The sequence below is a fragment of the Acanthochromis polyacanthus genome, chromosome 5 (genome assembly GCF_021347895.1).
Source record: "Acanthochromis polyacanthus isolate Apoly-LR-REF ecotype Palm Island chromosome 5, KAUST_Apoly_ChrSc, whole genome shotgun sequence".
Taxonomy (NCBI): Eukaryota; Metazoa; Chordata; class Actinopteri; family Pomacentridae; genus Acanthochromis; species Acanthochromis polyacanthus.
In genome coordinates, this window is record NC_067117.1 from 17,730,952 (window position 1) to 17,850,799 (window position 119,848).

The following is a 119,848-nucleotide window of genomic DNA, read 5'->3' on the forward strand; positions in this document are numbered from 1 at the left end:
CTGTTTTTCTGTTTTGTCTCTGGAAAAACAAACTCTTTTCCCTCCATCTATCAAATTATCTAGTCTTGAGCTGGTTTTTGTATCAGGGTTGTTATACGTGTCAGCTTAACACTGATGGCCGCACTAATATGACAGAGCTCTCTGGGTTACATCTCTCTCTGTTGCATTAAAAATCTGCAGTACAGCAGGGAAACACACACACACACACTCACTCACACACACTCGCACCACAAAGGTTGCCCACGAAAGCCAGTTTCTATCCTATCCTTCCTCTCCATCTCTCTCTCTCTTTCTTATTTCTTAAACCAGCCACCGACAGCACACAATGCAGAGGTAAAATCAAGCTTTTCCACGTCTTTCCTTGTGTGTGTGCGTGCGTGTGTGTATGTGTGTGTGTGTGTGTGTGTGTGTGTGCGCGCGTGCGATGCTTCCAGAGACAAAGACCCCCGCTGTAGGGAGTCCTGTGGGAAAGGCGTGCGGCCGGAAGATGTGAGCGCGTTGGCGAGTGATAATGTCAGCTGGAGAGATACGGCGTGTCATTTTACACAACCACACATCAAAAAAGACAGTGGGGGGAGAGAGAGAGGAGAAGACAGCATGTCATTTGTTTGCTTTGATACAAGATCGCACCGAGGGAGGGAACAGAGGGCTCGGCAAATGCATGTGTTTGTGTGTGTCTTTTTGACAGTGCGTTTGTCTGTCCAGCACGTGAGCAGATGAAGGGATAGGATTTCGGGGGATATTTCCTTAATGTCTCGCATTAAGTTACACTTAAACAGACACACATGAAGACTGGCACAGCTCTGTCATGTCTGACTCTGGAGCTCTTGAACCTGCATCATGGAGGCCCTGACACACAACACCACGCTCACAGTCACAGTTCGAGTTAATATTCTGCATTAGCTCAAGCTACCAATGATGTAATATTTCTGCTATTTATATATTGCTGCTATTTACTCAAACTAGAATAACACATTTTTAAGCGAGTGGCACAATGAGCTCAAGTTTTACTTTAAAACTGTCAGAGTAATTGTTAGGTGTAAAACCAATGAACATTTGACATTCCAAACTGCAGTCAGTAAGAAATAGTGACATGTAGGCAGTGGTTGAAGAAATAAAATACTCCACTAGCGTAGTAGATTCAAATATTTGATTGCAAGTGAAGCACAACAAAACTAAACGTACTTATAATACAGATAGCTCTGCAACACTCTAATACTGTTCATATAAGACAAATGGCCTTGTAAATGCACAGTGAGGTATTTTGATCCCTATTATAACAATTTAGTAATGTGTAAACTGCATTTTATAACGATATTTAATTGAGACAGAAGTGGTTTGAACTACTTAAACTCATACATACATATAATGAAAGTGGTAAATGTATAAAATATCATCAAATTGACATACTAGGGTAAGTTTGAATACATGTATCTACATTCACTTGAGCATCAAGTGCAATATTTGAGTAAATATTATTTTCTACTTCGTAAATTCAAAAAGAGCCAGAGTAGCTTATGTTTGCTGTCGTATATTTGACTTTGCGCTCTTCTGATGCTTCATTGATGCAAATCAGGTCAGTTTTGACTCAGACTCCTGCACCCTAACCCATACTCATCCTGGGAGTGATGGATTTACTGCATCCTGAAATGGATGGGAATGCATGCGGCTATGTGTAGTTATGTGTAAAAATATTCACATTCGTGTGGTGAACTTAAATTACTTTTCTAGCAAAACATTAAGAAAGTGTGCAGAGATACATTTTCATTGCTCTTTGATTGATCATGAGCAGGTGGTGCTCATCTCGTGGTATCTCTAATAATGTGTTTAGGAAAAGGATAAAAACTGCTGTAAATATAAATGAACACCCGTGCTTAATACTCAGAATGGTAATACAGTAAAATCGACTTTCCTCAAAAGGGTTAAACTAAGTTACAAATGAAATCCTTCTCCATCTTTGGTTCAAAAACATGAGTTATCTTTCATTTTATCTTTCATTTGTAAAGACAAATTTCCTCTTGCAAAGAACGTCAGTTTTGTTTTAATGAGAAGGATGTTTCTGCTGTTTGAAGAGCTTCCTCACCTCTTTGCAGACACCCTTAATTTGTTTTTCCTCTTCTTCGTTTAGGAGTCCTGTTAGTGTGGCCATGTACCTGCCAGATGTACACACCAGCCGGCTGGACGCTTCCTGGACTCCACTGCTGGGCCACAAGTGCTTCACAAAGGCGTCAGTCCTTGAGTCACAGAATGAGATCCTCTCTCGCTCTCTCTGGCTGTCCCTGCATATGGGAAGAAGTGTGTGAGTGTGTGTGATAAAACAGCTTGTTAACACGTACACCACTGCCTTGGCCAGGACTCCCTAATTATTCCCTTCCAACGAAAGGCCAAGACGAGGAGAGAGTAGTGATAAACACATTTTCTTAGCGTGTCTTTCCCTCTCTCTTTGCTTCAGCGTGTGCGTGTGTGTGAGCGTGTGGTTGTGTGATGCGGAGCAGCTGTGACAGTAAACATGTTTATGAGCGGCTAATAGAAAGCAGGTGGTGATTGGCTGTGATCCTCCCAGCAATCAGTGTATATTCAGAGACTTATGCAGATGCCACTGTCTGCACCAAGGCCACAGGAAGACAAACGCACTTTGTTCACAGGTACTGAGCCACAAGAGATGTGGAGACGCTTTGCATAGACACACTCTGTCATTTATTATTGTAATATTTGCAGCCCTCAGATAGCAGGGGTGCTTTTGAGCCACAGTCTGCTGTTGTCTTTGCAGAACCACAAAGCCAGCGGTGGTATGTTTGAGGGCGTGCGTGTGCATGTGCATGCTTCTGTGTGTGTGTTTATGTTTGTGTACTGGCTTCCCACTTTGTCTCTATTTGTAAACATGCACACTCATACGTGCACCAAAGTGGGTGTGTGCACATCTGAGCGTGTTTGTGACTGTTTGGATAATTTGCTCCGTGCGCAGCAATCCCAGAGAGTTTATTTGTAAATGTGTGTGTGTGTGTGTGTGTGTTTGAGGCTTCTCTCTGGGTTTGACTTTCAAGAGATTTTGTGGGAGTTGTTTGTAAACATCAACAGCAGTAAGTTTTATTTTATTGCAGCTTTATTTTACGACATTATTCCCAGATGGCTGCATTTTTTTATTTTTATTTTTTGTCTAACACACATCCTGCACTCCTTGAACTCCTTCGCCACCACCACACATGTGCTTTTGCTTTCATTAGCAAACAAACAACGCTGTCAGTGGAAGTGATTTGGTCCTGATTCAGCAGCGAAGAAGATTTTTCCACGACACACAAGACCAGGATCGCCACCTCTTTGTGTCAGCCCCCCAAATCCTGTGTTGAACGGATCAGACTGAGTTATTCAAGTTGATGGCAGGAGGGTTTTCTTCTCGTTTTTAACCAGCTCTGTGACACTGTGGGTGAGCACTCCCATATTTCTCTTTAATTAAGCCAGGGAAAACCTTGTAGTACAGCCAACCCAGCTCATGTAGCCACTTATGTTTTAATTTAATTACCTGTCCACTTTGATAATTATTCCCCCTGATTAACAGGGAGAGAAGGGTTTCTAAATGGGATGGGAGATGGGTTAGAGGGGCCAAACATCGTTTCCCTCCTTTCACCAAGAACAAGAACGAAGGTGTCGAGTTTAGATGTCCGGGTCAGGCTCCGTTTTGATCCAGTTTCATACTCGGCCTGCTTCAGTTCTGAATTGGCACAACTTTACTCAGAATGCAAAGCCCTTCTGGGTTTCCTTTACTCTGTTTAATTCTGTGGTTTTATGCAACCAAAACAGACAAACAACACAAAACAAATCATGATCCTGCAGGCAGGCGGGGGTGATTGATATCTCTAGTCCAAATGTCAGCAGTTACACAACAGCATGCACAAGAATGATTCAGTCTCTTTGCTCTCTGTTGAGCTTCTCTCTTCTTTACAGCTGTTGGATGCAAGCTGTTTGTTATTAAACCACACACATACACACACATGCACCTGCCAGGGGTTCACTTCTAAACTTTCCTTAAATAACAACGTCTGATTTTTGCAGATCCAACTTGGAAGTGCACCTTCCTAATAACAGCCACTTAGAAAAGCATCACTCATCGCCATCCAGTCGCTCACATTTAGCACTCGTCAATTCTCGGGAGATTTATTGGAGACACATGACGGAGTGTTCCCGGCAAAATTCTGTCTGGCTCAGAGGAGAGGTGAGTAAGTAAAAGAGTATATATATATATATGTATATATATATATACAGATATATATATATATATATATATATACGTGGGTATGCACAAACACACACCCAAACATCTGCACACACACAGACACACATATTTTTAGTGGTATTGATCGTGCTAATGAATGTGTTGTGATTTAGTGCAGTCGTGGCCCATTGTTGGGTGCTGCTGTGATGGACTGCCATCATTTTCCAAAGGTAAAAGCTTAGATAGAGGAAAGGCAGGAGGGCAGAATCCCATTTAATGGCCAAAGCAAAAATTATTCCAGGATCTTCCTTTGAGTTATGGCACTTTTTTTTCCCCTTTTTTCTCTCTCTTTTTTTTTTTGCAGCGACAGGTATGATGTAATTCCCAAATTTCATCAGAGACAGTAATCTCAACACTGATTATGCTGTCAATTAGTAAATGAATGTGGTGGCGAGGTGGGGGAAAAAAAGGCGGTAATAACTCTGCAAAAGGAGTTGTCAGGCTTCCAAAATACATAAAGGACACAGTGAGGTAGGCAGACAGTAAAATTTATCTAATCACAATATAACTGTCTATTTGGATGGTAAGTGTGTAACAAGAGCGAACCCACTTAAACAGATTTCACACTTAGTTTTTATTTGTGGAATACAGCATTTCGTGGGTTGGCATCAATCTTAATGGCATAAATCGATATAGGCTATCATTTAATGATTTTAAAAAATGAAGAAGTTATTATAGAATAGGGCCTCAAGATGAGAAAAGGTATTTAAGAAATTAGTGATTTATTTTGGCGTACACTTCTCTATGTATATTTTGCTTTTTCATTAGTTTGGGTAGAGTTTTTGGACATGTTTTGAGCAGATAATGCTCAATAAAATGCATAAACGTGCAAAAACAAAGCATTTCTTCGTGGACCAGTTCTGTTTGGGTGATCTTGCTTTGTTTCTGGCGGTTTTCTGCAGCTCAAACTTTTTGCAGGCTAACATCTGTTCCTCTCTGCCTCCACAATAGCACAACTCAGCCGGGATGCAAAGAGAGGTCAAAAGATCAGTGCCTTCCCTTCACTCACACACACACACACACACACACACACACACACACACACACACGCACACGCACTGGCTGTTTGCTGCTGCTGCTGTTTTATTGTGCGCCAGGGCTTTCTTCGCGTCGATAGGGGCAGCGACGGAAAAACGCGCACCTGCTTTAGAGGCATTACGGTAGCGCAGCAAACTGTCCCCCCGCAACACACACACACGCTCCACACTCGTGTACACACACACACTCACACAGTCCCAGTGATTCAACCCTGATTTCCAGCGAACGAGCGAGCAACAGACGGGATGCCAAAAAGTGAAGACCGGTGGAGAGGTTATACGCGCTGAATCCGTCTCTCGAAGAGATAAAGCGGGAGGGGGAGAAGCAGAAGCAACTAAACAGCAAAACAAAAAAAGAGAACGAGAAGCTGCGTTGTTTCTCCGCGGCAACTTGCGCACAGTGCCAGAGTTTTAGCGGCAGTATTGTTCTGACTTCACTCCAGAGGGGCCACTCCGAGGAGAGAGGACGCACACAAAAGGGAAAAGAGAAAAAGGACTAACGAGCACGCTTTGTCGTTTAAAGTAATGGTGCTGCGGTCTTAGATCCTAGATTTCTCTGTCTCTCTCTCTCCTCTCTTGTTTCTTTCAATTTTTTTTTTTTTTACTTTTTTTTTTCGTCCCGTCGGTTTGTGTCCCCCCTTTGTCGCCGTGAGAGAGAGTGGACGCGCCGGGGGTTTGAGGAGCAGAAGCGGGCTGTCCACATGGTCCAACCACTGGCGTGAAAGTTGACTTCTTCAGAAACCAAGAGAACAGGTTGATGCATTATCTACACTTTCCTTTTCACCCCTTCCTTTTTAAAACAATCTTTCTCACTCTTTCCTTCCATTGAAGCTTTCTCATACACACGTTTGGCTCTTCTTGAAGCTAAAAACTTCCAACTTCTCATCGCACACTGTTTGTGAAAGTCCACCAAGTCAGTCTTAATAACAGAATCGCCTGTTAGAGGAGGTTTGATCCAGCGGCCGTCTCGGAGTTTTTTTTTTTTTTCTTCCCACATCCACACTTCGCTCCCGTCCGTGTTTCATTCTAACTTCTGAGCTGAAACTTTTGGCACTTTTGAAAAAATCCCCTTTATAGCAGTTGTTTTTCATATTTTCTTTTTCTTCGCTGGAAAGACAATCGAAGTTTGTCTCGGTGTCCTTTTCCGCACGTGTTTCAAAAATCCAGTTTATCTACTCGTGCTTTATTTGAACGATTTCTTTGATCTCTAATAATTTATCAAAGCACATATTGGTGGCATCAGAGGGCCAGTATTTGGATAAAGTGATTTTGCCCGAACTTTTTGCTCTTGAGGCAACAAAAAGTTTTTCCTTCCCTCTCACATGTTTGGATTAACTAAAATGTCGGAATGGAGGAAAAAGTAACTTGGCTGTTAATAACTCTTTGATAATAGACACCGACATGCGTTATGTGGTGATAATTTTACGCAAACGTCTCCACGCAGAGAATGAACGCTTTGTCATCGCTTTTCTACCTGTTTAAGTCCGAGCCGCTGTCCTCCTTTCAAATGTACGTTTCTGACAATTAGACAATAAGGTTTCTTTTTTTTTTCTTTTATAAAAAGGGCGCTGGAGCTCTCACTGGAGAGAATAGAGCTCTTCTTGTCTTAAGAAGGGGGGAAAAAGCAGCTTTCTTGTTGACATGGTCAATAGGTCTGCGGACAATACTTTCTTTTCAAACCATTTTGACTTTTGAAACTGGAACCGCTTTGTGAGAGGTCTCATGCGCCTGTTGGAGTTTCAATAAATTCTGCCGGATTAAATAGATAACATTAAATTCTAGGGGAATGTTTTAAAGAGCTGCAGGGAAGTCGTTCTTGCTTTGTAAAACTTTGGTTCTAGTTTTAGCAGATTTTTTGCAGAAAGTGGATTCAAACTTTGATGCGTTTTCGTCCCTTTTTATGACGCGTAAATTAGAGTGATCAGATAAATTAAAGCACGTGTTTGGGATCAAATATATCCCCACATATTCAGAGCTGACTTATTGTAAATGTAGAAATTGAAGAGGATAAAATCTGCACCAGAACCTCTGCATGACCCATGTTTTCCCCTTCTTTTAGCAGTCATAAACCGCCTGAAAGTAGGCCTGCACCACAAAGGAAAATATAATTTTTCCGTGCAGGAAAAAAAACAACGTATTACCGAGACTTTTTTTTTTTTTTAAAAAAAGGAAAACTGAAAGTATATAGTATAAGGTTAACGGTTTAATTAAGGCTTCTTTTTTGGGATTGTATACAACACGCTGGATGAAAGTGCAACTTTTCGGGAAAAAATAAGTTTCGCCTGTTCTGTTCTTTTTTTTTTATTCTCTCCTAAATTTTAATTCCCATCATCAAACATCAGCCAACACATTCCCGCAGGTCAGATGGACTGATTGAAAGCTGCAGAGCTCCCAAAAAGAGGGAGAAATGAAATGACAATTAATTGCTGTTAGTTGTCTGTCACTGAGAGAAAAGCATACAGGCCGTGTGGGTGCACACCCTGACACGGGCATTATTGCCCCGTGATTGATGGGCGCCGGGGCATTTGGCATAATTAATTTTATTTACTGTGTCCCCTCTCTCTCTCTCTCTTTCTCTCTCTCTCTCTCTCTCTGCTGTTGTGTCTCCCCCCTCCTGTCCTCTGTGATGGCATTTCCGCGACGTGATGACACACTTTTAATTGCACTTTAATAGAAGATCCAGCGGGAATGAAAAAGCTCTTAATCACGTTTTATGACCTTGTCACAGTTGTGGTGTCAGACAGGAGAGCAGGTATTTGGTGTTGACTTGGAGGTCTTGGTGTAAAAAAAAAAAAAAAGAAAGAAAGGAAAAAAAATTAAAAAGTTTATCTCACCTACATGTGTTACACAACAAGTTGTTGCCTTCATTTAAAGAGAAGCCATACATATTAAAGTTTTTAATGCAGACTGGCCTTCACACAGTCTCATATTGCATCTATTTAAATAATCAGAATAGGAATGATTTTTAGTTGACTTGTAAATTTAAAGACAGGAGAGGCTGAATGTAATTTATATGCTCATCAGTTTACTTAACATAATTGTAAATAATGTTCAAATAATTAACACAGTTTATGCTGCCAGTAAATCTGTTTTACATAGGTAATTATTATGCTAAAAAAAGGTTCAAAATCTTTCCTTAAAATATGTCAAATCTAAACCAGCTATTTCTAAAGCTCATTTTAAAATGCTGGTTTTCACTGCTGCCTGTTTTATTTCTCTCCTCAGCAGCTGATTTGACTCAGTGTAAGAAAGATCATTTACGGTTACTATACAATTTAGTTGTTTAGAAATTTAAATTTAACATTTCCTAGCTGGTCTTTGCCTGCAAACCTCGATAAAAATCTCACAATGGAGCTCAGGTAGAACTGCGAAACACTGCTGATAAAAGGAATAAAAGTATTTTTTTATTTCTGCTTCTATTCAAACACCGCAGCATTTACCAGCAGTATAAAAATCATTAAAATCAACTGTAAAGTTATCATTTCCATGTAGTGCTTTGCTCGCTGATAGGCGATCACATCAGTGACAGGCTTTTCTTGAAAATATAATAAGAGACAATGAAACAAAAGAGTATTTGAGAGGCAGAAGTAGTTATTTGGGGGGGGGGGAGAGTGTACGTGTGCAGGAAGCCAGAGGTGTCAGAGACAGATTGACTCTCTCTGCTCTCTGTCGGCTATTGTGTGCCCCGTGTCTGTGTGTTTGCCTCAGCATTGCCACCTTTTTTCATCTGACTTGCTTCAACACTTTTCCATCTTTACTTCGCTTTTTTTTTTTTTTTTAAGCTTCTTCTCTCCTCTCAGCAGCTGTGTCTTTTCCATGTCCTGTTTTGTTTCGTTGTTTGTAAGAGTCGCTCATGTTCTGGTGATTTTTATCAGTTTCAGACTGTGCTCTCCACCAGACAATTGTTTCTGTTATGCTTACTGACACATTACTTAAATGATGATTTTCAGTCTGGTCCAGTGTGTGTGTGTGTGTGTGTGTGTGTGTGTGTCGGGGTGTGACTGCAGCCATGTATGAGACCGTCTAGAGACAGGCAATAATGGCTATGAATCTCATGCGCTTTAAAACCCCTTCAGCACGATTAAAAGCCACCAACATGATTGTGTTAGTCCATAAACTCACTCAGAGAGTCCTTACCTCCAGCATGAGCGCGCGCGGATGTATGTGTGGAAGAGTGTATATATCTGAGTGCGGGAGTGTGTGTATATGAGAGTGCTTTTTTCTCAATTCACCTGTCCTGCTTGAGTGAAAATGGACAGTATTTGAAGTTTTAAATGTCCTGTGCGTCGGTAGCATTGATGGCTTGCCTGTCCGTCTCTACATCTCTCGCTCTCTCTTCATTAAAACCCTCCTGCTATCCCAAACCCACAAGTCTGAGTGGGCTTTTGGCTCCAAAGTGATGTTGAAGAGCACCCGTATACGACACTGCTATACATGTAGGGTTTGACCCGTGATAGATACTCACAGATTTACTTGTACTGCAGCACTTAGTGCATTACCTGCTTAAAAGCTGAAATGGTTAAATTTTCAATATCCTTTAGATGGGATTTGAGAAAAGCAAAAAAAAAAAAAATTGTGCAAGCATGTGAAAGCATGTTTTCAAATGGAATTATTCTAAGTGTTGGTCCTGAAGCTGACACTATCGCAGAGCTGCACACATTTGAGCTGAACATGTGTTGGGCTTTAAATGAGGAAAATCTGCAGGACAAGAAGAGAAGAAAATCAACAGATCATGGCAGCAGTGTAATTATGTGTCAAAATTAAGCAAATTTTAATTTAGTGTATCACACATTTTTCAAGACTAGATTCGTTGCTTCTCAGTTTTTCCAGTGATGTGAAAATATAAAATGTAATCATCGAAAACCGTTACAAAAGCAGTTACCGCTTTTAAAAAATTGCTAATGAAATATAGTCGACAAATGAACGGGTTAAATGAAGGTGTTACTGTATATGGACGGCCCGCAAGTTGGGGAATGTTCTGTTTGTGTACTGAAGTGATTGACTGCACAGTGAAACTGCCGCCACATTGCTTTAGACTGAGGCCTGATTATACATGTGGTTCTAATTGAACCTGTTATTTAGGAGAAGTCGAGTGCTGAATACTTGTGTGAAAGTGTGTGTCTGTCTGTCTGCATGTGCGTATAATAAATCCGGCACATTTTTCAAAGCTGAGATGTGGTCTTGTGATGGGTCAGGACACGGTGTCGCACGATGAAGTCGCAGGACAGCAGAGGAGAAAAGCGGGAAGATGCTTTTTTTTAGGGGTCTTTTAGGAAGTTGAGCACCTGTGAGAAGGAGCAGATATTGGCTTTTGTTACCTTTTCTTTTGCCTTTTGCGGCTTTTCGAAAGAGCTGTCACTGCTTACATGATGACAGCGGCCTCAGTCTGATATTTTCCAAAAATGTACGCACTCCCCTCCCGCTCTGATTGATAAGGTAATCATTTTGTCTGACACAGTGGTTTAAGCCTGTGGTCATTAACATGTCTGCATTTTAGAGGAGACATTTCCCTAAGTTTTTCTGTTTGTCTGCGGGGTGGCCGGGATGCAGGCCGGCTTGGAGATGTTCCTCCAGCTCTGCAGAGCACCGGCCCATTAACAGCTGATGGATGTGGGAAGGAGTGACCCAACAGCTCAGAGCGGAAGAGACTGTTTCCTATGGGTGGAGGAGGAGGGGGCAGCAGGGAGAGAGATAGAAAATGTGAGTGAAAGGCAGTGCGAAGTGAGGGAAACAACAGTGTGAGGGTTAAACGCAATGGGTTATTATAGTTGAGGAAGCATTAGATCAGCCTCTCCAGAGTGCGCTTGGCACCTGAGGCCATGGCTGGAGCAGAGAGCCGGAGTTGAAGGAAAGGGCTGTGGAGTCTGGAAGACCGAGAGCAGACTGTGAAGTGAGGCACTCGCAGCTATCGAGTTTGATTTCAGAGACAGGGAGGAAGAGTCACAGAGCATCGGGAGGTCAGCGGCACAGATCAGGTGGAGCACTTGAGGTGTAAGCAGGGAAAGAAAGGGGGAAAAAAAACACCCAAGTGGTGGAGAAACTGATAGAACGCCTGTTGTGTTCGAGCGGAGCATCTTCATGAAGAAAGCTCTCATCGGTCGTTGTGTCCCCTGCTAACTCCGCATTGCTCCTGACAGCTGTATTTGTGTTATGGATTTTCCTTCACTCTATCCCGTCTCCCTTTCCTTTTCCCCTGCCTCCGTCTCTCAGTAGTCGGCTCCCCTCCTCTCCGTCGCCGCCACCCTATGACCTTTTGTAAGCACTTCATCAGAGAGCCGTTGGTGTTTTCTAAAGCACTGCGACAAAATGACAGGGCAGCCGTCAATCGAGCGGGTAACCGAGGGAGCGGAGCAGTGGAAAGTTTCACTCAGAACAACAATGTGACTAAACTTTCTGCAGCCCTGCTTTAATGTGTATTGAAAGGATGGCTGTGAAGGGTAGGTGACAGCTGTGAAGCGCGAGACTCTGAATGTTATGGATATACACACAGATATATACACACACACACACACACACACACAGGCGTTTTTGCACATTTCATAAACCATCTGACTGGAGAGAAGCATTACACAGCTCTTGAGTGCTCGTTTGTCCGTGGTGCTGTGGCGGGAAAATCTGCCGAGCGGACGAGTGAGCGCACTGATGAAATGCTGAGATTCTCAGCAGAGTGGGAGCTCGCAGGGATTCACATCAAGGTCCATAAACTCACGTGCAAATAACAACGCCACAGATTTAGATTTCTTGACTCGTCATTTTTATTTTTTAAATTCTTTTTACAATACAGATATCAGATTTTAAGGTTAATCTGATATATTTCAGCATTTCTTTTAGTTTTGATTTGCACCAGAATATTTGAATTCTCCACCCAAGATGATTAACATATGATGATAGGAAATTAGCAGTGCAGCATTTCCCTTCGTCCCTGTTCCCTGCCAGCCCGGACCGGGGAGGTAATAACCATTTAAATGCATCTCATTATGTTTTCTAATCCGTAAAGTATCAAGATGTTGGCTAACGCAGGCGAAAGTGAGGCTGGAGCGTTTGGCGTGCACTGCTCTTTTATGGTATTAGTATTTGCGGTATTAGTTCTGGGGGACATGGGATGCCTACTTAAGCTATTAGCATGTGAGGCGCCGTGGGATGATCCATCCCCTGACAGGACGAGCTGTTAACCAGTGTTAAACCAAATCACAATAGGCTGCCTGGGTTGACGGATTGACAGAGCTCCCTCTCTCCACTTGGCTGGGCCGCCCCTTCCTTCCTCCCCAACGACATAACCTCACATAAAGATTTATTCATTTTCGAAGGGGAGCCGAGCTGGGGAATTTACTTTTTTCTTTTTTCCCCAAAAACTTCTGGAAGAAACGTTCAGAGATATTCTTTTAGAGTAAATGTGATAAATATGATCTGGCCCACAGTAAAAAAGACTAGATTCTCAATGTCTCTCTTAACTTCTGACCTCATTTTCTTCCTCTTCCCTCTGCTTTGCTGTGATGGGGAAGAGACTGTGCAGGCTCTGCCCAGTGGGATCTGTGGCTTCTATAGTGAGGGGAGACAGGAGAGGAGGATAGTGATTGCTGGAGCCACTACTGGGAGATTTGCTCAGAGAGGCAAAGGATGCTGTTGTGATCTGCATGTGTGCACTCTTATTGTGTGTGTGCGCGTGTGTGTGCACATCCAACTGCAATTACCTGTCAATCACTGCATGACCCTCCAGCTTTCTCCTCCTCGAACAGAATTCCTCAAATTTTAGTTTTGTTTTTCAGTCGGCCCTTGGAGGGAAAGAAAAGCAAACAGGTTGTCGCTTTCCCAAGTTGTGTTTTTTCTTGTGTTCTTCCACACATTTCTTTGATAAGGAGGCTGTCTATCATTATTTTTAAAGGTTGTTTCATCTTTATCAGATGCTGATTTTTTTTAAAATTTTTTTTAAAGGAGGGAAAAAAAAACTTTTCCAGACAGACCGACACGGATGTGTGTTTGAGGAGCTTGTGCTGGTTCATCAGCGGCCGTTTTTCACTCTGTGGCTGCTCGCTGAGCATTGAAACACTCTTGGTGTGTATGCGCATACACATGCACGCCTGTGTGTGGTGGGCATTGTTGACCGAGAGACATCTGCCACTAGATTATTCCCAGCTGTTATCTGAATAATTGTGTAATCCCCCCCTCCCTCTCTCCCTCCCTCTTTTACTCCCTCCTTCCTCTCTTCTCCTCCTCCTCTGCTCCCTTCTTGCCCCCACATCACTTCTTCCTCAGGCTGATGAGACAGAGAGTGATGAGTCTCTTTTCTGGGTGGCTCACCAGGCTCTTTTGCAGGAGTGTTTATGATTGTGTGAGCTTGCGTACGTGTGTGTGTGTGTGTGTGTGTGTGTGTGTGTGTGTGTGTGTGTGTGTGTGTGTGTGTGTGTGTGTGTGTGTGTGTGTGTGTGTGTGTGTGTGTGTGTGCGGCCCCCGGTCACTGGTCATTGTCTGACATTTGTAGAAGGATTTGAGACCCCCCACCCCTCCTCCTCCCACACACACACACACATGCACGCTCACCTCCCTCCACCTCTCCTCACCCGCCTCCCCCCGAAGCTCTCGGGGAAATAAAAGTAGCCTAATCCTGCCAGATCAAGACTGCTGTCCACCACAGCTTTACCAGCCTGTGAATTAGAGCCAGCTCTCATGTTCCTGAGGAGAGAGAAGGCCGAGGGGTGTAGGTGGGTGTGTTTGCGTTGTGGGCCGCTGGCCTGTGAAGCAGCGTTAACTGTTTGCCGGCACAATCTCGGGCAGGGGGGGTGTTTGAGAGGCGTAGCAGAGCGGAGAGCAATGACAAACAAAACGGCGAAGAGGAGCCGGAAAGTGGAGAAAGTGGTGTTTGTTGGAAGAAAGGAGCGTAGTCTTTGATTTTAACAGTGTTTAAGTTCCTGCAGAAGCGTTTAAAGTAATTTTAAAGCTGCATATGACACCGTTCATATACTGTTATCAGATGTTTTTGCTAATTAAAGAAAAGTTTTCTAATTGTTTTTTAAAACATGTATCTCAGTTTTTTTTCAACTTCAATACATCAACTCAAGTTTTAAAATAAAAAAAGCTTTTATTTTTTTCTTTTAAAAATTAATTGAAATGAATTTTTTCTCGGATTAAAAGAGGAAAAACATCATTCAAATATGCCGCTGTCACATTCTCACTGTTCCACTATATCTACAAAGGCACAACACAATGTTTAAACACTGACAATTTTTCTCCCTCCGCAGACAGTTTTGGTTGACTTCTAATGAGACACGTGAACTAAAAAAGAATATTTAATCGAGCCATTTTATTTAGATTGCAATAAACAGTCAGCTCCTTCTGCTCAGCACTTCTGTTTTTTTAACACTCCGCTCTGAATCACACGAATGTATCGGGATAAATGTTTGTGTCACGCATGAGGCTGCACACATAGACACAGCGTTTGAGCCTGCAGTTGCCAGAGCTGCTTTCATTTCTGGTCCGTGGTTTGTCGGGAAACGTTCTTCTCGCCGTTGGAACTCCAATAGTCAATCAGTGTGAAGGGCTCAATGCTTGCTCTCTCTCTTTTCTCCTGCTTGCCTCTTATTGTGTTGCACTTTCTCTTGTCCATCTCCTTCCCCCTCCATCCAAGCTCTCCCTCTCCGATCCTCTCCTTGTCATGCCTGGTGTCTAATCATCACAGCTCTGTGTTCCCTCAGCCTCTTCATTACATCCGAGATGTCATCACAGTTTACCTCCAACATTTGCTACCTCTGCTCAGGCCTCATTTCAAAAGAAATAATTCATTCAGTATTACTGAAATGACAAGTGTGTGAGTGAGTGTCAAAATAACTCCAATGTTTTATCAAGAAAAGAAAAAACAAATTGAAAACATTATTGAAAGAGAAAAAGCGACATTTCAAAAATGTTTTTTAAAAATATATTTGTTGAAATATTTATGCTTGATTTGATGCAAGGAAACTTTTTTTTCTTTTTCTTATTCAACTGTGCTCTTACTCAAAGGATCAAAAAATACGTGAATGTGAATTATGTTATTTTATTCAGTCCGTTGTGCTTGCAGTGTTTTGTCAGCACACCTACTTGTCCCTGGACAAGTAGTAGGTGCTCCTCACGCAGCATAAACAGCTCCCTGACAAAAACTACAAAGAGAGAGAAAAAAACTACTTTGTGTTCTTTTCATTATTTCCACTACGACACTTTTTAAACAGTGAAATTACTAGAATATATTTCTTCAAAAACTCAGGGCGTTTATAACCAGCCTGGGTGGTTAGATTAGCAGATGACACAATGCCCACTTGCCCATTGAAGGTCAGTGTTACCGTATGCAACCTGTAGCCCTAATCGACAACTTCTGCTACTGCAGGTTTCCATTGTCTAAAGGTCAGTCAGGAACAGTGCATTAGCTTTGGAAAGTAGTTAGCATAAACGAGGGAGGGGACCGAGGGAGGAACGAAGGACTAAAGTACAAAAACGAGGACAGGAGGGAGGGTGAGTGGCAATGAAACCCTGGCATGCTTTGTGGTGTCAGGCAGGCGTACGGCTTCTGGGGGCTTTGTGAAAAGTTTGCCTGCGAAACTTTGCTGAAGGCTGGGTTTGGTTTGAGCAGCTCCCCCAGGGGTTTGCTCAGAGAGTGGGTGGAGGGCGAGGAGGAGGAGGAGGAGGTGGGAAGGGAAGTGAGAATGCAAAAGAAGAGGAGGAGAGGGGAGCAGAGCGCAGAGTGCAGGCATGCCATCACAGTTGTCCGTTGTTACGGGGCATTGGCCCTTTAGTCGCTGATCTAAGAAACACAACTCCTGGCTCACGCCCCCTCCTTATCCCCCCCTTTCCTCTCTGTCCTCTCCCTTCTCTTTTCTCCCCTCCTCGCCGTTCTGCCTCGCCGTCTATCTTTCCCCTTAGCTTTCGACAGATCTGCGCTGTGGTTTGAGCGCTGGTTATTAACATACAGTCTGCATTAGTGGAACGCTGGCTGGGCCTATTTGCTGGTAATGAGGATAGGGGGCCTGTGCTGTATAGTAACCTCCAGTGGCGGGGTCAAGTTCATCCTGAGGAGGTGTAATTCTCTCTCTTCTCAGCCCAAACACATGACTGCACCCTGAGGGGCGGGGGGAGGAACACACCGAGGTGGCCGTCTTCATCCCAAATTTGAATTTCTCATCCCCTTCTCTGCTCTCTCCTTCCTCTTCCCTGTCCCCTCTCTTCCCACAGGGTTAATTGAAGGGGAAATTGATAGTTCTGTGCGGTAATTGTGGCTTTGAGAATTCTCTGTCTCCCACAGAGAAAGATGAGGGCAGCTGTACCAGAGAGAGTAACGTGTTGGAAGAGAAAAAGAAAGAGGAAAAATATAGGGAGACAGGCAGAGAGAATAGGAAGCAGAGAAGCCCCCGCACCTCTGCTATGGCACCCCCCTGAGTGGGGGTTTGATTGGTTGATGAGGGATTGGGCTGATTGGCTGATTGGCTGATGAACTGAGAATTCTACGTAACTTTACTAGACAGGCTCTAATAATCATTCAATTCATTATCCAATCAGAGAGACCCTCCATACTGCTCTGTATCCTCACTGATTCTCCTTTTAATTCTCCTTTTGACCCCCCTCCCTTCTCCAATCCTCCCATACCTCCCTGAGGAGTCTGGGATGGACAGATGAGTGGAGCGCACTGTATCTGTTCGGTTCTGCTCTGCTGCTTGCTGAAGTAGAGAGAGACAAACTTATATTCCACTGATGCCAGTGCTGAATGGACTCTCTGCCTCTCTCTCTCTCTCTCTCTCTCTCTCTCTCTCTCTCCTTCAAGAGGGGCTTTTCTCTCCCAGGGGCAGAGCTTCATAATTAGTCTTCTTCCCGAAATAGAAAACTAGTTTTCTGAGGTGAAGTCAACCTCTGATGCGCAGTTTTTAAGGCTGCAAATGTGAATTGATACAAAATGAAGTGAAACATATATATATACGTATAAAATAAATAAAAATTTTCACCCCCGAGTGTTTTTACGTTTGATTTTCACAAAATTTAAAACTAACACTTTAATTTCCACCACACAGGGAGAGCATGATTAGACAGACATTTTGCTCCTGTAGTAACAGCAGGTGTTGTTTTAGCTCCTGGCTTAGTTGTTTAGTCTCAGCTCCGGCCACCCCAAGGCTGTCACCCAGGCAACGTTGTGTGCCTGTGTTGTCTTTATATTATTTAATTTTCATCATTGTGTGTGGAAATTTGTCAGCGCATTTATTTCTCTCTTTGACTTTATCTCTTCCATTGATTCAGTTTTTTTCTGCCCTGTTTTCCCACCTCTCTCTTTTTTTTTTACCCCCTTCAGCACTCATAACCTCCCACCCACTCCCCTCTGCCTCCCCCCGACACTCTCCTTTTCTCTTCCCCTCTTCCCCTCCCCTCTCCTTTCGCTTTCTCTGTCCGTTAATGAGAATGTGTTAACGAGAAAGAAAGATCTATTGGGTATAGCACAATTTATCAGAAAGGCAGAGGTTTGGAAGAAAAAAAAAAGGCGCCGGGCCCTTCAAAGAAGTCCTATTCTTGTGGTTGTGAATGTTTGATGAGACAGTGAAAAGTTCCCCCTCTAACGTCATGGTGTCTGAACAGAAGAGAACAGAACCGTTCTAATCATGCCGCACAGAAAAAATGACTTCCAACCCGATTTAATTAACTGATAAGAAACGGCTTCAAATTAATTTTTCAAGGATGTTAGATTTTGATTAAGAAACTCCTAAAAGAAATAGACGAATAATCAATTTTTTAATCAACTTACCCAAATGGTAACTGGTTAATATGATAATTCTAGCAATTAGGGCAAATATTGTCGAGCAGCAGTTTCTATGCATCCTGTTAAAGGAATTATAATATCTTTACATCTAATTATCATGGTTATTTAATTTTTTTGTACGGCTACCTCTCAATTTTGCCATTCATTTTTTCATCTGCCATTATAGGGATAATGAAATGAGAGTTGGAAAGTGTAATAAGATGAAACTTTTATAAGGGCCAACCTGAATAGGGCTTTTCATGCACCCTGATTGGATAGATATTTAGGAAAGGGAAAGAGGAGTTTTTCAGAATGACATTATTTCTGCTAGTTTTACATGCAAAGCTGAGATGGATCTTTAGATGTATGATTCTTTTATTTCGTCAGCAGATTAAAGTAGCTAATAGCTCCTGGCTTCTCAGTGTGTATCCTCTCTTATTCAGAAGCAGGTAGGCCTGGCCATGAATATGCTCACCATTTCTAATCCTCAAAGTTTGGAAATCATCTATTCAGTTCCAAAACAGTTTTATCTTTGAATGAAGGAAAGATTGGGCTTTTCACCTGCTAGTGGCTATAAAATATATATGTATCTGTGTACATATAAGTGTGTGTGTGTGTGTGTGTGTGTGTGTGAGTGTTTCACTAATTGGACAGGTATTGAAGCAGAGGTGAAGAGGGGCCAGTGTGAAGAGAGAGGGGGGGGGGCATAGAGAAAGAGCTGGCAGGGGGTCTGGGGCTTCAGGAGAGCATCAGAGAGACAGAGTTCTTTACTTCAAAGAAGGCTTACAGCCTGGACAAATGCTAACCGTGCTCACATGCCACTGCAACACACACACTCCACATTCAGTGGCTCTTTTGCCTCTCATGAGATGAATATCCATCCCCTCTCACTCACTCACTCACTCTCTGTGGCTCTCTCTCTCTCTCTCTCTCTCTCTCTCTCTCTCTCTCTCTGTCTGTCTGCTGTATCCTTTTGCCTCTTCGCATGCTGAACATCAGTGGAGTCGTGCATTCAGAGGGAAATATTGACAAAGCGTTTGGAGAGATGGAATGGTTCCTTTAATTATATGCTGCTCTTATGATGCATGGTGTTTCTGTCTGGCTTCTTACACACACACACACACACACACGCACACACGCACACACAGGCTCATGCACGCTGATCAGCTGAATAGGTATTCCTGGCACAAAACCCTGTATTGAGCGTACATATTCAATTAGCAAAACTCATTAGCAAAACTTGGCATTTGTTGTTGTTTTTTTCCCCCTCCTTGCTCAGAATTAATGGTTTTGATATGCTAATTAGCGGGTAATTTAATTTCAAAAGGCCTCAATTAACAGCAGCGTTGTGGACACGAGGAAGTTAAGCAGCATAATCTAATTTGCATTAGTAACGAGCAGGGAGTAATTAGTCTCTAATTAGCCACTTCAGACAGCACTTGTGTTTACTTTCCTAATGAAGTGGAGGGGCTTCTTTTTTATACAGGGAACTGTGCGTCTGTGTGTGTGTGTGTGTCTACATGCAAGTGTGTTTATGAGAGGGCATGTACGTGTGTGTGTTTTTTTGTGCATGACTGGTAGGCGGGGGGGTTGGCTGGCTGGCTGGCATCAAAGCCAGTGTGGCATATGGCTTACAGTTTGGCTCCAGTTCCACACATGTTCAACCCCCCCAAACACACACAAACAAACACTTCGACACACATGAACACACATGGAGGTCAGGCTTCATCTTATGGACCTGAACACACAGTAGTTTTCAATCCATTGAAACATCTCCATGAGCTCACTTACACTCGTCACGAGGGATGGATTGTTTGTGTTTGAGGGGTTTTTATCTCGATAGTGTTTCCCCTGGTGTCATTTTTTTGTGCTGCAATAACTTGCAATGTTTTCATGTTTTCTTTTTTTTTTTGGATATCCAGACACTTGCTGTAGTCTTTCCGAATTATGTTTTTTCACATTGTGAAGAGCACAAACTGTTGGGTGTGAGTGATGTTGTTACAAACCGTGGTTGCCGGCCAGTCTAATGCAGGCTTTATTTCTGGGATACGGTTGCCTATTGACAACACAGCAAAACAGAAAAGAAAGGGGGAGACAGCTGAATAGATGGATAAACAGACAGCTGCACGGCACGCCGAGTTTTATTCCCTTCGTTACTATCTTTTCAAAGATCAGGAAACATATCCTGAGCAACAATCGAGTAAATAGTGGACAAATAAAATGCATTCTCCTCTAGGATGAGCGTTCCAACAGTTTGAACTTTTCCATTCATGGCTGTGTCCAAAACAAGTTGAAAACAACAGGCTTCCTCCTGGGCTTTTTTTTTTTGGGAAGGGAGACGGGGTGGAAGGGTTTCAAGGGGAGCAGCATAGTGGGGTTTTAGGGGAGGGGGGGGCGGGACAAGCAGCTGCCCTATTAGCCCAAATCTGTTGTTCAGAGGAGGTGGGAGGAGGGTGGAGCAACACCACTGAATTTCCACAAAGGAAAGCACGCACTTTTTTTTCCCCCACTTTGTGTGCAAAGAGGGCCATGTTCTCAGATTATGCCACAAATTAGCGTACGTTTAACCCCCAATACCTCTTCAGGTGTAACTCTTGTCTTATTTTTTACCCATAATCCAGTGCATAGGACAGAGGAGACCGTGGGGACCCCATTAACTGACAGTCACTCTGATGGAAGGTGTTTTTCTAAAGACTTTCCTCCAACCATCCCTGGGAATAATAAAGAGAGGTCACAAAGCTGGGTGACTTCCTGCTGCAAAAAGCGGGGTCAGAGCCTTGGTTGGCAGAAGCAGTCAGCGCTCAGTGGACATGGCTTGGAACGCGCGCACGCACGCACGCACACACACACACACACACACACACACACAGAGTGAACGGATTGCAACCCATAGTGTAGAACTTGTGTGATTTACACGCGCCAAGAGCAGGAGCTGGAAAGAATTCAATAAATATAATGAATGAAGGCGATGCAGTGATTATGAGCCTGTTTCTAGTGCTGACCTCTACCCATACACACATACTCACAGATTTATTGGCACAAACATCCATAGATATGCACATATACACACAAACACTCACACATACGCATCCATAAATAGGCAACTGATTTACAAATGAGCTGACCTGTGTGTTGGCCTTGCTCTCAGATAGGCTCACACCCCCGCCAGGATGCATAAATCACAATGGACATGCATATGCATGAGCATCTGAGGAGGTGGGATAAGTGCGTCTGCATGTGTGTGTGTGTGTATGTGTGTGTGTGAAAACCAGCCGGCAGCAGTGCTTGTATCGATTATCGAGGCTTAGTTAGGTGCCTTTTATTCCACTGAGTTAAAGTCAAGGACCGTGGACAGGCCCCTTTCCAGTGTGTGTTGCTTTTGAATGGCAAGAAAAAAAGAAAGAAAAAAGGAGGAGAAAGAACTTAACTGTTCTTTTTTTCCTCTTTTTAGTAGCATCCAGGGATAGCACATCACATTAATGGAACAGAGATGACGTTTCACATCTCTTCTGTCTCTGGAAGAAGTGGTTTTGGTGTTGGACCTTTGCCTGATGTGTGTGTATATGATGTGAGCTGCTTTAACCTCCTCTTGTTTTATGGACTTATACATGGCTCTGGATCTCACTGCTGCTAGATTAATTTACACACCACTCACACATGCTTGCCAAATCTCCCTCTGTCTCTCTCTCTTCCTCCCTCGCTCCTTCTCTCTGAAGACAGAGCAGAAATTGCCTGGTGAGGTAAATAAATTACTTCCATCGATTGCTATAGTTGTAGAGTGACTTTATCACAGTTTGACTTGTCCAGATACAGATCAGCATGTGACAGCGTGTTTTATAATGTGCCACTGTGTCTGTGTGTATGTGTCACTTACCTCATGTGTGTGAGTGTGTGTGTGTGTTTGTTAGTGTGTGCCAGCTGCAAAAATCTGTGTAAAATCTAAATGATGGGTATCTCAGCATATTAAAAGTTACTGCTAGAGGTACTGTATTGTCCAAAAGCTGTGTCTGAGTATGTGTGCCTAATTGAAAAAGGCCACGACATGGATATTGGCAAGCAGATGAATTAGGTATTATTAGAACGGGATTTTAAAGCTCACCCTGTGGCTACATAGGTTGTTTGGCTTATTGAGTTTATCTCGGCCTTGTTATCCATCAGAATTGGTTGTTGATAGCCGATAGGAGCAGCAGATTGGTGACATCCTAATGCAGCTAAGGATGATACCCATCTCTGATAACATTTATCTAAATTCCTGTTGTGTATGTGCATTATATGCAGTGTCTCTACGCATACCTTAACCCCCATTCTCCACATTTCGCTTCCTGGAAAGAGGTTAAAAGTTCACCCAAAAGTGCAGAGGTCTCCTGTGTGTTTCTCTCTGTGCTTGTGTGTAGCAGTCTGGGACACATGCTGTTTTAATAGTCACTGTGCTGACGTTACTGCAGAGGCCAAGAAGCCACCGTTAAAAAGACAGGATTTGGAAAAAGAGCGAGAAAAGGCCTCATCTGTTTGCATTAAACAGTGGAAGAACTGACCAGTGAAGGAGCAAATGAGCGGCAGACGGCTAAAAGATATCTGCTTTTCTGGCTATGACCCTTGCCTCAGCTTTTCTTCCCTCATTCCCTTCAGCCGAGATTACTCAACAAACACCTTCTTTTATTTTATATCTCCTTCTCATCTCATATTTAACTTTGAATATTAGTATTTGCTTTTGTCGGACTGTTTTTAAAAAATAGACACAATCTAACATTAGAATAGCCCGTGTGGATGATGAGGGATTAAAACGGTGAGCTGGCAAGCTGGCAGATTTTTTCTTTTTATTTACTCTTGAGCATGATTCCTTACAGTTTATTCGGACCAGTCTGCCTGTCATCTGCACGATCAGGTTATTTTCTGAATCAGATGCTCCTGATTTGAGAATTAATTAGGCAGTGCAGTGGCGTCAGGGCTGGGATTTTGGGTTTGTTCGCTAGCTATTTTAGTAGCTAATTACTGAGGGGGAGAGTGTTAATTGGAATTCTCTTAGATAATGTGAACTCCTCTTCCCCTTTTCTCCCCCGCCTCCACTAGACTTTAATAGAAAACCACAGCGCTTAATAGACTCTCCCTCTCAGTCTCTTTGTATTTTATTTTTTATTATTTTTTTATGTTTCTGACAGGAGCACAGCTGATGTACCTGCAATATTTGTGGTCGCGCTGCCTCTGTGCATGCGTGTCGTGCACTCTGTGGTGTATGCTGTTCTCCCAAGAAGTGACATATAGAGTAGTAATCCTCTCAGACTTCAACAGGATATTGATTCCTTTTCTCTCACTGACAAGCACAGTGTTAGATTTCACATGGCACGGAATGACAGAGACACAGAGCTCAGTGTCATATCACATAGACCTGTAAGCTAAATGAGCAAAGGACAGGAGAATATATATATTTTAAAGAAAATGGGACTAGATTAAGATCATCACAAATGTGCTATCAATGTAGCCTGTCTATAAATTCATGAGAGAAAAACTGAATTTTCATAAAATCTTTTTAAAGGCTCGATTTACTTGTTTATGTAGTTTTTGCTTAACTTTTGTTGCACTGATAAAGAACAAAACCTGCATTCTGACCGATTTTTTTTCCCCATAGCCTAGGGGGTTAAAATGCAAATTCAGTGCTGCATAAGTAGGAAGATATAAACATTAAAAAAAGAGATTTTAATTTTAAAGAATGTTTGAAATGAAACAATACTTGCATTTGGATGTTGTTATAATTGGAGCGAATGGCTGACTAGATAAACAGACTTGTGCTGCTGGTGTAGGAGCACACACTTGGGGGTCTTTTCATATCTGTGTTCTGTTTAAAAATTAAACTCCAAACCAGCATTAAGCAGAGAAGGGGGGAAAAAATTAATATACAGTGAGAGGGGACTAATCAGAGATCTGTGGTTTCATTGTAATTCTTCTGTCGTGCTAAACTGTGACAAAAACATTATTTAACATCTTTACCTCCGCTTCAGCCACTCAGAAAGCCTCGGCACACACACAGAAGACCTTACAGTATTTTAATATCACTGCTTGTATATTCTAATCCTGACACCACTTGAAATATAATTCTTTCCCCTATTTTAAATCATGGATGTGAAATTGCATTAAGGCAGGAGTGTGTGGGCATAAAAGCAGGGATGTTAAATGGACATATGAATGCAGGGGTGAATCCTAACCTATTAAGTACTTTCCTTATTATTTCTGAAAGTGGAGCGTGATAATTAGTTTGGTAGAAATCCTATAGTGGGGTGGAGGTATGGGTCTCAATAGTTGAGCCAAATTAATTTCTTCTGTCACCTTGAGCATACGTTCCTCTTAATAGGTTTAATTTATTTCACGGTGATTATCTTTTTTCTTTTTTTTTAAACCACTTGACTGTGATGCGCATATTCACCACAAAATCCACTTCAACCTCCTGCACATGAATGGTATATTCATACCTAAATATGATATATCTGCACGGCATCATTACTGCCTGGCTGCTGAGTCTGTGTGATCTGAGAGATGGCACTGTGCCGTTTTCCCAGGGGTCCCTGCTGCTGCGGCCCAGTTGTCATGTGATCCATGTGTCTGGCTAAGAGCTCAGTTTTTCTCAGGAGTCACTCCAAGTCTTTTTAGTCCTAAAAGTTAACAATCATTCTTGATGTTAAATCCATCAGAAACCTCCATGTGCCACGAGGTCGCTTTAATAATCTCCCCTGTGTATGTGTGTGTGTGTATGTGTGTGTGTGTGTTGAGGTTAGGGTGGGCCATGGGAAAGTGGCATACCTGAGCGGATTAGAATGATCCCTGGGACACTTTCCGTGGGACACACTCACATACTAATTATGTGTAAATTCAAGTGAATTGCCATTTTGCAACATCTCCCACACCCCAGGCTTTTTTTTTTTATCGAAAAGAACATAAGTCACTGCAGAATGAGCGTACCTTGAGGGTATGCCTGTGCGTGTGTGTGTGTGTGTGTTTGTGTTGAGCCCCACTCCAATGTGTATGGTTGGTTTTTGATCTCCGAGATCACTCTAGTTGCCCTGTCTGGTTTCAACTTACACTGGTAAATTACACCCAATCACTGAAATTACATCCTATGGACTCCCTCTTTCTCTCTTTCTTTCTGTGTGTGTGTGTGTGTGTGTGTGTGTGTGTGTGTGTGTGTGTGTGTGTCATGATTGTTGACGTCATCTCACAGAGCTGCGCTCGATGTCAGGTCTGATTAGGCTGAATGAAGTCCAACTGTTTTTGTGTTTTCGTCATTTAGGGGAAGTAAAATGGAAATGCAGCTGTTTTCTGTGTGTGTGTGAGTGTGCGCGCGCGTGTTGGAGGAAATTGCTTTGTGGTGTGTGGCAGTGAGTGCGTAAGACTGGTTGTCAGCTGGTAAGCAGCGAAGGCACGGCGCATAGAGAAGCTGATGCACAAGTCTCAGTTTTCATTCGAGCAGCTACAGTAAGGGAGGCTTGATGGGACAAAACTCAGATGGAGGAGCTGTAGTCTGCCAATTAGTGCACCAGATGTCAGTTATTGTTGGACTAGGATTATGGCAATAACTGCAATTGGCCAACGGTTATGAGCGTGCGTGTGTGTGTGTAAGTGAACTCACTCCGCTGTGATAGATTTTAAACAATCTTCTTTTGGGACTTGCTTCTTTTTTATTACTTCTCTGGCACCTGCAGTGTTTTTCTGAATTCTGTCTCCCTTCTTTCTCTCTTTCTGTGTAGTTTTTCAGCATTTTGGAAATGTAAACACTTCTAAAATACATCCAGATGTTACCAGCTGTGCTCCGCCACCACAAACACTGGGCAGGCAGTGTGTGTGCGTGTGCGCCTCAAAGACTCCTTTCTCTACTATTCACTCTCAGACAGACAAAATGATTGCCTGATTTTGTCGTATATCTCTGCTTCTTTGTCTGCGTAGAAGCAGGTTTTCTAATATGGTGTGTGTGTGTATGTGTGCTGAATAAGACTATTGTAGCTGTTAAAAGATGCTGCGGGCTAACACCGGCTGAATTAAGGGCTCTATGAAATGCAGAAAAGTCAGAACTGATGCAGTGTGACAAAGACAGCGATTTCATAAACACGTTGACCTTATGTACATCCCATTATGTCTCTCAGTCCCTTTCTATCATGCGTTGACTCACACACACACAAACTCACATAAAGCAAGGGTAGCAGTTTTATGTAAAAGCTCCATTTAGATTTGTCATTACAGGAGATTGAACTGAGTTCAACTGCTCTATGTGGACAAAGATGAGAAGGTCTAATTGTGAAGTGAATTGTGTTAATGTTTGTTTGCCAAATGCCCTTTGCTTCATGTAGACACGTGATGACACACTCTCATAGACACACAATTACCTGTTTGCAGATTGCTAATTAGCAGATGTCCTTAACTTCCATGCTAGTGTATTATTACTGGTGTTCTCTCTTCACACATGCTCCCATACACAACAGGTGAATGTTTAAATGTCAGTCTCATGCTGTTTCACATGCTTCAGAATACTGTGTATTGCATGTGTGTGTGTCTCTGTGTGTATTTGTTTATGCGCCATGGTCATGCTGAAACCCTGCTCCTTGGGGAGTAATTACAGAAGAGCTTTCTGGCCGTTTTCTCTCATTAGTGTGAGTATGAAGAGAAATCGTAGAATCTCAGTTAGCATGACTACACACAAAACACACACACAGGTTGTGTATTAGGCACAAGTCCACACATGTGCACGGCGCTGAGGCTGATGCCATGACTTTAGTCTGGAGGTACATGGTGCGCTTCTTTGCCCACAAGTCTATTTCAGCCATCGCCTCTCTGTACACATTCACGCTGTGTGTTTGCATGTGTTTGTGTGTGTTTCTCTTATTCTGCAGCATCTGGCCTGTGTGTCGCTCTGTCCTTCAATTCAAACTGCAGGTTGTTTGTTTGGGTTTGCCCTTGCAAACACACCATTAGGCCTGCCCTCTGCACTCAGGACTATTCCTGGCTCTGGCCTTAGTTTAGCTCAGGCCTGCTGCCTGGCTCACTGGAGGTCCCTGCAGGCAAACCTCAGTCCTACCAGAATCCAGGAAGATCCGAACCACAGCGCACCGCCCAGCCACCACAGTGAAACTCTAGCCCCTTCAACCAGGCTCGCCCCACAGCAAGCCTTAAATGTCAGCTGGAGGGCTTAAACGTTTGTTTCCTGCAGCGCGTCTTCACTGCTTGATAGTCAACCCAGTCATGATGCAGCAAGTCTGTCTTTTCTGCAAACAAACAGGAATGGACAAGAACAAGATCTAGGCCCCAGTCTTTGTGACTAACACTTAGCCAATGAAAAAGGATTTAGGAATGAGAGATGAAAAGTGAAGAAAAGTAAGAGAGAGTGAGAGGCAGCAGAGGAAGAAAGAAAACAACAAAGGTGGTTAGGACAAAAGCAGTATTGTATCACTGAAATGACTTGTGAGTTGAAAGCCTTAAAAGTCCTCCCCTGAGCCAGGTCATAAAGCCCAGAGACGGGCTTGGCAAGCCAGGCTAGAGCCAGACAGGCCTGGCAGTCGAGCCCGGAGAGCTTCCAGTAACAGGAGATGTAAAAATCAATTTGCCGTGAAAAAGGTAAACAATCGGAAATGACAAATATGCAGGTTCTTTCCATCGTTCTTTTTTCATCTTATGCTATTTTCAGTGTTATTACAGAAGACAAATGCAGGAGAATGACTAGTCCGGAGTCATGTGGTGAGGGATCCCGGCAACGTTCATGGGGAGGGTGAAAGAGAGGAACATTTTTCCCCCGTTTTCACTATCTGAAGCAGTCAGTTTGACTTTGGCTGCTCGTAGCTGAAATACACAGACTCTCTATTAGCAGGGATGTTGTGAACGCACATGAGGACAAGTCAGCTGTCCTGATTAAATAGGTGGAGGTCGATGCAACCATGTGGAGGGAGAAACGATTGAGGGATTGGGAGAGGACGCAGAGCGAGAGAGGAAGGAGGGTAAATCCTTGGGGGCCTGTTTGGTAGTTAGGGGCCCTTGGGGGCCCCGACGGAGACCTCCATTAGTGGAACGATCTGAGCTTGGGGGAGCTGGTACTGTGGTGGGCCTTTGAGGCATGGGCCAGTCTGTTTAGCAGTAGTTTGTCTGCATTGCTCATAACATTGATCCGCTGTTGAGCTGCAGCCGTAGGAAAGCTCTTTGCTGTTGAATAGGCCGAGCAGCGGAGTATTGATAAGGCAGAGTGGACCAGTGGAGAGCCCTGCACCCTGTTGGTCATTTGGTTAAGACAGACAGATCTCGTTCGATACATACACCCTACGGCTGCCTTATGGCATGTTAAATCGGTCCGTGTATGTGCTTGCTTGAGTGTAGTTGCACATCTATACGTGCATGCGTGTGCAACGATTAGTGTCTTATAGAATGTAATCCTCTTTGCTTTCTCCACTTGTCTTTCTTGGATGAACAGATCTGCTGTGACTGGCTGGGAACGAAATGAAAGGGAGAAAAAGAACAAGTGAGAAAACAAACATGTTTCCCAGGCCCCAATTAGCCCACTTTTATTGCCCCTAGATATGCCCCCCTTCTTCACTCTCTGCAGTCTACTTACACAGAAACGCTTCACATCATTGAGAGTGCTTAAACATCAGCAACAAAAACTGTGGCAAGAGAACATACAGGCAGAAAAAAGGAGACAAGATGAGGGGGGAAAAATGCCACTGCTTTGCCCATCAGTGCGCTTTCTTAAATCAGAGAAAGACACATTGACAGGGATTCTGTTAAACAAGTGTATGTATGTGCTACCATCTCTTTGCGTCAGCGTGTGTCTGCACTGCAGGATATGTGTGTTTTGTGGTTGTTGTGTTTGTACAACATCAGTCGCCGAACGCTCACAAACAAAACAGTTTGAATCCTCTGTGCAGAAGCCATCAATTCTTAATGAGATAATGACATGCTAACATACTCGCAGCAGCAGCTCTGTTTACAGATGAAGACAAACCACAAACAAGACACAGACATGCCCAACCCTCTAACTTTCCTCCCTATACATTTTCTTTTCACTATTTTTTCCCTCTTCTCTGGCTCGGACTTTGTGCGTCGGCCAAAACCTTGCAAGAATAACAGGTGGGGGACATCTTGATGGTGTTTGTGTGTGCGTGTGGGTGTGCACAGTGTGTGTCAGTCTGATAGACATGCACATACGCAGTAATGAGACAGGCTCTATAACGTGGCTGCAGACCAGATTCCCTAATAAGAGAAGAATGTTGTCCATGGCATCCAGAGTTTTCCACTGGAATCACACATTCATCCAGCCTGTTTCCTGCCCCGGGGTCTTCCTCTCGGCATTAACAGATGAGGAGAGGGAACCCTCTGTCTCCCTCTTCTGCTCCCCTCTCTTCCCATTGTCCCCGTCCCCTCCCTTGCCACATCCTTTTTCTCATCCATTTCATCACTTTTCAGTTCCTCTCTGTCACTGAGGGTCAGTCAGTGTGGGCTATCGGAGCTCTGTCTTTTCTTTCTCTCTGCTGGATTGTGCTAGTCTGCTTCTGGAGTGACACAAGCACATGACTCACAAAGTGAGTCAGACCAATTCAAGCTTATTGCTGAGGAAATGGTGGTGGATTAGGAGGAAAGGTGTCTTTCTCGGACTGGTACAGGAAAACACACACACACACATAGAGGCACACACAGCTGAGTAAGAAAAAACCCCATCTGTGGTTCACTGAATCTTCAAATTAATGGAATTCTTAGTCTAGCTGTAGAGCAACTTTAAACAAACCAAGACAGAAGTTTAAAAATTCACATTCAAATACTTTAACCTTGAAATCTCCCCTTGCCAAGGCACCAGCTCCCTCTTTTTTCATCTGTTAAATGTTTGAGTGTTTGATAGTTTGAGGTCTATAGCAGAACCCGCCCGGGAATTAATGTCATTCATATGCCCTGCGGAAATTACTTTTGAAATGCATATAATCTAAAACATGCAAATGAGGCTGACTTTGTGCACCCTGTTTAATATGAATTATCATTTTGTGAATACCTATTATTACTGCGTACATTTCTCCAATTATATTGTTCTTTTTTTGTCACTTTTGCATACGGACACACATGTGCACATCAGGAACACCAGAAACGAGCGCATGCACATGCTTGGTCACATGTGTGCAGGCACACGCGCTCACACACACACACACACACACACACACACACACACGCACACACGTCGCAGAATGTCTTTGTGATGGGTGTATTTTAATGAGGAGTAATAAGGATGGTAATGACCCAGTCCACTTCTCTCTCTCTCTGTCTTTGTTACTCTCTCCCTCTGTCTCTCTGCCTCTCTTGCCCACTGCCTGCCACACAGCTGTTAGTTTACATAAAGCCAATGAGAAGAGTTCATTTCAAGCAAAAAAGAAAGGGAAAAAAACATGATATGTAGCTGCCTTTCGCAGATTCTGCACAAATTTACCACTCCAAAAGTCCTTAAACAGCAAATGAAAATAAAAAGGCAGGAAATACAAGTGTTGCTCATCCAATTTTCATTAGCCGACTGAAATATTGATGTGTTTTAAAAGTGAACAGTGCATGTTTAGTTTGTCTCTTCCTTTTCTGTTTCTGGTGAAAGAGCACTGTTATTAATGTCCTTGTCCAAGAGGCAGACATTTTTTTTGCTCTTTTCTCCTAAATTGAATTGAAGGCATCCCTTTTTCAAACGAATTACTCTATTAATTTATTTATACTGTGCCATAAATTATTCTATTAATATTAGCATGTTCCAAATTAGTATGACTTCTCTCAGTGTTCCTTCTACTTCTATTAATTAGCATGCTTGTCACTATAACAAAGATTTTTCTTTCTCTGATAAATTATAAAGGAGACATTTTTTAATACAATGAGAACTGCCTGAGAAATTATTAATATTTTAGTTGTGGCCTGTAAGACAAAAGTAAGGAGAAAAGAGCAAGAAGAACAGAAAACTAATAATAACATGGAATACATTATAGACTGTCATTGGTATGCAACAGTGTTGATTTTTATTTTGCTTTTCTGAAAGAAAAAAGAAAAAAAACAAAACAGGAATGTTCGCGTGTGTTTTCACAGCCATACTGAATGCTCAGGGATATCATCTTGTTTTAGCACTTTTGGATAGGACGTGAGTTAATTACCTCTGTAACAGCCTGGACCAAGTTCAAAAGTACTAAAATTCAATTAATTTGAGAACTGGACATGCTATCATTTTCTCTGCATGTCTCCTTTAAAGTCTGGCCTGTTTTTACTGTGGACTTATTCAATTATATTTGATTAAACTCGCTCTGATCCAATCTATTAATTAACTAGGAAATGCAAAGTGCCAGACTTGAAAGCCGATGTATAAAATTATATCATGTCCACTTTGATAATTATTTATTTATATTTCTCACGCCACTATTTTTGAAATCCATTGTAACCCTTTATTATTGGAAGTTGCTTTTGCCCATTTTCAGGTAATATTAAATCTGCTCACTTTATCTCCCTTGTAATGCAAATTTCGATCGTAAATGGAATTATGTCTCACCTAAAGGCAACTACAACACATTTACCTTTTCATAAAATACTCTTCCCCTCTCTGTTTCTTCCACACTCCAGTCTTTTCGCGCAGTAAAATATAAATTGTCCTGTGTAATTAGAATTATAAACTTCGGAATTTATTCACTGAAGGTGGAGGATATCAGCGTCATGAACGCGCCACTTTCTTGTTAGAAAGGCAGGGTTCTCTATGTATTACTTGAAGGAAATTTCGCTTTTTGACGTGCACCTGCACAGGCACGCACACACATTTGCTCTAGCAGATTTAAAAATACTCAAGAGTGAAATTGTGTTTGCGTGTGTGCATTTATGACTTCTTGCACCGAGGGTCGAACAGGTCACACTGGCCACACACTGCTCACACGTCACATCTGTTGCTCAAATACGAAAATTAAATCTCAACGTACTTAAGTCTCAGTTTACTCATCTATTTCACCATCATGCCTCATGTCCATTTCCCCACTGACACCTGTTCATCTGTATTCCTCAAAATTTCTCTTCTTCTCTTTCTCTCTCTCTCTGTGTGTCTGTCTCTCTCCCTGCCTGCCACCCTCCCACCCCCCGTCACAGTGAAGGTCATTCTAATAAAGTGCTCTCATAGGACGGAGCTGCTAATTGCTCCGCGACGCTTTAGCTGGTTTCAGATCCAAATAAAGGCACATCGCCTCTTTCAAAAGCTCCTCTCCTTCTTACCCTGCATTCCTCCACCCCCCCTTTTCACCTCTGTTCCACCATGTTAAATACAATCTGAGTAATATCCGTGTGGACTGTCATAGCCTGACCTCAGCCTCCATTACCTCTCAGGACAGAGGGGAGAGATGAAGGTGAAAGCTGGGATTTTTCACCTTCATGATCACAGGATGATTTCCAACTGGCAAACGAGAGCACGCACACGCACGCGCCTGAAGCTTTGCCTCTTTAGGAATGTACAACCCGTGATTTTAGGCCCAGATAAATGAGGTGTGCATGAGGTCCACTCCTTCTACAAATATTTGTGTGTGCGGTGTGTGTGCATTTGTGTGTGTCTTTGTGTCTACCTCCAGTATTTTGAACAGACAGCAGTCTGCAAGCTGGTAAATCACTTACTGCACTCTAAAGGAAGGGTCGAGGTGAAGGCAGGAGTGTATGTTTGCCCCGGTCATACACACATACGGAACGATCTCATCGGTGCGGAATGTGCTGTGTGTTTACCTATGGCTCCAGAACCCACCTGACCAAGGGAGGCTAATCTTTATGGGCTCTGTAAACAGGGACTTTGTCTTCAGAGAACTGCAGACGGGTGAGCAGACACCCAATTCGCACATGCATGTGCACGCCGACATACACGGCATAGATGAGATGTTTGAAGCATATATGGTAGGTCACATACTGTACAACAATGCACAGAAAAACAAAACACACTTGCACGTGCAAACACACGCTAATAATATGCTCAGTGAAACTGAACGCCATATGGCAGACAGTCCTGCAGACGTATAGAACTCCCCATGTTTACATAGCGGAGGATTTTCTTATCATCTGCACTCTGAGTCCCTCTCTTCTTCTCTCCACTCCCATGCAAAAGCACTGGCTTCTTCATTAGCCAGCTGCACAGCACACTGGAGGTCAGACTACAGGCCAGTGCTGCTAACTTCTCTCTCTGGGTTGATGATGCTCTTTGAAGCCAGCCAGCCAGCCAGTAGTAGATATTGGCCCACATCTGACTGACTGTCTGTGGGATAATGGAGTTCACCTGTTAGCACTGGAGCAGGGCCAGGGCAGCCGTAGACATCTAGCATTAGCCTCTTTGCTGTTAGCCAACCTGTTAGCCCTGGACAGCAGCCAAAGTAGCCTGGAGTGGTGCTGTTAGCTGCTATAGCTTTAGCTCAGCGTGGAAGTCTACCTGGCTGCTCTGGAGTGTAATCCTGCCGCAAATCTGACTAGCACGTAGCAACAGCCAGCTGCAGAGGAAACAACCAAACTTGGACCGGGAAATGATGGAAAAAGAATTTGTGCAGAATGTGTTTGTGTGTGTGTGCGCTTGTGTGAGAGTGTTTGCGTCTTATTTCTTCAGCTTTCCTCTGACCTCATTCTCTTTTATTGAAGTGAATACACGTCAGCTCAGAAATGCCACGCAGATATCCCTCCTATCCTTCTTTTCTTTCTCCCGTCTGTCATTCTTCTATAGGCACAACACCACAAAATATTGCTGAAGATGACTGAAAAAAATAGGAATGCAGTAGATGTTGGTCATTTATATTAATATGTGTATTTTTAAAGATTGGATAACGTAGATTTCGGTCATTTTCCATTTATTTCACACAAAAAGATCTAACATGTCAAACGTATTAATGTTAAACTAAAAAGTCTACCTAAATTTTAGCAGTTAATTTCCAAAATTATAATGTCTTGCATATTAAAAAAAAAATCAATAATCAAAAGAAAAGACAAAAAAATAGTAGTGAACTGGAATTAGTGTTGGACTGTCCCTCAAAATCCTGCAAAATTCATGAACCTTCTGACAGTAATTCAGTTTATTTATTTAGATAAGAAAAGATCTCCTCATTAGTTGAATAGTTAATTATCTGCTTGCATGGAAAGGTAAAGAAGAAAGTGCTTTAGTAGCTGAACTTCCCTGATAAAACCCCATTTTCTCCAATAGTCACTGCTGCACTATCATTACTGGAATATTATTGACAGAACACGTATTTACTTTTTACCTTTGTACACTTGACACTACAAAATACTTCACTGTCAGAATCCCTTTTTCTTTGCTCGGTGCTTCTGGTTGTGTTTCTCCGCAGCAAGAATTAATGGCGACATGAGCCCAAGATCTGGTAGTTGGGTTTGTTCTGGGGTTTGGGGTTAAATCACGTTTCCTCAGGGCTTGTGTCACAGTTTATTTATTGGAGGACTCTTTGCCAGCTTGCTGAGTGAGAGTGTAAGAATATGGGTGTGTATGTGTTTACTAAATCATGATCCGTCTTTGTACGTCAGTGTTCATGTCCCTGTCAAAGCAGAGATATATAGAAGAGCTAAGAGTCTTTGTGAAGCTTTTAAGCAACAAATCCTGAGCTGCTCCACTGACAGTAAATAGGACACTTTGTGGACACAATGACAGCAGCCACAATGATTGTTTTTACTTCGTGACTGTCAATTATAATGAAATAAAGCCCCTTTGGGTGTAACAGTTAACACAATATTGTACGATTCCACAGAGCCATTCAGTGTCAGCAGAGGCTCCTCCAAATTCTGCTTCCTGATTACAAAACAGGTTCGAGCTCCCGTTCCTCAGATATTCTGTCTCCGGAAGAGTGTTTCTCTTGCTCACAAATATTGATTGAACTATCAGAGATCATAGAAATAACCTATGTGGATTCTATTTCAGGGTGAAAACTTTAATGTTTTCCAGGGTTGAACCTGCCACTAGTTACCAGGCATAACCAGAGGGAGAAAGACAGCATGCAGAGAGCAGGAGAGATAATTCAAGAGTCAGATGAAAGTAGATAGATGATGGAGTGTAGATACTGGTACAGACATTTTTTTCCCTTTCCCCCCTCCCTCCTCCACTCACTCTCCCTCCCACCCTTATTCCCTCAGTTCTTTGCCTAATAAGCAGCGTTCCTGTGAGCTGATGCAAGGCGGAGGAAACAGAACAGGCGTTCTGGGACTGCCGGAAATATTCCCACATGAGGCATAACATGATAAAGACTTATTATCTCACTAAGCTGCTGTAAACACAGATGCACACATAAATACACGCTGTACACAATTCTCTGCCTCTCTCACACAAACACGCATACACAGAAAGACTGAGCAGAAAGCGAACCTGGTCATGGCTTTTCTGACGAGTAGTGACCAGAAGGAATCTGACAGAGCCAATCCCCCGGACAAAGCCTGAGAGTCAGCCGTGGTGAGCCAGCTCACTGGGCATTTGGCTCGGCTCGTTTGAACTCCGCACACTCAGAGCAGTGGGAAGGTACAGGGAGAGCAGAGTTCTGATTATTATTAGTGCAAAATTTTCGGGAACATCTGAACGAGCTGCGTGTTGGAACAGGACTCATCCCAACTCCTCTTCACTCATCAATCACAGCAGACACACACATAAACACATGCACCCAGCGTTTGCAGTGAGCTAATCCATTACAGTACAAAGGTAGGTGTCAGCCTCTTAGACAAACACACACACACACACACACACACACACACACACACACACACACACACACACACACACACACACACACACACACACACACACACACACACACACACACACACGTATACACCAGAGTCATCAGAAACATGTCGAGTCCTATTTCCCTTCTTCTCTTCTCCATCCCAATTAAAAGGCAAAGGAGGCCTTTTATTTCCCTCTCTTCCAAACACATTCTTTATCTCTCTGATCTGCGCTCCTCCCTCCCTCACTCGGTCCCCTCGGGGTAGTGGGAATGTCTCTCCCCACACACTCTCAGGTCAGGGGTTCAGCCGGAGAGGGTCTGAGCATGTATAGAGATTGAGGGAGCGAGAAAAAGACACACAGAAAGAGCGAGTAGCGGGTTGAGGCAGGCCTCTGCACGGGCTGCTCCTCTTCGCTGCCAGAAACACTTAAACTTAAAGCAGCATGTGTGTGCATGTGTGTGTGTGTGTGTGTGTGTGTATGTGTGTGTATCATAACCCTAATCAGAGACTTCAGGGTAGATTTATGCCCCTGCCTTTTTCCCGACCTCCATTACACCAGCTTATATACACCCATTACAGGATATGACAGAGTACACACCCTTTAGACGAGCATACCACCACACTGCCTGTGTGTGTGAAAGAGAGGGCATGCGCTCATGTCTTTACACACTCCCCACTTTCCCATTAGGTCCTTGTCCACCTGCAAGCTCTATCTCGCTGTCTGTCTTTATCTCTCTTCCCCTCATTGCTAATAAGGTCAATGAGAAAGAGTAAGAAGCAGATGGGCGTACAGTACATTACAGTATAGTGCGGGCTCGATAGCAGGCCAGTGATTCATGCTTCGTGAAATGTGTGATGATGTGAGGAGTTTCTACTGCGGCGCAAAGTCAGTGGACTGTGCAGCGAGATCTGTTGATCACTCAGCACTATGCCTTGCTTCATAATATTACCTCAGGGAGTAGTTTGACCTAGCAGGGGTCTGGACGAAGGTGGGAGGAGGGAGAAGGAAGGAGGGAGAGAGAAAGAGAGAGCGTTGAGAAGAGGAGTGAGGTTGGAGATTAAGTGACTAGCTTTAAATGTCACAATAACGCTCTATTTCTCACTCTTAACTTCACAGGCGGATGGGTGCCAGGAGGGAGACAAGGGGAGAGTCAATGGGGAGGAAAAATACTGCAGTGTGATTTGTGTTTTTTTTTTTTTTTTTTTTCAAATGGCGCTGCTCGTTAGGGAGAGGACTTGAAATCTGTCTGCAAACTCCAGGTGCATTTAAAGCACTCTCACCACACAGATGCCCACTTTCCGTCAGCATTTCTAATGTTAATCCCAGAACAGTGATAGTGAAAAGATCACAATGGCAGAAGATATAGTACCAGGTGTTTCAGCACTTTGGAAACTGTAACCAAACTACCTGCAAGACTGGACACCACTTTAGTGAGAAAATACATCTTTATGATTTGAGTGAAGTGACCTTTTAACAAACGCTCCCACCATCCCATCCCATCTACCTGCACACACACACACTAACATGCTCTGGTCCCTCTGCAAGCATCTGGCAGCATTCCATTAACAAAGCTACCAGCGATCTCTCACACCCTCACCTGCTGTCAGAGTCTCTGAGAAGAAGAAAAACCATGTGCACACACACACACACTCCGACACACGCACAGGTTCACACACTCTTGCCTCAGAGGAAAAGAAAAGTTAGATTCTCTCATGAAATGGCTTTTATTGTTTCCCAGAAGGCATGAGTTGTACGCCTCTGAAAAACACACGCACGCACACACAGTCGCACACAGACGGCAGGTAGAAATGCCTCGATGGCGTTTTGTGTACCCACTCCGGGTTGCTGAAATAAAAGCAGGAGAACTTTCCCCCTATAAAACTACGCGCTTGTGTGTGTTAATTTCTAAAACTGGATGAGGCAGAAAGACGAGATTGAGCTTGTCATTAGGAGTTCACAGCCTGCGTGCTTGTGTGAAGGTTTGTTTTGTTTTGTATTAGCCGCCTTGTGTGTGTTCTGTGCGCCGATGTGTGTGTCTCTGTGTCTCCTTGTCTCCCACGCTCGGGCTCCTAACGATGGCAAATGCGCCTGTGTGTTTGCGAGGGGTTGTTTCTCAAAAACAACAACACATCCAGGAACGGCTCGTTTTGTCGGGTTTTGTGGAAGGAACACGCTCTAATTAGAGAGGCCCTCTGAAGGTGCATCAAACAGATCTTTCTCAAAGACCAACCTGCTCCTGGCTCACACACAGCGCACACATGCCACCTCTGATTATTGGAGAAATGTGTGTGTTATTTAACTATATAGCAGAGTATTAACAGCCTTGTCAGTTTAGATTTGCTGCACATGTGATCCTAATCCATGTGAACGCTCCTAGACGCACATGTCCATGACGACAAAAAAAGTGTCTGCTTTAGGTGTTGCTTTGTAGCCTCTCGGGCATGTTTGTGTATGGGTGGTTCGTGACCAAAAGCCCTTTTCACAAAGTATACGTGCACACACACGAGTGCACGCCAACACACACTGTTCAATTCTCTATCTCTCCATTTGTTTACTTTAGTTTGCTACCTTGTTTGTTCAATCAGATGGGAACAGGCTTTTTGCTCAAACTGCCCAGGTCACTTTTGTTCAATTTGTGTTTCTGCTTCTCTCCCCCCCCGTCAGGTGCCAGTGATGATGGTGGAATCAGCTTCTGAGACCATTCGAACTACGCCGTCCAACCAGAACGGAGTCAGCAGCCTCAGCAGCCAATCAGATGGAGGGGGAGGTAGAGAGGGTGGGTCCAATGGAGACACCAACGGAGAGATCAGCCCAGTTGACTTACTGCACCTGCAACAGCAACAGGTGTGTGTATGTGTGTACATCTGTTGCACATACGGGAATGTTTTTGCACCTTATTGTGCTTCTGTGTGCATGCCATACATTCACTTGAACTTATGTTCACATATCTACCTGTGTATATATTGCCATGAGACTTGTTTTGCAACACCTCCCACTTGTGCAACTCATGATATGTACGGTACATTGTCTAGAACAGCATGTACACACCAGGCCATTACATAATGCACAGATGTGACAGCACTTAGTTGGCCAGACTCTGGTAATTGTCAGCTTTGCATGTTCAAGCAGTGAAGTGCTCTGACAGGTTGGCTCGTCAGTGCTTTAATTATCCACTGTTCATAATGTGCCAACTAATTCCACTGGGACATAGTTCACCATAATAATTCATACACGTGAGGTTCCCACTGATATATTATTACATGATCCTGGCTAACAAAAACAGGAAGAACTACCTGCCATATATAAGTGCTGCTTAGGTGAAATAAACCAGTTACACCTTCTTAAAATGACATATACACACTCTATATAGGACCTGGATACTCAACGTGTGTGTGTGTGTCACAGTTGTGGGAGTGAAATTCTGTTTTATTTTTTCACTCATCCATGAAGTGGTGTTTGTGTGTGTCTGACACGTCAGCGTGTAATGTCTGCAGTTATGCTATTTGTCTCCTGTGTGTCAGTCCCTCCCCCAGCCCTGCACACATATATATACACACACATACACACACACTGGCCACTATGTAATATGCAGTTTCCAAACTTTTCCCGGAACTTCTTGGAACAAATTGTGCATTTTATTTCTCATTCCCCCCTAAATCCATATAACTGTCCACTGATTACTCTCTGAAGGACCTTCAGTAGACACAGAGCATTTCAATTTGTTTTTTGTCCAGATGTTTCTACATTAGTCATTTGTCCATAACCGCACAAAAATGTTCACTGAGTGTTGCCATCTAATGATGGAAACTTGCTGATTCATGTTTCTCAGTCACTGATGTGGCATTTGCTGCAGCTGATGAAGTGATTAAGGAAGATAACAGACATTTACTCATTTTTTTCTTCTCGTATTCTTTTTTAAGCATGTTCAAGCATATAGGAAATATTTAGAACGCCTTCACTCTCTCTCGTTTTGTGTGTCTGCCCATCACAGAGGGTCACTGTGAGTTCTGGGCTCTCCGACACCAGCTGAGTTTCTAGCTGAGGAAACCCAGGGGGGGAAAAAAATCAGGGTTTCCTCCCTGCTGCTAAAATTATTCCCCCCTAATTATAATGATGGAGCCTTAGGTGAATGAAGAACACTTGAAGCCCTTCACTCCTGTTGCGCCCTCCCTCCTCCTTCCCCTGACTGCATCCTCACCCTGCTTCCTCAGCAACCTTCAGCCGAGAACTCACACACACACAACCATGCACAAATGCACATACTTAAACATCAAACCTGTGGCTCCTACAAAGCAGGTCTTTATTCTCTCGGACGTGTCCACGCTCTCTATGTTTTTGCACCTGTGTGTGTGTGTGTATAGGTGTGTGTGTGTGTGTGTGTGTGTGTGTGTGTGTGTGTGTGTGTGTGTGTGTGTGTGTGTGTGTGTGTGTGTGTGTGTGTGTGGACCCTGGTATTTCCTCTCTTGAGCGGGTTACCAACCACAAACATAGCTCCCTCTCTCTTTCCATCTTTTTCTCTTCCTCTCTCTCACTGTACTTTCTTTTGCCCTCTGTCTGCTGTGGACCATGAAAGACAAGCGCAACCTTTCCTCCAGATCCCGACACTCACCCCGCAAAAAATGTTACATCCACGCATCTGGCTGTAAATCCACACTAATTTTTTTCATATCAGTTCTTCATTAAGAGCTTTTTATTCAGCTTAGTTTGCACACTGAACTTTATGTGTTCTTCCTGATATTATTTCTCTTGAGTCATTTTTTGCCTAATAGTTTGTGGGTATATTACTGTAAATTTCAGTGGCTATACATGTTACACTGGTTACACTTTTTCATATTTTTACTCCTTTTGTTCAAAGTTACTGATTCATGACTTTTACTGCATGTATTTCATCTGCAAATGCACACATCTTACCGTAGATGACGCTCAGTGTGTCACTTAAAGTGTACTTATAATGGTATAATGTACTAGAATCATCTCTACCATGTCATTTCATTCCCACAAGACGCACACAAACACTTAAATGCATGCATGTCTCCCTGTCAGCCCTGCTCAGAATTACCAGCCTCATTCACCTCTGTGTTCCCCCAACTCGCTCCCCCACTGCCTGGGTAAGATCGGAGCGCTGTTATTTGGTTGCTCAGACACCACAACCTTTTTTTCTTTCTTTTCTTTCTTGCTCATTTTTTCTTCTTTTCCATCACTGTCATTAAAAAGACCAGCAACCTATCGACATTTATTTAAAATGTAAAGCCTTGAAAAGGTCATTTGTGTTAAATGCAAAGGAGTGTAGGTGTTTTTTTTTTTTTTCATTTTTATTATGTTGTGCGTTAAGTTTCATGCAGAGCAGGTTTCATGATAAAAAGAGAGCACGCAACAGCTGTTTCTTTTTTATTACAACTGCTACACTATTAACTAACAATACTTGTTTATCACACTGACTATTACTGTGGCATAAACCTTCATGTGAAATAGTCTTCTTTTCTTAGATTTCTTAACAAACTTTTTAGAAAAAAATCTGTTTTTTCTCTATGTATAGGTCTTTTATTTCATCCCTTATTCCATCACACTTCTTGCTTGTATGGTGTGGGTGCAGTAGTACTGGGTGGCCATAAAAGGCTGTATTTTTAGCCTGTGCCACCACCTGAATGTCTTGGCTATACCTCCTCCTCCTTCTCCTCCTCCTCTTGTGCCTTTCTCCTCTTTCTCCTCCATGCTTGAGTCTCTCACCTGAAGGTGTAGTGCAGACCAGTGTTTGTGCTTAAACACCATGCCAGTGCTCGGTGGAGCAGAAAAGACACACCGACACACTCGCACACACAGAACTCCTGACAGCGCGGTGTTGTCAGAACACAAAGCCGTCTTTTCCTTGGGCCCCTTGGGAACCTGAGAGAAATCACAGTCATCTTCAACCATCAAACCCCTAAACCGGCCTCTCTCTGTCTTCTGTGCCCCTCTCTCTCTCTTTCTCCATCTTTCTCTGGTTTATTTTCTGCTTCTGTGCGAAAGATAGATAGATAGATAGATAGATGGTCAGTGGCAAAATGAGGGAGATGGGACAACCAGTCGGAGGGAATGGAGGTAAAAGGACGGGCAAAGAGGGGTGGGGTAGTGGAGGAGGGCATTTGTGGGTTGGAAAGAAGAAATGGAGGGATGAGGGAGGGGTGTAATGCTGAGACGTGTCAGAAAAGGGCGCCTGGGCCTCCCTGTGGAATGTGGCCTGTCTGCCTCCCCAGAAAGAACAGAGCAGGAAAGAGGGAAGAGAGGGAAGAAAGCGAAGAGGGGGCGAAGACCAGTTTTTGCCCCATCATCGAGGGGAGAGATGAAGGGAGCGAGGGAGGGGAGGGAGAAACAATGAGCGGAGTGAGAGAGGAAGGAGAGGTGGAAAAGTGAGAGTGCAGTGTAGAGTGTGTGGCACTTTGTTGAGGTGCCGGGTGTGGACATGAAATGATGCATAGCAGAGGAGAAATGTAAGCAGGATAAATCCTAACAAACCTCAAAGTGTGTGTGTATGTGTGGCTGGGCGGAGGGTGCTCTGACGAGAACCAGGTGTCTTCAATTCTCTCCTTTTCTTAAAGTCTCTCCTCCCCCCCCCCCCCCCCCCCTTGTTTTTTCTTTTACAGATGTGAGTCCACACTATAAGCGCTGCCACTCCCCCTCTTCTCGTCTGTTCTCACCCATTTCTGTCTCCTCCTTTTTCTTCACCATCAATTAATCGCTTCTTGTGATCCAGCAGCTACAGTAGTAGTAGTAGCAGCAGCAGCAGCTGGTGATGATGGGAAGAGAAGAGAGGAAAGTAGGAGGGAGAGGGGAAAGAGAGCGAGATGGTGGCAAAAAGGTGCCGTTTCCTCTTGAGAGTGCCACTCATCGGTCGGCTAAACCAGCCAGAGAGGAGTTTTTCCCTTCCTCTTCACTGTCTTTCTCTCTCTCTCTGCCTTAACTCACTCTTACAAGCAAATAGAAAGTGAGAGGCAGACTGGGGCAGTGGTCTGCCGTCTCCAGGGGTTTAAAAGGAACATTGGTGGAGAAAAAGGCAGTATTAGAAATTGGTTTGGAGCTTCGATCCCCACTCCCATTTGTCATGTTTTATTTTTTCCTCAGTGCTTCCCTCGTTTTTTGCTCTCTCATGTGTCCACACACATACTGGCAATCTTTGTTTCTCTGCCTCACACACACACACACACACACACACACACACACACACACACACACACACACACACACACACACACACACACACACACACACACACAGAGGCAGTTACACACATGCACACAGCTCATGTGAGTTAATGAAGGGTGTAATTAAGGAGCCACAGTGATGACTGGAGATCAGGGGGAACCGATACAGATCTCAGATATACACAAACACTGATGAAAGATAGCTGTTTTGTGTGTACGCGCATGGGCGAGAGTGTGCATTCGGGTTTGATGCTGGGAGTGCTTTGCAGACAGATGTATGAGGCTGGCGTATGCGTGTGTACGTTAGCAGATGATGAAAGATGCTGGATGATTCAGATAACGTATGGCTTCCTGTTAGATTAGCTGGAGTCCGTAATTATGGCCTGTATGGATGGAGGTGGGGAGGTTTTGAGGCATAAGTGATTCTCTTGCTTTGGCTGCATGGCTTTGCTAAATTATGGGAGGTGAATGTTGGTCACTGGGACAGTTATGTCTTGTTTGACCTCCGGCTCTCCACTGAGTTCACTTTCAGGTCAGGAGTGCAGAGGAGATGGAGGTGAAGGGGTTGGCAAGAGAGGAGGAGGAGGAGGTGAAGGGAAAAGAGATTTTTTTTTTAGAGACATTTTCTTAGTTGTTACTGTGTTGGAATGCAATTAAAATGTGTTTTGTGCATCTGCGTGATAGCTTCTATCCCATGTGTGCATTTTTCTGTTTGTATGTCTTCATCCATGCGTAATCCCTGTGTGAGTGTCTGCATGTGTCCGTCCGTCCGTCGTGTGTGCCGGCCAGTAAATCAGTCCCAGGCCTCTCTCTGAGTGCTGTCACCTCCTAAAAGCTTTCCCTCGGTCTGGGACGGGCCTTCCTCTTTATGTGTGAGGTCAGTATAGTTCACAGGTCACCAGAGGTCATGCTGAGACATAGGAGGGGCAAGTAGGGTTGCCTAGCATCACAGAACACCCACTGCTGTTACCGCAGCCATACAAAGAGACCTATAGAACACCAACTTCCTCTAGGAGTCCTGAAAACACTAGCAGCTCCCTTTATCTCTCCTCTTTGACTTTTACTCCTTTTTTTCTTGCCCTGTCGATCTCTCTACATATGAATCTGTTTGTATCAATCAGTAAAGGCTTTTACGTGGTACTTCATGGTCAATTCTTAAATTAGATGCATCAAAATTGTGGGCGATTCGAGGCATTAATAGCCTTTAACGAATGCTTTTTAAAAAAAAATTGCACTTCAGACAAGTAAACAAACACACCTGCACACATAGATCACATGTGTGTCTAATGACTTTCGCATGACTCCCCCCTCCTCATATTTCTCATTCAGTGATTTTTCACACATTGAGACCTAATTCTGAGATGCTGAGATGTTGTATTTATGAGCGCCCATAAAACCTTTTTTACTACTTTTTCCAGTCAGGCCATTGAATAGTGGAGAATCCACAAAGTGAGAGTTGGAGAGCAGATTTTTGTTCTCACTGCTGATGTCCGTTCAGTTCCACTCTATGACCTCCATATGCACGTTCGTTCTCTAATAACAGAGGCACGATCAGCCATAGTTTGACACATTTCTGAAATCATAGCTGAACTATACATCATAATTTTCACTTTGACTCGACTAAAACTGTAAAATCAATTCAATAAGGTTATTTATAGTCTGAAGTACTCCACAGCAGTATGCTGCAGGACTACAAGTGTGTGGATAAAGAGTGGATGGACAGTAGACATGGTCCACCAGGCGAGATCAGCCAGCATGGACACAGTCACGGTTGGTTGAGCTAGTCAGCCAAGAGGCTCAGACAAGATACCAACAGAAGAAGACATGAAGACGTGTGTGTGTGTGTGTGTGTGTGTGTGTGTGTGTGTGTGTGTGTGTGTGTGTGTGTGTGTGTGTGTGTGTGTGTGTGTGTGTGTGTGTGTGTGTGTGTGTGTGTGTGTGTGTGTGTGTGTGTGTGTGTGTGTGTGTGTGTGTGCCGTCTCTGTTGTGGAGACTGACTTACACACACACATACCTGTGCACCTGAAGGGGTTAGGCTGGGATTGGTTGCCATGGGAGTGTTTGGAAGCACGTAGGCCCGGCTGTGCGCTCAGGTAAATAACACACACATGTACACACTCATCCATGAGCCGGGACGGACACTCCTCGTGAAGAATTCTCTGTTTTCGAAGGGTGAAAAAGTCGATTGTTGACTTTTACTCCTCAAAGGTATCACCGTGGCGACTGAGGCCTTTTTAAGAGGTCAAGGGTCACCGAGCAAAGCTGAATGACCTCATTACTATTACTGGTCAGCGACGGCAGGCTGTGACTCTTTGTGTGTGTTCACATTGGTCATAGTCCAATGCTTTCTCCATCAAATACCAGCAGCTGTAATTGGTTTTAATTGACGTGTGCTCAGATGTCCTGTTTCGGGGTTCATTAGGGACAAGATACTCATACAAGAAAGCATTAGTTTACAACCCCCCACCCATCCACACAGGTCACACAGAATCCCCCTATCCTCCGCCTGGAGTCCTCTCTACTCTGTAAGTCCTCACTCCTTCATTCCTCTGCTCCGGGCTCGCTGGACTAGATGGACACAGAGAGGGGAACAAGAGAATGTAAAGAGTAAAGACAAAATGTGCAACGCTTGCAAGGCTGCTAGGCAAGCAGTTACCCTGGAAACAGTTGAGAGCCCGGGATGCACACAATGAACATGCACATATACACACCACACACACAAAAGCTGCAGAGGCCTAAAGTGTTGCTAATTAGCTAGTCTGCGCTGGTTCTTTGTGTGAGCCATTTTAAAGGAGAGATTAGAGTCAACAGGGAGGAGGAGAGGAATGTAGCTCTTCTCTTTCTCTTGTTTGCCTTCTTCTTGAGCTCAGGAACCGTGCATGGCGGCCTTTTTTTCACCTGATAGGCAGAATGCATTTGTGGTCTTGTTAGGCGGGTTTTCCGTAACTAAAAACATAGGAAAATTAAGTACAGCAGTGAATATAGTGAAGCTTCGTTTGAACTTGAGTAAAGAAGCATTTTGAATTATGAAAACTCAAGTAAGTAGTTAAAACTTATATAAACAAGTTACAACTTCTGTATTACCAGCCAACTTTTATTTTTTTTTTAGATTCATGTATAGGAAAAAAAACTACCTACTGTACACTTAACTGACCATTTTCACCGCTTTACAAAAAATCTTCAGACAAGAAGACCTCCATTTTAATGTTTTTATCTGAATCAATTTCTGCAAGAGAAAATGAAGGTGAAAATTTCAACTAGGTGCTGGCTGAACCATACAACTATTTAGTTTGTGCAAAATGTAGTCAATGAATTTACTTTGTTTCTTTACTTTCAGATAAGTGGCTGTCAGACAACCCCTTTTAACAAATTCTTTTGTGAGAGAAAATTTCATTTATCTCAGGAAATTATCCAAATCAACAAAAATAAGACCTTGTCAAGAAAAAGAAAACAAATGGAGGGTTGTACAGGCTTTTGCATTGTTGTACATATGGCCCTGTACATCTGGATGCACTGACCTCTTAACTAAATCATATAGTCCAGCACATGCACACACACTTCCCCATTTCCCTTTTTAGAGCACACCCCACCCCTGCTTCTCATTTGGGGAAGTTAAAGATTTTGTGCTTGTTTAGAAGTTGAACTTCTTGTACAGCAGCCACCCTTTGTTGTGCCTGCCCACTTCCGGTGTTTGTGTATGTGTGTGTGTGCGGTAAGGGTGGGTGTGAGGGTGTGTCTATCTCCATCTCCAAAGCCACAACCAGGTGTAAAAACCCTCTGAACCAAAAACATGAAAGAGTTTTATTTCCATCGAAGCGGGCAGGCCGGCTAATACTTTTACAGGCCACTGACTAGGAACGTGTTTTTCTGTTTAACCAATATGCGTCTGAGTGTGTGCATTTGTCTTCGTGTGGGTATGTGTTTGTGTATGCATGTGCACATGGCAGACAGTCTCTGTTTGTGTATGTATGTGTTTTCCCTCTGTCTCCTAAGCTGAGTCTTGGCAGTGTCTTGCATGTGTTATTAGTTTGCTTTTTTTTGTGCTTTTTTTGGTTATTAATAATAAGAGTTAAACGGTTTCCATATGTGAGGCCTGGTTGCCAGGCTAGTGCTATCCTCATCATGGGCTGGCCTCGCACAGTCTCCCCTCTCACAAGTTACTCTTGTTAGGCTGGAGAAATAGCTTAAGCTCTGGAGGTCACCCAACTTAGACCCAACACCTATGTGGCCTTGTCTTCCCAGGAGCATGACCAAACTACTTAACTGTCCTACCTTATACAGGATGAGGGCTAAATATTACAAAGTACACTGTCGATCTGCTATGTGTATGTGTGTGTGTGTGTGTGTGTGTGTTTTCCTCTATGGGCTGGGTCTGTCTGGAGTGAGACCTTCCTCTCCTGCCAAACGAGCTGTGTTGAAAACCGCAGGGAAACTGCATATGTGTATATAATGTATGACGTGTATTTGTGTGTGTGTGTGTGTGTGTGTGTGTGTGTGTGTGTGTGTAAGGAAACTGCTGTAGAGCTATTTGCCATCAATTAGCCGCCTGGACTGAGATGAGGCCTGCAGTACAGACGGAGCTGCTTTTATATTCTCAGGAAGGGAGTTCCTCTTTCTTTCTGCCCCTGCTCACCTCATCATTATCTTTAATTGTCTATTTTTTGATGCCCTTTCCCTTCACTTAACAGAAAAAAGCTGAAAACATCTACTTAGGAAGCTGGTTGTTTTTTTTTTTCCTACTTGTGAATTCAAGATGTGTGTGGATGATGATGAATTGTGTCATGATATAAAGCAGTCATGGGTATTCAGTCAGCTCCTTTTTATGACCATTCGTATACCCCTGTGAATCAATAGAAACATTAGATGAGTGCAGGGACATAGTTGAAGGGGAGAGGTTTTCTCGTTCCACAAAACAGTTTTGAACTGAAGAGAACCATCTGGAAAGCGGCACGGTCCCCGGAGTTTAGAACAGGTCCCTTTTGTGAAAAATAGTATGTGAAAAAAAAAAAATCTAAAATCAGCCAGGGTTTTCAAACATTACGGCATATTTTGAAGTTCTTTTGGAGTTTGTGAGTTTTTATTGCATTGGCTCTTGAATGCGGTCTTTCCTCTCTTTAATGGTCAGTCTGGGCCCAGAGAAGCTTGCTTCAGCCGTTTTAAAACCTCAGCTCTCAAACGGTGCCTTTATATTGCGGAAACATTACATTAAATAGCTGAGCAGGATTGCCGCTGGCCGGTGGTTCCGAAGGTGTCCCAGATAGCTCCAGCTCGGCGGCGTCCTAAACAGATTGAGGTATTCAGTGCCGCTTAAGCTCAGTTATATTATTGGACAACTGGTTTGAGGTCCACGTCTCTTATGAGCGAAATCAGATGACAGGAAAAAAAGCTGGTGAAAGGAGAGCGGAAAGACCTGATTAATACCAGAAAAGGAGAAGGCGTACGTGAGGAAGAGTCAGAGGAAAAGGGGTGAAGCTTTGGCAGGGGAAAGTTTATTTGTAACCCACCATGAAATTGACAGGCTTTAGAGGGCTTTGGTTCAAGCTACTCCCTCCCTCTACATATATGTGTACCCAGTGAAAACCCCTCAACTTCCCTTAATATATATATATATACGTATATACTACTCCATATTTCATTTCCTACATTGTCATATTGGCCATGAATTGACTTAATGAGCAGTACAACAAAAATATTCTTCAGACGAGTGCCCTGTAACTCAGCAGGTTGAGTGGGCAGCCCATAAACGGGGGCTATAGTCCCCGATGCAGTGGTCATGTGTTCGAGTCCGAGCCGTGGTCATTTACTGCCCGTCTTTGCCCCATTCTTCTCCACACTTTTCCCGTCTCTCACTCTCATCTGTACACTGTAATAAAGCCAAAAAGGCCAAAAAAAATAACTTTAAAATATTGCTCAGGCTTTGTTTTCTCCAGTCACTTTAAAGCCCCTGTGACTTTTTCTTCCAGCAGTTGCCGCTACCTGCTCAGCTGACTGTTTGTGCAACAGGGCGACTTACGTTTCGCCCTAACAAAATCCTGCAAATTTCCTATTAAATTTAATGCCTGCTGGAAAATATGAGCATCAGTGAAATCAGCTGCTGTAATGTTTGGTTGGAATAAAATCCTCCAGACTATGTCCTTGATGACAACAACAGTACTATGAAAACTATGAGACCGTCAATCTTTGCAGCGATTTACATCAACTGTACAAAAATGCTTAAATGTACATGCTAAAAATCTATTACACACATCCCATTAAATGCTTTACATACAAACTGAGTGCTTGCAGCTTCACCTTCATCTAGCGTTTAGCCATCACTGTAATAGTCTTTGTCTGACAGTCGAGGGGAAGGCGAGGGTCCCCTCATAAGGCCAACAGCTGCATTCACAAGACTTGGCTTCCATTGGTGGGCCTGGACAATCTATTTTAGGCCTCTGTCTAACCCATATCTGCTCGCAGAATTTACTGTGGTGAATAAGGGGTATGGGTAACAGATTTCTAGAGATGAGAGGAGAGGGGTCAGGGCACAAAAAAAAGACAGAATACTTGGAGAAATGCCAGATAAACTTTTGTGAGTTATACATTATATGGAGAGGAGACAGATCGGGTGATTATAGACGGAGTGAAATAAAGAAGGAGTGATCTGGGAAAGCAATCTGTTTTTTGTGGTGACTGACAGTGATGTATTTGATACGTGAGATTCCTCTGTGGCTGTAACCAAGCCTTCACTCACATATGCCCCAAAGTCATATTGCAATCCCACTAACTGTCACCTTTGCAGTAATCTCACTTTGTGTACAGTGTGTGGGTGTAAATACTTGACCAGTGTCTGAAGGCAGGTAAGCTGGTGCCATGCTGTGCATCATCATTCTCTTAGCAAATTTAGATGGTTTGTAAATTGCGTTACATTTCTTCAGTCTCATTTAATCTTCTCTCTGATCACGATTCCCTCTGAGTATCAGGGAAAGAGAAAAAGAATATGAGGGAGATTTAGAGCCACAAAAAGTAGTAGAGTGGCACAGAAACAGAAGAGGAGAGGGTAAATTAAAGGAAAGGGGGGGTTATTGGAGTTTGAGGGTGTTTTTGATGCCAAAGTGAGGAGAAACAGTGCACATGGATACGAAGGATCACCGGTGCGACCCAAGAGGATGGCAGCGTGGATGCAGCTTTAGCTTGGCTTTCAGCTTCAATGACAGCACTCCAGAAAGGAGATATAGAAAGAGAAAAGTGTGAATAAGAGGAAGATCCACTGCGTCTTTCTGAACCCGGTTTCTCCCACTGATCCAAAATCAGAAAGCATGCAGACCTGTAGAGAAGCGGCTGGGTGTGACGAGCTCTTTCCTGCCTCTTCACCCCGAATCTATCTATCCATTGCTCTCTCCTGGGGAAGAGGACGGATAGAGGGATGGAGGAGAGGTGCATTACGAGCCTCCCTTCCCCAAGCCGCTGAGCTCGTGAGGCAGACGGGGGGGATAGTTGTTTGGCGTTGAAGAGATCTGTTGCCTTAGACGCAGCTGAAACGTCTGAATCACTTGCTTCGTTGAGCCTAGTTTAGCTCTGTCCTGGACGGATGAAACAATGAGCTTCTCTCTCACCCTCACTTCTTTTATTTCGTGTGTGTACTCTTCTTCTCTGTCTAAGAGCGAAGAAATCTGATACCACCTGCCTCCCCCTTGCCCTTCCTAACTCTCTGCCCTCCTCCTGCTCCTTCTTATCCCCCCCTCAAGGACAGCCCACTGTCTGCCCCGGGGGCTGTTTATCTATGGGGGGGAGATGAGGAGAGGGTAGAAGGGGGGAGACGGGGTTTGTTTCGTTTCGGCCGTCAACAATGGACCTCAGTCAGTGCTGACGGATTACTCCAACATATGGTACCCACCTGTCTCTTTCTCTCTCCCTCTCCTAACGTCTCCCCTCCTCCTCCTCCCTTTCCTTTGCTATGTCTCTCTGTTTAGATTTCTTTGCTTATTCCTGCGTTCTCTCTCCCCGTGTCACCCAAACACACTGGGTGGATTAGAGGCCAGATTCATCACACACATAGACCTGTTTGCTTTAGCAACCTGAGCCAGGCACACGTATACACACACGTCTAACTTAGAAGGCCTTGCTGTGTGTTGCCTTTTTGTTTCGTGTGTGAGATTTCACTCATAATTTGACATCTCAGCCGTGGTAGATGGAGCAGAGTCCACTTTCACGTAGAGAACGGGATGCAATCTATGTACACAAACTGCTGAAAGATTGTCACACGCATGTAGTAAAATGAAATTTCTATCTGTTTCTTGTAATGGATTCTCTTACTCATCACCAAGCTTTCCTCCTTTCATTGAAACATGGTCGTCAGACCATTTTTCGAAATGTTGTTAAGAAGTGAAAGTAGCCATTTCTCTCTCTCTCTCTGTGTGTGTGTGTGTGTGTGTGTGTGTGTGTGTGTGTGTGTGTGTGTGTGTGTGTGTGTGTGTGTGTGTGTGTGTGTGTGTGTGTGTGTGTGTGACCCTGCTGAATTAAAAAATGCACTGTTATTAAAGGCTGTGTCAGAGGCGATGATTTACAGAGGGGAGCGATGACAAGTCAGAAGAACTCACACACCAAAAAAAAAAAAAATCACACACACTCACACTTGCGCACTCACACTGTGCTCTCAGGCCTCCAAGCTGAGCAGTGACCTCCTCACCCCTCCTTCCCCTTCCTCCTCCTCCTCCTCCCTCCCGCTCTCACTCTAATAAAACCTGTCTGACACCGCTGATGTGTGCATGCGTGTGTGCGTGCGTGCGCGCGCCTTTGCGTACGACCATGTGTGTGTGTGTGTGTGTGTGTGTGTGTGTGTGTGCGCACGTGTGTGCTCACCGCGGCAGCACAAAGACTCTGTTGTTGGGCCTCCCTCTTAGGCCTCCCTCATATTTTCTTTAAAGGTGCAGTGCGCCCCCAAGAATGCCACAGGGGGAGCGGGAGCGAGTTGGGGGAGTCTTGGAGGAGTTGGGGCGAGTGTGTGTGGCTGGGTGGGAGGGTGGAGGTGGAGGCGGGGGGCATGCTTTGCAATGCTATCACCCAGGTCACATAGAGAAAAGGCGAGGAGTGAGCATGAAGAGCAGGAAAGAAAGAGAAAGGTCAGAGAAGAGAAGTGCTTCTTGACAAAGCAGACATTAGGGGGTTTGGCTCTGGCTGCTGATCGCATGTGTGTGTGTAGGTGTGTATGTGTGTGTGCACCACACCTGCGCTCCATTTTCTCATGTCATTCAAAGTTGAAAGTTCAGGGTTTAATTTATTCATCCATCAAATCATGTACATTACAGTGCTCCCATCGTCAACAAATGATGATTATTATAGACGAAATTAAAAACTCATAAATAAGTGTTGTGTCTGTATTTAGCGCACATTACTTGCCATAACACAAACCACTAATGAACACATTTAGATGTAATAGTGCACAAAAAGATGAACTGGTATTGGAAAATAAAGGAAATGTTTCTCTTAGCTGAGACCACTATATTTGTTTTTTATATTGGAACACCTCAGGGTGTATGTTCGCTCTTTAACCAACCCTGGTCTTTACCAAAGGAAAAAGAAGGCTGTGTTTAAATAAGCAGCCTCTTTTTAAATTTTGCGATTACTTTATATTAAATTACATTTCTTGCAGTAACAAAAATGAAACAGACAAACAGTTTGAATGATTACCTGCAGTTTTTGCAAGACACAGGCAAAATTTTTGGATGAAAAGGCAACAGCGTAATAACAGCTTTCAAATGAACCGTAGCATGATTTTATGATCATGATGTGTTCTCGTTTTTGTTCAGAAAAATGTTCCTATTGTAACTGAAAGCAGATAAAATTAGAGGTTTGCTCAAGAGTTGTGTGTGTGATATGTTATGATGTAGATATGGAATAGATTTGATGTATATTAACAATGGAAAATACTTAGCCCGACGTTGCCTTGAATTAAAATCTCCCAGTCAGTGATGATTATATTTTCTGTGCTTATGCTGTAAAACAGCCGTCATTTGCAAGAGTTTGCCTCTTAGCTGTGCAGCACGGTTGCATAAGCCAGTTTTTAAAATAAGGACTGAATATGTGGAGAATCACATCCTCTTTTTGTAGTATTTCTTGTCTTTCAAACACACGCACACATCCGTAGATGCAGGCATAGGAGAGGAGACAGGCATCACCTCTGCTTGGTTGTAGCGTTTATGAAAGCCATAAATGGCTCTTTAATATAGTGGTAATCAGGGTGGTAATTTGGGTGGAATTGTCCCTTATTGTTGCCAGACATGCCTCCCCAACTCCTGCCAACATACACTCATACGCACGCACACACACAAACACATGCACTCACTCTTGGGCAGACAGGGTGTTCAAGGAGTAATTCACACCACATGCCAACAAACTGGGCGGTTGTGTTTTTTTTTGTGTGTGTGTGTGAATGTGTCTGTGTGCGTATGTCTGTGCCTGCTTTAATGCTGAGGTCAAACCAGTAACTGGGAGGGGGTTCCTAAGATTTTTGTCCAAGTGTTAAAATTCATATGTGTGTGTGTGCGCGTGTCCGTGTGTGCAGGCACGTACACAGGCACGTCCGTGTGTGTGTTTTAATTGCGGTCTCAGCAAAAGTAGCAAGTGTACTCGAGACAGATGGTTTTCATCACTCCGACTGCACAGAGGACTTCTCTCTCTTTTTGTCTCCGTCTAATCTCTCCTCTCTGTTTTCGTGATTAAACATTACTTAATGTACCCCAGCTTCTAATTTGACAATTCATTAAATAAGCGGCAGTGTGCGGCAAGTGTGTGCCGCGCTGCTTCATCGGGTTGCACTTTTCTGTAGTTGTGAAATGATGCAGCAGAACAGATTTCTAGCACCACATGGTTGAGTAAGAGCTTCCATGGTAAAGAACATCCCTCACTCTGGCCGTTAATTTGTGGTGTCCGCACGCGCGCACACACAGACACACAGACACACAGACACACACACACACACACACACACACACAGTTACACACAACCTCATGACGGAGGGTTAGAGAGGGGAGACAGCAGGATGCACATTTGCTTCCTCTGACTCAAAGGGGAAAGGTTCCTTAGTAAATATTGATTTATGAAAGTCCCTGTGTGTGTGTATGTGTGTGTCCGTATGTGTGTGTGTGTGTGTGTGTGCATGTGTGTGCGCTTACAGTAAGTACAAAGCAGCTCTTGTGTGTTCAGATGGGTGTTTTCTTGTTTTGTTTTCGGAGCAGTTCAAACATTCCAACAAAAATGTCTGCTCCTCGGGGACTGATTTGTCTTGTTGATAGAGCGATTCACTCTTTACCACCGCAACAGGCAACACAACAAAGGAAAGAAAGAACAATTGTTAACGCAGACACAGTTAATGCAATTAAGAGTGAGAGGGAAGGTAAGCAGGAAAAAGAAGGAATATGATGAGAAAGCAGAAGGGATAGCTGAGGTTGCAGAGTTGGAAGGATGAATCGACAACACTCAAGGGCAGAGTGAAAGAATGGAAACAGAGCTAGTGAGCGATGGTGTCACTGGTTTAGATGGACAGCGCCGGAGGGCAGACGGCAGAGAAAATGGGAAGAGGAGGAGGAATGAAGAGGTGGGTGGTGGTTAGTCACAGCTCTTCAGGGCACATCAGGCCAAACGGTTGCTTACATCACTCTGACACACACAAACACAGTTCAACAGACACACACCAAGATATGCTGACATACTTCTGCCTCAGAGGATGTGGAAAACCCACTTTGCTTTGCTCTGTCCTCCGCAAAGAGAGGAGGAGGAGGAGAAGGAAAGGGGTGTGGAAGAGGGAGTGAAACAGAGGGAAGGGCAGATAAATGAGCAGAGTTCAGTTTGGTCGACACCTACGCCCTTCAGTGTCATTGGAGGCTGTTCAACCTCGCTGCATCCATCGTCAGTGGCGTATACAGTATGTTTTCACAGCTCTCAGTCCTTCTGATCAGAATCCATCTGATATGTCAATACGCTAATGTTACCGTCCAGTATTCTTCTGTCACAGATATAGCTGTATCACCTCATGTGATGTCTGATATGATTATTTTTTGGATAGAACACGTTGCAGAAAAAATACTTGCGTGTTAATTTAAAATTGTGTCATTACATAATTTGTCCATCAGAGCTGATCCCACTTATTTGTTTACAGTGCTCTTGAGTTACTGTGTGCAGCACATGTTGCAGAGTAGCTGAGTAAATGATGGCTCGGAGTCAAGCGTTGTCTTCACAGTGCTGCTAACTGGTTTGGTGGAAAGTTATAAGACAACGACCTATGATTTTACCTTCTCAATATTATTCTAATACACAAATATAAAGAAATATTAGCTGAATTTTTCACTGGCTAAAAATCTGTCAGCATCAGTCCCAAATATCCAGAATCAGGTGCGGTCTTTAGATAATTTAAACAATTAGCAAAATACATTTTTACTCGTCCCATTACATCTAATAACACCAGACTAATTGCAGCTGTAGAATTTAGAAAATGTAGCAACTCAACTTTCCTTCTGTACTGTCAGTGGGTTTCCTCAAAAGCAGCCTTGTCTGTTGTTACAGTCACATGGTATTGACAGATGGAGGGCGAGTTATCGAGAGCTACTTTGCTACTTTGATCGTTTCCTGGCTACTACAATGTTAATTTTATTATAAAGGAAATTAATTGTCTTTTAATGTAGTTATTAAAATGAATGCTCCATTCACATTGATTCATATATTCATGATCATTTCATTTCCTCTCTTCTGTAATGATATATCTCCACTGTTCCTGCATTGGATACTGATACACAGGAGAGTGCACTTACAGAAAGGTTTTATTGTCACCAGCTGGTTGTTTTACACACAGCCACATTCAGAGCAGAGGGTTCCCAGAGGAAAGGAAAATTCAATATAAGATCTCTTCTTTGTCCAACCTATTTCTCCTAGACATAACTGAGCTCAATTTAACATCAATATAAGATTTTCACCATTTTCTCATCGCAGCCTTCCACTTTTTTAATCCCAGCTCCAATTTAAGATCATAAAATGCTCTCTTTTTTCTCTCTGTCCGCTCTGATCTTTATTTGTCTGAAATAATCAGCTCTTGAGATAACAGCAAGATCCCAAAGAGAATTTGATTGGCTTTTAAATGAGCCAGCACAATATCGGAAATTTGTCCCAGTGATCGAAATTCAAGTCTCCACTCTGTGTATTTTGTCCTGCTTTTCTTGTTCCTCTCTTGTTATTCTCAAATTGGACAGGATAATTTGTGTCGGATTGTTTTAGCAGAAGAGGGGAAACAGGTCAGAATTCAGTAATCCAAAAATAGGAGGACAACTTATTTCTGATGAGACAAAAGACTATTGTGAGGAGCAAAATTTTCCTCTGGCTTGTCAGCACAGATCAGACCTTATTATAGTTTACATACAGCCTGTCAAATGACATCAATCACGGGCCTACTCTTGAACGTCTCTAAATTGTTTTTGATACAGATGTAGGCCTTTGTATGTAGAAATATTTTGCCTGTCACTTTTACTGATGAGCATTTTCACCCTTGGCGACCCTGAAACCTCAGAGCCCCCTCCCACATTACAAAACCCAGTTTAACCCCTGGAAAGAGGAGATGGTTCGAGTTTGGAGTCAAAGAAGGTTTTGAATGAGCTGGGATGAATTCAGACACGTAGACACACAAACACACCCACACGAAAGCATGCTGTGTGCCAGGTGGACGTCTCAGGTTCAGGAAATCAGACTTGGCAAAGGGAGCGGGTATTGAGAGTTGCCAGTATGAGTTTGTCTTTCATTTGAATTGAACATTCTGATTGTATGGAGTTTGTGTTCATGTGGAACGGCACACATGGCAGCTTTAAAAAAGTCTGAAAGCGTGCTACTTGTATTAGTTGTTGTTTAATGCTGAAATACTTCGCTGTGTGACCGCGTCAGATAAACATCTGATCATCTCTATTTCTCCCTCGTAGGCGCTCCAGGCAGCCAGACAGTTCCTCCTCCAGCAGGCCTCTGGACTCAACTCCCCTGGCAGCAACGAGGTCAAACAGAGCCCTGTGCAGGTCAGAGCGCACACACTGATGCACAAACCAAGTGTTGCTTTGTCAGAATCTGTATGTTATTAAGCAGCTGGCAAGGCTGCTGCAGCATTGTTTTCACCAACCTGCCACGTCAACTACACTGAATGATATGGGCGCATACTTCTTCCCTTCCTCCCCTGTCTCTGAGCGTATCTCTCTCTCTCTCTCTCTCTCTCCCTCTTTCTTTCTGTCTGAGTGCATGTGTGTGATTGTTAGTACGTGAGTGAATGAGGCCTTTGTAGTGATTGGGTAGCGAGCTGTTTTCAGAGTTGAATTCCACAGTAAGCAGAGAGAGAGAGAGTGGGGTTAGCTGGAGTGCAGGACTCTTACCAAAAGACACTTGAGGAGCACACAGATACAGACACAGGACACATGCATTATTACTATCGGTGTATGTTGATAAATACCACACAAAGACGTTCCTTTTGGCAGCTCTTTGCGATCACATGAGATGCAGACTGCATGCACAAGTGTGATTTGTAGCTGTGTCTCATATCAATAAAGTGGAGCCATGGGTCTATTAGAGCAGCAAGCAGTCTGGCTATTGCACTGCTCTTCTCATTAGTGTACCATATGATGAACAGACAGCTGGACCATCACAATATGGGAAATAGAGATGGAAAAGAGGAAGAAAGACAGATGTGAGTCAGGAGCAGGGAAAAGGTAAAATTTGATGTGCAATGTGTGATACGAGTCAAGTGGTCATGGAAAAAATGGGAAGATGTACTCATTTTTAAGGTAAAACAGGGCACAGAATTATTTGCTAATTTGATTTAAAGCAAATTAACTGAAGCGTTTTCGTTAGTTCTTGCTGATATTTGATGTCGTGTCCTATTTTTCCAGATCAAAAAAAACAACCTTTTCACACTTTTTCAGCAGCAGCATGATTTATTTGGTAATAAACAGGAGAAAGCTGGGTATTAAGGGCGAGCAGTAAACTCCTCTTATGACAGAGCAACAAAAAAGAAATGCCAAGACCACATGAAAACACCATCAATAGAAAGTCCAAAAGTAAAGATTCTGAAGTGTCGGTCACACAGTTTAATTGCCAAGTGACCTCTGGGAAGTGCAAAAATGCCACCAAATTAATGACTGCTTATTACACAAGATGTCAAAAATGAAACAAGATTTAAAACGTGGGATCTCACAGATTACACTTTAATCAAAACCTGAATTGGAATCAGAGTCACTTTATTTACTTTGGATAAGAACTGGCAGTTGTAGAAATTAGATGGTAACTTTTAAGGAGCAAAGAGATTAAAATAAATGCTGTTTCAGTTCACATCTGTATTGTAAAAATACAGGCATAAAATGCTGCACATGTGGCATAAATTGATATTCATGCATATACAGTGTTTCAGGTGTTCACTAGTACAATGAGGCTTTCAGAATGACACACAGGGCTTAAAATCTACATGGGCGGTTGATCCATGTCTGATGTGACGTCGCTTTTGTGAACAGGGGTTTACATTAGGAACAGGAATTTAATTAAATGCTACCTTACAACTTATCACTTCCTGACTTGTCTCATGTAAAAAGAGCAAAAGAGATTGAAGCATGGGGAACTAAGAGGAGAGGGGAAGTGAAACCAAGAGTTAACATGTAATGTAAATGTGTGTGTGTCGTGTAAGAAACGCGTCTCTGTGAATGTTGACAAGCATTTTCACATGAACGGTGTCAAACGTGGGTCAAACGCGCATTCGGCCGACCTGCTTCTCACGCACATCTCTTATATGAAAGCAGTATAACCTTCCACTGCCTTCCTCTCTCTCGAACACGCTCTCCCCCTCCTCTCCTCTCTCCATCTCTGTCTTGTTTGTCTTGTTTGTTGCTGCGTGGCCTGGCTACCCTCTCTATACTCTCCAGGGCATCCATGCTACATCTCTGTTGTCTGAGCTGTCAGCTCACATGGCCCCACGCATCCTGCCAACACACACACACACACAGGCACACTCGATTTACATTTGTGTGTGTGTGTGTGTGTGTGTGTGTGTGTGTGTGTGTGTGTGTTTGCGCTTGGATTCTCACAAACACCAAAGCACAAATTAGACGCCAGTTGTTATAGCTGCGTGCTCAAGTTGTATACCAGACCTCACAATAAACCCTGCTACTAAGGTGACAGGTAGACATCTCTTAAATACTGTAATTTCCAGCAGTATGATCACCTTTAAATTGAAGCAATCATCCCGTGGCCCAGGCGAGCAAATGGTGGAGCGAGTGGAGCTAGACATTTAATCTGGTCATTTCTAAAGGTGGCAGTAAGTGACTGTACAGTGGCACGGTGGCTCACATCAGGCACAAAATGGCCGTCCTCAGGTTGGTTCCTGCTGGGCTGCTCTCACACATGCAAATGAGCCTGAGCCAATAATGAGATCTTTAGGAGCTCGATAATTAGATTTTTCCCTTCTCTCTGAGGGAGAACGGCGGAGGCAGACAGGGTGAGCGGGAAGACTTCTTTTCGTGTCTTGACTTCTCTGGAGAAGCCTTGGTCTGCGCTGACAAGCCCCCCCCCCCCCCCCCCCCAACCCCCCCCCCACCCACCCAACCCCATGCCCCCCTTCCAACGCCTTCCCCATCATATTTCTCTTCTTTTCTTTATTTATAATAGAGGGGAGGATCTGAGCGGAGAGCAAAAGAAACTCTGAGATTGTATCTGCTTTTTGATTGGTTGTTCAGAGATGGTCTCTGTGTTTGGCTGGCTGTGGGAGATGGTATCAATCCACTTTGTGTGCTTGTGCGTGTGTGTGCGTGTGTGTGTCACACTGTCATATGTCACATTCAGAAGGAACTCGACAATAGCTCAAGCCTCCAGACAGGCAATTGCAGGAAAAAAATTGATTGTGCGCAACAAAATTGCAGCTACAGTTGCTGAAAAGCGCAAAATATTTTCACAAGTGATTATTTAGTGATAGTTTAGTAATAATCAGCAGTGGAAGCATAATCTTAGAGAGAGGGAAGCAGTACTAATAATAATGATGGTTGAAAATCATATCACTTTAAATGGCAGTCTGAAATTGGAGATATATTGCACAAGTTGTTGTAATTTTTTTCCTGTCATATCAAACCCTTCTCAGTTAAAAGATCATGCAAAAGCAGCCCGTCTACCTAAACTCTAAAGAAATCTTACCCTCTGCGGAATTCGGATAATTTCGCACTTTAGATATGTGTTTATGGGAGGTGTTGGAGGTAATTGGCAACAGTTACCCTAATTGGTTGTGGCACAAGTGCTGCTGAGAGAATTGGTGGGCACACAGTTGGCAGACAGAGTGGCAATTGGCGGATTACCCAGCATGATACGTAGCATGCCTCCATGACCTGCCACACATTCTCCACAATAGGCACACTTGGCACACTCTCGTACACTGGGTGGGCACAGGCAGACACATATGCACCACTTGGCAGACACACGCCCGGCACACTTAACACACTGGCACTTGGCATGCACACATACAGATTAACGCACGTGCTTGGCTGCGGCCCATACGTATGTAATTGAATAGCGCGGTGTCCTGTTTTCATGTATTATTGAGGAGCTCGTTTAATTAGGAAAAAAATGAAAAGACTCATTAGAGATATGTTAATTAGCTTGGCTCTCTGCTCTCTGGAGAGGGCTGACACCAGCACCGTGGGATGGAGGCAGAGGAGCAGCGATGCAGGAAAAGACGGGAGGAGGAAACTGAGTCATGTCAGTCTTACAGCAGAGATTTTGTTTCTCTACTTTTAATCAGTTTCGCAATCCTCGTCGGCTGTGTTTTTCAATAAATGTTGTCCTCCTCGCAGCTTCCCTTGTTTGAATTGCTATACTGTAGGTTTGTGAAAAACGGCTAAACATAAAGATTGAGGCAGGGTTCAAAGTCTTTTAACTAACCAACAAAAGTATGTGGAAAGATGAGTGTTTAGCCCCCCAGAGTCTGCGGAGCTGAAGTAGTTCCTTCGCTCGTTCTCTTTTATTTCCTTTCAAAGTGTTTTTCCCAAAGCACTCCTTTTGTCCACTCAATGAAAGTGCTTAGTTGGCAGTTTCTCTTATTTGATGTAGAGGGAATTGTGGCTGTGTGTGCGCGCATTTGTGTGCAATTTAGTGTGTGTGCGTGTGTGTTGGGGGGGTAGTATGGGATCCTGACAGTTTGTGAAGGGTGTACGGGTGGAGGCTGCGCAGCCAGTGGATTGGGTTTTTTTCTCCGGGCAGAGGGGTGGACAGACAGAAGAGAAGGATGGAGAGGAAAGGTTTGGGTCTGGCCACTGAAGTGTGAAACTCTTATTTTGTGATTTGAAACATGAGTGAAATCAGTAATGAAATATGGTCGATAACGGCCTCTCACACTTCCCAATGAAGTGCCCCGAGTGTGTGTACGTCTGTGTGTGTGTTTCTGGAAATGTGTTGTCATTTTTATTCTGAGGCACTGGGGCGTTAGATGGAGGGAGTCAGCGGAGGAGGAGGAGAGGCTGGGGGAGGGGGGATTATCCACTTGAACTTGCTGGTCTTTCACTGTCCTCTCTGAAGTTTTTTTTTTCTTTCTTTCTTTTTTTTCCCATTTGTCTGGCCCCTGTCAGGGAGAGCTGTGTTTCATACGCTTCCACATACATTCTGTTTGTATTTGAGTCTCAGTTTGCATGTCCAGCTCCAGGATCCCAACTCACTTTTCACTTGCTTGTCTGTCACTGTTTCGCTCTTCGTTCTGTGTGCTCAAAAGAACCTTTGAGAAGATGCATTCTTGCACCTAAAGATTTATTATTAGACCATAATGCATAAAAAATGTGCCAAACCTACCTTACGCCAACTGTGAGTGACAAACGTCAGTGGCAGCTCACTTCTACAACTTGACAGTCCAATGAAAAAGCATTAAACTCAGTTAAACTGTTTCAGCTGAAAAAATGGTCCTTGAAAATATGAAGCTGAAGTATAATTTATAAGCTAGTTTAATAGTTGGCAAAAAATTCAGTGAATACTGTATTTTATTGGTTTATGCACAACCAGCAGAAAGAATGGAAGGATGTTTATTCCTTGGTGTATCATCAGTGTGCCATGGAAACTATATCACCACAATTTCAACTAATCTATTTTTATGTTTTTGACATTGCATTTTCTCATTTGTTTAGTTTGACAAGTTTGGGAACCCATAAAGAAACACATAATCCATCAGATAACAGGAAACAATACAAAATATCGACAGTGGGCATTATATGACTAGATATTTCTATTTTATATTAACTATGTAAAGTTTATATGAAGAAGTAAACAGTTCACTGCTAAAAGTGCTCACAAAGACTAAATAAAACATAAACCTCCTCCTGCAGGAGCTTGCATACACACATTGTTCTTCGACACACACACACACACACACACACACACACACACACACACACACACACACACACACACACACACACAGAAAGATTACTCAGCAAAAAGGTTTGAAGTTTGAAACTCTAAGATGCCCGTATCATCTCCGGCCCCACCTGGCTTCGCTCATCAGTTTCCCCCAGAGTAATGTGGCCCCTGGCCCGGCTGCAGATTAGCTGGAGGAGGGGTACTCACCACACACAATGGGGCCCTTTTTACTTGCAGTGAAGGCCTGGCCAAACAACACTCTCACCACAGTAGGCACTCCTTATTTCTCTTTTTCACTCAAATGCTTTTCTCTCTTTTCTCCCTCCCCCCCTCCCTCTCCATCTCCTCATGCTCCGCTCTCATTTCTTGGCATGATGAGCACAGACAGGTTGTTTACCTGGAGGGACTGAAAGATGGAAAGAGCGATAGTGATGATAGCTGTTGGATAAACAAAGAAGAAGAAGGGGGGGGGGGGGGGGGTTCGCCTCACGCCACTAAATCCTTTACACATCAAGAAGCTTCAGATGCACTCACACTTGTGTTTCTTTTCCTGCCAAATTAATCGACATGTCAAACTTTTACCACTGTCCAATCAGAAGAGGCAGAAAGGACACCTTTAAATAAAGATGCCAGCTCAACCACCATAGTAATATGAATACAATAGAGGAAATAGAAAGATTTGAAGGCAGCGGCCAGTCTTCAGGCAGCTTTAGGTGTCTGTGTGTCTGTGTGTGTGTGACAGGGAGGCAGACAGAGAGGCAGCCCCCCTCCCAGGGTGAGGTGGTAATGCTCAGTGACAAGGATAAACAGCACTGGGGTTTGCTCCTACCAAGAGAGGGGGCGAGGAGGGGGAGGAGGAGGAGGCCTGTGTCAGCCCCTCTCTCTTCCTCCTGCTCTCTCCTTGTCATTTTTTCAATTATCCCTCTCTCCTGTGTGTCCCCATAGACCCAAAGGCAAGGCCTGCATCATTTAAACTGAGAGCCTGTTTAGATTCTGATTATAGCCTCCTTTCTTCTCGCCACTCACTGCAATCACACAAACACTTACTGCCTGCACATTTTATTGAGCCAGCATGAGATGAATGACTGTAGAAGGACATTTTACCTGCCTGTGAAGCTCTGGGGAGTTTTGAGGGTAACTGTCCTGCTTTGTGTTTTTCTCCAAAATTTAACAATTTGTGTCATAACCCCTGAAAAGAGTTTGATGCACAAGCTGACATTAATAATATATGTGATGGTTAAGGGTGCTGTGTTTGAGTGTATTTTGTGTAGTCAAAGACCTCAGCTAGACAAAAGGTGAAGTGTGAAATCCAAAGTTCACTCCTAAATTAGAGATGATGCCATCATTTAATCAGACTGCTGCTATCTAAACATGATGCTGAGCTGCACTGGGGCTCCGGCTGCATGCTGGTTTAATATCAGATAGCCACCCTTCTTCTCTTCTTGGGGTTTCATCTGAAATGGAAAGTGGGGAAAGGCTTTCCTCCTTGTTAGAATGAAAAGTCATCAAGGGAGGAGAGGAGAGAGGGATGGAGCCTCATTGAAATGCAAGTTACATTCCCCCATTTCTCTCTCTTCACTCCTCTGGGACTTCATGCCTCTCTCCTCCTTCTCCTTCCCATCTTTCGGGCGCTCCCTCGCTCCCTCTCTTCCTTTGTTAATCAGTTAAACTCCCTCTTCAAACAACCCCTCTAATTACTCCTCCACTCTCTGTAAACGACAGGGCTGTCTCCTGCTTCTCCTCTCTTGCCCCTCTCCCCTCGTTCCCCCAGCTCCCTCTTTCCATGGCAGGAGTTGACCTCTGTCAGCCACTGACCCCTCAGCGGTGTGTGTCTGCCTGTGTGTGCACGCATGTGTGTCGACAAAATGACTGATTCTTGCATGTTAATGATCGGAGCGACATCTTTGGTTTTTGAAATTTTGCTATTATTAGTGGTTGGGGGTGTATCCAACACCTTCAGCGCAGGATTTTGTGACTGCGCAGTTGCATATGCATACGTGTGAGTCTATATGCTGACACAACCATTAGTACCACCTCTAGGCCAGACTTGCTCTATCCAAAAACCTGCTTGGTAGCGTTCTGTTCTCTTTCTGCATGACTCTTCACACACTTCTCTCTCATGTTCCAACCATTACATTTCTTCCTCACTATCTCCTTCTGCCTTTCTTCCACTATACGGATGGTATCCTTCCGTCTCCCCCCCTTTCTCTGCTCACCCCTCCACTCACTTTCCCCCCCCAACTTCACCTCTCTCCCACTAATCTAGCACGCATCTGTCTCTTTTAAATTAACATGCAACATGAAAAAAAATGGACGACAGCAGAAAAAAATTAAATGCATTTAATAAATGGCTGACTTCAAATCGCCCGGCTTTTCAGACTCTCCCTATTCACAGTCCAATGAAAGGGGAGAAATCATTCACCAGGAGAGACAAAGCCGAATGAAAATATAATTCTGCATTGTGAGGCGCTTTTGTCCTGGCCCGTCAAATCGCTAATGGCGAGGCTTTTGTTTTGCGGCAGCGCTCTCAGGCTGGCGGTGTCGTATGGCGGTGGCAACGCATGCCCCATAATCACCACGCTTTGTGATATTAGATTATAGGGGCAATTAATGGCGTCAAACCTTAACTACTCAGCATTCAGCCTGCCACACACACACATTCATCCTTAACAACACACACACACATGCACGCACACCTTCAGCCACATGCACACACACACAGAGCATAATATACACTTGCACACTGATAACACACATTTGGTTCTGGCATCAGAACGTCAGCCAACACACAGAAAGGTGCTATAACTCCAGTAATTATTACGCCTGTGACTTGAAAATGTCGATGGCGGTGTGTATAAAATAGAATGTATGAGTTGTCAGGGAGGAAGAATGGGATGCACAAGAGCAATTAATTACAGCTTTTCATTTGGCAGCTTAGACTGACAAGGCCCAGCGGCGGGGGCAAGCTGGCATGACGCCAAGCGGCACCCATCACCACCCCCATCTTACTCACTATTCCACCTCCCCCATCCCCTTTGCCTGTTCCTTTACCAACTGCCACAACACCACCCTTCCCTGTGCTCACCCCACTCTCACTCTGTCTTTTCGTCTTCTCCTCCTCCTCCCTCTATCTCAGCCCAAACACGTACCCCTGCACTGTAGCACGTTAAACTACTCATCCCAACACAGTCGTCTTCTGCTTTTCTAGCTTTGAACCCCCTGCTCCCCAGCCTCTTCTACCTTTACTTCCTCCTTTCACCTATATGTGCACTTAAAAGTGGGCTCAATTAGGGAAACACACTTAGAGACTGAGACTGGGGGCACTGACTGACACAGAGTGAGGAAAAGAGACAGAGAATAGTGGAAGGACCGATGGAAGAGGAGGCGTCAGTATTTACGGCCAATCTTGTTTACAAAGTCAAATCAGCTCTTTACAGATTTAATTTAGCAGTGACAGTTCACCCACTCTCCCCTCCCTACCTGCCATCCCCTCAGGTGGTGAGTAGATAGACTGCACTTAAGTGAGCTGTGCACACACTGGCAATTGCACACACACACACACATAGCCACACATAGATCCATACATACACATACACGGTCTGGTCGCAAGATACATTAATTTTCCTTATTTCAAGAAGCAAATATAGATAAATCAAAAAATAATTTCAGCAATGATAACTAACCATTGTATTAACAGACATGTAAAGACATGATGGCTATTTGTATCTGGAAAGCAGTATAGTTTATTGATGTGGAGGCGGTGAAAGAAGAGGTAGTCATCCCTCAGCCTGTAAACAGAGAAAATATCATCTCTCAATCTCCACACCCCCCACACAAATATCTCTGTCTCAGCTGCTCTGTCTCTTGATCCCCATTATTAACTGTGTTTATTAACTGTTGTTGTTCCAACAGTTAACAAATGCAAAAGCGCTTTGTCAGCAGGATTGCTGGTGTGGTTTTTCCTATATTGCGTCTGCATTTATGCATGCGCATGCATGCCTCAGTTTCAGATTTATGTGCAAAGTTTGTCTTCAGTTTTGCAGTGTTTGTAATCAGATTGCCATCTCTGCACATTTCTGTGTACAATGCATGTGCATTAAGAGTGCTTGCACAACAAATCTGCAAAAATCACCACATTGGTCTCTCGGTCCTCTCTTTCACTTTCATTTTCTTTAGCTGCCTGCAGCTCTATCTCATGAGATATTCATCTCATCAGATACCCACTTTGTTGTTCCTTTCTTCTTAGCCAGGCTCGACTGTGTAGAAAGAGAATTGGAGGCAGTCGTAATCATGTGTTTATAAAAGCAGATAAGATTTTATATTTTATAGGGAGATTACATATCTGCTCTTTTATCTCTGACTGTTGCCACAGAAAATGTCTGTTTTTAACAGTGCCAGCTTTGTGGAGGAAAGTGTCAACAATATGTGTATGTTTTAGTGCGTCTGTCTATTTATCTTTGTCTGATGTTGCCAGCTTTTCATAGCAGTGACTGACACCAGAGAATAAGAGACAACAAACCTCTTTAATGTACCTGTCTATACCAGCATACTGTGTTGCCACTATTCAGATTGTTTGTTTTGAGTTGAGTATTCAGTTGCAGGTACAGTCTTGCTTCAAACTCGCTGTGCTGGCTGGGCCTTTTCACACAAAGTGTATCCCACTGACTGAGCTGTCCTGCTTTTGCATGGTAATATGTCGGTGTGTTAGAAGTTTAAAATGTGTGTGTGTTTCTGTGCTGTCTTTAGGTCCCTGTATCCATGGCCATGATGAGTCCACAGATGATCACTCCTCAGCAGATGCAACAGATCCTGTCTCCCCCTCAGCTCCAGGCCCTGCTGCAGCAACAGCAGGCTCTTATGCTACAACAGGTAAAACACACATCCATTCTCACACACATGTGCTCTTTGGACCCAGTCCCAGGCTGACATGTTTAGATGTGTCTGTTTTAGTAGGCACTGACACACACTGGGTGTGATTGTATCTTATTCAATGCTCAGAGATCTTTGAAGATAAACACACGTCCACATTTCCACTTAAACACGCATTGTCATTTGGACTGCCTGCTCTTTAGCATTGTTGTGAGAATGTGCATGCTCCCGCCTGCAGGCACACATGTGCACACCTACACACACACACACACACACACACACACACACACACACACACACACACACACACACACACACACACACACACACATACACACACACGCTTTGTAGCATCATCCAGTGAATCATAGTGATTCAGGAGTGTGCACTGATGCCCGGCAGGTGATAGAGGGGTTGCCATGTCGACACAAACCAATAAACACTCTTCATCTGCAACAGATTTGTCAAATACTTAACCACACCAAGCTGTGACCTCCTACCTGCACAAGCAAAACACACGTCGTCATGTGAAGGCTGTGAAGATGACTTTTAACAGTGTGGGGATAGAAGACTAATTGCATAGTAGGGGACGTCTAGAAAACACGTACATACACACTCAGGCAAGGCCAGAGCAGACAGTAGATTTAATAAGGAGCGGTAGCTTTAGGCTAGTATAAATTGCAGTGGGAAGATCTGACAACATGTATCATAATGGAAATGTGAAATGTGCTGGCTTTCTGGAAACAGACATTCAGATGGCTAAGAACCTCTTCACCAGCTTTTTTTTCTATAACGAGGAAAAAGAAGACGGGGGGGGGGGGGGGGGGGGGGGGCTTGGTAATGCACACTCACTCACTGCACCGCTAATAAAACCATTGAGTTTAACATTGCTCTCCCACTTAATTAACCACAGTATGGACTACGCACTTAGTGTATATCTGCAAATCAGGCACTTTTACACACACACACACACACACACACACACACACACACACACACACACACACACACACACACACACACAGAACAATCAACCAACATATCACTCACTGGAGCATTAAATTTCATATCCCCATGGCAGTAGAGCATTGTGTAAGAGTGTGTAAGTAAGTTTTACAGCTACAAAGCAATTGTGTGTGTTTGTAGGGGCATTGATTTGTGGCTCTGCATACGTGTTTGTGTGTGTGTTTTAACCTTTAAGTTTCCCCTAACCTTTACTTTACTTATGGTACAGCTGCTCTGCCTTTCTTTCTTGGTGTGTTCACTAAAGTCAAGGTCATGGTAATAGGCTAGAGAGGTGAGTGCCTCACTTACACATACTCTTAATGCACAGAGCCACTGAATCAAATCATTAAAAAGACCTTAATTATCACTTAATTATTCCCTCAACTCACCACTCTCCAGCCATGTGTGTGTGTGTGTGTGCGTGTATGTGTGTGTGTGTGTGTGTGTGTGTGCTTGCATATGCATTTGTCTGTGTGATTAGGAGGCGATCAGGGCTAGTGACGCGGAAAAGAGAGATTAACTCCGCCTAAGGAGCGATAAAAGAGAGGAAAGACAGATGGAAAAGAAAGAAAGAGCAGAAAGACAGAATGAGTCCTGCATTTAAAATAAATTAAGGACAAGAAGGAACGCAGAACAGCACAGTGAATTATGCAAAACTGAAACTATGGCTGGGATAAGATTGAAACTGGAAAATGTAAAACTGCTTTGCACAAAAGGAGCATTACAAGGCATCGGGTGTGTGCTGAGGATGGGCAGTGGTGTGTAGTCTGCTCACTGTAGGGTCAGGCGGATGAGAGACCGAAGCAACTGCTGCGCTGTGAAGTCATTCTCTGCTGAAAAGCCTCTTTGAACATTTGATGCACCATGAAACAAAGACAAACTGCAGACGGACACATGTACAAGCTGTTCTCAGGAGGATAACCCCCCTCCACACACACTCACACACACACAAACCAACACACACTGTGGTCAGTGTGAGTTTTCCTGTCTGCCTTGCTCTCCTCTCAGCAAGATTGTAATCTTAATGGAGCTTCCTGGGTAAATTAATGATTACTAACTCAAACAAACAGACAAGCTGTGGCCAGTTGGAAGATACTGTGTATGTATGTGTGTGTGTGTGTGTGTGTGTGTGTCCATAAATACTGCAATGCTAAATCCACTAATGTCATGTTGTTGCAGTCAGCACTGTAGTCTAGTTCACTTCTGAGAATATCTGCTGTGTTACACGAGACAAGAAAATGGTAGTAAAACTGAAGAAACCGCAGGAGTTCAGTAGAGTTCAGTCTCTTTTAGACTTCAGTTAGGTCCATCAGTTTGTGACTACAGCAAATGATGGACAACCTATAAATAACGACACAACCTGGGGGCCCAACTTCTCTTATCTCCACATGCTCTAAAAAGAGTCCATTTAAGATTTACTGACTCAAATCCCTGAGCAGTATACACAGGCCCAGCAGGTGTTTTATGACAGCGGTACACTCAATACTGTAAGATTTCACAGAGGAATATCTCCATGTGCATTTTTTTGCCTGTAGGTTTACAAAAATCCTGTTCAGTCTTGCAGACTGTATGCATGTGTCTGTGTGTAAAAAGTATGTGCCAGCCATCAGCCCTCAATTTTTGGTCAGATCTTCAGTATTATTTGTGTTGTATTTTCCTGCCATATAGCTTCCCTTTTACAATATACCGTAATACTGTCCTTGTGTGAAGGTGTATTTTCTCCTCTCTGGTGTCTGTCTGCATTTCGCTTCTATACCGAGCTTGAACCCTGTGAACAATCCAAAAGGTCACAGCAATAAACATTCAGCTTTGCCACTCCTCAACACACCACAACAGCTCCAGAACATACTTTAGCAGTCTTTGTCAGGATTGTGTTTGCTTGTTGTGTGTGGTTTGTCAGTGAACCACATACAGCAACAACATTAAACCGCCTTCAGTGACCTTCAGTGAGAGCAGAGGAATCAAAACATCTGCATTATTGTAGACTCCTATTCATATGATGATGCCTGACTCTACCTCGTCATTTTACGGGAAAACTGTAGTATTGTTGAGGCTGGTACAAAGCGTGTTGTGACTCACTCGCCTCATATTCCTTCAACCTCCCTCTCCCTCCTTCTCCCCCTTTTCTCATCACCCCCCACCCCCCACCCCCACCCCCCTTTCTGTGTCCGTCTCCAGTTACAGGAGTACTACAAGAAGCAGCAGGAGCAGTTACATCTCCAGCTTCTGACTCAGCAGCAGCAGCAGCAGCAGCAGCAGCAACAGCAGGCCGGGAAGCAAGCAGCAAAAGAGGTGAACTTAACCAAGTACACACTCACTCAGCTCAAGTACACTCTGAAGTACACAAGTGCCCTTAAATGCAGTAAAAGTGGCTGACATGGGAGAAAGCAGAAAAAAATAATCACAGAGAGGATGTAATGTATAGAATGTAGGATGGCTACAGTGTATTTGTTGTCTTTTTCCGCTTCTCTTTCACTCTTTTCATCCTCCGGTTGTCTAGTTTGTTGTTGTGTGTACAAGCTTGTCTCAAAACAAGGATTAGTGAGTGCTGAGCCATATGCTACCCTGCCAAAGTGTTCATTTGCATGCCTTCAGCTCTAAGACTGAGGGGAAATCTCTCTGTAGGAGGGGTCTGCCGCTCTTTTAATTGTCAATTAACCTCGCCAACACTAGGAGCCTCCCTCACTCGCTCTTTCTCTTTCTTTCTCATATGCGCACACACACACACACACACACACACACACACACACACACACACACACACACACACACACACACACACACACACAAATATGCATGAATGCACAGACAGTACCAGGTTTAACCACAGCTGTGGTACAGTAAGATAGCAGAGGATCACATAGTGGCACATCAAAGAGGATCTGAATTGATCAGACTACATTACTACCTGTGCATGCAAGACAAGGTTGTAGGTGTTTGACTGTTTATGTGAAGTTGTACTGTATGAATGCTCATAAGGCAAAATTAAAAAAATAAAAAATAAAATACACGGTGGACCATGCAGGAGACAGACTTAAGGAGAAAGACCTCGTGAGACTTTTCTGATAAACGCATGAGGAGACACATCCTAGATTTCTTCCCCTCTCCCAGTGGGCAGAGCCCCCACCCCACAAACTCCTCGCCGACAGCGGTCAACCAACTCGACCGTGACCAAAGCAAACCAGTTGTGGTTGACTCGCATGTTGAGAGGGTGTCTGAATTGCTTTCCCCTTCTCCCTTCGCTCTGCCACTGTCCCAGTTTTCAGGTTTGTTGTCCTGTAACAACTAGACAAGTGCAAACACTGGTCATACAGCTACACATACATGCAGCGTGAGAGAGATAGAGGCTTGATGCGTGACGGTTCACTGCACAAGCACATACACCTGGGGGAATATGCCTCCCTGCAGAGACGCATACAGCTGATGTGACTAAGGCCATTTCCAGCAGTCAGTGTTTCTCAGTTGCTGCAAGGCATCAGTCACAACCAAAACATCTTTTTAGTCATTGTTTTCATTTCTCCTGGCCAAGCAGGTGTTGTAAGACACCGAGACAAATGTTGTTTGTTGGATTATGCTGTTTGTGAGGCTTTAACTCACTGCAATGCTTTACTTTATATCGTGTCCAAACCCAGAGTATTAATTAGTTTGATAGGGCAGTATGTTGAACCAAGTCCAATCTAGAAGGAGACAAAGAAGAGTAAAATGGAATCTTTCCATTGCTTTTTGGAGGGTTTGTGCACTAGTGGTTATGAGTTTTTGCCCTTTCCCCTCTCTTCTGCAGTTTCTCTTCACTTTCTTGTCTGCGTGGAAGTGATGCATTGAAAGAAAGACTACGTGTGTGTGTGTGTGTCGACTCAGTGTTTTGTGTGCCGCCGGAGCATTTGGGACTGGTCAGAAGTCAGCTTAATGAAGTGACTCTGGCATCACAAGAGATGTGTGTGTGTGTGTGTGTGTCTTTGGGTGTCCATCTACAGTGTGTGTGCATCTTCTGCGAGCGTCCTTTTATATGTGTGTGTGTGTGTGTGTGTGTGTGTGTGTGCGTGTGTGTATGTGCGTCTGTGTGACTGGCAGGCTCAGACAGTGTGTGATGTGCTCATAAATCACATTGACAGCCTGTTACTGCGCTAGCTTTGGCCACTCAGCCACAGCTAATGTAAACAGAACACAGGCGCGCGCACACACACACACACACACACACACACACACACATACATACTGTGTGTGTTTTAAAGAACCATAGCCATATCTCAGGAGGGAATGAGAGACAGAGGAGGGAGTGGAAGAAATAAAATGGACAGACAAGTGGAAAAGGAGGGGCAGGAGGGCTGGAAGAGGGAGGAAACAGCTCAGGCAGGGCATTCTGAGCTTGATAAACCATTTATTGCAACTAATGAGAATTTGGCAATTCACTTCAAAGAACTGAACTATGTAGGCATGACACGGATTTTGTCGGTGACCGCAACACGTTTGACAAGGCCAAAGAGATGGTGTTCCCAAATGATACTGTAGTTACAGCACAACAAATGTGTGTCTTTTTAAACAACAAACTGTGGAATGAAATTGTAAGTAAGGTGCAGGAGAAAAAGGAAGAAGCAGGACAAGGCAGCACAAGGTTTGTTTCATGGACTCTCGTGGTTTGGTTTACTAGATAACTTGACTGGCGACTTTAGTTAAAAATTTTGGGTACATGATAATTTAGAGATTTCTATGGTCTCTACTTGATCTCTATTGTGGATTTATTACATGTACCTTAGAACTTTTTATCTTTTTATTGTGTTACGTAGGGTAGTTTTACAGCCCTTGTGCAGATTGGCAGATGAACTGGTGAGCTTCAGCTGCGACTAATGGTGGAAGGAGATAGAAGTGAGGACTTTATAGTTCAACTTATTCAAGAGAAAGCAACATGAACAGTTACATCTAAGCTGTTTTGAGATAAGAGGGGAATATTTTCATTGAAAAAAAACTCCTAAATATGTGACTTTGATACACAGAGATGGGCTTGTGGGGATTTATCATCAATACATTTTAATAAACCAGGATCAGTGGTTGTATTTCACCAAACATGCAGACTGGGATTTTAAAAATTTTGTAAATTCCTCTCCTGCTAGTTAACACATTTGAACGTGAGAACAGGAATCATTTGTGAGACAAATGATCGCTGATATGCATGATCTGCATGAAAATAGTCTTTGCAAATTGCATTAGTAAAACAGGCTCCAGATATCCCACAATCATACCATACAATGTCATTGAACTTTTACACCGATAAAGGTTTTCCCTCTTTTTTTTTTAAATCCTTGTAAAGAATAGTTGTGCTTTCTCCTTTACACCCCTACCTCACACACACACACACACAAACACACACCTCCCCAGCGGCAACCTTTCACACACAAACACACTGACACCACACTTCTTCTCCCCAGGCACCAAGTCTGAAAGGAAATGACCTATTTGCCCTTCCTGTGAGTTCTTCTCTGTTCAAAGAGTTCTAGGCTGCCACTCTCTTTCACACGCACACATTCACACACAATGTGCACTTGTATTTATTTATTTTTCCTCTCCACTAGTTATCTGTGAGAGATAAAGTCCATCTCTCTCAGGGGCTGGTTGTGAGGGGGGAGGGGGCGACTTCAAATAGCGCAGCACAGGCCAGGTCTGCCCCAGACTGGGAGAGCAGGAAAGGGGACATTTATCACCGTAGAACACACCGACATTATCACCACACGCCATGTAGTCTCCTCCAGTCTCCCTTTAACCTCCCTCAATCCCTTTGCCTCCTCTTCATATCCTCAGGGTCCTCACAGCTTGGCGTTGGGCTCCTCTTTCTTTCAATATGGGACTAATTTTGTATGTTATAGTTGTCCATTTATTTTTCAGCAACAATTAACCTTTACAGCATCCTTTTAGTTATTTCATATGGTGTAAATTGACTTTATACTTCAATATGTTTGCAACTGAATGTTAAAATGGGATAATTTAAGTCATAGTAACAGCAAGGACTTCTTTTCAGGTGTGAAGAAAAAATCATGAAACTGTGGTAAATTTGTTTGTTAATCAGATATGTAGTTCAGAACCACTACTGAAAAAGGGATACTTTTTGCAAAAATTATATTTCTTTACTAGTTCAGAATCAAAGCTAATTATAAAATTCTAAGTGAAAGCATATTCCTGCAGGCTGGTTCTGTATATACTACATTTATGGTTTCATATTTTGAGCACAAGGTCTATTAATACAGATTAAAATGGTTTGGATTTCACTAAATTGCATGCTTCTCCACCTGCACACACAATATTTTAGCTGAAATTCTAACATTCAGTTTAGATTTAGGGGGTCCTAAATTCTAGAAATGTCTAAGGGTTTTGTTGGAAATGACTTCCTTTAGCATTAGATAGAAAATCACAAATTCAGACAAGTCGAACTTGATGAAATGAAGCTAGTTAGCTGCAGCAACGATAAGAACTTAGATCCCATGGAAGAGTTATCTATCTCACTAACTTCTCTACTCTGTCTCTGTCTTCTGGCTAGCAGCAGATAGGCAGTAAGCAGCTGGCCTTCCAGCAGCAGCTGATCCAGATGCAGCAGCTTCAGCAGCAGCACATCCTCAACCTCCAGAGACAAGGCCTGGTCCCACTGCAGCCCACTGCCGCCATGCAGTCTTTGCAGCAAGGTATGAGCACTCACATGCATTCATACACAGAACCCTAACCCTACAACACTCTGTGACACAGACACATCTTGACATACATGCATGCACACAGGGGCAAAACTACACACACACATGGGCCTGTGAAGCCTGTTAAGTTAATCAGCCTATAAAAGATAAAAGGAAACGCGATTGGTGGGTTTGTGGAAAGTACTCATTTGGATAATAGGTAAAATATGCCACTAAGCCCCCTGCTTAGAGATGTGTGCATGTGCTTGGGCAAGTGTGTGTGTGTGTGTGTGTGTGTGTGTGTACTTGAGATTAGCCAGACATAAGAACATCATCGTTTTGCTATTACTTTGCCCACTGGAGGTTTTTTTTTTCTGTTCCTACGTATAACTTCTCCCACAGTCCCTTAAATTTGTCAGCAGAGTTTTAGAGCGATAAATGTTGACTGTCGACTGGCCCGCCCTTTATGAACATGTGTATATGTCTGCGTGTCTACGTCCACACACGCATACACACTATCTCACTCATGGAGAATGCTTTAGGGGCTCTAAAGTGGCCGTAACATTGCTAAAGCGCTGACTGAGTTGACCAAACAGACCAGTTTCCTTCCCTTTCGTCTGTTTGATCTCTGATCTCCCCCTTTTTTTTCCCCCTCATGCACAGTCACATGCAGTCACACACTCATACGCAGCAAAAATGCACTCAATCAAGTTAATTAAATGTTGGAAAATTTAGTCTCAAATAAGTTTAACAGCGCCTGAAATTGCACCGAGTTCGTGTATGTGTTTATGTGCTACAGGGGGCAGGGTGTGTTAGTGTGTTTGAGGGAGGTCCACCAGAGGACAAGTAGTTTTACCAGTTTACAGGGAGAATGAAAAAAAAAGAGAAAACAGCTGGTCACAAACTGAATAAAAAGACAGGAGCTACAGTTTTGTCAGAAGAGTGTAATTTATCAGAGAGTTGCAAACATTTGGGTCCGGCATCTCCTTCTCTTTCTTTCTCTCTCCGTCCGTATCAGACTGGAATTTCCCTGCAGTGTGAAAGAGCTGCTCCATTGTGACGGCTCAGCCAGGCGTGAGCCAGAGCATTCCTCTGACCAGCCATGCCACACAAACACACAAACACTCGTGAATAAACACTCGCACGTACACACACAAATGCACACACTATCGCCCCGCCTCAGAGGGCTGTTGTGCTCGTTGTGTAGGTGGTGGGGGGTGATGTGAGGGGTCCCGCTATGGTTTTTGTTTATTTCTGTGGCTGCAGTAAGATGGAGGAACTTTGTGGATCTCTCATAACCGGTTATGACCAAACCTACCAAGTTCATGGCAATAAACAGAAAGTGCACTAAACAAATTTTAATGACAGTTTTTTCCGAGCCCAGACCAAACACCAAGAGTGTGTAAGAAATTTTTTATACAATTTTGTCTGCTTACTGTGACTTCATCCTGCTAGAATTCATTCTATATAACTTTATGCTGCTACCCTGCAAGAATCATTTGTCTACAGACATCAATTTGAAATTAAAATGCCCCTAATTTTCAGATATGAGTGTTCATATATGAAATGTATGGACCAAAAACGCTCATTTTCTCAGAAATGGTGAGAACAGTTTTCACCCGTATGTACACAAAGTCATGATTTGTTTTTCTTACAAATCTTTAAACCAGTAAACTGTTGTCTTTCACAGAGAATCTCTTCATTCTCTAATGATACATCTTTGCTTTATTTTTAGTTGAATTGATTTATGTGGCCCATTATATAACAATCTTTACACTTTCACTCTCTGAGTGTGTCCACAGTTTGGTTTATAGGATAAAAAGAAATGCAAGCACACACATACGTAGAAATCTAAGCACACACTGCCTAATTCTTCCAGAGTGAGAACTTTTGTTTTGGCGGGACTGCAAAAGAATGCAGACAAAGCAGACATAATATTTGGATTGCGAGGTCTCTGTATGCGTATGTGCAGATGTGTGTGTGTGTGTGCGTGCGTGTGCGTGTGCATGCTAAGATCCATTAGAGTAGGCTGTGGCATTTTAGGCGTCTCTCTCACTGTGAAATTGGAGCAGAAATAACAAAGCTGTGACTAGAAAGAGCTCAAAGTGTGCACCCACCCTGTTAACACAAATAGTGGTAGTGACGGGAGCAGTGGTGTTGGTGGACAGTAGCGGCTGCCAACAAAGTTTGGGAAGTTCATGATGGATGGTGTCTATCTGGAAAGATAACATATACATGCAAAACTTAGCTTCTTGTCTGTTTTAGTTTTCTCCTCTCTTAACTGCTCCTTTTAACCACAGGAGCTGTAAGAGCAGCATGTGTGTTTCATGTGGATTAGAATAATTAGTCACAGCTATCTGTGACATCAGTTTATTTACAGTTTCCCTGTATGTGGGTGATATTATCTGATTTCTAATTTATCACATCTTTTTCTCTTTGAATTAGCTTATATATGTGTGTGTGTGTGTGTGTGTGTGTGTGTGTGTGTGTGTGTGTGTGTGTGTGTGTGTGTGTGTGTGTGTGTGTGTGTGTGTGTGTGTGTGTGTGTGTGTGTGTGTGTGTGTGTGTGTGTGTATACTGTATATAATTTATTATCATTAAATTGTGAAATTGAGACCTGTTGCTAAATTAATTGTGTCCTTCTCTGCAGCGATGTGTCCGTCAGACCTCCAACAACTGTGGAAGGAGGTGTCAGGGGTGCCGAGCAGTGAGGAGGCCCTGAAACAGGCCGAGGGCCTGGACTTGAGCACCAACAGCTCTAACTCTACCTCAGCCTTCCCCAAAGCTGCCAGTGCTCACATTCCACTGCACAGCCTGCCCAACGGACAGAGCCACACCCCAAAGAGAGACAGGTACAGTGATGTAAATTGTATTTAAAAAAAAAAAAAGAAAAATCTGTCAAAATTCCAATATCCATATTGTGATGGTGTGTCAGTCCTCTGTGTTACTCGCAGTCTCTCTTTTCACAAGGTGAGTATTTGGTTTTGGGGATTTGAACTTTCTAAAGCTTTAAGTTGTTCTCTCATACACGTGCAAACACAGTTCCTAAACATGCACATGCAGCATATCACACATCGCCAGGATGTAAATGTCTCTCAGCTCATTTAATAGGAGTGTGTTGGGTTCAGTATGTTCTGCCAGTATCCTGTCAACCACATGCCAGTATGGTATAGAGGAGAAGTGAGGAGAGGAGATGATGGTGGATTCAGGGGAGGAGAAGTAGAGGTGGATATCTGAATGTACTTCAGAGATAAATTTGTCGGTGTATTGTGGGTGTTATCAGGGATGCATGTACCACAGACACTGTCAGGGCTGTGCTGACCCATGGCTGTGTTGGCTGCTCATGGGCTTGTCTCCGTCTTTAAGAGCCAGACTGTTTGAGTGGATATCCTCCTTCACCAAGGCAGACAGCGGAGATGACCATGTTCCCCTTTACCCCAAAGGCAGCCAACCCCCCAGCAGCCAGTGAGTAGTATATACACGAACACACACGTACACACTCGAGAGGACAAGACGAAAAGACACACAATCTAAGGTAGTATGAGGTGTCCTTTAGCACTGATTCACTGCTTGTACCGGGGACATTGTTGGCCCTGACCTCAGTTTGGAGGGGTCAGGACAGGTGGACAAGTGTTAATCAAAACAGCTTCTATTAGCGGATTAAAGATGTCACACACTGTCACATACTGCAACTACAGTTTGCTGCAGGTTTTCCAACAGAGCTGGTTTAGAATATCACAAAGGGGGATAGCATTGGTGTGTTAGCCTGCTAAGCTAATGCATGGCTGATGTGGAGGAGAATGTGGTTGCCAGCAGTTTGTCATGTCTGCTGTCTGAGCTGCTTCTGAGTTGACTCAACCACAGCCAGCACACACACACATACACACGGCGTACACTCCAACCTCAGCCTGCACATATGATCAGGAAGAGGCGAAAAGCAAAGAGAGAGAGAGAGAGAGAGAGTGAGAGACATGTTTCCATCTGCAAGACAAATGGTTTTTGTTAGACAACCTTCTGATGTTGATTTGGGAGAATCCCCATTCCAGTCCTCACACACGCTCAAACACACACTCATATACACTCATACGAGTACACACATACACAGTCATGTAAATATATGTGGAGACAGCAGTCGCCGGCAGAGGTCCAGGTCTGAACCACATCTGCTACTGGACCTGCCACACACACATGCACGGATACAGTTATTTTACCCCGGGTCCAAACCAAACCTGGCCTAGTCTTTCATCGTCACACTCGCATACAAACACACACGCGCTCATAAAATCCGAACAGATACACACACGAAAACGCACACACAAGCTCACCACAAAAGAACAACCAGCACATGACGGCAACCGCCGCCAATCAGTCATGGCTGGTTGGTCCTGTGCCGGCTCCGTGTCAACTCCTGAAACATTAGAACACACACCAACGCTAACATGCACACACACACACATGCAAAACACATGCCAAGGACAGAAAGACAGGTCATGGACTTCAGAATGTGACTCTGAGGTTGCTGGACCAATTCCCTTGTTTGCCTGGCTTCTGTAACTGACCCCACTCTGCTCTGTCCTCCTCTCTCTGCACTTGGCTTCGTGAACTGTACAAACTAATGACTGCTAACCAGACTCAGATGGCTGTATTGGTGCTGCTGCTGCTGCGACTCTTCGTTTTTTTCACGTGTGTGCTTGTGTGTGAATGTGTGGCATATTAACGCTTTGTTCCTTATTTCAAATATGTATCTGACTTTATTTGCTTTGTAGCGTATCTATATAACAGCATCTGAAAAAATACGTGTATATCACTATCTCACTGTTGCTTTTTTTGTGTGTGTGTCTGTCTCTTCCCAGTCATGAGGAGCATGCCGGCTCCCATCCCCTTTACGGCCATGGAGAGTGTAAGTGGCCTGGCTGTGAAGCACTGTGTGAGGACATGGGACAGTTCATCAAGTAAGTCAAGAACTGGCTAAAAATACGATTCTTGATTCATAAGGTGTAAGTACAGCACATCAACGCTGCTTCACATTTGAACTACTCTGAGTTTTAGTATGAGGTTCTGTTTTGACCAAGACTTCTGGTAAAGTGTCAATTTTCCATTTACACACCCTTTAAGAGCAGTTAAAGGGTGTGTTGCAGAGATGTGTTTATAGTTCCTTTGGAGAAGTCATGGGGACAGTATTTCTAGAGCTGTCCAAATTTTCTATTTTTAAAACATTACTCAAATGGACATCATCAAAATCTCTTTAGTGGAGTTTTAATTACAGCGCCTTTCGCATGGCTGTCGGTTTCAGGTGGTAATGTGTAAATGTAGAATGCTTTTGGCTGCAATCCCAAAATCCTGCAGTCACACACTCATTAACTGCATGAACCACAATCCAGGTTTAAGACTGCATTAAAGCTTCCTCCAGTTTTTATCACCAGTCGGTAACAAACACAGTGCGTGTTACTTAAAAGGCTCCACGACACCAGAGTGTAGTAACGCTGCAGGAGAAGGAAACATGACACATTCTCTGATTTAGATTACGTGTACCGACAAAAGATGGAGCACAGCAAAGCGAAGCTGTGCCTGTAATGTACATGTCAGTCACGTACATCACTGGAGTTGTGCGTTTCCTGACTAATTCATCTGTTGCAATCCGTTACATCACATTTGCTCTGAGGCAAATACATGCATGCACATATGCACAAACACACCGGCACACACGTTCTCGTGTCATGTGTGTAAATTCTTTGTTTTCTAAGGATTATTTGGGTTCCTTTTACAACAGAAACCTCTTTAACTGTCATTCCTCAAATGTCATGCATTATACTGGCTGTACATAAGCACTTGCATCAAGGCATAGATGGTCTAGATATGTTAGTCAATGTGCGTCACCAAATTTGTAGTTTATTTGGGTTTGTGTCTTTTGCACATTTTTTATCGAGCAACTTCCGTCTCCACCTTCCAGTTTGGAGTCATAGTGCGATGCGGATGCAGTAATCTGGCCTTGACATTCTTCTTCTTCTTCTTCTTCTGCCTCCTCCTCTGTCACACACAGTGCAGTGGACTTGCCCATGGCGCTACGGCTGCTAACGAAGGCTTCACAAGCCTCTAATGAAGCCCTAAACAAACTCACACTCATTATCGATGTGGAACTCTCAGCTATTTGAACAACGGAGAGATATTAATAAGCCGGGGTGATGAAATGCGTACTCACACACACACATAATCACAGAAGTGTGTGCAATGTGATTGTGATGCCATCGGACAGTCAGATCAAAGCTCGCAGGCAGGCTGGGAAAGTTTGGAGAGGAAAGCTGTTGTTTGGTGTCTCATTTCACGTAGCCCCGGGGCAGATGGAAGGAGAGCTAGAGATCGAGTGAAAAGAGTGAGTGTGTGTGTGTGTGTGTGTGTGTGTGTGTGTGTGTGTGTGTGTGTGTGTGTGTGTGTGTGTGTGTGTGTGTGTGTGTGTGTGTGTGTGTGTGTGTGTGTGTGTGTGTGTGTGTGTGTGGAAAAAAGAGAGAGAGGGAGATAAAAAAAAATAGAAGCAGCGACAGATAATGCCGTCAGTCCAGCAGTGCGCTACCTTCCAGCCAGCCTTAGTCATCGCCCCAGGAGGGAAAAGGGTAGAGCAGAAGAACAGAGGAGGGAGACACTCCACTATTTCAGGTCTTTCTTCTCCTCTTCTCTCGTCTCTGCCCACCTCCCTCTTCTCTTCCTCCCCCCTCCTCTCTTCCCCTGTCCTCTGGTATAATACTCTGGCTGTGGTCGGTGGAGCTGGGTGTAATGTGGGTTAAAGCCTTGTCTGCCAGCACTCAGAGGAGTAAACAGAGCCTCATTGTCGGGACACATCGAGAGAAAAAGAAGAAGAAGAAAAAAAACCCTGCTACTGTTTATGGCCCTGCTATAGAGAGAAAGAGAGAGAGAGAGAGAGGAGGGATTTTTGGGGCCAGATTTGGTTGGAATGAGTGTGAATCACAGGCATTCGGGGAGTTGCGGGGGAAGAAGAGTGGGAAGGGGTGAGTGGACAGAAGTGTAAGCGACGAAGAGGGAGAGAGAGTGAGGGAGTGAGTGAGGAAAAGAGAGAGAGAGGGGAGTGAGATCATGTTTTTGTTATTATTATCGTGCACTTGTGTTGAGCCATCTATCTGCCTAGATTAGCCACGCCATGACATCATTGTTTTTGTTTCATTTCTAGTCGTTGCCTGATATTGCTTAACTTTATACTTTCTTGAAGACACACACACACACACACACACACACACACACACACACACACACACACACACACACACACACACACACACACACACACACACACACACACAGTTGTACACACACATTTCCTTGTGGAACATACATTAACATATCCTCACAATAAACAATTGGATTTGTGAAGATTAAGATTTAACACAACAGAATATCAGATATCTGACATACAGCTACACTCTTATACACGAGCACACACACACACACTCGTACACACAGGGCTGGCAGCAGCAACCTATGAATAACCTTGGCGATGACAGAGGGATAGTGGAAAGGAGAGAAAGGGAGGGGTGCACTGGGAAAGATCAGAAGGTCCCAGGTCCTCCCACATTTGAGGAAACAAACAGCGCCACCATTCCCACATACACACATGCCTGTGCACACAACACATGCGCACCAGTGTTAATAAGTGGAGTGGAGTTTAGCGAGCCGAAAGTCTTAAGATAAGGCTTTGTGCGATAACACATGAGCTCATATCCAGGTGGTTGTCTTGGATTATGGCTCAGTGAGCACCAATGAAGTATACACACACAAAACACAGCTGCCGCGTCCTTCACTAGACAAAATAAACTTCCAAGATTATGGTTTATTGTTATAGCACAGAAACAGCTCATAACTCAGTTGAAATAAAAGTGAAAGAGCTGAAAAGAGTCTGGTTACTTCATCTTTCAGGACCTGTGAATTCATTTAACCGTAATCCTGTTGACTTAAAGGTTCCCCACTGAACCAGGACCAGCGGCGCTTTGATTTTGATGCTTTTTATTTGTAGATATCAAGTTATTTCACAGGAATTAATGAATGCTTATCCTTATTTTTGCATTTTCCCCATCTGCTTCAGGCACTTGAACAATGAGCACGCCCTAGATGACCGCAGCACTGCTCAGTGCCGAGTTCAGATGCAGGTGGTTCAGCAACTGGAGATACAGGTGGGTCACGCACAAACACACAATTACAATAGACATGCACACACACACACACTTAATTTTCATTTGCTCACAAACAAAGTCATGAAGACCGTTTCAGCCTGTCACTGGCAGTAACTTGTCTGAGGCAGGGCAGAGTTTATGGAGAGCAGTGGAGCTTGTAATTTAAAAGGAGCAGTCAGCAGGGAAGCTGCCATCGCTGCTCCAATTATAAAGCTTCTCTGGTCACCAGCAAGAGAGAGAGAGTGAGGCTGAGAGGGGAGGAGTGGAGAGAAGAGAAAAGAGAGAGACACAAGCTAGAGAGCAGAGGATCAGGCTGCAAGGAGTCTCTTGTTCTCAAAGTGGTTCACACACGCAACGCTCTTGAAACATCTGAATGCTCCAGCAAAAGCAAAGTAGCCACGGGTAAGAAGTGAAATGCTGTTCTCAACCAGCACTGTATGCAAGAAAGTTCCAAACACAGTGAAAACACAAAGGCTGATTCTTCACACACATCTTGACATTCAGTTTCCTGAATACAGCGTTCACAACACTGTGTGTGTGTGTGTGTGTGTGTGTGTGTGTGGGCTGTCCAGCATTAGGGTTAGCTTTTGTGTTTGGCAGCGGTGGTAAACAGCGTTTAGCTGAGCCCCTGAAGCCACCACCAGGGAACACAAAGTGACAGAGAGGCAGCTGGTGTCACATCACATCAGGACAGCCGTCTCTCTCTCCTTGACATGTCACTTCATCCTTCAGCAGTCCACAGGCAGCCCACCGCTCTTCACACACACACACACACATACACATTACAACCTAACGCTGCACAGCACAGACCCATAGAGAGACAGGACAGTCACTGTGTTTAGATTCCTCATATTTGCACACTGACACACATCGCTATGAGAGTGTTAATGGTGCCTATCTGTCGTTGTGTACATCCCTTATTTCTGGGGGCTACAGATGTGTACGCTTGTACTCGTGCACAGACACACACACACACACACGATTTAACGTTTCCACAGGCTGTAGCAGCACCCATTAAACAGCAGTTAACAAAGTCAAACGGGGACGAGTCTGTCTGCAGGCTGGTGTAAGTGTGTGAGAGAGCTCCGGGTGCTGAGGCGGCCGACTCTCATATTCATCTCTGTGCCTGAGGTGTAATTGTAATTCTGTGTCAATACGGCATTATATCAATCCAAGGGTTATGAAATGAGATAACATGCATTTCACCGTCACTTTTGTGTGTTTCACAGCTGGCGAAAGAGAGCGAGCGACTCCAGGCCATGATGACCCACCTGCACATGCGCCCCTCAGAGCCAAAGCCTTATAACCAACCTGTGAGTCCACAATGGCACCTCAGGGTCCAAATTACATGACATTTACCATCTGACCTCAGCATCTCTGCTCCTGCCTCTTATTCACCCACAAGCTCCTCTTAATTGATCACTTTCTTCACTTCTACTCTGCTTGGGATTTCACATTCCTATGTTACTGTCTAGCTTGGTATCTACGCCCCCTATTGACCAAACAGGGTTAATGTGTTGTTAATCATCTAGGCCTACTTTCTGTCTCTCTTGTACTTTTCTTTATGTTTCCTTCACTCTGTTTTTCTTCATCTTAAACTTCCCATGATTCAGTGCATTTTATTTCCAACAAAACTACACATCTGTGGTCTTCTGATTCCTCCAACACAGACATAGTATTCACATATTGCAGCGACTTACTCGTTCAAACTCTGTCCAAGTTGAATTTCCTTTAGAAAATTGCAATTTCTTTGATTGTTGGTGAGACAGAACAGCCAGAAAGGTCTCTCGCAGTGTTTCCAGAGTATGGCGACAAATAGAATCAAAATCTGATGTGTCGTGTGTGTCTGTGTGTGTGTCCACGCTGACTGCTGAGGTTGTTATTAGGTATCTAATGAATATTTCATTATTCAGATTGACGAGGAGTCTTATTAAAATATGAAGATGTTGAAATTAATTGTCAATTAGAGGTAGAGTGTCTTAATTTGAGGATATAAATGGGTGCAGCCGAGTGGCAATGTGTGTGTGTGTGTGTGTGTGTTTGCACGTACTTGCGTGTCTGGATGATGTGTTGATCGCAGGGGATCAGCTGCCATTATCATCTAATGGGAAATCAGGAAGAGGCGTGTTCTGTCACCACTGGAGACGAGCCTCAGGGTCAGGGATTGGAGAAGGAGGGGCAGAGGAGGAGCATCAGGAATGGAAACAAAGCTTGGCCTCAATTAACAGTGTTCGACTGTTGCCGTGGTGATGGGGCAGGGTTGCAGCTTTAATGAAGTACCTGTTAAACAGCCCCGCCCCCTCCGGTCCGCTTAAATGGTACAGAGAGGGAGCAGAGTAAAGAGGAGGCGATTCGCACGTTTTACATACATCTAGTCAACACACATACACACTCAGTGGTTTTAATTAGTCCAAAACTAGCAGCCCTGCAACTGCTCTCCCAGAGAGACTGGGAGTACTGGTGCGGTGTGTGTGTGTGTGTGTGTGTGTGTGTGTGTGTGTGTGTGTGTGTGTGTGTGTGTGTGTGTGTGTGTGTGTGTGTGCAAGGGTCTGCCTAATTGGGCCGAATTGGGCCGTGAAGACTTCGCCACCGCAGAGCACATGTGTGTGTTCCCTTCTTACAAACATGCTGTCGTGTGGTTTTGTTTTTGTAAGCTCAGGGTTAATTGCAGCCAGTGCTATGTGTATAAATATATGTGCACGTTCAGAGTGTGCGCTTCTGCACAAATGATAGGGCCACATATTCACGGGGAGTGCTGAAGGTCTGATTTTTTAAATGGGAGTTAGCCTAGTAGTGCAACCTGAATAGAGCAACCTTTGTCGCAAAAGGTTAAATAATGTCAAATTAATGACTGGAACAGTTTTCAGTTCACGAAATTAGCAGGCCTGCTGGTCTGTGTGCATCATTTCTATTATGGTGGAGCAGAAAAACTTAATGGATACAACACTTCTGAGTTGAAACCTCAGTAGTAATTCCTCAGTGAAGGACTGGAATTGTCTAATGCATTTATGTCACCTGACCCTGAGACCCTGATCTTATCTAGATGACCCTTCTTCATAAACAGCTGCAGTGCTCAGCAGATGGTGAAATATGAGGACAGCAATAGTTAAAAAGAAAATCATTTGGACCTGTTGTAATAGAAAATATCACAGGTTCAGGTGGACAAGCTCAAACAGTGACAAAGCAGCTTTTCAGCTAACTTATAAATAACTTGCAGAAACACTGTGCAAGTCAGATAGGCTGTAGTTAGCCTACTAATCCACCTTCAACCTTTTTTTTGTCACTCTCTCTCCCTTCTTTGAATACTCATATGAATGGACCAGAGGGTGCAAGTCCTCTTATGGCCTTACTGTCAATAATGTGCATCACCGAGCTATAAAGTGACTTACATCTATTACACATCTGTCTGTACCCAGACGGTCGCAGAAGAGCAGTTGGCTCATAGAGACACGCTGCTGTCTGTGGTATTCCTCTAACCTTTCTATGATCATTCAGTAGCGTCTGTGCTGCTGAAAATAGGCCCTAGACCAATCCACCTCTATAACAAAACATTTCAGCAGATGCAGTCTTTCCTATAAATGTTTGGTGTAACCTGGGAGTGGAGCATGTAATGTGACCGAGGAAATGAACCTGCAAATGAATCTACATTGGACTTAGTTTCTAGTTATAAATAATCTGAGGTCATATAAGTTAAAATGGCCATGGTTGTACAGTGACAAACATAAGAACACCCTGCTTGAATCAACTCAGTCTGCTGCATAAAATTTCATGGGTTGTATACTCATTAATACACACTTATGAATTTATATAATTTTTAAAAAGACAGTTGGAGAAGGGAGAGAAGGAAAATCACTGGGTAAAATGGAAATGTAGAATTAGAAATGAAGCAATTGTGGTTAAAGCATTTAGCAGCAGGGGTCGGGTTGGGGTGAGGTGGTCGATTTAAGTGTGTTTGTGGGGCTTTGCTGTGGTGCAGGTTTTAAAAATCCCTGAATCACTATCCAGCACTTAAAAAAATCTCAAGACTTGATGCACAAAAAAATCCATCTCTAAGATAAATTTTTTTCTTTCAAACCTGACGTCAATCTTCGTAATGGTAAATGGTCTGTATTTATATAGCGCTTTACCTGCAAGGTACCCAAAGCGCTTTACAGGATACGCCCATTCACACACACATTCACACACTGCAAGGCGCTAACTACGACCCATCAATTAGGGGTTCAGTGTCTTGCTCAGGGATAGCAACGGGCCGAGGATCGAACCGGTGACCCTTCGGTTGCAAGACGGCCACTCTACCCACTGAGCCATGCTGCCCATGCTGACTATTAATGTGCATTAATAGTCTGTTGCAGTGCGATAGGATATTTTAGGAGAATAAAGTTTTTGTTTGTATTTGAAAAGCTCTGAGATCGCCCTGCTTGACACGAAGCTGACATCATTTCTCTGTCTCTTTCTAGCTGAACCTGGCTTCCAGTGGCTCTCTGTTAAAGCGGGACAGCGACGCCTATCCAGAGGGACTCCCCCACCCCCCCACGTCCGCTGCCACCCCCATCACCCCACTGCGCCAGGGACCCTCAGTCATCAGCTCCTCCAGCCTGCACACACACTCCCACTCCCACACGCACGCCGTCGGGCCCATACGTAGGCGCAACTCCGACAAGTACTGCACCCCCATCGCCTCAGGTAGACTGCGACATACATCTTCCCCCTCGCACCGGTTCCCTCGTTACCCTCCCATTTATGTTATTATCGTGTATTATCTACTTATCGAGTCATAATTAATTGATTAATTTTCTGTATTTATTTGGCTACCCATTAGCTGTCACTGATGTTACATAATGCGTCTTTCTTTTTTTTCTTTTTTCTTTTTTTCTCAAAACTTGTTGCTGTTTTCTGGTCACAGCATTAAAATATGCCTTGATTCAGCCCTGGAGCTTTTTGCACATCAGAGTGTTTGACTTTGACAGTATGGAATGCATAGGTGTTTTAATGAGGGCTCGATATGTCACGGCGTACTGGGACACTTAATGGAACTGAGCCATCATTAATTCTACCTGTGCTTTTCCTACTGTGACAAGTCAAAATGTCCGTGGTGAAAAAGGTCGATCACTTTCTGGCAGTCGTAGCCATTTCTTGTCTTTCTTGCAATTGAATTTACAGTAGTGTCAGTGTCAGTATCAGTTATCCAAGCAATATTGTTCTAGATGTGTGCTTTGGAATGTCTCATTCGGTCACATCGCTGCCACAAAAGCCTTTAAATTGTTAAAAAAAGAATGTGATTGGCTTTAAAACAAATGTGCTGTCTTCCCAAATGTTGATAATACAATTTGTCTGATTTCTAGAACTATATCAAGCATTTACACACACACTGATAATGTGTTCTATTCTTTTTCATGTGGATTTTCTCTAAAAATTCCTAATTTGCAAATATTTAAAACTCACAGGCTGATTTGAAATGTTCTCTTTTTTACAGAGCTCGCTCAGAACTGTGAGTTCTACAAGAATGCTGATGTCAGGCCTCCCTTTACTTACGCCTCTCTTATACGTCATGTAAGTCTCTCCAGTGATCCCTCTCACAGTCTCTCCGTCTGTGTCCTCCTCTAACTTCTGTCCCATTTCTTCTCGTTCTCAGGCCATTCTGGAGTCCCCAGACAGACAGTTGACTCTCAATGAGATCTACAACTGGTTTACACGAAAGTTTGCGTATTTCAGGAGAAACACAGCCACATGGAAGGTAAAGGCACAATATAAACACACACTGGAACGCTTCACTTTAACTTTAACTTCATCCTTAATCCTCTCTGCAAAGTTCTGAACACCTGCATAGTCAAGTTTTGTTCAGGTTTAGGTTATAATACAAGACGTTATTCACTAAAACAGAGAATCAACTGATGGAAGGTGTAAACCAGGCCAATTAACAAACTAATTTCGAGTTGTTTAGATGATACGGAAAACAAGTAAAGCCATATTTAGAAAATGAAAGTCAGTGCCCCAGTTCTGAATGGTGCCAAGAGAGCTCAATATTTTGACTAAACCTAAAATGTGGTACACGACTGTGACTGATTTAAAGCTGGTTATTGCAAAGTAATTGCGGTCTGCACCCACTGATGAAGCCTCTAACCCAAGCAGACGCCAGCAGAGACTTGCTAGACCACAGCGAAAGAAACAACATCTGCCGGCAGGTTTTTTTATTTGTGTTATTTGAAACACTGAAGATCGGCCAAAATGCCCTCACTTAGCAGAAAATTGAGTCACTTTGAAGGCCTAAATTTAACACTTACACAGTGATACAAGCACAATAACACTCACAGACACACACTCCTGCACACAAATTTTAAAAACTGACTTTGCTCGGCTCCTAAAGATATGACTGATTTGACAGTTATTGGCTGTTTCTGTCCTTTATGAGACACTTTCCTACCGCTATCTTCCTCTCCTTTTTTCTCGCACTTTCGCCTTTATATATCTCTCTCTCTTAGGCCTAAACAGTCCTCGCTCCTCCAACTTGGCACAAGGAGTGTCAGCCCAGTAAAGCCCCATCTAGCCATTATGCAGCCTCATTACAGAAAAGCGCATACAGAGCTAGCACACACCCCTCATGATCACACACTGAATTGTCTCTGTCTCGCTCTTCACACACGTGGCCTGATCCCGCTATTGTAGGTGCTGACCCATTTCTACAGCAACCTCACGCTAATTTGGGCGTCGAAAAGAGGGAAAGCGAAGAAACCAGCAAAGGAGTGAGAAGGGGGCGACCGATTCCTTCCTCTAATAACCCCAACCAAGAAGGCAGGGATGGGATGGTGATGATGCAGGGAGGGGTTAGGAGACAGGGTAGCCAGGAATATCTTTACCTCCTCATCTGACTTTTATGAATTTTAACTATTAATGCCGGGTGTCTGCTTCCTGTGCCGTTGGCCTAGCAGACCTTTAAATATAGCTCGGCATGGCCTTATGTATTTATATAGCAGCTCAGCGAGTCAAATAGGGCCGCAGAGATGTATGTCCTTTAATAAGCCGTTATATTTCATGAGGAGAGCAGCGGTGTCAGGGAGTGGAAGTCATTGATCAGAGAAACAGAGGGGCAGAGAATGAAGAAGAGACAAGGGAGAGAAGAAGAAAGAGATGATTGAGAGAGGGGAAGAAATGAGTGTTGAGTGTTATTTCAAGGCGCCACATGATGGGTTGGAGTTTAGTTTTTCACCTTTATTCGCTTAGTGCCATCCACTTTTTTTGGTAATTAATTCTGTGCATGATAACAGAATCAAATGCAGTCAACAGTCTGTAGATGCTTTAATGGGATTTCCAGTTGTGGAATATCAGAATTTAAATTTGGACTTAAGTACAAATTTTAATTTTAAGGTACAACTGGGGTACCACTTAATGCAAGTTTTTCCCTTTCATGCCTTTTTAAACTTGTATTCCACTACATTTTAAAGAAATATTGGAGTGTATTTACTCCACTGCAGCTACTTGACCGTCTTAGTTATTAGTTATGTTGCAGATTAAGATTTTAAATGCAACACATATGATGATATATTCTAGTAAATATGCTCCACCAGCTTCTGCTTTTGATTATTTAAGTACATTTTCTCTATAATTCCTACTGACTTTCAGTTAATTCACATTTTAAATGTAGGTCTTTTGCAGCATATATAATTTTCACAGTGTAATATTGCTGCTTTTACATAGAGGACCTGAATATTTTCTGTGTGTTTAACACTAATTTGATTGCAGGTTCAAACTAATTCCATGCTTTTTTATTCATTCTCTTACTTGTGATTTGGCTTGCTTGCACGTGCTTCTGTTCAGAATTGTATGCAGAACGCAGAAACACAACTGGACTGAACACAACATTTAAACATTTACAGCATGAAGACGTTAACACTTCCAGTAATGCCTGTGAAAAAGAAGGACATCTGTCGTCTGTTGTTGTTTTCGCTGTACACAATTCAATCTTTCCTCCCAAATTTCTGCTTCCACTCGTGTGTCCCCCCCCCCCCCCCCCAGCAGCCAGAGGGAGGGGAGTTGAGTGGCACATGTGCTGTGACCCACTGTAAATGACTGCTAATGTTTTAACTGGGAGAATTAGGCTTTCATCACGGAGACGAATGCAAATAGCACCGCAATAGCACCGGTGTCTGGCGCGTGTGTCAGTGTGTGTGTGTGTGTGTTTGCACTGTCAGGGTGGCGGGCGGAGATTGGGGTCAGACTCATTTACAAAACTTAGCATCACGGCTCGGGGGTTGAGGGGATGCGGGGGAGAAAAGGGTTCCTCCGCTGATTATGGCTTGTGTAATTACGTGTGTGTGTGTTTGTGTGTGTGTATCTGCGTGTGTAATTACGGCAAGGAGTGATGCATGCCTGGCCTGTCCCTCCCTCTCGGCTTAGAACAGCGTGTCAGAGAGAATATGCAGGATTTAATTATAGACGAATTAAAATTGGTAATGAAATTGGGCATGAACAAACTACAAATAGCAGATGAAAAGGGAGGCCTGTCCCTGGGGGGTTGAGACGAAGATAGCGGTGTGCGCCGGCTTGCTTGGCTGTCTGAGTGCCTGTGGATGTGTGTGTTTCTGTGTGTGTGCTGATGATGACTGATTAGAAACATTCTGAGATAAAATAACGCTACTAGAGAGCTGCTGCCTTGTGTTACTGCTGTACAGGCAGCTACAGTAACGTGCAAAGTGACAGGTAAAGAAATGTGAAGTTATGGTTGTCTAAAAAGGACGCATTAACATTACGTATAAACATGCAAAAGAAGGCATTTTTTCTGTTGTGCTCTGGCTGGATGAGAACTTCAGGTGAAAAATGATCATTTTTCCCACCATTGTTACTCTTTTAAGGACACACCTCCCACTGGAATATCTTCAAATTTAAAAAAGTGTTTTTATAAACCAAGTTAGAGAGTTTTCTGAATATAGTAGCAGATACGAGGGAAGATTGGGACTACAAAACCAGTACGAGCACTTACTGTATTTATCACATCACAGGGAAAGTTCAGAAGGTGTTTTACGGTGTTTTCATTCAGTCGTTGCCGTTAGATGTTGGTTTTCAGCTGATTGTTTCCACTACACACAAGACTTTTCATACATTTTGAACCTTTATAAGCTGAAGGAAAAATGGCAAGCTATTTTTTAAGTAAAATATTTAAGATAAAATTAAACTGAGTCAAATCAAATGTCAAACAATAAAATAACCTCTTTTCCTTCCCCTTTTCCTCTTTTCCAGAATGCTGTGCGCCACAACCTGAGTCTGCACAAGTGTTTTGTTCGTGTTGAGAACGTGAAGGGGGCTGTGTGGACTGTGGATGAAGTTGAATACCAAAAGAGGAGACCACCAAAGATGACCGGGTGAGTGCACAACACACATACACACAACCACATCTGCACACGCTGTCATGTACACGTTGGGTTGTGGCTGATGTGAGTGTGAGCTTATGGGTGCTGGCACTATGATTGCTTAAATGGAGCCTCTATTATTAGCGAGCGGCCAACTCAGGATTCAAGTAAAACAAAAGGCGGGGAGGCTGCTGGCTCGTAATGTACGTACTGTATGTGTGCGTGTGTGTTTTTCCCTGTTTGTCGACACCATTAGTAAGCAGCTGTGTGAGATGCAAGACAGGAAAAAAAAGAGCTTGTTAGCATATGTAAACAGATGTTCTTTCCAACCACCAGAGAACCCTGGGATAACTGCACACACACACACACCTGCACGCCAGATATCAGACACTTTCACACTTGCGTTTTAGCATCTGTTTACAGTCTGTGGCTGGGAACAAACATATTTGTGAGATTTGTCATCGCGCTTTGAGTGAGGTGACATCTTTTCACACGTGCGCGCAATCTGTGATTTCTCACTCCCGTCTTTCTCTCTCTCTCTCTCTGTATATATGTAGAAGCCCCACTCTGGTGAAAAACATGATTTCAGGCCTGGGTTTTGGATCCCTAAATGCCAGCTACCAGGTAAGGCATGCCCTATCCTTCCCCTCTTTTCTCTCCCTCTCTCTCCCACACACACACACACACATATAGCAGCCAGTCATAATCAAGGACACTAATATCAATTCCCTCTTATAATTAGCCGATTCCCTAACGACGCTCACACCACCTCCCACCTCCTCCTCCCACATCGGCACACACACTCACCTCCCACCTCACTTTCTCACACATGCGCCACCCCCACCACACACACAGACACACACAGACACACACAAACACACACCAGACCCATCTCCTCACTTCAGTGCAGGCACAACCACCAAACCCACACACACACACACACACACACACACACACACACACACACACACACACACACACACACACATGCGACTGAGATGATTTATAGCATCAAGTAGTTGTCAATTAAGGTTACTGCATAAAATTATCACTTGTCCCAGAAAATCCACCTCTGAGCCAGTGAGAATTCCTTTTGTCTTTTTTTCTCTCTGTGTGAGAGGGGAGGTGGGGTGAGTCTCTCAGTCAGTGTCCAACCTTTCTCATCAAACATCTGGATGTGAGTGACAGAAGTTGTTGGTTTTGCTGTTTTCTCTCCTGGAGACAGTGATGTTGCACAGTGTTTGTGTTCAATCTGAGGTTATGGTTCCCTTAGCATTCCTGTTGAGACTTTGGTGTCGACACAGACTCACTTATGACATGGACTTATTTGCACATGAACAACCCTCGACTGGTAAAATACTGTATATAAGTGCCCCCTAGTGGTTTGTCAAGCTCACTGGCTGCTGAGTGGATGCAAACGTGCTCTTTATGGAGGAGCTCTCATCAGTGCATGAAGAAAAACTCTCCATTACCTCATGGCTGTTACCATTCATGTAGATTGTGTTTCCAATGCCAGTTCAGCTTTCAGACAAATTCTGATTGCTTTAAAGATTAAATGTATTCAAGTTAAGTGTAGTTAAATGTTTGGTTTAACATTTAACTCAGGCTTTGTAGCCTTGATAAAGCTTCTCTAACTGATATATATGTTCCAAAAATGAAACCTTTCCCATTTTAAATGACCGTACAACTCGGCACTCTGTGTGTACGTAGGCGGCTCTGGCAGAAAGCAGTCTGTCCCTGCTGAACAGCCCTCCCCTGGTGACCCCTCCGTCTGCGGCCAGCCTCAACATGCTGCATGTGGGCCATGATGATGTCAGCTCCACTGTGGAGCAGGTCAACAGCAATGGCAGCTGCAGCCCAACGCTCAGCCCTCAGCAGTACAGGTATAGAGACAGACACACACATGCATGCAATAAGGCGGAAAAGGACAAAACTCCTCAACAGTATTTACACGCACTAAATATATATAAATATAATTACTTTGTTCTAATCCGTCACTTTATAAAACTAATAGTGCTACAATATTTTTATCAATTAGAGAATTTTATGTAACTGCGGCCTTAAAATACAAAAAAAGGAAACCTTTTTCCCCTTGCTCAACATGCAGATAACACAGAATTTAAGAATATGAGCACATGATTCATTGGACATTGTTCAAGTTGGGAAAAAAAAAAAGTTTAAATAAATAGGTTCTAATGCATGTACGAGTTTTGCATCTTCAGTTTTCTAATATCACTCACAAACTGTAAACCACTGCATGATTTGTAGAAACAGATATTACTGTTGGATTAAAAGTATAAGTTTTATCTTTTGGGTGCTACAACTGCACAATTTTTTTTTTACAGAATTTAAGTGTAAAAATATGTATTAAATGTTACAGAATGAACCCACCTAGGGTGGAAAAAGTAATAATGTATGCAAATAAAATTTTAGAGATGCTAGTTTAGCATCAATCAGTACATAAATACACATAAAACTTCAGCTGTTACCATCTGCCGTGAGAACCCCACCCATCAGCTTGCTCTCTGCTCTCCCCTGCAGCCACCCGGTGCATGTGAAGGAGGAGCCCACTGAGGTGGAGGAGGACAGTCGGCCAGTCTCCCTCCTGGCTGGCGTCACACACAGCCTGCCATTGCCGAGCGACGAGCGCGACTTGGAGGAGGATCTTCCCACAGAGGAGCTGGAGTAGGACAGATCCGAGCAAGACCAGAGGGACGGGACTTTTTTGAGATCATTCCCCGAGCCCTCTCGCCAGTGTGAAGAGGAAAAGATAGCAACAGTACGCAGAGAGAAAAAAGAGAATGTTTTTTTTGTTGTTGTTTTTAATAAAATTCAAGCAACTAAGGACGACATTGAGAAACTCCAAACAGGGTTAGATGACCTTCGTTACTTTCAGACGCAAAAACAAGACTGTGGAGCACTGCTTTACCTCCATGTGTTGCTTGGCCAACACTTGGCTCAGAGGTGTAACACCACTTAATGCATACACACTCACACAAACACGCACACACACACACACACAGACACACACACACACACACATACACACACACACACACACACACACACACTCATTCACTTGTCGAACCATGTCTCGTCATCCTCCCTGGAAAAGTCACCCTCTGTGTAGAGACCCCTAGAGGCGTGGACACACATTCTCCCACCACCCTACGTACACTCTCCTCTCTGTCGTCTCGGGCTGCCTGCGAGCCGTTTTATCTCCACGTCAGTCGAGAAGACACGCAGATGTGTGTGTTAGAAAGAACACAACACACACACACACACAGGATCATGTGTATATAGATCTGGAGCAGTCACCAGAGGCTGTGCAGTATACCTCTCCTTCTTCCCCTTCTTTGAGTCAATCACTTGCTTTTTCATTTTCTTTCGTTCGATTAAAATGAAACTGTTGGACTTCGAGACGAGGAGGAAGGAAGAGTGCTTTCAAAGATTACCTCCAACAGTGCTCCAGCTCCTCTGCAGAGCGGGCTCCTGTCGACCCCGTCGGGGCGGTGTGGCCCTGGTCCCTGCCCAAACTTCTGCCAGCAGCAAGACGCTTGAGTGAGAGGCATCTTTTAAAACTCTCTGCTTCTAAGTGGAACAAAAGAAGACATTTTCCCACCTTATCTACATCCCTTCCCATTTCCCCCCAGAAGACTGCAGGAATAGGACCATTTGGTGCTGCCCTTCTTCTTCTCTCCTCTGTCTGCAGATGGAGCGATGAGCATGGAACACTTTTGAGAAAAAGAAGAAAAAGAGGGGAAGCAGTGAGAAACAATGGAGGAAGCGTCTACAGAAATATTGTGACTAAAAAAAAAGAAAACTGTCTGATTATGGAATATAACAAGAAAAAAATGTGTGGTAGCTTTTGTCATTTCCTTTTTTTTATTTGATGTTATTATCATTGTTTATTTTTTTGAGGATCAATATTTCCAAGGTGGCGTTCCGTTTTGACGTACCTTTTCTAAGGATGCTGTTTTTGTTTTTGTATTGTAAGTTGTTTGATTTACTCTGGTTGTTCACACCATTCCAAATGAGTATTGGCAAAAAGAAAAAGAAAAAAATTAATAATAACAACAAAAAGCGCAGTATTGTCCCGACTTACCCGAACCCCACTCCTGCCCCTCTTCCCTTTCTGTCCCAAGTGTAGCAGGCAAGAAATTTGGAAATAGCACTTAAAGTTGCCATTATCCAGACAGATTATTTAACAGCTAAATCTTTTTTCTTTACATTCTCTCTCATTCACTTGTTTTTGGTTGTGTATTTAGTTGAGAAATATCCGTAATGCTTTAAAAAAATATATATATTATTACTGCAGTCAGAGAATACCTCATCCCACAAAGGTTCTGCCTGGAACTGTGTCCAAATTGATAGAGAAATAAGGGGGAATTCTTTCCGTGGGACACCAAATGTGGCAACTCTGCTCAGCTTCGACTCAAAGCTCTATGGTTATAATAGTTACTGTGTAGAAGCTATCTGCAATTCACTGTGTGAATTTGTGTTAAAGGAATAGCACGTGAGATTTATTTCCTTGTTTTCCATGAGCATAAAAGCATTACTTTTCTCTACAGTGCCATACCAAATTTAACATTTATTTTAATCTATTATCTGCTTATTCCCGTTTTATTTTTGTTACAGGTAACCAAAGAAATATGTAGAAAACCAAAAACCCTGTAGTTTATTTTGCCCTTTATGTTTCTTTTTTTTATTCTTAAAGAACTGGCCAAAAGACAACAAACCAGGAGTTTGAATTCTTATTATTGTATTCATATAATTATTGTGTTAAAGTTATACATGACTTACAGTGCTGACCATTCCAAAAACCAAAGTGTGTAAAAGCAAACTAGAATTTGGAGTCGGTTACAAATGACTCATATTAGGTATGAGGCCAAAAGCTAGTATTAACAAACCTCGCACAGTTCCTCTGAAAAACAAAAGAAAGAGAAAAGAAAAAAAGCACTTAGAAGTGAAATCCTGTCTCTCCCACACTCAGGCTCAGCTGTGTTCCAAACACAATCTTAGGACTGACCCATTACAGAATGAGCAGACCTAAAAATGAGGCACTCATGAGGCATTTGAACACAACATTTATGTATCTTTACTAACTAAAACGTTGACAAAAAGAGCTGAAATGAAAACATTTGGATCTTTTGAAACACGTGGCGATACAAGGTACTTTTTTGGACGCTATTGTAATGAACATTTTGATTTTTAAATCTAGAAAAAAAAGCTCTTTAAACAGATTTAAACACATTCCCTCTCGATCTGTATGTAGCCTTACAGAACCAGGAAGTGTCTATAATGTGCTTAAAAAAGAAGTCACATCTTTGGACAGGGAGGAGTTATTCCAAATAATAATAATACAGCAAAGAGGGAAAAGCTAAACACAATGAAAATATACCAATGTAAGAGGAAAACAACCAAGGGACATCATGTAATTTAAAGTTGGGTTCATGTTTTCATACTTTTTGTCGAACTATCTCTTGCACTTCAGACAGTTTTTCTTATTTAATGAAAGAACCTTTCCGATGACTTTGTGTTCAAACAGGACTGTTTCCTGTCACATTAGAGACTGATTTCTTACAAAGTACAAAGTGGCAGACAGACATTTTGAAACGAGATGAAAACCAAAAATAACGCTACCTCCTTTTCAAAACAGTTCAACACATAGCCAATGGGAGACTGAACTCTCTGAAATATTTTTTCTCCATTCTTCCTCAATGATAATAATTAATGCCAAAATTGTTGTTACACTTACTGTATGACTGATGGGAAAAAAAAAATAGCTATTTGGTGATCTGGACTCCCTAACACACATCTGCTTGAGCCCAAAAACAGAGACGTTTCACTTTCACCATAGAATTAAAAATGACTACCTCTCCTTAAACCACATCTAAAGCACTCTCTGCGTCTCCAAATGTGTTGTGAAGTGCTCGCTATATATGAACAGTTTTCTATCAGCTGTGTAAAACTGACCATATTCCTGCACCCGATTAGCATTGAGTTGTGTGAACAGCCTCTCAACTGTGTGCTTTGACTGTATGTGTGCATATTCATGATCAGGCTCAGCTCTCAGCCAATGAGAAGTCGGTCATTAGCGGCTGTGTGTTGTTGCAGGGAGCTGGTTGTTGGAGGTAGTGATGGCTCGGCTATATCAGTACCACAACACACACTTAACACACACACATACAGGGGTGTAACAGAAGCGTAGAAGCAGGGCTATGGGTTAGTGCAAACAGTGGCTCTGACCATCCAGATATCCAAAGACCCACAACACAGCAGCACCCCCCCTTCACCGAAACACTCACAGAGACGTTGAGAGGACTAACACACTTAATGAAACTCATCACTACTACTAGTAATATCCAAACCAAGAGGAACTGCTGCATACAGTACATAGATGAGCTCTGACTTGTGCTTTAAGGTACACCTGTAAACAAAGCTGTTTTATAAAGATGTAGATTGTTCACAGGTCACCATGTAACACTTCTGTTCTTTCTCCAGCTTGGCATAACATGATGTATTCTTGTATATTAATGCTTGGCTTATCTCTCCAGGGCATTCTTTCCCATTTTGTCCTTTGATTTTCTCTTCTCGTTTTGGGGTTTCTTTTATTTCTGCACCTGTTTAGCTATTGTAAAGCTTTCAGCTCTGATTCCTATACTGTACTGCTAATGCTGAAGTATATGTATTTATCATATTAAGTGCTGCAGGTATCTTGGTTTAATAGTTTTTTTTTTTGTTCGTTTGTTTCCATTTTTTTCAGTTCTTCATAAAACGTCTGGGACGCTGATTTTTTAAGTGTATTATCTCTAAAAAAATGAAAAGAATTAAAGTTAGATCAGTGGTTTAGGTAACACCTGTTTGTATATTTATCTTAGCTAGGTCTATTTTGATACTTTTTTGTCTCTGTACTGCATTTATGCATTTTTAAGGAAAGAAAAAAAACAACAAATGGAAAACAAACTAAAAAGTTACTTCATTATGTATTGATACCTCAGAAGGACTTTTTCTCAAAGACAGGACCAAAACCTCTGAAAAGAAAAAGAGAAAGAGGAAAAAAAAATGTAAGAATATGTAGCCCCTCTCTTGCTTTAAAAATGCGGAGCTTCAGAAAGGTATTGCTGTTGGTCCTTTCAGGTGCCAATGTGTCCCTGCTCCCTCTGACCCCTCCCTCTGACCCCTGACCCCTGTCATTCCTGTGCTGAACTCCGACCCGCAGAGCTGTCAATCATCTGCAGGTGCCATGGGGGTGTCACTGAGTCAAACACCTGGCAGGTGGTGACCAGCCACAAACCTCATCTCCCAGTCCCACAGAGGCAGATCAAAGACTGACACTGTTGCATTTTTGATACTCCTCCTCTTGCGTAGTCTCAATACCAAAATGTGGAATGGCTCTCAGAGATGCAGCTCATCCTCTGACTACCAAAGGCATTGCGAGCAAACATTGCTTAGTCCAAACTCCTGAACTGTAACCAAACTGTAACCAAACCAATGCCACAACCTTAACCAAACAAAAACCAAGCTACTTCCAAAACTCTCCATCAACTTCACTGATCACCTTTACTGATAGCTGTTATCTCTCATACATCCATGGCGTTGTAGGAGCAACCTACATCCCATTGGCAGGTGACTGACTCAAAGGACGCAGGGAGCTCAAATCCTGATGTGTGATTGGACAGTTCTGAGGTGTCACGTGAGGGGGGAAGGGACTCTCAAAGTGGAGCATTGCCTGACGGTATTATTAAGTAGACAGCCAGAATACGATGGAACTACCACTTCAGCTCTCCTCTGGTTAAACCTTAGGAATGTGTGTACATTTTCAGCAGTGACTCTCTGTATTGTTTCTTAGTTCAGTTTACCTGTTTACCTCTCTTTATCCTTTGGTTTTTGTTATGTTTCTTGTTATTTGAAAGTGTGACCCGAGGAAGAGGCGGGAACAGGGACTGGGTGGTGGCTTTAGACAGACAGTGGAGCCCAGCCCTCTGACCCTCCACTCCGGGTAGCCATGTAATGCCAGTCACTGCCCTTTCCTTCATGCTGTATAAAAACACACACATATATCTGTGTATTTGTAACCTGAATCTTCTTGTGTCTGTCCATGCAGACAATAAAAAAACTGTACAGTAGGTCTAGTTGCATGTAATCTGTACTAATTATTGACAATGGCATTATAAAATGCAATAAAATACTTATTACACTGTCCTTTGCTGTGTCCTTGTTTCTTCTTCAGTGCAACTAAATATAGATTTTCACAAACATCCATCCATGTATTCATTATCTATACATCGCTTAATCCTCATTAGGGTCACAGGGGGACTAACGCCTATCCCAGCTGACTTAAGGCGAAGGCAGAAGATGCCCTGGACAGATCACCAGTCTATCACAGGGCTACACAGAGAGACAAACAATCACACTCACATTCACACCCACAAACAATTCAGAGTTACCAATTAACCTCAACATGTTTTTGGATTGTGGGAGGAAGTCGGAGTATCCACTGTGGCGGATCTTCCGTGGGGCACGGTGGGGGCAGTGGCCCCCCCTGTGATCTGATTGGCCACCCCGTGTGCGCCCCTCCAAAATTTTCGTTGGAAATTTACATTACTGATACTCCGATTTCCGATGCTCCTGAACCCAACTTCGTTGTCCGACTACACTTGAATGCACCAATGACTTTAGTTTGATCTTTTGATTGTATTTCGTTTGGATTTGAAGAAGCTTAAAGACGTTTCCTGATGCCGGAGGAGAAGAGGAGCAGCTTTGTACCTTTGCGGTAAGAAGACTATGGCCGTTTCTCAGTACATAACTGTCCGTACTTGCGTTCTCACGTACTCGTGAAACGTCATCATCGAGACTGCATCGGACCAGAAGAGTGCGCATAGATATGTATGAATCAGTAGATAGATATATATCTGTAGCTGCAGCTCCCAGTGGACAGAACGATTTTATAAGAGGAAGACGGACACAGTCACACAGAAAAAAATTAGATCTCACACTGAAACGGAGCTACAGCTCTGTGTCTTGGACAGGATATATTTTCAAAGCGACATGTGTGACAGTAATAATCCGTGCCAGAGCAGACCTCATTAGCACTTCCGCTAGGTCGGCTAACTTCTGGTCGCTCCATGGATGTTGTTTTCAGTAATGTAGCCAGAATATGGATTAATTTTTCATTTGGGCTTGACAAAGATCGGAACAAAAATATTCAGAGCAAGTGGAGCACCTAGCTAACGCTTATTACAGTTTGATTTGCATTTTTGAAGTCGTAATTTTTTTGTAAACTTAATCACGGCTTTTATTTTATCAGAGAACCCTGGAAACATTGTTTATCCATAATTCCTCTAACTTGACTGAACGTGGGCTGCAGTTCCCGTTATTTAAACATCAATATGATGTATAAATGCAGATGGACTTCATATATTTCACGATGCAGACATTTTTATTGATGTCCAGTAGATTTTATAGACATAAACATATTTGATAGAAATATCAGAAATGGATTTCTGTTTCCTCATAATAATTGAGTTAATGCCATTAAATGTTCATCTGTGATTCATCGTTAGTGTGAAACTTTTACTTTACACCTATATATTTTTTAAAAATGTAGATCATTTTAAGGTAAGACATTAAAGGATGGGTTTCTTCGGTAAATGAATTTAAAGTTTAATTGACTGAAATCAAAAACATGCCATATGATGAAATAATGTAAAGTAGGCCGTATACTTGACCACACTTTATCATCTATTTTTTGCCGTTTTCCAGGTTTTTTTTTAACTCGAGTCTCGATTCGACCGTTTTTCGCAGGAGGTTGGACTTCAGCCTTTGTGCTGGAGGGTTGAACCCTCAGTTCCAAGACTTTCCAAAGCCTCCAGACCTCCCGAGCCCTCAGGACCTGAGCTTTCACACAGTCTCAGGGCTGAAATTTTCAAAGTCCCACAGTAGATCTCTGTTAGATTTAAAGCTGCTGTCCGGAGTTTGAATCGCAGCGTCTCCCAAAACGCTGTTGGTCCCACCCTCCGTCCCTCTGATTTCGCCCCTTTATTTGTGCACGCGCGCAGTACATGAGAGAAGTGCCCGGAGTGCTGCAGCATCTCGCCTGTTTTGCTGTTTTCCCCTCTTCTACATTTAGTACATTTAGTAAATAATAAAGGAATTACGTTAGAATACTGTATTGAGTCTAACTTGTCCTAATACCAAAATAACATGAATCTGCTAGGACGAACGAGTAAAGTTTCAATATGTGATTACACTCGTGTATCCCTCTCAATGACGTTGTTTATCAAACTTAGTGCATTTACGCGTGTATATGTGTTACATTGTTTATTTATTTATATCTAGAGTTCAGAATTGCATGACTCCTCTGACGAAGAGTATGTCCCAGACGCCCCAACATCTTCCTCCAGAGGTCGGGCATCTAAACGAAGCCGTCAGGCGGGCTATGGAGGGCCGTGGTCGGGGAGCGAGGCGAGCACCCCGACCACGGCATCTAAACGAAGCCGTCAGGCGGGCTATGGAGGCCGTGGTCGGGGAGCGACGCGAGCACCCCGAGCCAAAAAACGTCCTGCAGTCTCTTGGCCTGACAAGCCGTGGGATTGGTAACTTTTCTGGAAGTTGCTGAGCCCTGATGCTCTCTCCTCCACAAGCAAAACAAATGTGCGCGCGGTTGCGTAGTGCGTAGCTCGCCCACCTCTGCATGGGCTTGCTTGCTGTGCGCGTAACCGTTGATTGACAGCATGACAAAGCTGAAGCTCGAACTTGATTGGTCGGCAGCAACCGGCGCTTTTTGGAATAACATGGGGGTCTATGAGAGGAAGGCGGAGCTCAGGAATAAATTTTCATATCGCGTTATTCTAACTTTATATTATAGTATCGAACTAGACTAACACATTTAAGCTTTGTTAAAAAATGATACATAGATTGAAAACAAACGGAAACTCCGGACAGCAGCTTTAACTTTCAGATAGTCCGAGGATTGAAATCCTAAAAGTTCTTGAGTACTCCTCTGTTAGTTTGAACTTTCTGGTTAACAGAAGCCTTAAAATTTGTGACCATGAGTCTTGATTTCACATTTAGGCAATCCCCTTGAGTTCTTCTCAGACCTTCACCTGTGGGTTCTTTAGAAATCCTGAACAAACTTTGATTCTCTTCACTGAACAGTAAAGTTTGTGAAGATCAGAAGGTAACATTAGTTGGATCGATGCCTTCAACTACTAGTAGACTTTATCTGGAAAGCAGTTTTATGAAATGAGTTCTTAGTAAATCTGTCCACAATCAAACCAAGAGTATAGAAAGAGGACATATTTGAAGAAACAACTTGATGTATCCATTTCAGACTAGAAAACGCTTTAAGACCTTTATCTGTTTTTGCTCTTTTTGATCGTTTTATTGTCTCTTCTGTTTAATTAGCTTTATTCTCTTTAGGATTTAATTTTCTAATGAAACACTTAATTTTTTAATTAAATGTTTTGTCTTTTTAAAGTTTTAATAATCTAATTAAATGTTTTTTAATGTTTAATATTCTTCTTGTTTAACTGTTTTTTAAATGTTTATCTAAAATATTTCATGTTTAATGTTTATTTTTGTCTCAAAAATATTAAATTTCTGAATTACATGTTTTGTATCTTCTGTTTAATTATCTAATTAAATATTTTGTCTGTTTAATATAATTTTATTGTATCTAATGCTCTAATTATATTTTTAAAAGTTTTATTGTATTAAATGTTTATTTTCTTTGTTTTAATTTCTTCTTTAATGTAGTTTATTTCTTTAATGTTTTTTCTGTCAAGATTTTAACCCCAACCTTATAAATGAAACAAACCCTTAAATCAAAATGAAAATACTTCTGTTGTCACAATCATGAGTTAGTCTGTTATTCAGTTTATCAATTCAACTTTATTTGTTTCACACCTTTCACACAGATGACAAAACTAAACAAGCAAAGAGAATAAACAATGCTAAAACTATGAATAAAACTCAAAACTCTTTTATTAAAAAAAAGACTTAACATGATAAAATATGTTGTGTCCAGGGAATGGAGGGAGTTTATTGAAGTCTTCTTGGGCTCACATAGTAGATCATTTAAAAATAGAAACTTGATATTCAGTCTAAGGAAACTAGAAACTGCAGAGCAATAGAAGAACCAGCAATATCTCCTGTTTTCTCCTTTAATGAGTAGACTCTTCTGTTGCTTTCAGACCAAAGAACTACAGACTCTTCACAACCTGCTCAGACTCTTGGTACAGGACCTCACCACACGGGTCAAGAAGGTTTCCTTCTCATTTCTACTCTGAAACTCACCTTCTCCTGCTCAAACTGCTGAAAAATGTTTCTGCTGCTTTAAACTCTGGTCTCCAGAACTTCCTAAAAACTCTCAAAGTCTCTTCTGCTGCAGGGTGCTTTGTAGAACTGTTCCAGAAAACCTCACTAAACCACATGGAGGGGCCTCAAGATAGTCATCCAAATAAAACCGTACAAAAACCAAACCAGCACAACCCAAACGCTAAAATCTCCTGCAGTCTACCAGAGAAGCTCTTTAAACAGAGAATCAGGACAGGAACTCTTACCTTCTGGACAACCAACAATGGTTCACAAACAAAAATACAGAATGAGTCTGACCAAAAACCTCTAAAGACTCACTACAGCCAAGATAAAGACACAACTCAGCTGCACCAAATCCACTAATCACTGCACAAATTAGCACCATGTGCTAACTGAGGCTAAAGAACAAAATTTACCAAGACAAATGTCCAGTACAAAGCCCTAAAACATACCAAGAAACACATTAAAGATGATTTTACTGCTGGAAGCTGCAAGCCAACGCCTAAAGAACAAACTAAAGCAACGGAGCAGAACCCGGTTCAGTGAAGAGAAGCAGTAGCCTAGCCCTGCTAGACCCATGTTCTGAAGACACAAGGGTCTAGGCACGCTGGACAGGGAGGGAGGCGGGATAAAAGGTTGTCTTTCAAATCACTCTGCAGCAATTGGGTAGGTATACAACCAATCAGCTCAACGAATAGGCTCCTAGAGCGCCGGAAATCAGAGGATACGGTAGTTTGGTGAAGCCTTATTTATACAGTCAATGGGTGAAGCTCAAATATATTACAGACATGTTAACAGAAAGATTATTCAGAGTCGGTGCTAATGGAGCTCAACAACTGTTGTCGTTTTTGTTGTCGACCCTGGCAGAGAATTAAATTCGTTGCCGTGGGTTGTCTCGCACGGCTAGGCTAGGTGTTTCCGGTTGTTTCTGTCAGAATCGTCGCACCTCTGTCGTCACTTCGTTACGCCCGCCTTCTGACTCTACACTTCATGGTGATTCGTCCGGCCAGTTTTAGGAGAATCCAGCCTTGAGCCTTATGGAGGGTAACTAGACCCACCCTGGCAGAGAATTAAATTCGTTGCCGTGGGTTGTCTAGCGCGGCTAGGTTAGAGAAGCAGAGGAAATGTTTGACTGCAGACACAAAGCAGGAAGACACTGAGCTGCTCAGGTGTTCCTGATAACACCAAGCAGCCACCTGGACAGCCAATAGGAACACAGCTTACTGGAAGTCCAGAGGGCTGGGTTACTGAAGGAAATTTAGTTTAAAGTTGAAGCAGAAAGTGAACCAAGAAAGTTGAAAACCACCTTCTGGTACCTGAAATCTCTGAGTTTTCACACAAAGAATGCCTGAACATGTCAAACTGGTTCAATAGTACAGTGGTTCTCAAATGGGGTACGAGTACCGCTGGGGCTACTTGAAGGTATTCCAGGGGGTACGTGAGATTTTTAAAAAAACATTAAAAACTAGCAACAATTCAAAACTCCTTCATAAAATGTATTTATTCAGTAAATCTTCGACAAAATACGAATGAAAGTTCATAAACTGAATTTCATATCAAGTAGGCCATTCCATTTTATTACCATAAACCCAATTTATGTGACATTTTTGAGGAAAGAGTTTATTTTTTAAATTTCTGTTGAACCACGGTTCAAAAGAAATGTCTGATTTTCACTGGTTAATTTTCAGAGATTTTTTTTTTTTTACTTTTTTCAGACTCAAATTATTTCTGACCATTGTGGTTTTTTCTTTCATTAACCAAGGGGTACCAATAATTTTGTCCACGTGTGTAAGAGGACTGATATAAAGAGCATTGATATAAAATTTAATATATCAGAAACTGATGACGTAGTGCTGTACTTTATGTCTGTCTGATGAAATAATGTAAAGTAGGCTGTGAAAAACACTAAAAAAACAGTTATCTTTGGAAAAAAAATCATCATGAATTTTGTCCAAAAAAAACGCCATAGTATTTAAACTATATCGAAAAAAATGTGATTTTTTTAACATGTCCTAAAAACATGCCATATGATGAAATAATGTAAAGTAGGCCGTGAAAAACACTAAAACACAGATTGTTGTTGTTCACTGTGTATTGGGTAGTACCCTTTTTGATTTAGACTGATTAGCATAGAGAATCCTAGAATGTTTATAGTACAGCTGAGAACTAGTTGTTAAAAGTACAGAATATTACTTCTTATTTTAGGTGTGATAATTGTCAATAAACATTCTAAGAAGTGGAAATTGACAGGGTTGTATATAATGCTGTTCTTGTACAATATTTGTCACTTAATTGCCCTCAGGATACTGTTGTTGAGCTTACTAGTTTTACATAACAGGCAGATGCTGCAGCTAATGATGTTTTAATTCACATAAACAAGGAAACAAGTCCATCATAATTTGAATGTTAATAGTCCAAAATGAAAAGGTCATATACAGCTTTCCTATTGGGTTAAAGAGACAAAAAACAAAACATGAAAAATACTTCGTAAAAGCAAGAGGTCGGTAGCAGCGTTCATGTTTTCTTACAACTTTTCGGTCGCACCCTCAAAATATCTATTGTACCCCCCTGTGCTCCCCCCTCCACTAAAATTAATCTGGATCCACCCCTGAGTATTCAGAGAAAACCCACACATGCACAGGGAGAAAATACAAACTCAGTGCAGAAAGATCCTAGGCCCAGGCCCAGATGCAAACCGGGGATCTTCTAGCTGCAAGGCGACAGTTTTAACCACTGAGTTGCCATGCAGCCCTTACACAAACATATAAAATGAAAAAACCCCAATGACAATGAATATTTTTTTTCAAAATAAAGCATCTTCTACATTAAAAAATTAACTTCCTCAGTTATCTTGAAATACTAACAGTGTAAGTCAAGCTCATTGTGAAAAATACTCATCCATACTGAATATAACTTGTACCTAAATACAACAGCCATACAACAAACATCTAGTATGTAAATTGAGACTATGTCGCTGCAATTGTTGCTTATCTTTGTCTTTTCAACACAAACACACAAACGTAAACTGAGATGGCAGTGGTGCACTTGCAGAAAATATGCAGTATCAAGTGAAGCCGCTTCAATTTTCACTGTGACCTCTGGCAGACTACTTGTCATGTAAATGTTCTACTCCTGACTGCTATAATTAAGGGAGACCAATAAAGGCAGCTAATGTTAACAATGAGGCTTATTGTTTTTGGAAAATTGAGCAAATGATCTTTTATTGCACAGGTTAAGCTACAGCATAAATGCTTATGCTTCTCAAAAAAACAGTGCTGCACCAAATGTGTTTTTTTTAAATCATGTTCAGCTGAAACATATGAATTTGAAAAGATTCGTGATACCTGGTCATTTGCAGTTATCAGCTTTAGTAGCTGCGGTCTCGAATTCTTTACACACATATATATATAAAGAATTTAAGAAAATTCCACTCCTTCCGTATAAGAATGCATTCTATTAACATGTCCTATAATCACTAATGAATAAATCGACAAAATACTACACAACTGTAGCCACAGTCACACCACACAATTGCTGCTGCTGCTACTCAATACAAATCTCCTCCAGTTGGACGTTCATCCTGCTTTGGCCCTGCAGGCCTCCAGAGAGGTCAGCATGTGTTGTGATACAGAGAGTGGCCACCAGGAGGAGTAAACAAACCAGACAACACAAGCAGCATTTCACAAACACAAACCCAGCCACACAAACACTGCTAGGATCCACTGACACCGTCTGACCAACAGGGTGGGCCAGAGAGTGCAGAACAAATAAGAACACTAAGTGAACTATGTGAACTGAAGTGATGGAGGGAATGGCATGAATACAGGTGGTTGAACAACCATTCGGCTCTGGGGAACAGTTGTGGTACTGCAGAGATACTCAATTGTTTCAATTGTCCAGGGTCCACTTATGCAAAATGGCAAGAGGTCACGACAATATTTATTATGTGAAATTAATAATCTTCACAAAGCCCATAACTCATCTCTCTTTGAAATTATTTATTTTCAGATTAACTGAATAACAGCCAAGGGGCATCATTGTACATTTACCATACAAACAATCAAAAGAAATCTCAGTGTGAATCAATTTATTTTGATTGTGAATTATAAAGTGATTTGTGGGCCAGCCGTCAGGCCGCAGGCCATAAGTTGAGTATTACTGCAAATAAAAAAATTGTCTTCTGTGACCTATCTGTACTTTCACATTACCCACCTTCTCCTTTTTCCCTTCTCTCTCTTCACCTGTGTCTGCCTCCTCTGCAGGTTTGCCATATGCCCTAAAGCTTATCTTTAAACCTCAAATCTGCATCATGGATGTGTTGCCACAGGGAGAAAAAATGGAAACTGGCTGGATATTTTTTGGAAAGTTGAGACTTTGTTTAATCTTGTGCTTTTAGCAAACCTCTCCAAGGAAACTCACTCCTGACGCCTAAATCCCTGTGACATTTGGTTTTGGGAGAGACCCCATCTTAAGCCTGTTATACGCCCACAGATGCACAAGCACACACGCGCGCACACACACACACACACACACACACACACACACACACACACACACACACACACACACACACACACACACACACAAATAGACAGTCATATGATGCACACATCCACACATCCTGAATACTAAGCAGAAACGTAGCACCATATACTCGTACAAGGTGAGCCAGGGTGCAGAGCAACACACAAAGGGGTTATTCTTGGCGTGGTACAGTAGTGGTTGGCCCAAATCTGAGTCTGAGCCTCTGAATATATTTCTTAATGCTCATCTGGACTGAGTAAGCATTAGGTGTGCGCATATGAGCATGCATCATACACTTGTTTGAGTGTCTGGAGCTGGATTTGTATGCTTATGCATCTACTTGTCTGTTCATGTGCATGGACTTGAAATCAATATGCAAGTGTGTGTTATTGGGTGCAGGGGTGGGTGTGAAGAGCTGCTAGTCCCAACAGCATGGAGAGCACTGAGGTCCAGGCAGACCCTGTGAGTCACAAAATAAATTTACTGAGAGCCATGCTGACATCTCTCTCCCTCTCTCCTCAGTTCACTCACTCTGTCTTCCTCCCTCTCCCTTCTTCCCTTCCGTGTCTGTGGCTGAAGCAGTGGGCCATCCTCCAAACAGTGTACTGACTCACTGAAAACAACACAACATGCTGTGTATCTGCTGCTGCTGCATGCATCCATATGGATCAGCTTATTCACGCTAATGGGCTTAGACTCTCTTCTCTTTGTCTCTATTAAAATCTAAGCCAGAGGTTTTCTATTTTTTGCTGCATCCAAGTAAACACCCGAGCTGTGATGTGCTTTTACTCTGTGTTTGGCTATGCATTCACCATCATTATGCTAACAACATTAATCTGAAGGAAAAGAGGCTTGAAATTTATTTCAGACCACTTTTGACAAGACAAAAAAATATATAGTATGTACTCACATCATCTTAACATGATGCACATTAACATGTAATCTGTGGACTGATAATAGTCAAAGTAGATGCAAGTCATTTATAAATGCTCTTTCTCAAAGGCTCTACTACTTTATTACTTTGTATTCTACAGACCTCACAACTGTGTAAAAATAACATTGATGACTGTACATGTAACCATTTTCTCTTCTAAATATTTGTTAATTTGTTAATTTCTCATTTGTTTTGATCTTATTGTATTAATATTAAACAGAGAAACACAGTTACATGGTATTGTCTCTGTTTTCACAATGTTGTGGTAAAACACAGACATGATCAGACAGCACTGACAAACAAATCAATAAATATTTATTTGTTTACTTATTACATGGGATGTGGTGAAGAAATTAATCATAAAAGAAGTTGTTTTAGTTTTCTTAATGGAAAGGGAAAGGTATGCTATTCTATCTTTTATAGAAACCTAAAAAATGTTTTGGTTTTGTTAGGCCTCTGTTCAACCTCTTTGGGTCTAATGATCCAAGTATCCGTCACTGTCTGCAACAGACATCTGAAACACATTCTCTGTTCAAATCAGGAAGTCATTATACATACCAAGGTGTTTAAAAGAGGTCGAATTTCTTTTGCTTTGCCTGATCCATGGGACTCCAAACAAAACATCAGGGTTACATGTTTAGTCTGTAAAAAGTATTGCTGTCTGAAAAACAGTCCAAAATTAAACATATTCAATTTATAATGATATAAAACCAGAAAAGTAGCAAATTATCACTGCTGAGACATCACAAACAGTGAATCTTTGGCAATTTTTGCTTGGGAAATGTCAGAAATTCCTAATTGGTGATGAATTAATGAATTTCCTGATGACAGTGCCACATTAAATATTGACATTTTGATGTAAAATAATGACCTGAATGAATAAACAACCGAGACTTCATTCACATCATTAAGTTTAGAAAAAATAAAACTAGCACATAAGCACGCTTCCCAGGATGCATTGTTAGAGGGTAAGAACTCCCCGAGGACTTGTTTGTCAAGTCTGAGAAAACAGATGTGGTGGAAATGAAGTTGTAGTGGGTCTTACTTTTCATAAAAATTTTAATATTTCTAAACACGACAAAGATTCAGAGTCAGTTCACCTGTAGACTTATAATTTTTCTCATTTTAACCAGGAACAACCTCACAGATTGTATTTACACTAAGAGCTTTAATGGCTAAGATTGTATCAAAGTTAAATGAAGACCAAACTTTTAAAAATGACTACTAGTTGGTTCAGTGCAATACTTAAGTTCACAGACTTGTTTTCTTAAGTTCAGTTAACTGACCTCAGCTACACTAGCTACACTTTGAGATGACTGAAGGGAACGCACATTTTCAAGGCAGCAGGGGAACTTGCAAAAATTATTTACGTGTAAAGCAAAAGGTGCACAACATAATAATGAATTAACAGGATGTGTTACTGTATGCAAGCAACATCCAGACTGCTCCGCTTGCACACACTGAGCTGTTATCTGGCTGTTGAAATAAATGGCCTCCAGTTGTTGTTGCCTCACAGGTATGCTTTTTTTGCTAACCAAGATCCATCCCCCCGAGAAGCCAGGGGTTTGATGAGAAAGTAGATGAAGCTCCGTGACTCCATGTGTGGCAGAAAGAGAGAGAGTGGGGGAGAGAAGTGGAGAGAGAGAGAGGACGAGAAAGAGAGAGAGAGAAAGAGAGAGAAAGAGAGAGTGAGTGAGGGCCCCAGCTACAGAACAAAAGCAGCTTTGTGAGTGATTGGAACCACATTTTCACCCTCCCGACTCTCTCTCTCTCTCTGTCTCTCTCTCTCTCTCTCTCTCTCTCTCTCTCTCGCTCTCTCTCTCTCTGTCTCTCTCTCTCTCCCTCCCTCTCCCTCTCTCCCTCAGTCTCCACACTGCTCCGAAACACTGAAACAATCTCTGTCAAAAGTTTAGAATAATACTCAGAGATGGACACTCACAGTCTGTGTGTGTGGCTCCAGTTTCACTTCTCTGTGAACACACCCCTACACACACAAACATGTCTCTCTGTGTCTCTGTCTGGAGTCTCTCCCTCTCTCAATCTCAACATTTCCTCCATCTGTCCTCCCACCACATGAGATCTCTGGTTAGACGTCCTTTGAGAAGTGGAGCAGCTTTCATGTCAGTCCTGCTCAGGGGTGGATCCAGATTCATTTTAGTGGGGGGGCACAGGGGGGTACAATGGATATTTTGGGGGGCCACCAAAAAGTTGTAAGAAAAAATGAAAGCTGCTACTGACCTCTTGCTTTTACAAAGTATTTTTCATGTTTTTTTATTTGCTCTTTAACCCAATAAGAAAGCTGTATATGACCCTTTATTTTGGACTATTAACATTCAAATTATGATGGACTTGTTTCCTTGTTTATGTGAATTAAAACATCATTAGCTGCAGCATCTGCCTGTTATGTAAAACTGGTAAGCTCAACAACAGTATCCTGAGGGCAATTAAGTGACAAATATTGTACAAGAACAGCACTATATGTATACAACCCTGTCAATTTCCACTTCTTAGAATGTTTATTGACAATTATCACACCTAAAATAAGAAAAAATGTTCTGTACTTTTAGCAACTAGTTCTCAGCTGTAAACCATAAACATCATAGGGTTCTGTATACTAATCAGTCTAAATCAAAATGAGTACTACCCAATACACAGTGAACAACAACAATCTGTGCCCTTGATCTGTGGTAAAATAATCTAAATGTTCTGTGCAGCAATGGAAATTTTAAAATACAATAAAATACAATAAGCAACACTCTATACATTTAGCAGTAAACCTGAGAACAATAATAAACAGTAACAATACTCCATATTCTTAAGTCATTTAATAGTGCACAGCTCAGCAAACATCATAGTGTTCTGCATAGAAATCACAAAAAGCTGCTCTCAATATTCTTTCACAGTGAGCTTTACAAACTCAAAGACTAAACTCTCCATAAGGATCCAAAATAAGTTGGACTTCTACATGAGAGCTTTAATTATTCTCCATCTACTTCCTGAAAAGTTTGGTCAATAAAAAAGATAAAAACTAATATTTTCAGCAGAACTAAAGACAGACTTTGTGATTTTTCTGCTCACATGCTGTGTTGTTGTAAACTTACTCTTTCAAATAAATACCTGCCTAACCCCCAAGAAACCACCATTTGTCCTGTTTCTGTGTCGACCCTAGACAACCGGGTCGTAATGTTTTCTGAGCAACACACCATACTATGACGTTTTTACAGTGATGATTCTACTATGAAACCAGTTTGACATGTTCAGTTCAGTTCTATGTGTGAAAATTCAGAGATTTCAGGTATCAGAAGGTGGTTTTCAACTTTCTTTAACTTTCTGCTCCAATTTAAACTAAATTTACTTCACGAAGCCTGCTGCACTCCTCCTCTGTTGTTTTCTGGATTGTACTCAGCTGCATGCCTTCGTCCACCCGGGCTCCATTGACTCTTCCCGCCTGCCGTCTCTGGAGCTGAAGCTGGACTGGAACAGACCAAAGTACAGTCCAATAATGATGCCAGCTGCCTCTCAAAAGGCTCCTTCATCTGGTGACATTTCTTCTGAGGGGAAGCTGAGCTTCAGCAGAACTTTGGAGATGTGTTCCAGTGGTTGGTGGATGTGTGGGGAGACATAGAGGGACCTTTGAACTGTTCAGAAAGGAAAACAGGGAACCCACTGGTAGTGTTTTAGTTTAGGGTGCGGCGGCGGGCAGCGGCGGGCGGCGGCGGCGCAGCAACTTCCAATCGCTGGGCCGTTTACAATCGTCGCTAACAAGCTATCGTTAACGTCGTTACCATCGCGCGGGAGTATCAGCAACAATAAAGTGTTCAAACTTGTGAAATCGGCGTTCAAACAAATGAAATCGGCGGAAATCCGCGGATCTGCGGTAAATTCCCATCCCTGAAAAAAAGCGGAATTCCGCGAATTCGCGGAAAAATCACATCCCTGAACAATGTTTTGTGGACTGAAGGCTATACATCTGACGTTTTAGAGTGACTTGTTATACTACAGTCTTTTTTAACTGACATATTACTTTGACGTTTTTTTTTGTTTTAGTTTTTTTTTTTTTTTTTAGTAGCATATAAGACTTTGAACAGTTTTAAAAATTACTATACTTTTATTGTGCAATGAAATGTTATTCTAAGGTATTTTTTTAGACGACATATTATACTCTGATCAAACTTACTTAAACTCAAACTTTACTTGTATAGCACTTTCCATGGAAAACAACACAAAGTGCTTCACAAGAATTAAAAACAAAGAAGACAATAAATAAATATGGACGGCTGTGGCTCAGGTGGTAGAGCGGGTCGTCCAATAATTGGGCAAAATTCATGATGATTTTTTTTTCAAAGAAAATTGCTCTATAGTGTTTTTCATGGCCTATTTTACATTATTTCATCAAATGGCATGTTTTTGTGACATGTTGAAAAAAATCACATTTTTTTGGCTTTTTTTTTGACAAAATTCATGATGATTTTTTTTCAAAGAAAACTGCTCTTTCGTGTTTTTCACAGCCTACTTTACATTATTTCATCATATGGCATGTTTTTACGACATGTTGAAAAAAATCACATTTTTTTGGCTTTTTTTTGACAAAATTCATGATGATTTTTTTTCAAAGAAAACTGCTCTTTCATGTTTTTCACAGCCTACTTTACATTATTTCATCATATGGCATGTTTTTACGACATGTTGAAAAAAATTGCTTTTTTTCGACATAGTATACTATGGCGTTTTTTCCGGACAAAATTCATGATGATTTTTTTTTCAAAGAAAACTGCTCTATAAGTGTTTTTCACGGCCTACTTTACATTATTTCATCATATGGCATGTTTTTACGACATGTTGAAAAAAAATCACATTTTTTTGACATAGTATACTATCAGGGTTTTTTTGGACAAAATTCATGATGATTTTTTTTTTCAAAGAAAACTGCTCTATAGTGTTTTTCACAGCCTACTTTACATTACTTCATCATATGGCATGTTTTTAATGACATTTTGAAAAAAACACATTTTTTGGCATTTTTTTTGACACCCATTTGCTTTTAACCCCATCACATGTTGTTTTGTTGTAAAGTTACTCTTTCAAATAAATACTCACCTTACCCTCTGGAAACCAGCGTTTGGACTGTCTTTGTATTGCTCCTCACCTACTTCAGACATAGTAGTGAAGCCCAGTGGCAGGACATTCACCACAGTCCACAGGGTATCACAGCCCCAGATGAAGCTCAAACAAGCACAGATTCACCAACGGACATGAGGCCTGAGCCCATCCAGCCACAGACAGCAGTAGAGAGGAAGATGAACGGGTGAAAGCCCCAAATCTTGTGGCCTAAATCCTGCCAGAAAAAGGAGTGGGAAAACCTCATCCATCTCCTAGAAGGTCTGAAAGGGTGTGTGGAAAGAAAGCTAAACATGATCGGAGCAGTCATCTACACCTATAGAGTATAGAGATTCGGGGTGAAAAGTGTGAAATTTCGAACACAGAAAGAACCATCGGCCCAACTCAAGTCCAGGTGACAACGAGAGATTGAGAGACTTGTGAAAGAAAGAAGGTGTCTGAGAAAACAATGGAAGAAGGCTTCAGAAGTGGAAAGGAAAGGAATTAAGGCACTACAGGGTGACATCAAGCAGTGTCTTGCAACGCTGCGAAGAATGGAATGCTCGAGGAAGCAACATAAGAAGAATGAGTGAACGAGGACGGCCTTCTTCAGAGATCCCGGCATGGCTCAGTGGGTAGAGTGGCCGTCTTGTAACTGGAAGGTTGCCGGTTCGATCCTCGGCCCATCGTGCTCATGTCGAGGTGTCCCTGAGCAAGACACCGAACCCCTAATTGCTCCTGGTGGGTTGTGGTTAGCACCTTGCATGGCAGCTCCCGCCATCAGTGTGTGAATGGGTAAATGTGACATATCATCATGTAAAGCGCTTTGGATAAAAGCGCTATATAAATACAATAAATACAATCATTTACCATTTACCTATAAGTTCATCAAAGACCTCTTTGTCAAGGAGAAAACTGGGACCCTCAAAGTACCCATAAGGGAACAAGAGGAACACCTGAGGAAGACCCACTTCGACAATCAGAGGCATGTCACAGCCAGCACTCCAGATGACATGCCGCCAACTGAACCACCTGAGCACCAGATGGAAACAAGGTCCCCTACATGGAACGAAGTTGTGAGCATAGTTAAGCGGGCAAGAACAGCGTCAGCCCCTAAGGTCAATGGCGTTCCATATAGGCTGTATAAGAGCACGCGGGGCATCTTGAAGTACCTCTGAAAGCTAATGAAAGTGGCATGGCAGAAAGGGATGATACCAAAGGCATGGCAAAGGGCAGGAGGGATCCTGATTCCCAAGGAGAAGAATTCATCAACCATCAACCAGTTCCACCAAATCAGCCTTCTGAATGTGAAAGGAAAGATATTCTTCAGTGTTGTGCCCCAGAGGCTCTCAGTGTTCTTGCAGAAGAACAACTATGCTGACACCTCAGTGCAGAAGGCAGGGATAAGTAGATTCTCGGGATGCCTGGAACACACGAATGTAAACTAGCACCAGATACAGAGAGCCATGAAGGAGAAGAAAGACCTGCATGTGGTTTTTTTTACGTAGATCTTGTTAATGCCTTCAGGCCAGTGCCCCATGAGATTTTGTGGACAGTGTTCAACTTCTTCCAAGTCCCAGAGGGCAACACAAGGCTGGTCAAAGCTTACTTACACAACCTCCAGTTCTATATTACAGCACAGGCCAGTACAACTGCCTGGCAGCACTTCGAAATGGGCATAATGGCAGGCTTCACCATATCTCCACTGGCATTTACCATGGCAATGGAGGTCATCATCCGAGCATCCCGATGGGCGGTTGGAGGGTAACGGTTGAAGAGCAGGCTGTGTCTTCCTCCAATCAGGGCGTACATGGACGACATGATGACAATAACAACAACAAAGGCATGCACCAAACGCCAGCTGGATAAACTCCAGGAAAACATCAAATGGGCGCGAATGGAGATTAAACCCAGCAAATCCCGCAGTATCTCCATTGTCAAAGGCAAGCTCGCCAATGAGAGGTTCCATGTCAACAATGAGCCAATACCAGCAGTTCTGGAGAAGCCTATCAAAAGCCTTGGCCGCTGGCATAGTGCAGAAGTCAAAGACTCGAAGCAGGTGGAACAACTCAGGCATGATATCATCAGTGGCCATCAGGAGTATCAGTAATGTAAATTTCCAACGAAAATTTTGGGGGGCACACAGGGTGGCCAATCAGATCACAGGGGGGGCCACTGCCCCCCTGTGCCCCCACGGAAGATCCGCCACTGGTCCTGCTGCAGCTCTGGATAGCTAGAGAAAGCAACCTGTTCTTCCTCAGCTGGCTATCAGACGACTGGAAAGCCTCTAAAGCCACAGAGGCCCAAGCCAAACAAAGATCAGGCCTGTGTGCTGTGAGAAAAGTAGAAGAGGGGCTTTCAGCATAGTCAGGAATGGTATGACTGCCCTTGGTTCAGTCAGAAACTGAATTTATAGCTTCCCTTTTTTTGTATTTGTATTTAAACCAATCCTCTCAGCCAAACATTCACTTAATCTAAAAAACATAAAATAAAAATCTACTTTGCACTGAAATAAAAATGTGTTGTATTGTAATACAGTGTGGTGATACTTGCAAAATGTTCTGTTATTTTGGGTATACGCCAGAAAACAAACATAAGTCTTCACTCTCAACCTTCCAACAATAAACAACAGAAATAACAACTAATGTTTGCTGGCTAAAAAAGATTAGGAAAACTGTTTTCACCCCATATGTCAAGAATAAATGCTAACTACACATTAGCTTTAATAAGCTAACAGGACTGCCAATGACCACCTGACCAACAGCATTCAAGCACCATAACAGGGCTGTTAGTGATTTTCACTATTTGTCACAATAATAATCAAGATGTATATATCATTAACAGGTTGCTTATCTGTGCTTTAAATCAAACAGATGAACATATACAGCGCCCTCCATAATTATTGGCACCCCTGGTTAAGATGTTTTGAAACCTTAAAATAAATTCAATTTTTATTGCAGAAGCATACTCTCACACTGAAATTTTTTTTGAAAAATGTATTATAGGAGAAGATTAGGTGCTGTTTTGTTGGCAAAAGGGAGTTGTACAAAGTATTAACATCAGTTGTGCTAATAATTGTGGCACACATGATTTGATGTAAAAGACTTATTTGTTAACGTGAGATTTTTTTCCCCACTGAATAAATGCATTTGAATTAAAGGTTGGATTTACCTCTTTTTTTCCATTGTGGTCCTATATTATTTAGAAAAAAAATGAATTTATTAGAAGCTAAAGAACACATCTTAAGCAGGGGTCCCAATAATTATGGAGGGCGCTGTATATGAATCATGATTTCATGGATTGCATTGTGTTCAGAAGCATTAAAATTCTCTCTTACGTGATGAATGACCAACCACAAAGAACCCAAAAATCTTGTTTTGTTATTTTATACCAGCTTAGAAATATCACTAACTTTATAAATATGCTATGGTTTTGGTGATATATTGTATATTCTAACACAAACTTGCATTCACAACTATGCTTTTCTCATTGGCCAAGACTTAATGAAAGTATCAATACTACTATCATGTCAGTGTCAATGTAACTTTGTTGAGTCTCTGCTAGTTGCCTGAGGAAAGTTGGCAGCTCCAAAATGGTTCAATGCACAACCTTAATTAAAGTGATGAATTGTTCTTTCTACTCTTAAATTTTGCCCGGATTAAACAAATGTGTGATGTAATGTGTAAGTAAACGATCTTTGGAGGTGTTGTAAGGCAGATTTTGTTACATGTTGACAGAGTCAGGAGTGGTGTTTCCCCAATTTCCAAACTATGTGTTAAGTTAGAATTAGCAGCTGCTGACTCCAGCTCCACACACAGATGGGTGGTTAAAGAGAAAACCCGAACCCTTGACCCCCACAATGAGGCCATCTGATGGCCCTGTAATGCTGCAGGGGGCGTTTTGTTGGCATGGTTTGGACTCACTTGTTCCCTTAGATGGAACTGCAATACAAATCAGTCCAAATGATAAAAAAAATGTTATCCTAATTTCAGTAAAACAATGCATCCATTCATTGGGCACAAGAGATCACAGAAAAGTTTGATTAAAATAATGTGAATTATATGCCCTGGTCTTCACAGTCACTAGATCTCAAGCTAACTGAACACTTATAGAAGATTTTGAACCAACATGTCAGACAGTACTCTCCACCAGCATCATCAAAACACCAAATGAGGGAATATATTTTGAAAGGATGTTGTTCATCCCTACAGTAGAGTTACAGACACTTGGATAATCAGTGCTAAAGTGTGCTTGTCACTTACAATTTACTGTACAGGCAAGAGAATTAAATCATCTTCTCATTTAAGTCCCAAAAAGAGAACAAGGGATAGTTCGACAATGCGTATAGCACAGAATGTCAAACTACAAGTAATGAATCTAATATGTTGTGCTATTTCTGTACTTCTGCACAAAATAAAATATTTAGGAGAACGTCTCTGCATGTGCGTCATCACATCAGCCTCTCTTTCATAATTGGAGACTAATTTGATAGCACTGCTGGAAGTGAGGAATGTGGAAGGACACTGCCATATTCATTTGGTTGAGACCCTGCAAGATCCAAAATGAACCTGCTCACCTCTACTTAAAGCTGCTGTTAGAACCAGAACAAAAGTAATCGGCAGATTTAGAGGGTG

At 42.8% G+C, this 119,848-nt stretch overlaps 1 protein-coding gene across 3 annotated transcripts; it reads left to right on the forward strand.

Moving 5' to 3' along the window:
• Nucleotides 1–5,415: 5,415 nt before the first annotated feature.
• On the forward strand, nucleotides 5,416–100,543 carry foxp4 (forkhead box P4). 3 transcript variants are annotated; one of them, XM_022197306.2, is made up of 18 exons: nucleotides 5,425–6,060; nucleotides 38,409–38,588; nucleotides 56,857–56,946; nucleotides 67,040–67,162; nucleotides 70,346–70,459; nucleotides 74,694–74,835; nucleotides 77,471–77,672; nucleotides 78,187–78,285; nucleotides 79,674–79,772; nucleotides 82,910–82,997; nucleotides 84,227–84,310; nucleotides 87,455–87,680; nucleotides 88,471–88,547; nucleotides 88,630–88,731; nucleotides 92,229–92,350; nucleotides 92,896–92,962; nucleotides 94,049–94,221; nucleotides 94,880–100,543. In XM_022197306.2, the coding sequence occupies exons 2-18, from the start codon at nucleotides 38,418–38,420 to the stop codon at nucleotides 95,025–95,027; spliced, it is 2,127 nt and encodes a 708-aa protein (XP_022052998.2). In that variant the 5' UTR covers nucleotides 5,425–6,060; nucleotides 38,409–38,417; the 3' UTR covers nucleotides 95,028–100,543. The 3 variants fall into 3 exon arrangements, with proteins under 3 accessions (XP_051804274.1, XP_022052998.2, XP_051804273.1); XM_051948313.1 differs by having other exon boundaries at nucleotides 5,431–6,060; nucleotides 74,697–74,835; XM_051948314.1 differs by lacking the exon at nucleotides 78,187–78,285 and having other exon boundaries at nucleotides 5,416–6,060.
• The last annotated feature ends 19,305 nt before the right edge of the window (nucleotides 100,544–119,848 follow it).

Bases quoted from the DNA above. Each gene is read 5' to 3' on its own strand.
- foxp4 (XM_022197306.2), top strand. From the start codon at position 38,418: ATGATGGTGGAATCAGCTTCTGAGACCATTCGAACTACGCCGTCCAAC. The intron at 70,460-74,693 runs GTGAACTTAACC...TCTTCTGGCTAG, and splicing joins GGAAGCAAGCAGCAAAAGAG to CAGCAGATAGGCAGTAAGCA. The intron at 87,681-88,470 runs GTAGACTGCGAC...TCTTTTTTACAG, and splicing joins CTGCACCCCCATCGCCTCAG to AGCTCGCTCAGAACTGTGAG.